This window comes from Electrona antarctica, assembly GCF_951216825.1.
Source record: "Electrona antarctica genome assembly, chromosome: 6".
In the NCBI taxonomy this organism is placed as follows: domain Eukaryota; kingdom Metazoa; phylum Chordata; class Actinopteri; order Myctophiformes; family Myctophidae; genus Electrona; species Electrona antarctica.
In genome coordinates, this window is record NC_136811.1 from 17241382 (window position 1) to 17376602 (window position 135221).

The 135221-nt window shown below is 44.0% G+C and overlaps 5 protein-coding genes across 5 annotated transcripts; 2 read left to right on the forward strand and 3 right to left on the reverse strand.

Moving 5' to 3' along the window:
* Positions 1–9808: 9808 nt before the first annotated feature.
* LOC306924723 (delta-type opioid receptor-like) lies at positions 9809–22901 on the forward strand. The gene is made up of 5 exons (XM_079503351.1): positions 9809–9840; positions 17909–18145; positions 19851–19969; positions 21623–21781; positions 22409–22901. The coding sequence occupies exons 1-5, from the start codon at positions 9824–9826 to the stop codon at positions 22891–22893; spliced, it is 1017 nt and encodes a 338-aa protein (XP_079359477.1). The 5' UTR covers positions 9809–9823; the 3' UTR covers positions 22894–22901.
* An 11219-nt stretch (positions 22902–34120) lies between these two features.
* On the forward strand, positions 34121–36337 carry LOC306924343 (NADH-ubiquinone oxidoreductase 75 kDa subunit, mitochondrial-like; the record flags this gene model as incomplete). Its single annotated transcript, XM_079502835.1, has 1 exon — positions 34121–36337. One exon carries the CDS (start codon positions 34121–34123, stop codon positions 36335–36337), a length of 2217 nt encoding a protein of 738 aa, XP_079358961.1.
* Positions 36338–47971: 11634 nt separating this feature from the next.
* LOC306924344 (stress-induced-phosphoprotein 1-like) lies at positions 47972–49603 on the reverse strand (the record flags this gene model as incomplete). The annotated part of the gene is made up of 1 exon (XM_079502836.1): positions 47972–49603. The coding sequence occupies exon 1, from the start codon at positions 49586–49588 to the stop codon at positions 47972–47974; it is 1617 nt and encodes a 538-aa protein (XP_079358962.1). The 5' UTR covers positions 49589–49603.
* A 3338-nt stretch (positions 49604–52941) lies between these two features.
* Positions 52942–65272, reverse strand: rcc1 (regulator of chromosome condensation 1). The gene is made up of 10 exons (XM_079503081.1): positions 65189–65272; positions 62789–62887; positions 61697–61884; positions 61306–61485; positions 60439–60535; positions 58796–58918; positions 58135–58275; positions 57104–57223; positions 55936–56088; positions 52942–54538 (listed from the first exon to the last, which is right to left on the reverse strand). The coding sequence occupies exons 2-10, from the start codon at positions 62871–62873 to the stop codon at positions 54363–54365; spliced, it is 1263 nt and encodes a 420-aa protein (XP_079359207.1). The 5' UTR covers positions 62874–62887; positions 65189–65272; the 3' UTR covers positions 52942–54362.
* Positions 65273–69081: 3809 nt separating this feature from the next.
* On the reverse strand, positions 69082–108168 carry phactr4b (phosphatase and actin regulator 4b). The gene is made up of 16 exons (XM_079503659.1): positions 108085–108168; positions 99322–99498; positions 98713–98793; positions 98034–98296; positions 97513–97858; positions 91749–92120; positions 86486–86617; positions 84595–85162; positions 82668–82902; positions 81652–81727; positions 80740–80935; positions 78991–79046; positions 72182–72237; positions 70949–71086; positions 70468–70544; positions 69082–70370 (listed from the first exon to the last, which is right to left on the reverse strand). Exons 1-16 carry the CDS (start codon positions 108155–108157, stop codon positions 70355–70357), a joined length of 2862 nt encoding a protein of 953 aa, XP_079359785.1. The 5' UTR covers positions 108158–108168; the 3' UTR covers positions 69082–70354.
* Between the last annotated feature and the right edge of the window lie 27053 nt (positions 108169–135221).

Below are 135221 nucleotides of genomic sequence, written 5' to 3' on the forward strand. Positions count from 1 at the left end.
AAACAGTCACCTACTGACTACAAAGGTAGAATTTTCAATACAAGAAATACAGATCGTTTTAAAGCACTGATTGGTGATGTTTCGTGGGAAAACGCATGGAGTCTGATGTTGAAATGGCTACAATGTCTTCATGGAGAGTATCAAAACAGCTTTCTATGAAAGCTTTCTATGAAAGAATCCCTTTGGGAGGCTTTCTATGAAAGCTTTCTATGAAAGCTTCCCTTTGGTCAAACGCAAAAAAAGATTGATAAAGATCATAGTAAACCCTGGTTTACCAGTGGTCTAAAGAAATCCTTGATTAAAAAAAATAAGCTATATAAAAATATCTATCTAATCCATCCTTGTCTAATTCTATAAAATATAATCTTTATAGCATTTATTTCACACAAATTTCAAGAGTCAGCTAGTAACATCCGTTCAACCAGCTGGAACATCATCAACCAACTTCTCATTAGAAAGAAGACAACCTCTGTACTCCCTTCACATTTTGTGAATGACAGCAAAGTGCTGAATGATCCATACGAAATCTCTTGTGGTTTTAATGATTTTTTTTGCCAATGTGGGAGACTCACTGTCTAGTCAAATCAAGGAGACTGAGAAAAGTCCACTTGATTATCTGTCTGGTTGTTTTCCTGCTGTTATGCAGTTTACTCCACCCAGTGATTCTGAGGTAGGCTACTAGAAATCATATCTGACCTCAGAATTTCTGCTGCAGGTCAGGATGAAATCGGTGCGGCTTTAATCAAAGAGATTAGCTCTTTCATTGTAACACCACTAACATATATCTGCACTAAATCTATGAAATATGGTATAGTTCCCTCTGGTATGAAAGTTGCTAAAAGTATTCCTCTTTTCAAATCTGGGGATCCTGGTTGTTTTACAAACTATAGACAAATGTAAATTTTACCCTGTTTCTCAAAGGTCTTGGAGAAGATAGTAGTATATAAACGTATTTCTTCACATCTAGAAAGTGAGAAAATCCTTTATAAACACCAGTATACGATACGGATTCAGGAAAAAATATTCCTCCTACATGGCTCTACTACAACTTGTTGATCATATATATACAGCCAGAGATAAAAATGAGTTTGCCTTGGGCATATTTCTGGACTTATCCAAGGCCTTTGACACAGTCAATTTTGATATACTTTTAAAGAAGTTGAAACACTATGGGTTTCAAGGACACATTCTAAAATGGCTGCAGAGTTATGTATTTGATCGCGAACAATATGTATCAGTAAATGTTATAGTATCAGGCAGGACAACTGTATTGTTAGGAGTCCCTCAGGCAGGGCTGGACTGGGACAAAAATTCGGCCCGGGCATTTTCGCGTGAATTTGGCCCAGACCGGCCCACCACAACCAGCGCGCAGATAGGCAACATAATATTATGTGGCCCCCCCCCTGCACTGCACCGCCGGGGGGGGTCAGGGGGGGCGCTACCCCAGAATGGCAGCACGCCCGGACCTTTTCTGGTGGCCTGCCGCCTATTGGCCTGCCTGCCTGTCAAAAAAAAAAAAACATTTTTTTTTTTTTTTTTTTTTTTTTTTATCATGGCGGCCCCCTACGGTCGCGGCCCACCGGGCAAATGCCCGGTATGCCCGGTGGCCAGTCCAGCCCTGCCCTCAGGGGTCCTTTATTATTTCTTATATATATTAATGATTTACCTTCTGTTTGCTCCAGGCTGTTTCCCATACTTTTTGCTGATGACACCAGCTTAGTTATAAACACACATACACTGACTTTCATTCCCTCATAGCGGAAGCCAATGACGGTTTGGAACTAATATCCACATGGTTCCAAGCAAATAAGTTATCCTTAAAGTAGCTATAAGCAATAATATGTCAAACTTTTAATGACCTTTTTATTTCTTTATTTTTTGGTATTCAGACAGCCAGCAATGGGTGAAACGCTCCCAAAAAAATGTAGTCTCTGTGAGACATCTAGGGGCCACAATCTGCATTCAAAGATGTTCCTAGAAGCTTTGTCATTGGTCGAAAAAAACCTGGTCGCAATAGAGACACACAGGGACTACATATTTCACGCCCCCAAATGAGACAGCGGTCCCACTTCTGGTCCGTTTCAACTGTCAATGCAATCCCTATGAGAAGCATGTTAAAATACCCTAATTTCACTGGTTCATTAATGAGTCTGTAGCGATTTTTTTTGTGTTCCAAATAAAGTGTCCCATATATTTGATTTGTCCTTTTCAATGTCACATACCTGCCATCTCAATATACAACCCACATAATATACTCCATCAGTTTGTGAAAGGTGCTAGCATTGTACATCTCAAGTCAAAGTGGTCGCACGGTATATACGTCACGGTCGCATCCCATGAGGTTTTCAATGCTGTATTTGTGGAAAATTATCCAAACAGGCTTGCAAGACTAATTATTATTAATATACATCTGGGGAATTCACTAGGTAGTTGAAAATGTCAGGATATGTCACTCCTTAGCTGGGTTATTTTCCCAACTATTCAGCCAAGTTAATTTTATACAACGGTAAAACACACCGTCGGAGCTCCAAGGTAGATAGAACATATTAGTAAGCCCGTGACATGTTCAAAATATAGATATAGAATCGGGATCGGGATGTATTATTGAGAATTCCACTCTTCAAAGTCGGCGCTCGTTGCCTCGTAAAGGCAGTGACGTCCTTAAAAGCGACAGGTTCTCTGTCTGCCGTCTCCCCTCTGCTCCGTTAACATTATGGGTAACTCATTCAAGTGGTAAATTAAATGTGAAATAGATCCTCTATTGAGAAAACAACAATATGTTGACAAATACACTTCATACATTTGGAAACATTTTTATTCAAATCAATATAGTCTTCAGTTCATTTGGTATTATTTTAAAAGTAGGCTAACTACAGTTGAATTTCAATGGACTTCTATGGGCTGGCCTGCAGTACACCGTTCTAACGGACCAGAAGTGGGGCCGCTGTCTCATTTGGGGGCGTGAAATTTGTAGTCCCCGTGTGTCTCTATGACTAACCAATCAGGAAGTAGACATGCAAATCGACCAATGACAAAGCTTCTAGGAAATTCTTTGAATGCAGATTGCGGCCCCTATGTGTCACAGAGACAAACATTTTTTGGGAGCGTTTTACCCATTGCTGGCTGTCTGAATACCAAAAGATTAAAAAATGTAAAGGTCATTACAATTTTTACATATTATTGCTTATAGCAGCTTTAATGTATCAGAATCTAATTTTATTGCATTTAGTGGAAAAACAAAAAATAGACATTCTTAGGAGTCTTAGTAGATGAGAAACTTAGCTGGAAAGAACACATCAATCTCATTTCCAAAAAGGCTTCTAGGTCACTCGGTGTCATCAGGAAAATTAGCAGTCTGGTAAACCAGAACTGTCTGCTTACATTATAATATAGCTTAATTTATCCACATAACATACTCTAATATTGTCTGCGCCAGTACACATGCTACATACCTCCACAGTATCCAGCTGCTACAGAAGAGATTTGTAAGAACTGCTACCTTTTCAGAACGTCTTGATCATTCCGCCCCACTCTTCAAAAGGTTAAAGTTACTTACTGTCTTCCAGATCAACAGTTACCAAATATGCACTTTTACTTATAAACTCAAACATACCCCAGACTGTATTCCCAAACCTTTTAACAATTACTTTCAAACAAATTCTCAAAATACACAAACACAACACTAGACAGGCTACTCATCTCCATCCTCCCCTTTATCGTACCAGTCATAGTCAGTTTTCCATCAAATACAGAGGTACCACACTATTCTCTACTGGTCCGCAACTGTCTTCACTCAACTTATTTAAGAACAAATTGAAGTATCTTCTGATTAATTATTATTATAGAAACATATCAACAAACAATCAATTTCCATCATGATGTAATTAACTAAGAACTGTTTTGTTTTAGACTTCTTCTGTATGTAATCATGTTTTCTGTTAATAACATGTATATCTAATTGCACTCAAATCATGTTAGATTTGAGTGAGACACAGGGGAGGCCTCGTATAAGCCCTTTGGGCTTCTTGCCTCCTCCTAGCACTTTTTCTATGTATTTCCTATTTCTTTGTATTGTTTTATACTGTGCCAAATCAAATCAAATCAAATCAAATCAAATCAAATCAAATCAAATCAAATCAAATCAAATCAAATCAAATCAAATCAAATCAATTACTGTGTGTGCGTGCGTGCGTGCGTGCGTGCGTGCGTGCGTGCGTGCGTGCGTGCGTGCGTGTGCAAGAGAGTAACAGGAAGCGTTAACAGGAAGCGTTAACAGGAAAGCGTGACTGCTTCCTGTTAACAGGAAGTGCGTGACAGCAGGAAGTGTGTGACAGCAGGAAGTGCATGACAGCAGGAAGTGCGTGACAGCTTCCTGCTGGTTTTCATAGTAACTGTGACCTGAATAAAGTGGTTAAAATGATAGTGATAATGATTATGATTGTGATACTGTAACTACTTTTGCTGGGGATCCCCTGGTAGATTTGTCATGACACTTGACACAAGCAGCCCATAATAATACCTTTTGTATTCAATTTTGGTCACGGTTGTTAACTTTAGAATATTGTGGTATAGGCTACTCTGTACTGTACAGTAGCTATATATTATAAACCCAACTTTCTGTAGTATAAAATATGAAGTTCTCCAGTAAAAGTAAAAGTTTGATCGAGATAAGAGGTTTTTGATTATGTCAACTGTGAAAATAAAACAAATGCTGCTCTTAGGTGGGTGGATCATTTTCAGGATCCAGACGAGTCTTTTCTTCAAAAGGTATATTTCTGTCAATGGGGGATTAAATTATGTTCAATGCAAGTTTAGGAGTACACACCACTGCTGATCACGGCCACTCCCTGTTGCTTTCCTAGTAGATGCAGTTCATTGGAGCAACCTATATCGTGGCCATATTTGGGAAGGCACGCTGCCACTCAATGTGACTACTGGCCAATCACAGCGCGTCTTTTCCGGGACTTGTCAGAATCTGTAGGGTGCTTTCGAATAACCGAACAACCAGAGAGCACACCAGTGCGTGCAGTGCCTATATCCGCATGCAACCGGGGTTTACTTATTGTGCTTTAAAGAACCACTTGTAGTTTAAGTTCGAACAACCAGTTTATTAACAACCACTGTAGCTTACGGCACGGGGTACATCTGAGTGTGGACCACAGTCAGCTAAGCACATACACCAAACTGAACTCTCGTCTCGACTACCACAGCTACGGCAACACTGACTGACCAAAACAGTTTAGGAACACAACTGTCTACACTGGGTTACGAAAAGACGCCCCAGAGCCGGATGAGGCGTCTACCTTTCCATGTCTATGGTATCTACCACACCTGCCTTAGTAATTACTAATTAGCAGAGGCACGCATGCACTTTTGCAAGTGTGTGTGCACAAATGTGCCCTTTTCTTGGGTTTGGGCCCATGCCTCTTCAGTGCTCTCTGCACGGCCCTGCTGCTGCCCATTCACGATCACCCGTATCCACAACACCTGCCTCCACTCACCACAGCCAATCCTTGTTGGAATCCCCCCAGTAGGCCTACCTGCGATCACTCGACCGACTTGTTTGCTTCACATCCTTCTCCACTTAACCTCCTCCTTCCTCCTATAGATTCTCACTCTTCTTCCTTCCGTCTCCATCTATCTGCAACACCTGTGGACGAGTGGAAGAGACCATTGAAGTTCTCACAGCGTGAAAAAGCATTTATAAACAGATGGGTCTTAATGAAAGAAAAATGTACTCTCACGACGACTCCCAAAAGCAGCATGATTTTAATTACTGCCTCTTCCTCTCAGGGAGACAAGCGTGCGCAGTAATAATGAACATGCAGGAAGGATTCTGTGGTGCTTTCGGTTCAGCCTGCAGCTGGATTGTTCTTTTAGGGTTTTCTTTCCCCCTGGCTGGTGGTGGTGACAGAGACCCCTGGAGATGTTGTTAATCACCGTGAATTCACACAAACATGAAAGAACTGCTCAAAAGGCTTCAAACACACACACGCACACGCACACACACACACACACACACACGACTTTTACTTTATATTTTAAGTATATTTTGATGCCAATACTTTTTAAATTTTACTAAATTTAAGTTGAATTACAAACTTGTAAAAGACAATATTCCCATATAATAATTATTAGTGAATAATGCATAATTATTATAATATTCAGATTTTCAAAGAAATCAGATGTCCCTTCCTTTGCCATGCTAATGTATTTTTCACCAAAGTAATTATAAATAATTCTCTTCTAAAGCTCATATTATTTGTATCAAGGCATAATGCAATGGTGGAGAGCCCTGGAGATGTGGTTAATCAATGTCAATTCACACTGACATTCTATGAAAGTACTGCTCAGTGCTCAGTGCTCAAGGACACACACACACACACACACACACACACACGTGCAGTGCATTTGTGTGAGTACTTGTCCATTTGTATTAGTACGCGCAGTTGTTTTTATCCTAGTCCTGTTTGTCTGTGCATGTGTGACGTGTGTGCGTGTGAGTGCACTCACTTCAATACAACCTGCATCTTGGGCACTGGAATGGAAAATGACTCACGTAATTCACTGTCAGTTTTGCTCTGAAAAGTGTACAAATGTTACCAAATGGATTCCTCTAAGTGTATTCAACTATAAAGCACTTGTTTTCAGACCATTATTGTAAGTATCTCTGGATAAAGACCAGATGGTAAATGTGAATGTGATTTTATGACTTTCTATTCACTGTAATGGAATTTAGAAGAACTCAGTGAAAGTCTGAAAGATTGCCTTTCAAATAACAAAGCACTTAGGAATAAAGGCAGAAGGAAGTCAGAATAAACAATTAAACATGGACACAACAAACAATGCATCGCCACCGATAGCAGCAAACAAACAATTAGCACCATAGCAGGAAACAAATACTTCAGGAATCAGGGCCATGGATAGCAGCAAAGCAAACACTTCAGCACCGTGGATAGCAGCAAACAAACACTTCAGCACCATGGATAGCAGCAAACAAACAGAGCCTGCTCCCAAAACAGAAGCTTTTCAGCACCTCACCCTTCTACCCTTCAGTCGTTTGTGATGCGCACAAAGATTAAGCGTGTCCATTGCGTGCGTCCCGCGCATGGACAACAACTGATGCCAGTCCGCCTGTTCAAATCTGCTGCATGTTGCAGCTATAGGCTACGAGAGAGCGTCTTAAATATTTAACGACAGCTGCTGCATGGCTGGCAGGCTGACGGTAATTGCATCACCTCTGTGGAGCAGTCAGGTAATTTGGTTGAGGTGGTGGCCTGCTGTGAGAGCAGCGGTCCACTAATGGAGAGAGAGAGTCCCAGCCACAGGCAACACATGCGAGAACATTAACTGCCACCCTGTTAAAGGTGGTTCAAGTCAGGTGGTGGTCTGGTGGAACAGTTCTATATATCAGAAGTCCTGCATGAATGATAAGTATGTAGATTGGAGAGGATTGTTGTCTGTATAAGAGTCTATCACTGCTACAGTGTGCTAGATCGGGGAGCCACCATACCAGTATACTTACAGCACAACTTGCAGAGATATTCATATGCCGACTTGCCGGTGACCGAGATCGAATCCATGTGACCTTGTGCGGTCAATTGACAAGATCTCTACTGACTGAGCTATACCCGGACATGCGGATCTGGTGCTTCAAGAAACTATGTCAGACATATTCTCATGTCTTAAGACAGATCTTTCGATACGTGTAAAACAGTTACACCCAGGCTGAAATAAGCATTGCCTTAATTTCGTTGAGCTAAACTAGAGGAATATTAAATCCCACCCTGTCCATCCATTTCAATATGCTGCTCACCAAGTGTAATGCTTAATTGGGTCGTCCACTCGTTAACAGCCTTTGTATTGAGTTTGTGCTTGAAATGTACTGTAATTCTGCAAACTGTTAATATTTTTTTCAATCAATCAAAACATACGCACGCGTTCGGGGAGAAAAAGGCATACAGTTTGCTTACGGTGTTTCTCATTCACTGTTACACAGAAGAAGAAAATTCACTCTGCAAATGATCATCACAATCAGAAATAAAACGCTCATTTAAAAGTTTCCAAATCCCTACAATATTTGTTTACAAATTGGTGTCTTTGCCAACTCCACTACGATTTCCAGCTATTAAAGACCTTGGATCTGCATTGTTCAATGCCTCAATGTAAGCTGCCGTTATTTTCTACTTTCTAATTCTTTGTTCCTAATTCTTTGTCATGATTTGTCACGACAAGAGTTGGCTTTGTCCGCGCCGTAACCGTCTTTAAATAAATACTTTCTGAAAAGTCTATGAGGAAAATGAACGGACAATCATTTCCTGCAGGGCCCTGGTAGGGGGCAAAGCAAAGTCTTTGTTTACCCATGGTGAATGGACTAAGCTCGAGATGCTTGTTTACAGCCAGACCCTGCTCATAGAACATTTCATGGTAGGGGTTCAATGCCTTGCTCAAGGGCACTTCGACGCGGGACTGCGACGCTCTATAGGCCTATGTGCAAATCGATTCTTCACCTCTTCATGATCAATTTTGTTCATTCAACTGAATGTGTGAATGTGTCACATTAGCCAGTCAGCGCAACATTGTCATCATCAAAAGTCTATGAGGAAAATGAACGGACAATAATTTCCTGCAGGGCCCTGGTAGTGGGCAAAGCAAAGTTCTTTGTTTACCCATGGTGAATGGACTAAGCTCGAGATGCTTGTTTACAGCCAGACCCTGCTCATAGAACATATCATGGTAGGGGTTCAATGCCTTGCTCAAGGGCACTTCGACGCGGGACTGCGACGCTCTATAGGCCTATGTGCAAATCGATTCTTCACCTCTTCATGATCAAGTCCACACTATTTATCCATAATGTATAAATGATGGATAAGGGGTCAGGACAACGAGGCCTTTTCGTGGAGGGGTCAGAATGAAATTGTCTGTGGTACTCTCTTAAAAAAAATAGTTGAATAGCCCTGACAGGGCTAGTGTGTGCTATATTGAACTATACTCTAGCCTGCGTTTTTAAAGACTATTCAGACATGTCAACAGGTATAGCCTATATAATTTGCTCCGGGCAGCATTTTGTGGACATTTTAGAGTGTCCATCACAGCGTCTCTCTCTCTCTCTCTCTCTCTCTCTCTCATATCTCTGTGGGAGATAATCAACCACTAAAGAGAGAGAGAGAGAGAGAGAGATGTATGTACTGTATGAGAGAGAGAGAGAGAGAGAGAGAGAGAGAGAGAGAGAGAGAGAGAGAGAGAGAGAGAGAGAGAGAGAGAGACTGGAGTGAGAGAGAGAGAGAGAGAGAGAGAGAGAGAGAGAGAGAGAGAGAAAAAGAAAGAGAGAGAGCTGGAGTGAGAGAGAGAGAGAGAGACACACAGACACACAGACAGACAGACAGACAGACAGACAGACAGACAGACAGACAGACAGACAGACAGACAGACAGACAGAGAGAGAGAGAGAGAGAGAGAGAGAGATGCTCCAATCTGTCTGTGTGGAACTTCAATAATTTGCCATCCAGTTTCCGTGCGCGGCGCAGTGTCCAGTACGTGCGTCAGGGTGGTTTGAGGCTCGCCTTCAGTGATATCACATCTGGACGCAGACATGGAGTTCCCCACTCTTTCTGTTGCGGATTTTTCCGACAAGTACTCAGATTCAGATTCAGTTCTCATTCCTTTCAATATCACGCTCTCCGACGATTTCCTCATGCTTCCAAACAACAACAACAGAACAGTTTCTGGAAGCAGGGACGCGACCAGTATAGTCATCGCTGTGTGTATAACGGCGCTGTACTCCCTCATCTGCGTGGTCGGACTGCTGGGCAACGTGCTCGTCATGTATGGAGTAGTCAGGTAAGAAAGTATCCGACTATTAATGCACTTATTCACCTGCTGGCATTTTAATTATCCTAATAAGCTTATTATACCAGAATAAATGTAAGACAATTTGTTTTTTAATGAGCCACGTCAGGACAGGTGGGTTATTATGGCCTCCTGGTGGCGCTGTAATTAATAGGCCAATCAATGTGAATTCAGGATTTGAGGCATTTTGTTCCAAAAATGTGTTCCACCTGCTGGTGGCGCTAGAACAGCTGTGAAAAGGGTGCAGGGATGTATTCCTCCGCATATAGGACTGTGCATGCGCACATTCTGTAAAATGTCACGTATATTGCACTGCCTTCATGATTTGGGGCATTTTGTTCAAAACGGGCCAATCCTGCAAACTTTGGGTTTGGAAGCCAATGTTAGCCTATACTGTCATGTGCAATCATATATAGGCTATACTTGCAGGATCTTTGGACAGAATCTGAATCTGAGTAATAACAAAAATGTGTTATAAAAGTCGGCCTCCTGGTGGCCTATAAAAGGTACGGTCGGACACGTTTTTTATTGCCTCCACCAGGCCGAAGGCTTGGGGAGAGAGTATAGAGACGTAGGCTATGTTTTGCACTCCGTCCGTCCGTATATATGTCCCCGTCCGTATGTCCCCATTCGTGTGCGTGCGTGCGTGCGTGCGTGCGTGTGTCCGTTACCACTAACTTGCCAGCTAATCTCCGGCGTTGGCCATCCATGCCAAACTTTGCAGACACACTCCCTAGATGCCAACGATGAACCTCTGCCCCAAAGTTTCCAGAACGGCCTGTTATAGCGCCACCAGGAGGCCGACTTTTGTAAAACACATTTTTTGCTATTATTCCTCCAGATTCTGTCCAAAAATCCCGCAAATTGTTACACAGTATCTCTATAGTCATGTGTTCAAGACGGATCTGTCCGATATTTCATATTCCATCCAAATTGGCTAACATTGGCTTTCAAAGTTTGCAGGACTGGCCCGTTTTGAACAAAAAGCCTCAAATCATGAACTCAGCGTGCAATTAAAGTGAGATCTTTCACGCAGTTTCCTACTAGGCTGAGGAATATATCCCACCCTCACATTGGACTGTTATAGCGCCACCAACAGGTGGATTTTTGCAAAACACATTTTTGGAACAAAATGCCTGGAGAAGGAGGAGAGACCCGCACACCGCCACTTGCTGGTTCAAGAGTTTTATTTTAAATAAGAGTCATAGCAACGTTTCGGCCTTTCGGCCTTCTACAGGCATAGTTTGAGAATAGGCTGACATTCATTACAACAGTAGGTTTAGTCACAACCAATCAAATTGCATATATAGTAATCATTCATCAGATAGCAGCTGTGAAAAACCCAGTCATGTGACTTAAGGTGCAGTACTTCTGTAGAACATTCCTAGTATATTATTGAAAGTCACCAATTGCAACAATACAGGGAATAATATTAAAGTCATGCCATAAAACACAAGGAACACATGGAACAAAATGCCTCAAATCATCCATTTACCTTCAAAGGCATAAGAACAAATGGCACCCTTTTCACATTGGCCTATTATAGCGCCACCAGGAGGCCACAACCTGACCTGCCCTGGTTAACGAGGGCAGGTCAGGTCCTTACATTATTATCCATACATCACGCAATTCTCCATAGTCATGTGATCAACACGGATCTGCACCATTTCCCATATTCCATCCTGATTGGGTAAGATTGGTTTCCAAAGCTGGCATGATTGGTCCGTTTCGAACAAAATGCCACAAATCACAAACAGTGTGCAATTTCCGTTAAATTATACACACATTTCCAGTAGGCCGAGGATGACATGCCACTAAATCTTTTCCAAATCAGCCTCGATCACGGTGGAGCTAACAGGCCAATTCCTGTTTTTACCTATAACTGCATCGACCTGTGTACAACTTTGTATGTGTACTCCCTAGAGGCCATGGCAAAACAAATTCCCTGTATTTTCCACATCTCCGAGTTATAGCGCCACCATGAGGCCGATTTCTGCAAAACACATTTGTTTATATTAGTTGCAAAGATTTCATCCAAATCTCACGCAAATCGGTACACATGATCTCTGTAGTCATGATCAAGACGAGTCTGTTGGATTTCTCAGATTCTACACTGATTGAATAAGATTTTAAGAGTTTTTTTTTAAGTTTTAAGTTTTCAGGAATGGCCAGTTTTGTACAAAATGCTACAAATCATGAACGCAGGGCCCGAGTGCAGTTACACTGTGCACGCATATTCCCACTAGGCTGGCTGAGGAAGCAATGCCACTTGACATTTTTAAATCAGCCTCATGGTGGCGAGTCACGTCTTTACATGCACCGATCTGCATAAACTTTGTATGCACAAAACGTGTGCACACTCTCTACAGCCCAAGGAAAAACATTTGGCCTGCCTTTTTCAATTCTGCCTTTCCGAGCGCCACCAGGAGGCCCATTTATGTGCGACACTTTTTTTATATTAGTCCTTCAGATTTTATCCAAATGTCAATCCTGGTGGAGACCTGTGTCCTGGGCACTTCTTCTAGTTTATTATTATTTCAAAACATTTTCAAAAAACTTTCCCAAAATCATTATAATTTTAACAAAACAAATTCAAATAGCTGGGGTCGCACTTGTAAAGATTTGGCTTTTGGTGACAATTTTTTGAATTTTGGCATTGTGTTAGGTATGGGTATAATGATTTCAAAAAGCTGTGCAAACGCATTGAGCTGACCTCCAGGAAAGACTGGCAGGGCAACAGGGGTTAGCAACCTCTGCTGCAGCACTCACAAGAGGGCACCACGCAAGCTACAGACCGTACAAATGAGCAATACCCCAGAGTCTCCCGAGAGGAGGGGAGGAAGAGAGACTCGATAGGACAGATTCAACGACAACAACTACGACAGTGACACAGACGCAGAGAAGGCTCCCTTGACTCAAATACACCAGAGTAAGGCCAAGTGTGGACAAGGACGGACACATGCACACCGCACAGACGAACAGTCTGGTGAGACGTAGGAGGACACTAGGAAGGAGGCAAACCATAGTCCTAGAGACCTCTCAGTGCCTGCTATCCCCCAAGAACGCACAAGGCAGAGAGAGCTTCCTGTTCGTTCTGGCAGGAGAGAAAGGACAGTGGGCGGGTCCGCGGGGGGTGCCCTGGGCGCGGCGGTCACTGGGGTGTGGTCAGCACTGGTTTGCTGCACCTGGCCGGCAGGTTGCTCACTTTCGGGTGTGGCCCTCTCTCCTGGTGCTGGTTTCGCCTCGGTGGTAGCTGCGCCCGGGGTGCCCCTCCGTGGACTTGTCTATAGCTGGAAGCCTGGTGGAGAGGGGCAGTGACTTGGCCAATCACTGCTGACCCGCCAACTGGAGAGTGTAGTGGTTGAGGGTTGAAACACTCTAAGAAGGTTGGAGACCACCTGATGACCTCTCTTCCAGGCCAAGGCTTCATCCATTGGGAATGGATTACATTCGCATCTTCGATGTATTTACAAACTAAACATAGATGCCATTTCAGCTTGCTAACTTTCAGAGAAAAGCTGCATTCCATATTCTGGTAGGCAGGTTTCTGTGACATATAGTCGGATAGTCCACCAACAAGATGCAGAGCGAGTGGATTTAAATTGTGCCTTTTATAATGTATATAAGGAAAGACCAACTACTATATGAACATAGTTATGGCTGAACATGGGTGACATGCTCCTTTAGGGTTAATGTTCCTGAAAACTAGACATAGTTTTGATCCCTCTCCCCCAGATCAATAATGATGACTGTCGTGACTTTTTCAGTGGTGGAAAGAAACTAAATACATTTACTTAAGTACTGTACTTAAATACAATTTTAAGTTACTTTTTCTTCACCGTTTCTTTAGCGTTTCCTATTCGTGAACTATCCCATTAATGGGTTAACTAATCACACAAATACAGAGCAAATCACATAATGTAACTACACAGCGATTAAAGTTTTTAAGCTGTCATCTGGTGTCTTCCGAAGCTAAAGCACAAACCGTCAAGCAAAACTGCTAGTCGGTTTCAGCTGTATAATCGTTTAAGCGAGTGCCACTGCTGTCACATTAGCAGATGGCGTGGCTCTTTCAGACAGCTTGCCAATTCTCTGCTGATTTTTTTAACACAGTTCTATTCTAGGGGTCCCTGGCACAAACCATTTTTAGATGGGGGTGTGCACAGCCAAATACATATCATTTTGAAGGGTCCTTGACTTGAAAATGTTTCAGAAACACTGGTCTATTATGCGAGTGCGCTTTAGAGCCTCTTGCAGTTTTGTTATAATCCTTAATTGGAGGTGCAAATGAACCCATTAAGAACTGAGACAGTTCAAATCACTTAAGTAGAGTAGCCGTAAGGCGGTAGGTATAAACCGCAAGTTTTCTTTTTAAAGCTTTGGCAGATACAGGCTATGAGAAAAACATATTCAAAGAGCCTATCAGTGATCTGCAGCTACTCAGTCAGGGGTAGGCCTATGTGTAAACTGAATGTGTGTAGAGAACAGTTTTTTTGGATGTTGTCCAACTCCCTGAGAGTGGTCTGAGAGGCGTTCATCCAGGCTAGGCAGAAGTAATCCATAATGCTCCTGACCTGCATGAGTTTTGCTGATGTTGGCCCTGCCTTGACATCAAGCTTGTTAGCCAGGTGGTGTCCAGTTCGATCCCGGGCTCCCCCAGAGTTAGTGTCGAAGTTTTCTTTCTTCCAGGAAATAAAACGTCTGGGTTTCCGAGGCTAGTGTCGAAGTGTCCTTGAGCAAGACCCTGAACCCCTAATGCGCCTGAAGTGCAGGTTGGTGCCTTGCATGGTTTCCTCTGCCATCGGCGTGTGAATGTGTGTTTGAATGAGTGATTGTAATGCACAATCTATGTAAAGCGCTTTGGATAAAAAGTGCTATATAAATGCATGCTCCACCGGCTGCGGCGTAGAGTAGGCGGGAGGAATAGAACGAAGGCTCTACGTTCTCCTGGTGGGGGCTCCTCACTGGCAGGTCAGCCAGGACAGTATAGTGACAGCTTAACAGAAATGTGTGTGGGAAGGAACCAATTAGCATAACGACTAAATTGGGGAGAAAAGGGGGAAAAACAATTGGCTAGTCTAAGGTTTTTAAATAGCATTTGTACAAGCTTGCAGTGCGGCACAAAGTGACGCGCTGTGAGCTTGTAGATCTGCTATTTTTGAGAACCACTATTCTAAACCAATGTTCTAAATCATCTTTTCTGAAAAAAGGGTTAAAGGGGCCTCAAAGGGGCCTTGGCGGCCTTCACGGCCTCCCATGCCGAACAAACGGGCGCCTCCCCCCACCACGCCACCCCTCCCCACCCCGTTCCGTCTTTCTCACTTTTACTGGTCTCTCGCTTTTACTGTAACATATAGCTATACCATCTAAAATGAGAGAGAAGAGAGAAGGTAGGAGCTCAGCTCCAGAGCCTGTGGGTGTTTGTGTGATTGTTGCTGTGTATCATGATCAGGTCTAATTAACTGGTGCTTCAGGGAGGAACCCAGGCAATAGGCCAACGAACCAACGCAACTCAGGCCACCGAAGGCTTGTTGCTAATGCACTGAATTCCCTCAGACCATTATGCATCCAATTGTTGCTGTTGGGGAAGCAACCTCGTATCTCCGTATTCTAGCATGTTGTGTGCGTTTTCCCCCCGTAAAATAACGCCCTACTTGGATCATCCTACTTGGAGCATCACACAAAAGCATCAACAGCAGCAGGTCTGGAAGCATGATGGCACGATCTGGTAGATCAGCTACTCTGATCTGATAGATCAGCTACTCTGATCTGGTAGATCAGCTACTCTGATCTGGTAGATCAGCTACTCTTGATGCTATTGAATTTGAATCCTGAAAACAGTGTTGATTTCGTCGACTAAAACTAAGACGAAAAATGTTCGTCGACTACCTTTTTTCACTGACGAAAACTAAATGGAAACTAAATGACAACTAAGCTATGATGACTAAAACTATAAGACTAAATATACTGACAAGTATACTGGGCATCAAGGCCCGCCAAAACCCATTTTATTCGACTAAATCAACTGTAGATTTTGTCGACTAAAATCCTATGATATTTAGTCGAATAAAACTAGACTAACACTAAGACATTCCAGGTGACTAAAATGTGACTGAAACTAAACTATTGAAGAGACTATGACTAAAACTAAAATCAAAATTTGCTGCCAAAAACAACATTGCCTGAAAAGTAAGATTTTGGTCATATGAGGTTTCCACGCGACAGAGACGCAATCATCTCTTTTAACCAATTCACTGTATCATTATTTCTAGAGCAAAGAACAGGTCGATGGCTATAGGAAACTTAAGGAATAGAGGAAATGGACAGTGGTCGACAGTAACAAAGTACATTTGAGTACAGTAAAATACATTGTTTGAGTATCTGTACTTTACTTGAGTATTTTTTTTATTGTTGAACACTTGATTCTCGACTTGATTGACTCGCATTACATTTCTAGGGAGGGAAACGCCTTGTGAGCCTGTAGATCTGCCATTTTCATTGTTATTGATATAACTTTGATTTAAAAATATTTAAAAAGACAATATGCTTTGTAGCCTATTTATTGCAAGTATTTTTTTTAAAAGAACATCCTTTTGAAGCAAGCACTTCAGTAGCCTACTACTAGTATAGGACATTTCACAGGGCACTTGATAATTGAGTAATATTTGACCAGGAGTATCCATTTACTTTGACCCGAGTACTGGGGTTGAGTACTTTGCCCGCCACTGACCATTATGCATCCAATGATCTCTTTTGCCAATTCACTGTACCATTATTTCTAGTCTAGAGAGTAAAGAGCAGATCGATGTCTAGGAAAAGGACAGAGAAAATTGACATGGGTTCGGTGATGAATGCCTGATTGTATTTCAATGAACCACGTGATGCTTTGTCATGGAGAGACCTCAGCGGACACTGCACATCAATAAGTTAACAAACAATAATTCAGGATACATAATGCATATTGCTGTCAGAGATCCCATTGTGGCGTGAGCGCAACATCCCTTTCTCTTTTATCTTTCCTTGGTTACAGTGTAAATTAATATTACCCAGGTTCAATGGCATTGTCTTCATTTCTTTTTCCTTTTTTATTTTATTTGTATTATTGTATGGTACTGTATTGTATTGTATTGTATTGTATTGTATTGTATTATCTTTTCTGTAAAGGTTTCGTAGTGTAATGTATTTATTATTTTCTTGTCTAGTTTTGTTTCATTTGTTGTCTTAATTGTTTGTATGATTATTTTATGTACATTCTCAGTTATTCCCTTGTGACTAAACTGAAAAAGCAATACAAATTTTGAATCATAAAAAACAAAAACAATAATTCATCATTAATAATAATATTATAATAATCACATTTTGTACTTCAGTAAAAGTAGCAATGCCACAATGTACTGAATGTAGCAATACTCTGTTACAATGTACTGAATGTAGCAATACTCTGTTACAATGTACTGAATGTAGCAATACTCTGTTACAAATAAAAGTGAGCTTGACCGCCGGCATCGTTCGTGGACCGGCATGGTTCTTGGGGAGGGTTGCAAAGACGCAATGATGCACAGCTGCTCCAAATTATACTCCCATTCGTCTTTGCACGTACCCTCTATAGAGGGTCTAAAACGGTTAAACTGAAGTGACGTTGCTTAATTCTAAATATTAGTGACAGGTGGGGAGTTTGCCTGGGGCGGTACACCTGTTAAACGGTAACGCAGGTGTCCTAAGGCGGGCTCAGGGAGGACAGAAACCTCCCGTGGGGCAGAAGGGCAAAAGCCTTGATGCCTCGATGTCGGCTCTTCCTATCATTGTGAAGCAGAACGTTGGATTGTTCACCCACTAATAGGGAACGTGAGCTGGGTTCAGACCGTCGTGAGACAGGTTAGTTTTACCCTACTAATCAAAGCGTTCTGAGGCACCCCCTGGACTTGCGTCATCAAGGTACCCACTTTGAGACACCCTGTTCCAAGTACACCAAAGATGAACCCTGCTAAGCCTTAGAGAAACCCTGTTCCAGGTACACCAAAGATGAACCCTGCTAACCCTTAGAGAAACCCTGTTCCAGGTACACCAAGATGAAGACGGCCACCAACATCTACATCTTCAACCTGGCGCTGGCCGACGCCCTGGCCACCAGCACGCTGCCCTTCCAGAGCGCCAAGTACCTGATGGCCAGCTGGCCGTTCGGGGAGCTGCTGTGCAAGGTGGTGATCGCCATCGACTACTACAACATGTTCACCAGCATCTTCACGCTCACCATGATGAGCGTGGACCGCTACGTGGCTGTCTGTCACCCCGTCAGGTAAGCGCCGCGCGCCACACACTTTACTATTAGGACTACATCGGTCGGTTTACAACCCTTTTCATATCAAGTTCCATTATTCATTTTGGCATTTGACGCAGGGAGCATTTTATGAGATGTACCGACCGTCTCAGAGCGAAAACGTAGAACTGTACCGATACGACCGATATGTCGGAGTCATAGTTTCGGGGGGCTTTGCCTAAGTACCCATTGTACCCGTCCCTTTATGCCCATATATGGATGCGTGAACGGGGCCCTCAGGGCATCTTACTGGTATAATATAGCCATATCATATAGGGGAGGTATAGTTAATATGTCGATCACGAGCGGATGAAAAATCACAAATCACATCCGATCAGATGTTTGTTCAAAACCGCGGACAGCACTCGTAGTTTCAGAGATAACAGCCAAAGAAGATCCCACTTTGAATGGGATCCTATGGTGTGCGCGCACACGTGTCCTGGTGCTGGGGGTGACGAAGGCGTTGCCTAGCAACCGGGACAGGACTAAAAGATGGTTTTCAGTGTAGCTGTTTCATATTGATATAAAGTGATCAAATATGTGATATCACGTAGAAATACGTGATATCACATATTCGGCAGTGAAAGAATTAACTAGAAATGCACTCTGTCGAGCTGCCAACTTGCACACACCTACTTGTGCACGAGCAGATCGTGCAACCTACTGCTGACTCGGTGGAGAACATCAACGAATACATATCTCAATCGGCCACATATGTTGGTGTTGTCCCTCGGCCACCTTATGCATACATGCAGAGGTGCATACCCAGCTGATCACCCAGCCAATTACCAAACGTACCATAGTTACATCATCAGCCAATCCCTGATTGGCCGAGTGACGCCACCAAAAATACACAATCCCTGATTGGCCGAGCGACGCCACCAAAAATACACAATCCCTGATTGGTCGAGCGACGCCACCAAAAATACACAATCCCTGATTGGCCGAGAGGACCACCAAAAATACACAATCCCTGATTGGCCGAGAGGACCACCAAAAATACACAATCCCTGATTGGCCGAGAGGACCACCAAAAATACACAATCCCTGATTGGCCGAGGGGACCACCAAAAATACACAATCCCTGATTGGCCGAGGGAGTCACCAACATCCATCCATCCATCTTCAACCGCTTATCCGTAGTCGGGTCGCGGGGGCAACAGCTCCACCAGAGTGCTCCAGACTTCCCTCTCCAGAGCAACATTAGTGACTTCCTCCTGGGGGATCCCGAGACGTTCCAAGGCCAGTGAGTCGATGTGTTTCCTCTTACTGCGCCTTGGTCTGGCCCGGGGTCTCCTCACAGTGGGACGTGATTCTGTTTATGTCGCACGTGTGCGAAATGACAGAGATTGAGAGAAGACGGAGAGTTTATCCTTTATTAAGGCTGTGGAAGTATTCACACTATTTTTGAATTTATTGGTGAAAGGAAATTAACATCAATGCAAATTAGTCATGGTGAAGCAAGCACAGCACAGCTCCACAACACTCTGTAGGCTGTAGCCTACTCTCGATTGTAACTAGTAATTTAATCTAACTAGGTAATCTAACATTCTCAGAAGGTAATCTTGTAAGTAACGTAACGCAATACGGTACTTTTTAATTGCGGTAATCCTGTAACAAAACGGGAACGCTTTTAAAAGTAACGTTCTCCAACAATGATTGTTACAACTCTACCACCATGCAGGGCTCTGGACTTCCGCACGCCTGCCAAAGCCAAGCTCATCAACGTCTGTATCTGGATCCTCTCCTCTGCCATCGGAGTTCCCATAATGGTTTTGGCGGTTACCAAGGTGACGCCCAAAGGTGGGGTGCTTTTCTTTTGATCTCTCTGCGCGGCTGGGTGGGATTATGAGAGAAATTACCCGTAATTGTGTAAAACCATACAGTAAGTACTCCACTTAGGCTGTCATTGGTTCGGCATCCTTTTGCATGCCAAGTGCTTCCGTTAATCTGGAGTAATTAGGCCCCCAGGGAGCGAGAGGCTATTTGATGTGGTTTAGCTTGGTTTAGCTCCTCCTACACATGGTCCCTCCAACTAAAACCGAATGATTTGGCCTCCCCGGGCACAGTGGTGGCTCCATTTCTTTACTTATGCAGATAGAAACACTATTACAAGTAAAAGTCTGGTAATCAAATTTACTTGAGTTAATGTATTGGCATCAAAATATACTACCAACAGTACTCATTATGCACAATGTCCCGATTCACAAGGTATCGTAGGCCTGTATTACAATCTTTTGAAAATAGCAGATCTACAAGCTCACAAACTGTAGACTGACTATTTTCAGGGTTGCTGTCAGGAGGAAACCACCTAACTCCATTTTTTAGCTATACAGTAACTCCACCACCTCTCCCCCTGTCATGCAATTATTGACAATATATATATAAAGTTACACCACCTTCTTCCTGAAAATGTTATATTTTACATTTTCAGAAAAATGAACATTTTGGAGTTAGGTGGACAGCAGAGATATGTTGAGTTGTAACAAGTTTAAAGTTTAAATAGGGCTGAAGTGGCAAATATACGTGTTAATAATATAGCCTACTATAAATAGTATAATAAAATAATAATCCAAAAATACAAAGTAACTAGCAGTACCACCGGCAGTCATAGTCTGTGCGTAGGACAACATGCCAAGGGGGACAACAAAATGTGCCAAGCCAATTCTCATAATAAGTTTCTCGTGGCTCCGCCACTTAACCCATTCAGGCCTGACGTCGAAATTTAAAAAAAAAAGTTTTCTAAATCATGACAATTTTCGGAAAGATTTGAGGCACATTTTAACGATTTTTCAAAAATAGCAGATCTACAAGTTCATAGCGCGCCACTCGGTGGCGCGCTATGAGCTTGTAGATCTGCTATTTTTCAATAGCTAAATTATAACAATGTTTAAAACACCAAAAGGGGTTCCCGCCCCAAAATGGGTTAATGGTTAATGTGGTTAAACGCTAACGTGACATGGATGCGTTCCAGGTCTCAATGGATTAATAACGAGCACCCGACGCCCGTGCGTGTGTCCTCCAGTTGCACACGTATCCATGTGGATCTGCAGTGCTCAGAAGCAGCACTCCCCCACCCTGTCCAGCACGGAGCATATAGTTATTTAAATTAGCAACAACATTAGGACAAATCAAAGTCAAATGGTGAAAGTAGCCTCTGCATGAGGAAACGCGGCACTCTCGTCGGTGAGGGGTGGCAGCACAAACATATCATGCTTGGGGCAACGAAATGGTCAACGGCGCCCCTGGTAACTAGTAACAAAAGTTTTCAAATAACTGTAGTGGTGTAAAAATGTACAATATTTGCCTCTGAGACGTAGTACTAGTGTATAGAAGTATAAAGTATTGGAAATTGGAAATGCTCGAGTCAAATTACCTCAACTTGAGTATACGGTCGGTGTACTTGGGTTATACTTTCCATCAGTGATTGTTTGATTTTGACCCCCTCTCACTCAGGCACCATCTGCACGCTGAGCTTCCCCAGGCCCCAGTGGTACTGGGACACGGTGACCAAGATCTGCGTGTTTGTCTTGGCCTTCCTATTGCCCGTCCTTGTCATCAGCGTCTGCTACGGCCTGATGATCCTACGGCTGAAGAGTGTCCGCCTGCTCTCAGGTGTATATATATTTCGTCGACTAAATGACGAAAAAATGGTCCGTCGACGATACCTTTTTTCGCTGACGAAAACGAAATAAAAACTAAACTATGCTGACTAAAACTAACCAGTAGAACTAAAAGGCATGCAAGTTATTTGTCAACATGTTAAGCTGTGCCGCATTGTGAGCTTGTACAGTAGATCCGCTAGTTTATATATCAAGAAATCGACGGCAAATGTTTAAATAATCGACTAAACCATCTAGTCTGATTAACCACATATACGGTCGAGGCAGATGGCTGACCACCCTAGAGTCGGGTTCTGCTTGACGTTTCTTCCTACTTCCTAAGGGGGAGTTTTTAGTTACCACTGTCGCAATATTGCTTGCTCTGGGTAGGATCTCTGTCGGTTTTCTGCTCTACATGTAAAGTGTCTTGAGACAACTTTACTTTACAATTTGACAATTTAATAAAATTGAATTTATTAACACACACACAACAAAAATGTTTTTATTATAATTATATAATGAAATACTTGTAGTAGAGTAAAAGTATAATATTTGTAGTGGTCGAGTAGAAACATATCTCAAAATTGTACATTAATTGAGTAAATGACTTGGTTGCTTTCCACCCCTGCTCTGCTCTCAGGCTCCAAGGAGAAGGATAGGAACATGCGGCGCATCACCCGCATGGTGCTGGTGGTGGTGGCGGCCTTCATCGTGTGTTGGACGCCTATCCACATCTTCATCATCGCCAAGACCATGGTGGACATCGACCAGAAGAACCCGCTGGTGATCGCCAGCTGGCACCTGTGCATCGCCCTGGGCTACACCAACAGCAGCCTCAACCCCGTGCTCTACGCCTTCCTGGACGAGAACTTCAAACGCTGCTTCCGGGACTTCTGCCTGCCATACCGCTCACGCCTGGAGCAGAGCAGCTTCACCAGGGCGCGCGGAAACACGATGCGGGAGCCCGTCACGGTCTGCGGCTGCGTGCCCTCCGCCGTGTCTGAGGTGAGGAAGCCTGTATGCCTGGACGCGGACCGGCAGCGGGCGGCTTTAGTAGACCCTAACACCACACTCCAGGATGACCTCCACACGGAGATCACACAGATCTCCACCACGGAGTTCTGAACAGTGGAACGGTGAAGCTGCCCACGCCTGCCGGTACAAGATGGAATTGCAAGATTTCCGCATTTAAAACGCCTCGGAGGCTTTTATTTTCGTTTGCATTCGGCTCAAAAAGAAAAGCCCGGGCAAAGCCATTGAAAAGTCCTCACTAATAATCATGATAAAATGGCACGATGTATTTCCTACTCAGTCTGTGTCTCATTAATGGGAAGGCTGTGGGCAGTTTAGAAACCGTCCTCCAGTGACATCATCATTAGGCAGATTTCTTTTAAACAAGATCTTTTTACAAAAATGTTTAGATTCAATTTCATTCAATTTTCGCATTGCAACTTTTCAGGACTAGAAAGCCTGCAGTTTTTATTAGCTTGTATTCCCTATCGATGATGTCACTGGAGGACGGTTTCTGAACTGCCCACAGCCCTCCTATGAGACACAGACTGAGTAGAAAAAAAGTGCGCCATTTTTTCATGATTATTAGTGAGGACCTATTATATGAAGATAGGTAGAAAAGTGGTGAAGTGGTCCTTTAAGAGTCATTCAATTATCACTTTAGAAATGTGCGGATACCCTGTATACTGTACAGTTATTACTTGTATGTTGGTTTGTTTACTGTTGAGTGAGAAAACAATGTTGCACCTTAATTCCACCAAAATAATTTGGGGATACCCCTGGGGTTTGGAAACTGTTCAAACACACAGTTCTGAGAGGGTGATGATTGCTTTTTATTAAATGTATTTAAGAAACACCGCTCATCCAACAGTAGACTTGGGTGAGGTGCTTGTGGCCAAAAGGAAACCAAATGAACAATTGAGCGCAGCCTCCGCACACTCAAATCTGTAGAAAATATAACAAGCTTGTGGTCATAGACACATGTACTGTATTAAGGTCTATGACCAAAAGATTGCTATATAAAAAATAAAAACAAATGTGATTTTACACAGTTGTGCAAATTGAGGCTGCCTTAAATTGTTCATTAAGACACCATTCTTGAAAAATACTCGATTGAATTAAATGATTATATCGCTGTCACAATATGTTACAGTATGAGCGAACCACTACAGTTTATGCATTAAGTCAGTGTTCAGTTATCAACATTTTTTCAGCATGTGTGCGTGTGCGTCATACAGTAGGCTACATATACCCATAATGTATACATTGTACAATGTATATTGTATCACGGTTACATGCATGGGCAACTTGATTATTAGACTACTGTATGTGCTTGGCTACAGGCCACATGCATCCACATGACGCACGCGCGTCCACACACACACACACACACACACACACACACACACACACACACACACACACACACACACACACACACACACACACACACACACACACACACACACACACACACACACACACACACACACACACACACAATACATTTTATTTTTCAATGATATAATGTGAATGTTCAGCCGACAGCCTCTGTGCACTAGTCAGCCATTCAGAACTTCTGAAAGAATTGAAAAAGGTCCTGATGAACATTTACATTTACAAACTTTCACTGAGTCACAAGGCCTCCTAACCTCATTGTTATACTACAGTTTCTAAAGACACGAGACCAAGGAATTCTTTAGACAGAAAACAGGTTACAGGTGAATTAACAGACAGTGACGGCTGATGATGATGTGAATTCACCGATTCACAAACATCAGTGGATGTTGAACTGACTCAGTGTGTCTCCAGGCTTAGCGCTGTACGTGTTCAACGTCAGGAGTGAGGCGCAGCGTGCCAAAGAGAATTTAGCTCACCTCTGAATGGCATCGGTGAGCACGGAGACATGCAGGCCTGTGGATACATCGGTGAGCACGGGGACATGCAGGCCTGTGGATACATCGGTGAGCACGGGGACATGCAGGCCTGTGGATACATCGGTGAGCACGGGGACATGCAGGCCTGTGGACACATCGGTGAGCACGGGGACATGCAGGCCTGTGGATACATCGGTGAGCACGGGGACATGCAGGCCGGTGGATACATCGGTGAGCACGGGGACATGCAGGCCTGTGGATACATCGGTGAGCACGGGGACATGCAGGCCTGTGGACACATCGGTGAGCACGGGGACATGCAGGCCTGTGGATACATCGGTGAGCACGGGGACATGCAGGCCGGTGGATACATCGGTGAGCACGGGGACATGCAGGCCTGTGGATACATCGGTGAGCACGGGGACATGCAGGCCGGTGGATACATCGGTGAGCACGGGGACATGCAGGCCTGTGGATACATCGGTGAGCACGGGGACATGCAGGCCTGTGGATACATCGGTGAGCACGGGGACATGCAGGCCTGTGGATACATCGGCACAAAGAAACGTTATCCGTGCGTGACATGAAGAATTCACAGACTGTGCTAAACCTTTCCGCGCGTGAAACGCGGTGTGAGAGATTTGGACGACGAAGAACAGAAAACCTTGTTTTGCACATTATTAAGATTCCCTTTGTCTTGCAGCAGATTGTCTATTATTGCCCACTTTTTAAATAAGGATTTCTGTTTTAACTGTGTTGCTTTTGTTTATTGTTGTATAAAACAATGGAACCTTGCTCAATATAGCATAGCAGTGGTGGCCATGTTGTGGTTCCACAGATCAATTATTATATAAATTATTTTAAGACTGGAGCCAAGAAGGTCCTGGCCAATCAAGACCATAAAACATTGTATTCTCTGTTGAAAACAAAAGCACAAAAAGGTGAATTGAATTTTGTTTGTTTGTTTTGGCCCTACAACGTCCCTCACTACCTAAACAAACCACGAACAGCAGGAGGCAGTGGTTATGCAGGTAAACACCACCACACTACTACTCCAGTGTCTGATGACTGCTGGTATAGAGGGAAATGATGGGTGAAACATGTATTTATTGTTTTTTTATGTAAACAGAGGGCAACACTACATACTATATGCCTTTAAAAGCCAATCCTTGGAGATACAGGCCACTGAAAGCAGCACGAGTGGATGCGCGTGCATTTTAGAATGGCCGCGTCCACTGTCACACTTTACACTGGGATGCTAACGGGAGACAGCTATCGATGCGATCCGATCAAATCATGGATTAAAGAATATAAAGCCTAGAAAACGTAGGCTACGGTTCTGGCGGGCTGCTAGACTAAAGCTTATTTACAGTTACTACGTTTCTGGCGGTCTTTGTGTTAATTGCGACCACATTTCCCGTCAGTCAGTCCGTCTGTCTGTCACCCCACGCCTCCATATATGGTCATGCCTCGTGACATAACGTGACATCATCAGGGATGGAGATGTCATCAAAATTAAGCCCATATATGAGAAAGCCCATATATGGAGATCCCTGATATCAATATTGGCCAGCAACTCTACATCTGACCTCAAACCTCAAACCCTTACATCTCCATACATGGCAAGCCGCTGACCTGTTCTGACATTCCATATGTTGATCCTCCCTCATCCGTCCTTCCTCTTCGATGTCTCTTTTTTGTGTTCTCAACAGGCCCGAAAAGTAAAGGCCGGCCCTACCTGGGCTCTCATCAAACCCTGTACACTCAAGACACGCTCCATATATGGCCAGTGCAGAATTCATTCCATATGTTGATCTGACCCCCCATGCCAAAGCGCCAGCCCTCGCCCAGCAGTCTGCCGTCACCCAGGTGGATGCGTGCACACGAGTTCGCTTCTCGCCTTCAGGGCGTCTTACTGGTAAAAATATCTATCTATTGTCCTCTGCTTTATTTGAACGTCTGCTCTACCAACGCACCTGTCCCTGAGCCCACAACAAGGTGTGCAAAAGACCGATTTAAAAGAAAGGAATTGTTGGGTGATGTGTGAAGTGATATTGTTCTGTGACGGTAGCTGTCAAAGTATTATATGCCATATAAAGGATTCACTTGTGTACAGTTATGACATTTACAGTACATGCTATATAATGACATGCTTATCACAAAGTGCTGCTGTTGTGGAATTATGAATTTTTAAAAACATTATTCCTTCCTTTACTACTCCTATATTTTAACTGTTAAAAAGGGTGTGTTTGTACATGTATTCTTTGCATTTCTAAGTCCACACATTGACATTATGTACCATAAAGCCTTATACAGCGTAATGTGCATTTCAGTCAACTTGATTGTTTAGTAGAATTATGCGCAATACAGTATGTCATATTGTTCCACATTTATCGTCATGGGGATCTGTATTTATTTAGCTGTACAGATATTTACAGTAATGGGACTGTGGTAATAAATATCATAAATGTTGTACATTACAAGTGCTTTTAGTTTAAACCTGAGCTTTCCCTCACACTTTGTTCAGTTCAGTTTAAATGCTCTTATTTCTTATAGATATGGTTGTATCAGTCTCATGGAAAACGTGGTTGATACTTTTACAGGTGCATTTTCACGTAACTGAATGAACATTAAAGCAGCATTCATAGATCATGCCATCCTAAATCTGCATTATTTTTTTATTTGGTATCATGGTATCATGAGGGGAAAATAAACCCGTACAGTAACCTAATATATTTACACACACGCCACACCACACGCGCACATACGTAGTCCCAGATATCTGACGGTGCCTTTTATGACTAGATTGATTTGGAATGTTGGTTGGATGATGAGAGATTGATTAATTGATTGATTGAGACAAAACATTTTGGGGACGGGGGTTAAAGAACACAGTACTGTTTGCTAATTGATCATTGATAGGCATAATCTGTCACCTACTACTATATACATTTTACTATTTCTATTTGTGTCACGGTATGAGACAGGTGTTGGACTGAAGTGCAGAACCACACAGGAAGGCAGGCAGATAAAGTTAAATGAAGATTTATTTACCAACACAGGACATACATGGGCTGGACACACCATAACATAAACTATACACTAGCAAGGAAACACTGAACACAGGGAGACTTAAATAGACACAGACTAACTACTCACAGGTGAAACATAACTACAAACACCACATGGCTGAGAACTTAACATGACACAGGTGGACTCAAGTTAGCAATCAGGGTAGAGACAAGACAGGTAGTAACAAATAGAGTAGACAGGAAACACTAGGAACATAACTACACAATAAAAGTACACAGTTCATGACAATTTGATAATAAATTCCAATAAAAAAGTCTGAGGGCTAGAGCAGTAAGTAGCAGGTATAAACAAGAATGTTTAAATAGATAAGTGTAATTAATTGATGCTGCTTTGAGTTGTGTGCCTGAACTGTGTGCCAATGGATCTTTCAATATGGATTATGTTGACATCATGGACAAACAATACCAATTTACTTCATATGAGAACTGGAGAGGTGGACAAAGGAGGAAGGGGAGATCAGCCTCTGCTGTGGAATTCAATGACCAGCAATGGCTAGCATTAGCAAACCAGTGGTGCACACTCACAGCCTTTTCTGGATCGGGGCTGCACTTTAAAATCTCGAGGACGTTCGCGGTCCACCCATCTGACCACTTAGTGTTAAGTGATCAGATGGGTGGACCACCACGTGCATTTTCAGAGCATGCCAAGTTGCCAACCACACGTTGAGAATCCCTGCTCACCACTTTGAGAGGTGGCCTAGCTGGGACAGTCACACAGATGGTGAGCCTCCCAGCCATGTGCGAGCGACTCACACATCATCCACTGAATGATTCAGGGATCAGAGCTGCACAGAGGCCCTGACACACGTTACATGTAGCAGGCTAAAATATTCATACTCATGGCTGGGTGAAGGCATATTGTGGCCTTTACCCTTGAAAAGTAAAGTTGTATAGACTCTATCTCTAGATTCTCTAACCACATTTCCACATTTAACACTATTTTGGATTTTCTTCAAAACACACGTTTTGCGACTCCTCCTCAGTGTTGGGCATTATTACTTATATAAGTAATATGTTACATATTACTCCTTTAAAAAAGTAATATATTACTTACGACTTTGTATCAAGACTCAGAGTAATATATTATATTACGATAATACTATAATATATTATATTACTTTCATTAAATGTGTTATTGTTCTATATTGGAACAATACATCAAGATTAAAGAGATTTATTGTCACGTATGCCAGCACTATTTGACCCCACTGATTCTGAAAACAGAGGCTGTTTGAACGTCTGTATTCAGCAATACAGATTTGCTTGCCATGCAGGAAGTGTCCAGACTGTCCACCTGCCTTTTCTCAGACCAGATGAGTGGTAAATTAGTGAAAATGGCTATGCCAACTCCAAACAGGTCCAAAGACACAATGCCAGCAATTTGAACCCACTGATTTGAATTTGAACCCACTGATTTCGAAAATGTAAATGAAGGTGTGGACGGTTTTCTGCAATACAGATTCACTTGCCAGAAACTGTCCATCCCCTTTTCTCAGACCATGTGAGTGATATATTTATAAAAATGACTATGATATGCCAAATCCAAAGACACAATGCCAGCACTATTTGACCCGACTGATTCCGAAAAAAATAATTAAAATAGTGAAGAAGATTTCTTATAACATTTTGTTAGAGGAAAAGATTAACATCAAGGTAGACTCCAACTCGTCTCAAACTCTCTGAGCATTTTTAGCGGGTGTGCGGTCGGGTAAGTAACTTTACAGACAAATCTCTAAAAGAGAAAACCAACACTCACAGAACTCTCGTTTTAAGGCACTTTTAATTAATGTAATAGTTGGCATGGTACGGTGCAGAGCAGCACGATGTACACACTTCAGCTCTCAAGCCTTCATCAGCGGTGCATGCTACAGACACCGGACGTGTCACATTTGTAGTCTCCCTACTAGGGGAGATGACTTCCTCTGTCCCGTGTAGACATACATGACTTCACAGCCACTGTACCAAAAGTGCAAACATAAACCCATTCAGACACAAAATTAATAATAGACATCAGAGTCCTTGAATAAATATACATTTATCACACATCTGACTGAGGCCCAATCCCAATCCACTCCGTTGCTGACTCAATGAGCCCTCACTGACTTAGCTGCGCGTCCATGTGAAGTCTGCGAGGGCTTGAGGGCTGTCCCATTTGAAATCGGTAAGTCAGTGAGGGCTCAGCCCCGCCCCTTTATGTGCCCTTTGCCAAAGTCAGCATCGATTCCGACTTTGGCTGACTTTGGCAAAGAAATTACCCACAGTTCATAGCATTACCAGGGGAATGAGGGGGATCCTCCGAACGTCAATCATTTAAGTATGCAAATTAGTTATGTATCGCGGTTAGAATGTCAACAAACACAATAGTGCTTTCTCACTGTTCTCAAAGGGAGACAGAATGGAAGGACAGGCTATATATTTAATAACAATAATAAGGGAAACATGATGAGAAATGACTAATGAGCAAAGTAAAAGAATATGGAAATGCAATTTATAATGAATATTATATATGAATATTACAACCCAGGAAAGTGTATTTATGAAACTAATAATAGGGGGCACGGTGGCACAGTTGGTAGTGCTGTCGCCTCACAGCTAGAAGGTCCTGGGTTCGATTCCCGCTCGGGACGCTGTGGGCGCTGGCGGCGTGTTTCCTCCTCCGTGTCATCAGTGCCCATACCCGAGGCGGGGTTGGCGAAAGGGCCCTTCTGTGTGGAGTTTGCATGTTCTCCCCGTGTACCCTCACAAAAAACATGCAGTAATCCTGGTCTCTAAACTGCCTCCCCAAAGGAACTGGTTGGAATAACGTGTTCCTTCCACGCGCTACGTCCAACCAGGGAAACTCCCCCCTGTCAGGTGTAAAGGAGCAACTTGGACACTCAGGCATGAAGGAAGCATGAGTTCAAGTCTGTTGCTCTCCCCATGTCCCCCATATATGGGGACTAGGTTGGCGGAGGGTGTGTAGAGCCCAGGATCACATTAGATAATTGACACAGGGGTGAAAAATGGGTTACAAAATTGTGGGATAAAAAAATATTTAAAAAAAGAAACTAATAATAAAACGATCAGCTTACTAAAATAGACATGTATAAATAGGCCAAGCATAGGCACTGGCTGTGAATAAGGACAGTTTGTATAAAGTGATGCAAAGTGTCATGAATGGCGGACTCATCTTCAAAGTGCTGTCCCATTCCTTTCACAACAATTTGGAGCCCTTGCAGCCTCTCACCCTCAAGCACTTACAGCTGACGTCACTAAAGTCAATGAGGGTTCAGGGCTTAAGGGAGGCAATTGGGATTGGGCCTGAGTCCTTGAAGAGCAGGGGGATTTAGGGGACTCAGTAAGAGAAAGATGAATGAAAATACAAATCACATTAAGGCAAATTAGGTGGTGCTGCATGTGTCTTATCCCATATCTATTCATTCTGCTCAAGGTAAAATAATTATACACTCACTGGTATTAGAATGACAAAACATGTTTAAGTAATGAAGCAAGTTGAAATGAACACTAATGTGCCAAAATCGCTACAAACAGGCTTGTTATTAATTTGATGGGACAAGTAGAGCTAGATACCAGTTCTAGGAAACACAATGTAAAAAAAAAACCTCTTAAGTTGACTGATAAAGGGTATGTCATAAGATCTCTCTTCACAAAAAATGCTCAATTTTAGTCCACCCCTCTATTCAAAGGTTGTCATTAAAGGTGGCCTTACACTAGCCGATAACGCTCGGGGGGTGCCCGACCGCTCAAAGAGCGATCAGGATCGGCCCGATCAACATCAAGAATGTTTGATATTTGCTCTGCCCCGCTCCGATTATCCTGTAGTGTGTGGTGCTATCAGATTTCAGATTGAAAAGAATCGGCTAGTGTAAGGCCACCTTTAGTCTACACGATAAAGAAAAAGGAACACAAACAGCGTACCAAGTTTTGTTAGTGAGGGGCCTCATCACGATAATTATATGTTAAGAGCAACTCAATGTTTTAAATTACATTATGCACAAATTTGAAAAACACACACATGTCACAACAATCAATTACATCCAAAGGAATTGCATTTAATAGTGTCATTCAGTCCCAGGAGCTTCACCAGTCCTTTCTTTTAATTAATAATTAGGCAAATTGCCTGGAAGTTCAGTTCATGACTTCATGTATTCATGTAGCCTGATAACAAATAAATTCGTCACCAGACGGAACCAATCACGTTTCATGACCTTCAAACGGTCACAAAAGGTCCCCTAAATCCCCCTCCTCTTCAAGGACTCAGTCAGATGTGCCTCAGTGAAGTAGGTTTAATGTTTGCCAAACTTGGGTACTTGTACATTGGACAAAGGACTCTGACATTCTTTGTTTTATTCAAGGACTGATTATTGTCTGAATGGGTTTATGTTTTCACTTTTGGTATATTGGCTGTGAAGTCATGTATGTCTACACGGGACAGAGGAAGTTGTCTCACTTAAAAAGTGCTCGTTTTCTGATTTTAAAGATTTTTCTCACATACAGTGGTGAGCACTCCAAAGTGTGGTGTCTCCCTGCTCGCATATTGATTCAGATGGTGTTTGGAAATGTCTAATGTCCTGTGTCCACAACGTAATTTCATTAACTCTGTTGCAAGCTGGAATCTTTTTTTTTTTCTTTCTTTCTATTTTTTGTAATTCAAATGTTTATTTATTTTTCAAACTGGTACAAAATACAACTCCAGCCGACAGATTCTTGAGATTGGCTATAATTCAAACGTGGTGAGGCCCACTGCAAGTGTTCCTATCTCTGCATTGAATTTGCTGCGAGCCGGTTTTGGAGAACTGCTGATCGGACCAACCTTACCCTCGTCACTGGACTCCCATGGGTCACCAATACAGCAGGTATGAGGGCCATTGGTTGAGCGGTTCTTGAGATGCAGAGACACACAGAAATGCAGGCGAGCTGTCAGGCAAGTGTTGCTGCAAGCATGACTGATCAGGGCAGAGGAGAGCCCTGATCAGTGACGGAACAGATGGGCAGTTTCACAAGCTGCAAGTTGCAACATCGTTCATGGACCCTAGGTTCAACTCAGTCATGATAGTACCAACACCATATATTGTCGTGTTTAGAGCTTGCAGATGATGTTGATTACTGTGATTAGTATGATAAAGTAGGGTGTTAATATTTAAACAAAAAGTTTAAATATGGAGATAAGCGGTTTCTGCCCAGCAACAATAAATGTTTAGTGTCATAGACTGAGTGTGAGTGAGTGAGTGAGTGAGTGAGTGAGTGAGTGAGTGAGTGAGTGATGGTTTCCAGGCAATCATGCTCCTCACTATATTCACCATCAAATCATGTTTAGGTATTTATAAAGCACATTTAAAAACAATTTTCATTGTACCAAAGTGCTGTACAGAACATTTCATCAGTGCAAGTAAGAGTAAGAGCAAAAATCATGCATGCTGACCATGAACAAATAACTGAAACCATGTCGCAAATCTTAAATGGTTGCAATATACTGTATACAGGGGCTTCTACATGACAGAATAGTGGATTTGATATAAAAATATATTTCCAGGTCCTCCATAATGCTGTATATAAAGCATTACTTCTACTGTGAAGCTAAGCAGGTTTATTCTCTGTGTTCTCTAACATTTCAACTAACACCCCTATTTGTTGTAAATGAAAACCATAGAGGTCGGCTGTACTTTTGACTACAGCTTGGAGGAAACCTTTCTAACCAAAGTGCTGAAATGCTCAGTATCAGCGATTATAGGAAGCCGCTCAATTTGGAGGAGGCGTAGTTTCCATTCTCCATAATTTCTGTTTACTGTGTCTGACAAGTATGTCAACTATACATTATGTAACACTGTTCTGCCGTCTATGAACTTTGTAACTGGCTGTTCACCTATTGTCTGACTGCACTGGCAGTGTTTATGTCCTTTGTACAAGGCATACTGTACTTGTACTCCTGTTTATGTGGATATAAGTGTGTGTGTGCGTCCAGATGATTTCCATAAATGGAGATCCCAGAGGTCAGTGCAAATTGCCGTTGTTAGGCAACGGATTCTGTTGTATGTGACGAGACCAGAGCTCAATCAGAGAGACAGAGAGAGAAACATACAGAGAGACATGAGTGACACAGACAGGTAGTCGTAAAAAGACAAACCGAAAGACGGGAGAGGGACAGACGGGCAGACAAAGATGAGAGACGGATAGAAAGATGAGACAAAGACGAGAGACAGAGACAATATAGAGACAGACGGACAGACAGGCAGAAAGTCAAAAAGAGTGGAGAGAGACAGACAATAAAAAGAGACAGAGAGACACAGAGAGAGAGAGAGAGAGAGAGAGAGAGAGGACAAAGTCAACACCACACACGTTCCACCAGAGAAAAATTACCCAACATTAGCAGCTATGCTGCGATTGGCTGCAGTGCGTTGTCCCCTCTCTACAGGGTTAGCATTAGCTCTGACCAATGGAAGCACCAATGCTGTTCGCACCGCAGCCACCGCCACAGCAGCAGCCTGCAGCAGTAACCTGCTGGAGGTGTCAGTGGACGGCCGGCCGCTCATGGTGGAGCCAGGAACCACTGTGCTGCAGGCCTGCGAGAGGATGGGGATCCAGATTCCGCGCTTCTGCTACCACGAGCGCCTCTCTGTCGCCGGGAACTGCCGGATGTGCCTGGTGGAGATTGAGAAAGTCCCCAAGCCGGTTGCGGCCTGTGCCATGCCCGTCATGAAGGGTTGGAACATCCTAACCGACTCCCATGTGACGAGAAGGGCCAGAGAGGGCATGATGGAGTTCCTGCTGGCCAACCACCCACTAGATTGTCCAATTTGCGACCAGGGCGGAGAATGTGATCTACAGGACCAGTCCATGCAGTTTGGCAGCGACAGGAGCCGCTTTGCAGAGGGCAAAAGAGCTGTGGAAGATAAGAACATCGGGCCCCTCATTAAAACCATTATGACTCGCTGTATCCAATGCACTCGCTGTGTGCGCTTTGCCAGTGAGATCGCAGGTGTGGAGGATCTTGGTACTACTGGTAGGGGTAATGGCCTGCAGATTGGCACCTACGTAGAGAAGATGTTCATGTCGGAGTTGTCTGGGAATGTGATCGATATATGCCCAGTCGGGGCTTTGACCTCCAAACCGTATGCCTTCACTTCCCGTCCTTGGGAGACCAGGAAGACGGAATCTATCGACGTCCTGGACGCCGTGGGCAGTAACATCGTGGTGAGCACCCGTGGTGGCGAAGTGATGAGAGTTCTACCTCGCCTGAACGAGGATATCAACGAGGAGTGGATATCGGACAAAACCAGGTTCGCTTATGACGGCCTGAAGCGGCAGAGGCTTATTCAGCCGATGGTGAAAAACGAATCCGGACAGTTGGTCACCACCTCTTGGGAAGACGTGCTGACCCGCGTTGCCGGAGCATTGCAAGGCTCTCGGGGAAGCGTAGCCGCTATTGCAGGAGGCTTGGTGGACGCAGAGGCTCTCATCGCCCTGAAAGACTTGTTAAACCGCTTCAACAGTGATACCCTCTGCACCGAGGAAATGTTCCCCATGGAAGGGGCTGGATCAGACCTGCGTTCAAACTACCTGCTAAACACCGGGATTGCTGCCATCGAAGAGGCCGACCTACTACTCCTGGTCGGCACCAATCCGCGCTACGAGGCTTCTTTGGTTAACGCACGGATCAGAAAGAGCTGGCTTCACAACGAGCTGCAAGTGGCTCTAGTGGGACAGCAGGTGGACCTGACTTACTCTTATGAGCATCTAGGCGAGTCTGCAGCGGTTCTTCAGGAAATTGCAGCAGGAATTCACCCTTTTGCCCAGCTCCTGGCTAAAGCAAAGCGTCCTATTGTTGTGGTTGGCAGTGGTTCCCTACAGAGAGAGGACGGGGCTGCTATAATGGCCGCTGTGTCCACCATCGCTCAAAACGCTCGTGTCAGCAGCGGAGTAGAGGAAGGTTGGAAGGTCTTCAATGTGCTTCACAGGGTTGCTAGTCAAGTAGCTGCGCTTGATCTTGGCTACCAGCCGGGGACGGAGGCTATCAGGAAGAACCCACCTAAAGTTCTGTTCCTGTTGGGGGCCGATGCTGGACGCATCACTCGCCAGGACCTCCCTGTGGACAACTTGATCATTTATCAGGGTCACCATGGGGATGTTGGCGCAACAATGGCCGACATCATACTTCCTGGAGCAGCGTACACAGAGAAATGCAGCACCTACGTGAACACAGAGGGCCGTGCCCAGCAGACCAGGCTGGCCGTGACTCCTCCGGGCATGGCCAGGGAGGACTGGAAGATCATCCGAGCCGTAGCTGAGCTTGCGGGAGTCGCTCTGCCCTATGACACCGTTGATGAAGTGCGTGCTAGACTGGTGCAAGTTTCTCCAAACCTGGTGCGATATGACGACATTGAGGCGGCCAGCTACTTTAAGCAGGCTAACGAGCTGGCTAAAGCAGTGAACCAATCTATCCTCTCTGAAGCCTTAGTTCCTCCACAGCTCAGTGTGAAGGATTTCTATATGACAGATCCTATAAGCAGAGCCTCCCAGACCATGGCAAAGTGTGTGAAAGCAGTCACAGAGGGAGCACACGCTGTGGATGAGCCGCCCTCCATATGCTGATGCATATTGTCGCCGTCGGGCAGAAACCTTCATATTTTAACTTGTTTTTTTGTAAAATAAAACTTGATCATACAGACATACAGTGCCACACAATAGCATCAAATGTAGCTCGAAATGTGGCACGTTAGTGAAGCCTTTTGAGCTTGTCGAACTTCTACTTTAGCCTTTTTTAAATTTGAATCCTATGAGGTTTCCTCTCGACAGAGACGATATCCATCGAGTTATTACACAGAAATTGATACACACAACTCTGATATTTGGACCAATTTATATGCACAACTCTATTTACACAAATTGAAATGCACGACTCATATTTTCACATTCAACACATCCATATACTTGCCGTTCAGCTGTACTATATCAGATATATGGCCAAAAATGTATATTTTAGAACCAACATACAAGCCTGTGGACTTTTGTATGTAGGAAATGCTTAAATCCTTTTCATTTTCAAATTAATTTTAAAAGAATCACACTCATGTGAAGTGAGGGACACCAGGCGTTGGAGGAGCTATAGCGCCCCTCAAAAACCATTTGTTGCAATCATCTACTTGGGCATGAAGCAAGTTGGGAATGCATGTCCCATGCACATGAGTCTGTCTGTGCCCATTTTATGCCCATATATGAACATTTCTGTATCTGTCTACCTGTGTCCATTATGCCCATATATAGATATCTCTGTATATGTAGGTCATTGTCCCTTGTATGACCATATATGGAGTTCCCTGATCACATTGGTTCCGCTGGACACCATGGATTTCCATATACTGTATATGGATGGGCTTATCAATCAGAAGACGGTTCTGGACAACCACTCACTGATTAGACTGACTTATCACGCCGAGCAGTGAATACTGCATAAGGTCCTCTGCGATATGCACGGCAAGTTTAACCCATTTTGGGCGGGAACCCCTTTTGGTGTTAGCATTATGTTATGCTTTAGCTATTGAAAAATAGCAGATCTACGAGCTTGTAGGTCTGCTATTTTTGAAAAATCGAAGAACGACATTTTTAGAATCAGGTCAAAATGGGTTAAAGTTGGTTCAGAGATGCTACTGAAGGACAGACATGAAGGGGGCGACTGTGGCTCAGGAGGTAGAGCAGGTCGTCCAATGATCCATGGGTCAGCGGTTCGAATCCCGGCTCCTCCGGTCTACATGTCGAAGTGTCCTTGGGCAAGACACTGAACCCCAAATTGTTCCCGATGTGCTGGTTGGTACCTTGCATGGCTTCCGCCGCCATCGGTGTGTGAATGTGTGTGTGAATGGGTGAATGTAATGCACAATCTATGTAAAGCGCCTTGGATAAAGGTGCTATATAAATCAAAATCAAATCAAACTTTATTTATAGAGCACATTCACAAAGACCAGAACCAAAGTGCTGTACATGAACATACAAACAATATAGTAAAACAACATTGAAGCAACACAAGTACTTAGACAGGGTAACTAGGTCAAACAACATTGAATGCCAGGGAGAAAAGATGTGTTTTAAGCAAAGATTTAAAAGCCTCTAAGGAGCGGGCAGACTTAATGTGTAATATAAATGCACCATTTACCATTTACACACATGCACGCAGACATATACCTGTAGGCAATGGTGGAAAAAGTAGTCAAATGTTTTAAAGCATCAATATTAACACTGTTACAGGCAATCAAAATGTTCTTGAATAAAAGTACAAAATGATTGCCATCGAAATATACTGAACTCACTGCCATTGCCAAATATATTGGTCATTTCAATCCAAGGCGGTACTGACGGTATCATTCGTCATGGTGTTTGACACAGGGGTCCTTGACGCTGTTGAAATAGTATCCAAATCAGTTTAACGGTTAACCCCTGAAGCCACATAGGATATAGTTGATCTACAAGCACACCTTTAACCACATACAGTAGGATATAGTTGATCTACAAGCACACCTTTAACCAAATACAGTAGGATATAGTTGATCTACAAGCACACCTTTAACCAAATACAGTAGGATATAGTTGATCTACAAGCACACCTTTAACCACATACAGTAGGATATAGTTGATCTACAAGCACACCTTTAACCAAATACAGTAGGATATAGTTGATCTACAAGCACACCTTTAACCAAATACAGTAGGATATAGTTGATCTACAAGCACACCTTTAACCAAATACAGTAGGATATAGTTGATCTACAAGCACACCTTTAACCAAATACAGTAGGATATAGTTGATCTACAAGCACACCTTTAACCAAATACAGTAGGATATAGTTGATCTACAAGCACACAAGGCGTTGTCATTCAACGTGTTGTGAGCTTGATCCACTATTTTCAAAAACATCTCTTAACAGTTTTTGAAACATTTCTAACAACACACATCTTGTTTGGGGTTCCCTGACTCCCTGGTACAACATATTTTCAGATGGGGATCCCGCACCCAAATGCATAATAATAATTTGGGGGACATGAAAAGGTCTGAGAAGCACTGGTTTAAAATGTGAAACGACACAAAGCCTCAGCGCTCTATGTCCTCAGTAAGGAGGTTGATAGTGCAGTAGAATAGTGCAGTAGACGCAGGTTATCTACGTAAATAATTTTTTGAGTTGTGCAACCACTCCTATAGACAGCTATGCGTGTCCCTGGGTCTGTCAGGTCAGATTTTTTTCCTATACACAGGTTTAATGTTTGTCTTTAGTTCAATGTTTGTTTTGTAAACGCCATTGACAATGAAGGGAAAATGTACGTCATAATGTGCCATTTACGTCATATTGTCTCTTTATTGTTAATGGCGTTTAATGTTTGTGTTTGTACCATTTGTTTTACATCACCTAATCAACATGAGTTAGACTTTAATATATTAGCTCCCCCTCACCTCACACAGGGGTGATTATTTTATTTTAGCACTGGCTATTAAAAAACTGGAGATTTACAAGCTCACACTTCATGCCGCACTGTGAGCTTTAATCTGATATTTTTGAGCATTTTTGGAAAATCCAAGGAGGCTGCGCAGTCTGGAAAATAGTTGACTGCTGCTATTTGATGTGATCATTGTCTATTTGTATAGGCCTACTCATGCTGCGTCCTCTGCTTTGTGTTAGAAAATACACCTATTACTATGTTGTCATGATCAGCTTCCTTTCCTCTGTGGTTTCACATTCTCTAAAAAGATTTGCGTTGTGAATTATAGTCCATTTATGTGATTTAATTTTATGCTGAATTCAGCGGTGTGACCAATCAATCCGCTCTACAACAAACCGCTGTCTAATCAAAGACTCGGAGCACCTGGCTGTGCTGCTTCAATTTATGCTGTATCCAACATGACAGTAATGTAAACAAACACACAATGTCATTTACAACTAAATGTTGCTCTCAATTGTTTTTGAAAACATTTGATCAACACTCACTTCCTTGTTTTCCGAGGCGCCTGTGTTGCCGTCAGGATGATTATGCCACCGACGTGGAGCGTCTGTGATTTATTTATCAGCCATTCATTATCCCTTGTTTAAACTGTTTGAGTGAAGCAGACAAGATTTAGCTCTTTTGTAAGAAAAGTGGTAGCTGTGTAGAAGTGAGTAAATAGGTGAGTAACTTTCAATAACCTGATGTAACCTTTCAGACCCGCTGGGGTTGAAATGTCGTCAAGCAGAATTAAACCGTTCTACTGGCCTGGGCTGGCCTAGCGGTCCAGGCCCCTAGGCTGGTAATCCTGCCTGGCAGTGTGGGTTCGAGTACATGAGGGACTGAGCTACAGAAACTATCCATCCATCTATCTATGTTATCTGTCCTTTTTTGTCTCCACCAGGCCGAAGGCATGGGGAGAGAGTATGTTTTGCACTCCGTCCGTGTGTGTGTGTGTGTGTCCTTCCGTCCGTCCGTTACCAGCTAATCACCGGCACCGTTAACCCGGTCGATGCCAAACTTTGCACACACACTCCCTGGATGCCACCACATTTTCCAGGACGGCCTGTTATAGCGCCACCATGAGGCAGCTTTTCACATATTTTACCTAAAACTGCACGATCTGCATGAAACGTTGCATGCACACTCCCTAGAGGCCAAGGACAAACCTTTGACCTGCATTTTCCGCATCTGCCTTTTATAGCGCCACCAGGAGGCCGACTTTTGTAAAACACATTTTTTGATATTACTCCTCCAGATTCTGTCCAAAAATCTCACAAATCGTTACACAGTATCTCTATGGTCATGTGCTCAAGTCGGATCCGTCTGATATTTCATATTCCATCCTAATTGGCTATAATTGGCTTTCACAGTTTGCAAGATTGCCCCGTTTTGAACAAAAGCCTCAAATCATGAACGCAGCATGCAATTTACGTGAAATCTTTCACACATTTTCTTACTAGGCTGAGGAATATATCCCACCCTTTTCACATTGGCCTGTTATAGCGCCACCAACAGGTTTATTTTTTGCAAAACATATTTTTGGAACAAAATGCCTCAAATCATCCAATTGCCATCAAAGGCGTATGAAGAAATGGCACCCTTTTCACATTGGCCTATTATAGCGCAACCAGGAGGCCACAACCTGACCTGGCTTGGTGGAGACCTGTGCCCTGAGGGGCACTTTTTCTAGTTTTCAACTTTTTTCAAGAGAAAAGAAAAATAAATTAGTGAAAAATAAATAAAAAGGAAAGGAAACGAGAAGGAAGCTTCTCGATTATTTGATTAATCAACATGATAGAATACAACACAAGGACAACTCAAGCCAAATAAATGACCTGCTGACAGCAGCCCTATAGCACCATCACACTGGACAAATACAGATGGAGACAATTTAACAAGTCCAAGAATGTATACAAAATGTAAGCGATGAAAACCCTTATTTTCTTTTCTGGAAAGATTCACATCATCATACTTGACTCGACCCCTTTCAGGTCGCGTGTGTGTATGTTCCCACAAAGACCTGCATGCATCAAAGAAATCAGAGAAAATTGTGAAACGCTTGGTATGGTATTCATTATGGTATTACTGTAAATAACCGGAATGCACCCAAAATGTATTGTTTTTTACGCACACACACACGCACACACACACACACAGACACACAGACACACACACACACACACACACCCACACCCCGAGAGAGAGGGGGGGGTGGTTGACAGAGAGAATCTCGCTGAAGCATTCATAACAGCACTGAATATTACATTGCTAGTATTCCCCGATGACACACAATGGCCCCGAGCATATGGTATTTTAGGAGACGAGGTTTATTCTTTAGTTCTTTTTCCTTCTTTTTTGCCCTCCCCCTCTTCGTGTCATCTGGACGGAGCGTTTGATCTTCGAGGAAGGGTTTGTGAAGTGAAGTGCGAAGGGGATGGCCGTGGTACGTCTTCAGTTCACTGGAGAGTGACATTTGTTGCTTGGGTTGAACGATAATCTAGCTCGGCAGCTAAACAAACAAAACAAATAAGCCTGTGCTGTGCTATGTTTTATACGACAATGTCAAAAGTATGCAAAGGTTATACAGTAGCAAAATATTAACTTGTATTTATTTAGGGGGGGTGGATACGAGTCCACCCTTACAGTGACCTTACAGTGGCAACAACGACAGATTTATTTATATTAATTATAAGAGTGATAAAAGCACCGGAGCAGCATGAGCTGTTAAATGACTTATTAGTTTACGCTGAGGTCACTGCATCTTCATCAGAGTCATAACTTCATAACTGCTGAAGATGCAGTGACATACAAATGTCAGCCTCCTTGTACTCCGCACTCAGAGAGGCAAAGTCCTTATTATAAGTGACTTTGGGCTTGTTCTTCCTGGGCTTGTTTCTAAAGTGTAGTTGCTTACAGTATTTGGGCTTGTTTCTAAAGTGTAGTTGCTTACAGTATTTGGGCTCGTTTCTAAAGGGTAGTTGCTTACAGTATTTGGGCTTGTTTCTAAAGTGTAGTTGCTTACAGTATTTATTTGGGCATCATACTGACCATGACACTGACCATGAATGACACTGACCACGATAATGACCAGATACCGACCATTACATGATGTAATCAGAAATACATGCAGATTAAACTCTGTGACTATACCTCCACTGCTGGCTTTACAGTGAACAGCTGTAAAATAATCCTTTCTGGGGAAGACCCCCGCTCTAATTGTCCATACTGTACCTTCTATAGATTCTATACTGAACAACGAGGCAGAGTAATGGATGGCACAACCTTCTAGCCGTGGACAGACGGTGAAAACGAGGCCAGTATCTGGCCTTGAGGTACAGTATATACAACATGAAGAAGCCCTGAAGCTGCTTGTGGAAATTGTTTTCACAATTGAAAAGTGATGGCTTATTATGCATCGTCGCGCAGCAACGCTGCTCGTCGAGGGCTGGCCTTTGTTCTCCAATTCATGAATTAGGCTCAAGAGTTTGTTATCTCAACTGCTCCACAAGAGATGCCCAAAACGGACAGCCTTTTCATCTTAGCACACACACACGAACATTGGCTGACAGAGGTGACGCTGGCAGGGGTGATTCAAAACGCATATCGTTGCAGAAACCTCTTGGGCAGTATTATGCGTGTCTTAAGTACCAGGTCTTATGACTTAACTTAAGACCTGGAGGCGTGGTCAATGCTGTTTGGCCACTCAGAATAGCCAAATGGCATCACGCCTCCAGGTCTTAAGTTAAGTAATAAGACCTGGTACTTAAGACACGCATAATACTGCCCCTTATCTCATATTCCATATCTTCAAAACACGTGTTTTTTTTTAAACGTCCTACTTGATCATACTATAGCATCCCACAAAAGCATCGAAAGTAGCAGATCTACACGCTTGAAACGTGGCGCTAAGCGATGCGGCTTGAGCTCGTCGATGTGCTACTTTTGTTATTTTCTAATTTGAATGCTGAAAAGTAACAGTATTGGAGGTTTCCACCCGACAGAGACAATTGTTCGTTCGTGTAGGGCTACACAGGCAACTTGGATATCAGCCAAGAAGTTGTATCGTCATCCAGTTCAATTAGGCCACTGACTTCGTGTAGTGACTTAAGGTTGAGCATTCATCGATGATTTGTTCACAGTGGCGTGCAGACATTTTGAGGGGCAGGTGCTCAAGTGAAAAAAGGGCACCTTGTGCGGCGCGTGGAACCACCGGCTGCCTTAATACTTAATTAATAGTATGTGAGATTTATAGATTTTGGGCCACAAGTAATATATTAGACTGTTTTAATCGATGTCACCATGGGCCACATACTGTACAAAACAAAATTAAAATGAACAAACTGTACAAAAAGCTTTAAAAAGGGCACTTTGCTGTCCAGAGAGCAAAAAAGGTGCTTTAGCACTGCTTGGTGTCTATATGTCCCTGTTTGTTCAACAAACTGTCTGTGGTTTTCTGCATTCACAGAGATCAGTGGCAGACACTCCAATCATATGCATATAGAGTTCGGTCTTAGCTACTACAGGGACGATATACAGAGCGAATAATGATGTGGAGGACTAAAAAAAGATGTGGAGGACTGGAGGTGGAAAAGAAAGTCCAGATGGGGTCACTTACTGTGAGATGGATTCACTGCATGTGGAGAGTCTGGAAGTGCACTTCAGTTGTCAGCTCTCAGTGATGGAATCCTGCCATAACAGAGCTTCTCATCAGGCCTCACACTTGACTAAGATGTTTATTTATCCACAAGCACCCTAGCATCCGATTCAATCTAAATGTAATGCCTATAATTCCAGGTGCTTGTCAGGGTGTTTGGGGGAGTCATCACTTCCAATATGATTATTTTGGGGGGATCACGGCCTGAAAAGTTGACAGCTGAAAGTTTTCCACCATTGCTACCCAGGAGAGACTAAGCTCCTTCCAGCTGCCTCCACAGGTGTTGGCCCTTAACTGCAGGCCTCACAGCTGCAGAAGGAGCCTTCAGACCAGCCGGATGAAGGAGTCCATCTATCAATGCACTCTGCTGTAATTACAGGCACAGCGACGGCCATAGGGGATCTGGGGGGAATGAGCATTAAAAAAACCAGCATGTAATATATTTCTCAATGCCCCTGCACGCTGGGCAAGACCTACAGTACATTGTAGACGGTATCTTTTTTTGGGGGGCGGATGTTGCGGGATTTGGGCGGAAATATACCGCGCAAGGAAATGACGTTACTGTACATGTCCGTGAATGAAAGAAGTGTACTTGTGATTGGTCGAAAAAATATCTTATCCGGGGGAAATATACATCTGACGGAAACTTCCGCCGATACCGTCTCTGCCTTAGGTTGTGACCAGGTCTCTTCGCAGATGAGTAAGCCTGGGACCGAGGCTAATGCCCCTGTATGGTTTTCCATGCACACAAACGTGTGTTAATTCAGTGTAAACGCCTCTCTTGATTAGCATTACAGGGCTTTCCAAAACCGTGGGCAAATGCACCATGTTACCATGATACTACCATGATACCTGTTGTGGGGGGCAAACACACACACACACACACACACACACACACACACACACACACACACACACACACACACACACACACACACACACACACACACACACACACACACACACACACACACACACACACACACACACACACACACACACTCCAGCAGATCCACACTGTATAAATAATTCACAAAGCAGTCGAGGGATATACGAGGACCTGTCACACGGCTGGCCTACCTGCCACACTTGTAATGCTTTCCTTTGACAGACTGTCTTTCCTTTAGGTTGGAATACCCTCCTTCATGTGGAGATGCGTTCCCTATGAGGACTAGGCTACTCTCCTATTCTCCTATCACACACACACTCTCTCTCCTATTCACCTATCACCTATCACACACACACACACACACACACACACACACACACACACACACACACACACACACACACACACACACACACACACACACACACACACACACACACACACACACACACACACACACACACACACACACACACACACACACACACACACACCCACACAACCTGTAAACCTTGTGACGTGACAATAACGTGATTCCGAATTTCGTTCCAGATTCAAGGGCCGTCAATGGTCTAATTCAATATTTGTCATTCCGACAACAACACAATATGCTATACTATGGTAGGCCTAGGACTATGTAGGCCTACTAGGGCAGTATTCCGTGACCTCCTTACAAGAAGAAAAGCAAGCACGGATTAATGGATGCATGCTGTGAAAGATTTATGCAAGGCTCAGACTAAGTGGGGCCAATTTGCTGTGATTAATTCCGTTCTCTCCTTTATTAGAGTGAGTGTGTCGGAGGCAGCGCGCGCCGTGTGTCGTCCCAGGTGAGGTGCGTGACAGACAGACCCCACTCTACTCTCTGCTTCCTCTGTGATGAGTTTGGGGGGTGGGGGATTAATTGATTAAACGAACACCGCAGGTGTAATGAAAAACCGGCTTGTACTTTCTGAACTCGAAAGGAAGGAATTAATCACCTTGTGTGTGTGTGTGTGTGTGTGTGTGTGTGACACATTGTGAGCTTGTAGATCTGTTATTTTTAAATGGCAGAAATGTACAGTATATAGCGCTGAAGTGGTTAATATAATGTAGGTTGTGTAATAATCAGAATAGACAAAGTAACTATATGTTTTAAAATATAAATGGAGTAAAAGTACATTTGTCTCTGAGATGTAGGCTATAGTGGAGTAGAAGTAGAAGTGGGGAAAGTGTTAAATAAATAATCGAACCAGTCCAATTCTCCACCCCGACCGGGTTGGAACCGTGGTGGGGTGGTTTGCGCGTCTCCATGACCCCTAGAGCTATGTCGGCAGGCAGGGTCACCCATGCCGAACAGGCCGAAGGATAGAGACCAGACAAAGAGTGATTCCACTGGCCCTCCGGTTGGGGGTTGGACTGAGGGCTGATAACCCACTCCCGGAAAAAAAAGACTATTACAGAAACCAGAAGCAGAGCAAATTCACCAAATCTGGGGAACGCTGTAGCCAGTCCTCACAACAGGAGAGACACAATGACGCGCAGGGGCCAAAGCCAACAGGACGCCCTTGGGCTGAATACGCCATTGCTGAACCCCAAAAACACCATGAAGATCGGAAACTGGAATGTACGAACACCTTACACAAGCGGAAACATTACAATAGCAGCAAGAGAAATGACTAACAGAGGAACCGACATCATGGGCATCAGCGAAACACACTGGACAGGACAAGGAAAAGTGGAACTGGCAGAAGGAGAAACCATGCATCATCTACTCAGGAAGACACGACGACACCCACAGAAAAGGTGTGGGCATACGGATGTCAAAGACAGCAGCAAGAGCCCTAATTGATTGGACTCCAGTCAATGAAAGAATCATTCAAGCCGGTACCACTCCCAACACATAAAGTTGACGATTATACACATCTATGCACCCACAGAAGATGCAGAAGTAAAGGACGAATTCTATGTGAGACTTAGGCCTATATCACGTATACACACACACACGTACACTATAACAATACCAACCTCATATATATATTATATAATATTAACCAACAGTGGAAAGAAACCTCTTCTCTCCATATTCTCTCCAACACGTTGTGTTATTTAGTAACGCAACGTTTTGTGTTACTAAATAATGTATAGGGGCCATGCTGTTATTAGAGCCCGCCATCTTTGTTTTTGAGCGGCGCTAGCCCCTCTGATGAACAGGTCTTATGTTTGTCTTAGTTCAAAGTTTGTTTAGTAAAGGTATTGACAATTAAGGGAAAATTTACGTCATAATGTGTCGTTTACATCATATCGTCTCTTTATTGTTAATGGCGTTTAATGTTTGTGTTGGCACCGTTTGTTTTACAAATATTAGACTTTAATATATTAGCGCCCCTCACTTCACACGGGTGTGGTTTTTAAAACACGTAATGATTTTATTTGTGAGAGAGAAAAAAGAAACCCCCAAAAAAACGCAACAAAACAACTAATTAAATTTGATGCTTGGGTTACGCAATACCCATTGGAGCCTGTTCTACCCATAACTTTTCTGTGTAAATGTTTTGCCCATATATGGATCACTCTGTAGTCTGGATCTCTTCGTATTTGTCCCTTTTATGCCCATATATAGATTGCCGATGTAATCAGTATATATCCATATATGGGCAAGGCATATCAGGGTTTGTGATGCCCACCTCTCCATATGTTTCACACGTGTCATTGACAACCCATTTTCAGGCCACTTCGCAACCTGACAATCTCCATTTATGGGCACATTTGTGACATCCATCAACATCGCGAAAAGCCCTCTTCAGCAAACCTTTTTCTAAAAAAAAAAAAAAAACTTTACATGTGTACTGTATTTACTGTACGGTATATGCTGTAATAAATAGGCTACATTAGTCATACAGAAGGCACATTCCTTATTTTTGTTTCATGTGCACGTTCAACGGCCTCAAAGAGAACTATTGGAATCATAAGAACAATGAACACCTTTTTTATTTTTAAACAATGATTTTTTTCCTTTGACATTGTGGTTGATTGTACACCTTAGATGTGAAGAGGACATGGAGGTTGAGGATCTATCAATATTTTTTCTTTTTGTTTTGTTTTTTTTCCTTCAAAAGACGAGCATCAGTCATAATGTAAAAGGTTAAAGTCCGAAGCGACAGTATATCAGAAGGGGGTGCTTTAAGTGAATGGCATTTTGTTCAACTCTTTATTTTTCCTTCAGTCTTCTTCCCCCTCATCTCCGCATGGATATTATTCCCACATCCATTAGCTTTTTAATCTTCTGAGCGATATCTGGATTATTTAAGTGATCTCTGATGGCCTTAGGGTCCTTCTGCATCTGGTCCAGGATCATACGCATGGCCGGGTCACTCATGATCTGCTGCACCTCCGGGTTGGACTCGGCCCTGCGCTGCACCTCCTCGGGGGTGTCGTTCCTCGCCGCCTGGCTCATGGCACACCGATCGATGCCCTCCTTGGCTTCCTTTGAGGACGAGTCCAGCTCCAGGGTCTTGTGGTAGGCTTCCATGGCTTTGGAATACTCTTTCATGGCTTCCAAGACGCCAGCCTTGCGCATGTAGCCTTTGATGAAGGCGGGGTCGAGTGTGATGCAGTCTTCGCAGTCCTTCAAGGCAAGCGGGAACTCGCACAGTTTTGTGTAGCAGGCGGCTCTGTTGCTAAACAGCTTGGCATCGCTTGGGTTTCTCTTGATAGCCTCGGAGTAATGTTTCAGGGCCAGAGGATAATTTCCTTTTAGGAAGACTTCGTTTCCCTTGTTCTTCTCTTCCAGAGCCAGGTCAGGGTTGATGTAGGCCTGTTTCTCCTGTTCCTTCACAATCTTCTCCGCCTGCTGACACTTCTTCAGAACGGCTGGGGTGCGATGCTCTGTTAGACTCTTGTTATAATACTGAGTCGCCTCTGCGTATCTCTCCTGCTTGAAGTAAGAGTTGCCGATTCTAGCCAGGGCTTTGGCAATCTCCCGGAAGTCCTCTCGGTTTTCTCTGCCCACGTCAATGGCCTTCTCACACAGCTCTCTGCACTTCTCCATATCGCCCTTCTCAAAGTGCACCGCCGCCTGATTTGAAATGTACTTCATGTCGGTCGGGTCATGATTTATCGCCACTTCATAGTGTTGCAGTGCTGTATCGAAGTCCTTCTTCTTGTACGCGGCGTTCCCAAGCTCTTTTTCCATCAGCGCCTTTCTCTTGTTCTCGGGCAGATCCTCCTTGGGAGGGGGGGGCGGTGGCTGACTGTCTTTGTGTTTGGGGGGCGGCGGGGAGGGCTTGTCCTCTGCTTTGATCCCCAGCAGCACCATCAGCGTGGTCTTCACTCGGGGGTCTTGCAACCTGGTGCCGAAGTCGGCCAGCTTCATCTTCCTGAGCTGCTCCAGTAGATCCCTGTAGTTTGGATCTGACAACAGCTCCCGTGTTCGAGGGTCAGCCTCCAGCTTCACATAGAGGTCCGGTGTATCGAAGGGGTTTGAGCCCTTTCTCGTCTCAGCTAGCCGAGTCTCAACATTCTTCAGTCCCTCCTTCAGCTGCTGATTGTTTGGTTCTTGTCCGAGTCCATCTCGGTATGCCACTCTGGCGTCCTCCAGCCTCCCCATGAACTCCAGGGCCACTGCTTTCCGGGAGTAACCTTTCCACCAGTCAGGTTTGATCTTGATGATCTGACAGGCATCCTTGAGAGCGTTCTTGTAGTCTTTTTTATTGGCATACGCGGCTGAGCGGTTACTGAAGAGGATGTGGCTGGATGGGTCGAGGGCCACGGCTTGAGTGTAGCAGCTTATTGCCTGGTCAAAGTTCCCTGCATTCAGGGCCTTGTTGCCCTGCTCCTTCAACTCTGAAGCCATAACGTGCTTACCTCAAACTAAACATAACGCCAAGCATTTCTATCCTTAAATAGGAGTTGGTGATGTCATGGCTGACGCCATGGCTGACACCATGGCTGACGTCATTGGGCCAAACCAAAATGGAGGGGTTTCTTTCCTCTATAGGGATGTGTATTTTCTTAGCTTGATGCATTCTTGATGATTCATAATGTTTGAGGATTTAGACAATGATCTCCTTGCATCAGATTGAAATTAACTGAATATTTTCAGTTCAAAAGGTTTGAATCTCAGTCCCAGAATACTTTGGCGAAGCATTCCCACAAAGTGAAATTGTTTATTTCTGACATATTTTCTCCTTTTATTTTGATGATGGAAAACCAATTATAAAGTTGTCTAATAATTGTAGTGGAGTAAAAGTACAATATTTTACTCTGAAAATGAATCCAACATATAATGTAAAATATTGTGTAATCTGACACAAAATATGAATTTACAGAACACTGATGATAGCGCTGTAATAATCAGAACCATTAGCATATTATTGAGTCATTATCTGAGTTCATTAAACAAATAAGGCCTCTACCTGAATCAGTAATTATTTCTACTAGTCTGTAGACTAATTAAACACTTATCAATGCAGACCACAAGGAAAACAAAAAACTGTTGCTTTTTAAATTAAAGTGCAATATTTTGTCCCCAAATTAATTAAATTTGACAATTCAGTTCAACTAAGCAATCAGTGCCTTGAAGTTCAAAATACTAATGAATAAATACCTCTCTTCTTCAGTTCATGAAAGACAATCCAGTAATATCCAAAAATCTGGTAATCCTCAAGGTGCATTGCATAAATAGAAATAGAACTGTCAGGTGGTCCTAGTAGCCCCTTTCGGAACCCTGTAGGCCCAGGAGATTTCTTTGTTCATTTGTTTCAGTTCATAATATCCACCATCAGAATATCTTCTTAACTTCGACCAAGCTTTGCTTATTTAGGTATTAAACAAGTTTAATGACTACTATTCAATGGTTCAAAGTTCTGATTTAGATTACAATGTAGGCTTAAAGAGTCTCTTTGTCAAACCACAACAAACACTCTTTCATGGTTAAAATGGAACCCCTGGCCGGCTGGCCCGGTTCACTTCCTGGAACTTTTATAGCCGTTCCTGGTACCTCACTTCCTGGAACTTTTTAACTTTTTAACAAATCACATCCTGGAACGTTTTTTGTGCACTGCTTTTCCCCCACAGCTCCCCTAGAAATGAACTACACTAACAAACTAATGTTTTTCCCCCTGTACGCTACATTTAGGTGTTAAATATATTCAACCATCTTTTTAACCAATATTTAGTGTGGTTGCCCAACCAGACTATTGTTATTGTAAATTTGGATACTTTGCCGCACTACTCCTCCCACAGTTTTTGCCGCACACACTCGAGCCATATGTCAAATCGACCGGCTTCATCGGGAATCGTGTGCTTGCTCATTGCTAAGAGATCCGTTGTATAGTTTAATTGATGATTCATTAATTAGTTCTCCATAGACTTATAATGGGGAAGCCCACTTTATGTTTTGGCTTATACCTCTTGAACCGTAGGTCGTAAAATCTAAATAACTTTTCCCTGGATTCATTGGGTCATGACGCATCTCCCCATATAGGCCACGCCCATTTGCGTCAGGATAGATTTTCCGCCATTTTTAATTTTCTTCAAAACACACTTCTTTCCCTTTTTTTTTTACCATTTTGAAAAACATTTTGAAATAGTTCAAATAGCCAATCAACAAGCTCCCAATGTGTCAATGTAGATTGGCTATTTGAAGAATTTTAAAATATTTTTCAAAATAGTAATAAATATAATAATAAGTTTAGGGATAAGGAGTAAAGCACCGGCGAAAATAAGGCCCAAAGGGCAGTGCCAGTTTCATCCCCTAGGCTCCTTAAACCCCCAAATATCTGATTCACCTCACCTGGTCCAACTGGACCTTTCTTTCTCACCTTTATTTATACTCGGAATACAGTTGAGGGCAAGCCCTCATTTTCAGTAGCCGAGGTTACAATACATAAAATACAGTCACAAGATAATACATCAAACATTATAAATCAGGGTGCTAATGCACAGTTGCACACACATGCAGGCACCTGGATGAGCTGGATTCAGTGGGCAAATAGCTTATATGGACACACACAAAATCATATACAAACATGTGCATTCCACAAGTGTGGAGGACATTGCTTTCTATTAAAATCTAGAATTAGCTTACCCAGTACTTTGGTGGGTGTTTTAATTGTGTATATTTTTAGCAAAACGATTTAAACCCATGAAGGCGTCTATACCTGTCACCACCACTAACAAGCACCTATAATTGCCATCTGCTTTCCACCAAATAAAAGCAAAAGCAGAGCTGAAAATAGGCCTTTATTTTTATGACTAGCAAATACAGAATCATGAAATGAAGTTTTTCGAGTGCTCCTCCAACAGCTGTGTGCTAGACACAACATGGTGGGTGTACAAAGAACACGTGAACAAAGGTGAATAAAGAAAGTGTGTCCCTCATTTCAACCAATCTGCATACAAATACATCTTTGTATGGAAACCTGTCCAAAATGGACACTTTCCAGGATTCAAAAGGAAAACGTTAAAAAAAGATTTCACAAGCTGACAACTCAGCTTGTGACTATTTTTGTGTGACACTTGTATGACAAAGTGGGGCATTATTTATGGTGGAAATAAAACCCCAAACATGAAAAGTTGAAATAAGGAGACAGAGGTTTCTGCACAACAGTAACAACATACTGCTCTCCAGGTTTCACAGGTGACCTATGAACCTTTGCTTTAGCTCAGTGGTTCTCAAAACATTTGTGTCAAGGACCCCCCATATCTAGATCATTCAAAATGTTATTAAAAATCACACCCGTGTGAACTGAGTGGTGCAACTACATTTATTGTGCTAACCATAGCAACCATGCTCGTTTTTTGGTACAAACACACGGGTACACGGGTACAAAGCCAGTTGTTGGAGTGGTTTGCACCACACACACACACACACACACAAAAAAAAAAAAAAAAAAGTAGCTGGATTTGGGTTTAGCACTCCACTGAAAACCATTGATGAGCAAACCTCTTTTTCTCATTTAGTTATTCAAAACGCTGTTTAAAAAACAAAATATATATTAAAAATAGTGTATGTACAAGCGCACAGAGCACCACTGTGCCGTGCTGCGAGCTTGTATTGCTATTTTTTTAATATCCAATGTATGAAATGATGGATAAAGTGGTTAACACATTTTGCTGTGGACCGCTGTGAGAACCACTGACTTAGCTTGTATCCAACACCTGGAATAAAAAACATCACATTCTAAAACACATTCTGACACCAACAGATTTTAAAAACTTTTATTTGACTGTAAAATGTTAGACCAATCATCTTTTTTTTAACTGCATCCTCTTCATAGCTCGGGACCTGTGTAAATGTTAAAGAGTCGATCAACCTGAGCTAGCGAGAATACGTTTCAAAAGATACAAAATACAGGCATGCCTCCTCCTGTCCCAATTAAGCGCTTATTGCAAACAATTATTACAAGGAAAAGAAAAGCAAATGTCCAAAAACCTAAGATTTAGAAAAAATAGATCTCTCATTTTGTCACCATGTACAGAAAACATAAAAGTGGGTGGGACCCGACAACCCACCCCGTTCCAAAGCCCAACCATACATCCTCACTTGGCTCAGCACAGGACGTCCCGCCCCCTCGCACCGAGGCGGCGCTTGCAGTGGAGGGGAAGATGGGCGTGTCATCGTAACGGAACATCCTCAGAAGAACATTTATCGTTTTGTCATCTCGTCTGTCGGGTGGAAACCTCATGTGTCCAGAACTGTTTTCAGGATTCAAATACAAAAGCATCAACTTTAGATGCTTTTGTGTGATGCCGAAGTACAATCAAGTAGTACAGGCATTAATTTGTTAAAAAAACACTAAAAGTTAAAATATGGAGATAGGTTTCTGCCCCGACAGCAATGACCAATGGTCATCTTCTCACAAATACCAATCTTTTTTTTTTTATATAAAAGAAATGTCCAACCTGTTGTTCCAGTGATCTGTTCCTGCAGAGGTATTCCACAGGTTGTGTGGCCTCGCTTACACATTCGAAACAGAGACAGAATGCGTGTTCTGTCTCTGTTTTGGGGAGAGGGGGTTGAACAGCTTGCAATTCATTTTCAATGGGAGTCACGTGGCTTTGACGAACAGCCTTGCTTGATGGCTCTGTTCTGCCCGCCCCATCGAGCAGAGCTGTTCTGTCAAAAACATCAAGCAAGGCTGTTCGTCAAAACCACGTGACTCCCATTGAAAATGAATTGTGAGCTGCTCTGTCCCCCTCTCCCCCCAGAACACGCATTTTGACTCCGTTTCGAATGTGTGAGCGAGGCCTAAGGCTTCGTACACACATAAAGAACAACTGTGCTGTGCTGTGCCCTGTCTGTGTTTCATGGCCGCCCCAATGCTTTTCCAATGGAAGTCATGTGGTTTGACCAAACACTTGTTTGATTGCCCCCCCCCCTCCCCCCATCACACACAACTGTTTGGTCAAACCACGTGACTTCCATTGGAAAAGCATTGAGGCGGCCATGAAACACAGACAGCACAGAGCATGTTTGTCTGATATGTGTGTACGAAGCCTAACACATTTCAGAAGCAGTGGTGGGATTCAAACCTCACGGTATTATGGCCAAATTAGACCTGTGTTCAGCCGTTCCCCCCCCCACACTCCCCGGTTACAGTAGGTCAAAGTCCTTGTCTTCGTCATCAGCTCTCCTGTTTGCTTTTGGCCAGAAGAACGGTGTGCTGCCCGCCGCTGGACGCTGCCAGTACCATGCGGCTCTCAAGCTGTTTGCCAGTCATCTTCACGGGGGCCCATTCGTCTTCTTCCTCACCTGTGCCCAGCTGGAGGTTGGTGCCCATGCCCCAGGCGTACACAGCCCCTGGGAGAGAACACACAGCCACCACGTCAGTGGACATGTACGTACACACAGCAGGGATGCAACCATTCACTCAACTCAAGATTCAATACAGAATTCTGGGTTAACGGTATGATTTTATCCCCTTTTTTTAAGCTGGAAGTGCTATTTTTGTTAAAGGTAGTATTTAGTGCTATAGAAATAGCAGGAGTCTACTCCATTTATCAGCTTCAAATTTAGTGTTAAAAAGCAAGTCTTTCGCACACCTACAGGCGACAGGTGTGTAGGCGGGTTAAGTGCCCGACGTAATGAAAAAGTGTGTGTGTGTGTGTGTGTGTGTCTCCAGTTAAGAAATTGCAGATTGATGTTAAAGTCAGCCATACCAGCACTGACAAGAGGATAGTAATTTTGTATTTTAAAACCAAATGCCAAATGCCAGAGGGTTAACCTTTGCATTTATGAAACATCTGAGATCATTGGGATTTCTTGGACAACTGAACATGCATTCTGTTGCTAGTTTGACCACTTTGAATACTATTAATATTAAAATAACGAGTAACCGAAAATCTACAAGCTTACAGGTGGTAGATTGCCTATTTTTGGTGCATGGCATGCTTCCATTGAAGCATTGACTGAAATCAGTTATGGTGACTTTAGAGGGGGGTTCCAAGTGGACCCTTAACTTCTTTACTGCCATCTAGTGTTCAAAAACTTTGACTGCTTCTCTGCCGCTGGTTCACTCCAATGCTACGGAGATTGATTTGTTTCCGGGTTAAACAGGAAGGTGGGGGCTTCCGGAAGTGGAACGACACAACACAGCCCACAGCCTTTAGCTAGCAGTACAACCAGCTACATTTTCTCAGCGATGAGATACAAAAATCACAAATGATTTGTGATCGTCGGGTGCGCGCCGGCTCACCATGGACAGCTCTCTAACCTTTGGATACACGGCGCTTTGAAAATCGGGTTATAACAGAGGCTCAACAGAGCTTAAAAAAAAAAAAAAAACATTGCTGCTGGTGAAGGAGGAGGGCTATACTACCCGGAGCAATGCTAAAAGGTAAACAGACGGACGGCACGTTCATACAGTATACGTTTGTCTACGCTTATAAACGTAGCTGGCAAGAACAGATCCCAGGGGGGGGGGGGGGGGGGGGGGGTACATTTATAAACGTATTTGAGATAAGGGTCGGCCCATTTGCACACTCAAGAGTTATGGTGGTCCTTGAAATGCAAACATTAGAGAACCACTTATTGTAATTGCATAGCAGACGTGAAGTCCACATACCAGTTCTGACAGTACAATTAGAAACTGTTAAAAATGTGATGGAACCGATTCTGGTTCCTCAATGTTGGATCAGGTTCCCCCAGTTCCGGATGCCAACCCTACTGAGAGGCTGAATCTATGTGTAACTGCTCACCTTCTCTGGTGACAGCGAAGCTGACGGAGGCTCCACAACACACTCCGCTGGCCAGCTCCATGCCAGTCAGGGCTGTGGGCACATCCGTCTCCTCAGCTCCTTGGCCCAGCCCTAGACGACCGTACTCCGACCTGCCCAGGCTGTACACCTGCCCTGGAAACAACACAGCAGCATGGATTAAAGCAGTTGTTCCACTCTCGACCACTGGTCTGGGGACCACCAGTGGTCCTCGAGGGGGTTCCAAGTGGTCCCAAGCTAAATTTGCAAGTTGGCAACTAAATGGACCCTTATAGATCTTTAGCTCTTGGGAGTGTAAAGAGTTGTATTGTTAAACACATGCATTACTTAATTTACATTAAGTCAGAATTAGAGAATGTGTTATTTTGATCAATATTTGCCTGTTATCCGTCCTATGGTACCACATCAATACAGCATGGAATTGTGGACAAAATCTTACCCAACGACAACAAAATATTCTACGTTTTGGGTCTGAGAGGCTATATGGTCCATTGCTCAAATGCCAAATAAATAATTGACCTAGATATAAAAGGGTTGAAAACCACTGGATTTAAGAAGAAAAAAAATATCTCACGAATGAAAGATTTTGTTTGGAGTGAAAAGGAGGAGCCATTGTTGAGGGGCACTAGCCCCTCCTATATCTAGCTTTGAGGGTGCGTGTAAACACAAACATTACATAAACATTGAAGACAAAAGTGAGGACGCAAATTGTGATTGGCCGGAATGAGATGATGTATGAGGATAAGAGCACCCCTCACTTCATACGGGTGTGATTGTTTCATAAACAATTAGGCACAATGAGCAGAATTATGATGTTCAGGTGTTATAGTTCTAAACCTACAGTATACGTTCCTGCTGTTCTACATACAGCCAACAGAGGCTTTAATGCAGACTTTCAAGTACAAAAATAGCAAATGTAAGATAACTAAAATGAAATAAATATGAAATGAAAAGTGGCAGAAAAGTAGCTCAAAACGCAGCACGAACTTTGGATGCTTTTGTGCAACACTGTAATAGGATTTTGTGTGACGCCAAGTAATATCATCTAGTAGCATCAATTCACGAAGAAGAGCTTGTAGACCGTAAACGCCATCATGCACTGGCGTATACATATGACGTTAGTCATGGTTGGTTGTGGTGAGATGCCAACCTTCAGCATTGAGGCAGAGTGTGTGGTGCTGTCCCCCAGAGAAGTCCACCCAGGCCGTTGTAGAGTTCTTGAAGCAGGTCAGCTTCACGGGGAAGTAGCACGTCTTGATGCTCTGTGTGCCTGACACGATTAAAAACACATTCAATCAAATTGTGGACATCTCCATTTACTCCTTTTATTTTTTACTTAAGTAAAAGTATCAATACAGTATATACTGCAATATATACTACTGCAATATAATACTGCAATGGAGAAATACTCGGTAAAAGTCTTGGTATTCAAGATGAAACTAAATGGACCCTTATAGATCTTTAGCTCTTGGGAGTGTAGAGTTTTATTGTTAAACACATGCATTACTTAATTTACAATAAGTCAGAATTAGATAATGTGTTATTTTGATCAATATTTGCCTGTTATCCGTCCTATGGTACCACATCAATACAGCATGGAAAAGAATTATTTGAGTAGAGTATAAAAGTCATTATGCAGAATGTCCCGTTTCACAAGTTATGTCTAAAATGTATTTAAAAAAAAACAATCTTTTAAAAATAGCTGATCTACAAGCTGCAAGCTCACAACACAAGCTTTAGATCTGCCATTTTTGGAAAATGTTCCCTGCAGAATGTGGCTCAAGGGTTATAAAAGTAAATGTCACAAATAAACTGGATAGAATGCAAGGAGGTCAATGGTAACATCTACATGTAAATTGAATGAGAACCTTTATATCCATATTCTTGAAATGGACACATATTCCAATTATGAACATCCTTTTATCCACAGTAATGTTGAAATTCAGGAACCTAGCGCCAATCTCTCCAGAGTGTAATACCGTCCTCTCACAACCAGACCATCTTGCTTTGATCACATACTTCATCCATATTTATCTATCTACACGATGTAAACAAACTCAATGGAGGTCAAGTGAATTGAAAAAAAAGGGGCCATCGATATTTTCCTGTAGCGACCATTTCCCCAACATACACTAATCAAATCAAACGACCCCCGAAACATTTTGTGGCAGACTCACTCACCAAGCTGGTGGTAATTTGCTAATCCAAAACCGTACACGTGGCCTTCTTTTGAAACGGCAAAGGTGAAGTAGGCTCCACAGAAGGCATCCACCAGCTGCACCTTGCCTTTGAACTTCACAACCTGAGGGGTCAGCAGCCGGCCTGAAATCAAACAAAACACACAGACAGTATATTACACAAAACATGGATTTTTGATGTACATGGCTGTTGGTATTATGATGTCACAAAACACTGAATGTATATGTCATGATTAAAAGGACGCCAGCATCCTACTCCCCTTAAGGCTGTGGTTCTCAAACGAAGCTGGCTAAATGACCGATAGTTTGAAACTAAATGAAACCTTCAGAATCGGGAGGTCAATTGGGGGTCCTCGACATTAAAATAAAACAGTTCCTGTGCACTCACTTGTGACTTAAAAGGACACATTATAAATCTTTTGACTATGAAAGGGTAACATTATAGCAAAAAGTGATTTGTGCAAGTTGTGAGCTTGTAGATCGGTCATGTCAGGGTGGGGGTCCTGGGTCCCCAGTTCAAATATGATAATGTTGGGGTGTTGCGGCCTGAAATGGGTTGAGAACCACTGTTGTAGAGAGCCTCATCTGAAACAGCCTAGAAGGCATGAAATTAGTTATTGTATTGGATAAGAGCCATAACTTACTCAGGCCCATTCTGCCTCCTCTCTCGGTAAACATCTCCGGCACCCTTCCCAGCTGGCCCTGCTCTCCACAGCCTAGTGTGTAGAGGTTCCCATTCACAGTCATCATTACCAGATGGTCATTACCTGGGGGGGGGGGGGGGGGGGGTCAGAGAGAGAGGAATGAGGCTGGAAGGCCACTGCGTCAGGCACCCGGAGTGGCAAGCAAACAGACACTATGGCAGCCAAGAGCCAACCCAAAGGCAAGAAGCGCACCACCTACGTATATGCATGGCAGCGTGACAGCTTAGCTAATAACATTGTAAAATTCAAGACCCTGATGTTAGATAGGGGAGTGTGGAGGGCAGCGATTCAGGAGTTGGTGCATTGCATCGCATGAGTCTTCAAGACAAACGGTTGTTCATGGATGAAAGCAAAATAATATGTAATGCAAGTCCTAATATGCGATTTGAGAGTGCAAAAGGAACACCCTCACTAGCGTCCTTTCCAAAACAATAATGTAAAATTCCGATGTTTGAGTCATTGTTCCTGCCGTTCTACACACTGCCAACCAGGTGAAGAAATAAGATACTGTAAGTCTTTAACCTTTGCTGTCATGGAATATCCCAGACCATTACCCCCTTTCTGAAACCAGCTCCTCGCCACTCGCTCTACACACTTGCCCTCGATATGCGCGTTCACGCGAGGCTGCGCCATATTAAGTGTCGTCCGAAACCAAGCAGCCTCGAGTGGAAGTGGCTTATAAAGCCCTCAAGAGCGAGTCTGTGCTGATCTAGACTCGATTGCCTTGTGCAGCCCTGCTCTCTGTCCGCATGGAAACCGCGACCTACAAATGTAAGTAGGCCTACCACCACAAATAAATGATAAATAAACTCCTCCTAAACAATCTTCATCTGATGCAGAATAGACAACGCTCCAACTGATGTTCACAAGGGCTCTTTATTTACCCCACCATGAAAAAACTATAAATGAAACCACACAAACAAAACAACTTTTAACACAATGATTTATAAACACCAGCGTGACTGTCATTTTTGACAGTCACGCTGTATTTCCTTTTTCCATATTAATGAAATCCACATGTCACACAAACATACACGATGCAATGCAATATAACTGTACAAACAAAATAACAGGTAGCACAATTGCATGATGGTAACCATGGCAACGAATGGTGTCTGTTTCCTGTTTCTGCACAAGGAGGGCGAGTGTATTTCCAAACAGTTTTTTATACCCAGCACCCTAATCAAAGGAACTTGATTCAGCTGGAGGGGCACTTCCTGACGAGGGAACCTCCCGAGAGCACTTCAAGTCAAGGGACTGGTTTCAGAAAGGGCCTTAGGGTGTTATGGAAGATCACTTCTGAACACAAGTGACTCAGCAACTCAACAGCAACTTCATTTGCTAGTCACTTTAAATAAAATGGTCCTCAAAAATAGCAGATCTACATCTACAAGCTCACGACTTACTGCGAAGCGTCGTGAGCTTGTAGATCTTCTATTTTCGTACAGCACTGTAGTAGTAGTTCATCAGACTTAATTAAAAAAAAATATATATATATATATATGCGCTTTCCCCATGTTGCTTCGTTGACATACAAAAATGACACTTTAGGTTAATTGCCCAGTGGAGCATGAGACACATACCTGATGCAATCTTCACAACAGGCTCTTGGATGCGAACATGAACAGGAAGGCTACATTTCTCCATTGGCTCCAAAAGACCAATAACGCCGTTGTTATCCTGAAACAAGCACAGCATTGCTATGTTTAATTAAGCACAAGGGGATAAACTTGACATTTCATGGCAAGTTGAATTTGAACAAGCAGAGCCCAAAGTTAAGACCAAAGTTGCGATAAACAGGTTGTGTAACGAAGGCTTTCGCTCACCTTCACGTAATTATTGCTAGTTTCCCCACTGAATATTCACACTCCATATATGGACTAACGAGGTATCTAACTAACCTATTGAAGTGTGACAAATTTAAGTTGACGATTAATTGCGATTAACGGTTGATTTTTTTTTTTGCATTGAACATTACAATTTGTATTTCTGTTTGCCTTTTAGGCTTCGTAAACACAACTTGGACAGGGCAGATCATATGAAAAATAACTTTAAAAAAAAAAAAAACGCTGACACAATTTTGTTTTCCTTTCCAAACATTTTTCAAAAATAGCAGAAATAGTTGATCTACAAGCTTACAACACGCTTCGTGACATATTGAAAGCTTGTAGATAAACTATTTCTGCTATTTGTGAAAAATGTATTGACATTTTTCAACATTTGTCAACACGATTGACAATTACTCAAAAAGAATTGTGAATCTCAAATAACTGCAATTAGGCAATTATGTAATAATTTTGACAGGCCTATTTGGGTGTGGTTAATCTAGAGCTCCAAATATGGAACCGGCAGACAGACAAAATTCAATATATAATTTCAAAATAAAAAACCCCACTGCATACGACTAAATCAATATTGGCAGTCAAAGAGCCAAAAGGCTAAGTCCTTACTCTAAATGAGCCCCAGATGTAGACTGCTCCGTCCTCTGTGAGAGCAGCTGTGTGGCTGTCGCCAGCAGAAACCTGCACCACTTTGTGCTCAAGGACGACCTTCCCCGGGACCGATTCAGAGCCTTCCTCCGACGTCTCCCGACCGAGGGCACCCTCGTCGTTGCAGCCGAACGTGAACACCTACAAAGAGTACGCACAATGTCATACTGGAAGTCTAACCTAATGTACAGTACATACGTGCTGCTTTTTTAAGGTTTGTTCCTGACAGCAACAACAATATGATCAAGTATAGGGAGTTCATTTACCAAAGAAATAAAACACAAACAAGTTTGAATATGGAGATAGGTGGTTTCTGCCGGACAGTAACAACAATATATGACTCATTGCTTACACTTCCGGTTTCACTGAGGCACACAGTGTGCATGCCCCCGGCTGCCACTTGAACCACGCCTTCCGGCAGGGTGACCAGGGCCGGCTTCTTCCGCTCCATGGTGTTCTCTCCTAAGCCCAGCTGTCCAACGTCGCCCTGGCCCAGCACCAGAACCTCTCCTGGTTCCTTCCCGTGACTCCTGTGATGAACTGGTTGGTACACAGGAAGCATGTTTAATTATACAAAAAACATTCAAAGAAATTGCAGATGTAGCCAGCCAGAGAGCAGATAACTGGATGAAGTGGTTTAGATGATTGTGATGCTATGTTAACTAATTTGCTGGAGACCCCCTAGAACCCTAGCTGCTCTTCATTGGCTCCCTGGTAAGTTTAGAATGCATTTTAAGGTGCTCCCTGTCAAGTTTAGAATGCATTTTGTTTATAAATCTCTACACAGACTGACCCCCTCATATCTATCTGAACTTTTGCACGAATATTCTCCAGCCAGAGCATTGAGGTCTGCCGACAAGCTGCTCTAGATTGTTCCGATAACCAGGCTAAAATGCCTTTGTTGCCACAGCCCCTAGGCTCTGGAATAGCCTGCCCTTGAGGCTTTTACATCTCTTTAATGGCCTTGCAAACAGGGAGCGAGGAACGCAGGCGTTGTTGCCTGGATCAACACAGGTCTCCTCCAGGTCTGTTGGAGAGTAGCGCAAGAACGCAAGCGTAAAAAAAAAATCTAAACAGAATCCAGGTCTGGTCAGTCGCAGGCATGTGCACGTAACAAGCACGTGGGCAACAAATTTACGGGACCGGGCTCACGTAAATACACTTGCGTAAGTCTCATCGAAAATGAACTATAGGCGCGTTTTATCGCTCCCCGTTTGCAAGGCCCTTAAGACTAATTTCTTTTCAATGGCCTTTGATCACACCTGACTGAGGTTATTGTACTCCATTCATTTTGGGGTGCACATACATAATATTTTTGTTCACACATGTGACAAGTTTGTTAGTTAAAACACAGACGCACACAAACTTTTGAATTGATACATTATAAATACAGGTATAAATGCACATCCCAGAGCAGGTCTGAAGCACAAATAAATAACATTACCCTTCACTCTCTTCTGACCCCCTTCATCATCTGACGGAGCCGCTCTCTTTCTGGGAGTCTTGCTTAACGACCTTTTAGGCGGCATTGTTGGCAAGAAACCTTGAGCAAAAAAACAAAAAACAATCAATCACAAATGTATGCATTTTTCCAGGCGCTTTTATCCTGAACAACCTACAATAAACAATCCCATAAAACACAATCTAATCACTAGTCAGTGCCTCTGTCTAAAGCAGTGGTTCCAAAACTTTTCAGTAACCCAAGAGATTAAACGTTTGCCCGGGACCCAAACAAGTGAAAATAGCAGATCTACAAGCACACAACACATTGCTTCTCGTCGTGTTGCAATCTTGTAGATCAGTCATTTTCACTACTTCTTATTTATGTGGAATTTCTTCGATTTGTTTGTTTGTTTTAAACCACTGCAAGACATGGTGGGGGAAATGTCATGCAAGGTACAGAGGCTTAAACATTTTGATGCGTGTAGTCAGGCATCATTAATAGACTGAACCTGTTTATATAACACGTGTCCACAAATATAATGGTGACCCAGAGGCAGCGTGAGTGACCGACCAGATGACGTAAACATCTGAAACAGCTGCCAGTCAGAGAGACACTTCCTTCCATGGTGTCTTGGACCATGTAGGCAGCCGTTTAGTAAGGAACTGCACTGCAGAAAGAAACACCCAGTGTTCTGTTAAAGGGGCATTCCACTCATTTTCAACATTTTACTATGTCATTAATATACCTTAGAGCTGTTGTGTGGAAATAATAAAAAAGTCCCCCCATTCTGTGTTTCCTAGAACTGGAGGTCTGAAAAAAAATCATTAACATGGTGAATCACATCTTGATGATGTCATTGTGATTTAATGAATGTTAATGATTCTTTTGTTAATGATTTTTCTGGGAAACACAGAATAGGGGGACTTTTTTATTATTTCCACACAACACCTCTAAGGTATATTAATGACATAGTAAAATGAGTGGTATTCCCCTTTAATGGAACCAAATGGACCCCCGCCAGACGGGCCCCTTGTAACACTAGAGCAGGGGTTCTCTAGACTAGTGGATGACTTTTTTCAGGATTCCCGTGGGATGGGATTCATTTTTGTATTAATCCCAGGATTGGGACAGGGAAAAGTCAACGGGAGCGGGCAGTTATGTCTGTCCCTGTGACTCTGTATGTATGTCCGAGCACGAAAAGCTGCAACGGTAACTGTAATTTCTCGACCGATTCGGACGTCGGATGGCTCGCCGGAATTGGGCCGCTCCCCCTGGGTGCATTCCTGGGGGTCTGGATGTTGCGGGGACCGCCCCGGGACCCCCACACGGTACAGTTGCACCGATCACTTCACAGGTGTGATTTCTTTTTTTTTTTACTCTGGTCCATGATTGGGACGGGATGGGATTTTTTCTGTGTGAGTGGCATGGGACCGGACGGAAAATCCACTCCTGTGTCAGTCTCTATTCTCAACATGTGGGTCGGGACACCCAGGGTGGTCTCCAGATGACAGTGAAGTGACAATTTTAACAGGTTTAATATTTCAAAAAAGAGAAAAGACCACAACTGCATCAAAAGTAACCAACAACAAACTGTACTATAAACCAGCGATGGGCAATTAGTCGATCATCATATCGATATCGGCCAGAAATGTCATATTGCGTATGAAACTGACAACGTATATTAGCAGCGACATTGCAGTACAGTTCTTATATGAAACTACCTAAAATCCCCCTATGGGGATTTCAATGCAAATACAAAAAATACATTAACCTGTGCACTGGCGCCGTCTACTGAAATTGACGTCAGACTTCGGTGCTCTATAGCTAACTCTAGTCCAAAGTGTACACAACACATGTCCATTTGTAACTGACATTTGACAGGTGTGGGGAAAATTTGCACTTGTGCTGGAGCCCTCTATGGCCAGGACACTGACTGGATTCAAAGCAACGCATCTGGTCTGTCCAATGTGACTGTGCTTGTCATGTCAAATGGACTCTCCATTTGTACACTCTCAGAGTTAAATTAACACTAAGGATTTCACAGTGTAGAAGGACTCCTGTTCAATGGCTAGTGAAAGTTTAACAGCTACAGTTAAAGATACGTTGTGGTCGGTCCATTCCGAACATAAACATAGTGTCAAGTGTCCCCACATTATTGACCAGAGTTGTCACTTGTCATTAGAACAACCGTTATTCAGGCTAACGAGGTAACATGAGCTAACGTCATGTGTTCAGTGGTTACACGCGATGCTAACGGCTAAGTTAGCTTGCTAGCTTGATGAGACCGGAATGAATGAATGAATACATTAATGAATGAAACGGCAAATCGAAACATAGCATTTGGATGAAGCGGGTTGAATAGTTGTGGTGGTGTGTAGTAGTTTGTGTGTTTGTTCTTACCTGGGACAGTTGTGTTTGTTATGTGTCAGTGCAGTCTGTACTCTGTACGTGCTGAGGCTTCCCTTCCCGGCATGCACTGCTGCTGACCACGCGCGTTTTTATGAGAACCTCCCCTATGGAACCTCCCCCTTCTTGCGCGCGTGCGTGTGTACCCCCGTACGTGTGTGCGTGCGTGACTGTGTGTGAAAATAAAAATATATTCACGTAAACCAAATACTTCAGAATAGATCAAATGTAAATTAATTAAATCAAGCAATATTATAAATACGACATATCAGGCCATACACAACGTAAACGTATATGCATGTTATGGTTATGGTTAACATACAAAATATAATTCAAAACATCACCTCCTTGGTCCTTATTGCACGTGCACCTCGACAGACAGCAGCACCAGAAAGCAGCAGATGAATTGGCACAGCCGCACAACTACTGTAGACCTACCCCAGCAAGCCAAATTACGTCATGATAACGTAATGATGACGTCCTCCAGTGACTCCGGTGACGCACCTATAGCTCCAACCCTAATACAGTCTAGATATTCCCACCAGACCAAGTTAGTTGATCTACAACTACATGATCTACACCTACAGTAATATGTCACAATCACTGCCCCATCAATGTGTCCTGTCCTCCCATTAACAAGCTGTCTGTACTCTGTAGCCTGTACCGGGTGGTGGTCAAGCGTCACAAGCCATGCCACTTGGCCCAGGTGACGTGAGAGAGAGGTAGGGGGGTCAGAAGAAGTGGATTGGAATATGTATTCCTTATGTGAATTATGTGTGCATTATAGTGTATTACGTATGTGTACACCTTAATATATATCTCAGCAGGTAGCCTACTATGTGTACATTTATTTTGTGGAAAAAGAGAAGAGACCCCTTGTTTGTACGGCTGTACGAACAAGGGGTCAAATAAGGGGTCAGCCATAGTTAAAACACGTTTTTGATTTAACTGCCAGGTTGCTGGCATAGCTGTCTGGGCATCTTGGCTGGTAATGACAAAAATATGAATTGTTGAATGTTTTTATATTAAATGTAATATATCATTCATATACTGCAGGAAGGATTCATTTCTCGATCATCATGGTTAGGCAACAGATGGTGTAAACATTATTTTTCAAACTGGAGAAAATATTAAAATAGACAGTCTTTATTATTGTTTTTTTGAAATGGTAAAAGACCTGACTTTTACAAATCTTATACAAGTTCATGTTCTCTGCTTTTACAGCCCAGTTCTGGAATCTATATTGATGCATGTCATGTATTGAATGGTTGTTGAGTTTTTGTGATCAAGTTTGTTGTACTGAATGTCTCTTATTCTTGAAGTCTCCAAGTAAAGATACCAATATCATGTACCTCCATGTTATGGCATGACCTTGTCAGCAGGTGTCGCCGAAACCTCACATTTTCATGTTGTATACATCCCTCCCATATTTCTCAGAGATATAGCTCAGGGGTGATTTCCTGGCAATAGCATTTTGCTTTTTGTTTTTGTCCCTTGCATTTGTGATAGCGTTTCCTTTTATTTGTGGTCTAGGAAAATAGGCTTTGGTTGATTTACTTTCATTTTAACACTCTGTGACTCCTGTGAGAGGAAGCTAAGCCTGTTCAATTGTGTGGTTCATTCATCCGTCTCTGACATGTTCCTATCCCCTCTGCTTCTGGCTGGACTAGGATGACCAGAATTTTTCAAAACCCCAAACCAGGACCGTTAATCACTTAAATCAGATTAAAAACAACAACAAAACAGCAAAAATCTACTAGCTCACAACATGCCGCATTGCAGCACATTATTAGTTTGTATATCTGCTATTTTTGCTACGTTTTACAATTGCTTTTTTAATGTTTCTTTTTCACCTGGTGGATGGGGGGAGGGGGTTCTAGCACGTGGCACACCTAGAAGTGACTGCACCTTCACCAGAACAAGACAAAATCTCTGTAAGCACTCAAAGAGTTATTTTAACCTTTGAAAAGCAGAACAATTTGGTAGTGAATGTTGAAAAATTGGGTTAGGGTTATTATTTATAACACTCAAATGTCCCAGTGCTGCCATTTTTTACAGCATGACTTTGGCGGACAACTGAACAATAATACATATTCTTATTAGGAAGAAATTAGTGTACACCCACTGTGTGAAAAGTGTATAGACTGAATAGGACAGGCTAGGTTGACCCTCTACGTACTGTATTTAAAATCATAAGTGGAAACAATGTTTTAGAGATATTAGTCAGACTCAGGACTTTTCGGGACACCCAGTTTGAACAATCCCGGGTCAAACCCGATTGTCTGGTCACAGAGGAAGGCTCTAGATCAGGGGTCTTCAACAGCCCAAGGTCCCTTTAGCTGAGACCTGAGAGAGAGATGAAGCATGAGACGAAGTGTCAGTATTGTATGGTTTGTTTGTCTCCAACATGTCTTTGTCTTGTCTCGGCTGGATCCCATTCACTCTCCGACTGGACCAGAACATGGCCAAAAGTGCCTGACCAAAAGCCATGCGACCACAACTGGTACAACACAAGACTTCAGGAATTTTGAGATTTTTAATTAGATCCAGATGTGACTATTTACAACTAAAAAGAAAATAACTCGGGTTACTAAAATTCCACATTCAATTTAAAAAAGAACTCCTTAGTTGTTGTTTGTTTGTTTTTACAGAAAAGGTACTTTCATATTCCCATTCTTGTAGCATTTAAACCATACACTAATATTTCTGTGCTTAAAAAAATAGCAACCTATAATACTTTCTCATTATATTTAAAATTTTCTTTTCCAAATAATAGGAAGACAAGATATACACAAGCGTCAGTTAAACCACATCATCCTGTACACAGCAAAGAGAACCCTGTAATCTAACTGGCATTCTGGCATTACCTCTGCAGTTTCACAAACCTGCTAAAATGGCTCCATGTTGGCCTTTGATTCATAACTAGATGTTATTTTGTATAATCCCTGATCTCCACTCACTGCACCGAGAACATTCTGCTTACTTCCAGAACATTTAAAACTCCTAGTATAGATACAACTAGCACGACCCCATCATTGACGACAACTACAATTTTGCATTGCATGTTTTTGACGTTTCCTTTTTTTTTAAAAGGGAAGTACAAAAAAAGAAACTCATAGAAAAGTATAAATGAAGAATGATTCTCCTGGGATTGTGTGTTGGCTCATGCAGGGGATTTTGCAGAATTCAGTAATATGAGAACAAGCGTTCCACACAGTCCTTTAGGCAATAGAGGTTATCCTGGCAGCGTGCTCTGACCTCTCCTATCACTAGACAGTTCACACCAAACACCACAACTGTAACTATAATGATAACCAGTGGTGGAAAAAGACCTTGCAATTTTGACTAAAGTAAAAGTATCAATTCTGCAATGTAGAAATACTCTGTTACAAGTAATGTACTTGAGTAAAACTACAAAAGTATTGGCATCAAAATGTACTTAAAGGGATAGAATTTTTTATCTTAAGCTGTATGAAATACTTGCCATTAATATAGTGGTTACAACTGTATTCATTGTAGTTCCGGTCATCTTGTGGGGGGTACTGGGGGCCACGCATTAATAGTAAATTAATTCACAAAACTAGCGTATTTCATTTGTATTTTTTAACTATTTCTACCATATAGTGCAACTTTCGTTCATTTTTGACCCCTCTATCACACAGAACTGTTTTTTGTGTCCATATCACTACACCCAAAAAATAGTTCCATGTGATGTGGGGTCAAAGTTGAACGAAAGTTGCGCTAATATTTTCGCTAGTTTTGTGGATTCATTTACTTTTAATGCGTGGCCACTGGCCCCAGTGCCCCCCACAAAATGACCGGAACTACTTAATATTCACCAAAACCAGAGCAGAACTCCCACCACGGGACTCGGGCAATCAATTAATACAGTTGCAACCACTGTTTATATGACTATCGTCGTCGTTATATGGTAGTTGTGATGTGGACCGTGCCACTCACTTCAGTTAGAACGATTTTTAACGTCATTTAAAGTTATCGTTATATTGCGCTTGGTGTGAACGTTGCTTCAGCTTGAAGTCTCCAAATGGCCACCTCACATTACAACCATAAATACAGGCAAGCCAAACAATAAAAAACAAAACAAAAGAAGGCTCAAATAAAAGCTGTCACTAGTCATGTGATCAGAATTACGATATAAAATATCTTCTGTGCATTAAAGATTGTTTTTTTCTTTTGTTTGTGTTTTTGTTATATAGGATCTCTCAAGAGTTTGTCAAAAGGGATCACAGCAAATCTATACACAATTGTACACAGAATACGCACAATAATCCCAGAGCTTGTCCACATGTCCAGTCATCATTAATAGCACGTCCCAGTCAGTCTTCATTCTCCTGTCCTATAACTCTATAACCTAATTATGACTGTGTGTATTATTGTCACCGTCATTATTATTATCATCATTATTATTATTATTATTATTATTACTATTATTACCGTATGTTATTATGTCAACAACATGAGTTAGCTGTGCCATACAGAGTAAAAGCAGGAACAAGGCAACATAGAATGAGGCGGCGTTAAGCCCGATTTATACTTCCGTTGTGCGGCGACATTGTGCGTCGAAAATACCCAGACGCTACAAGCTCACAGCGCGTCGCATGTGAGCTTGTATAGGTCGGGTGCTTTCGGGCACACGCCGCCGCCGTGCAACGGCGAATAAACTGGGCTTTAACGGTTTGTGATTCGAAACACGGTCCCTGAGGGATACCACATATCAGCAGAGCGCGGACAGAAGGTCCTCTCCAGATCAAGGGGATTGGATCCAAGTCCCCCCCCCCCCCCCCCTCTCAGGTTGGTTGTTGGCACGTGGTCCCCCCTTCCTCCCACACTCCTGTCCCAATCCATCCGTCCGGGGAGAAATACTGCATCTGTTCTACTCCCCTCCACCTCCCGTTGGAGAGAAAGCAACGTTAAGCGTCAGGGGTTGATGGATGGAGGAAAGGGAGGAGCGTTCCTGTTTGTTTGTTTTTCTCAGTCAGTTCCAGGTCGTCCCTGATGTTTCTGTTACTGTACATTCACAAATGTAATAAAAAAAAACGGCGGGCGGGCGGTCCGTTTTCTTTCTTTAGCAGAGAGACTCCTCGGCGAACACTCAGCTGGTCCGGCATGTAAGTGCTTCGTTGTCCAGGAGGAGGGAGACTAAGGTCGATGGAACCTAGAGAGAGAGGGGCATTTAATGAACCGTTACCAGACATGCACAGCAGGTTGTAACAAGAGAGCCGACTGATGATAAATGCTAGGACATGGCATACCGTGTATAGATTCTGCTCTCCTCGTGGACCTCCATTTCAGTGCTCTTATAGTCATTGAGCTCTTTCCGGATGGCAGCCTAAAATAACGAGCAGAAATGCAAATGGCACGTTACGAAAAATCAATTTGCACCTTGGTAAACAGAACGTCCCAGGATTGAAACTACCTTAGCAGTTGGGTGGAGCTTAAACTCAATTTCCCTTGTGGGATTAATATGGTATACAACGTTATTTATTATCATTACGAACGTAATTAAGATACATAATCTGAAACTGTGAAAATGACATTCTTGTCCGCCAAAATCATGTTATCGTGGAATGCATTTGACTTCTTAGCAGTGACATGATCATCATCCAGAAAAGCAGATTAAGGAAAGGTTTATCACCTTTTAATTAAAAAAAATATAGATCAGCATGGGAAATGAGAGTATTCAATATTTGAATGACTGACATTTTGAAACGACATAACAAAATGACTGATCACCTTGTCTGCAGGGGTCAGCTTGGTCCACGGCTTCTCTGCCCTGCGGTCGTAGTCGTGTGCGTTCGTCACTTCGACGTACTCGTGGAATGTCAGGATCTTCCGCGCCTGGAGTTCTGCAACGGTGGGTCTTTGACTCAACTATAGACAGACAGGGACAGGACCACATCATGGGATCATCATCACACATTCACACTTAATAATAGCACAGGTCACTTTACAGCTTTTAATTATTATTATTATATATTTATACATCGTCTCTGTCGGGTGGAAACCTCATGTCAATAACTTTCAGGATTCAAATGAAAAAATAGCAAAAGTATCAAAAGTAGCAGATCCACAAGCTCGCGCCCAGCTTCGAGCTTGTGGATCTGGTACTTTTGTTTCTTTTGTGTGGCGCACTGCAGTATGATAAAGTAGTAGGGCGTTACATTACGAAAAACACAAGACGTTAAAATATGGAGAAGATAAGAGGTTTCTGCCTGACAACAACGACATATTTTTTTGAGTAACCAATTATGTTTTATCCATTTCTTTCTCCAAATGTAATCGTTATGCCTCCCATTGCTTGCCACTTCTGTTGTACCCTACTGGCTTACCTGCCGGTAAGGAGGACCCCATCCTACTTCTTTCCATTCAACATCTCCCCGACAGGCGAAGCCCCAGCCCGTAGAAGTACGTACAGCGACAAAACCCGTTAGGGGGTACACTCTCTGAGCTATAAGGGTCCATTTGGTTCCTAACAATCATTTAGCTGGGGACCCCCTGGAACTCCCTCAAGGACCCCTAGGGGACCCCACTTTGGGAACAACTGCACGACACGCGACAAGCCGGATATAGTGGACACGACTTTACCCCTGTGCCACCCCTGAGCGCCCGACTTTACAGCTTTTATTACACACATTGCTTTTCTGGGCTCAGACGTGTGTTGAACAATGCCAAGGACAATGGCACACAGGTCACTTTACAGCTTTTAACATGCACACAGATGTTTAAAATAGATGATTAGAACCAAGGAGATTAAGAACCTGTATACACTTGTGGGTTTGTTTACTGTGGAGGGAGAAAACAATGTTTTACATTAAGCTAATCATCTGGGGACCCCCAAAAAACTATTTGAGGACTCCCCTGGGGGTCCCGGGCCCCAGTTTGACAACCACTGCCCACTTGGATTTGGGCTGCCAGTCTGAACAGGGCCTAAAGATCATTGTAAAGCCTTGTGTGTTGTGCCCGTACCTTCCTAGTCAGCCTCCGTTTGATCTCTCTGACCTCGGCTTGTCTGTCAGTCTTGGCTGTGAAGAGGAAAAAAAAGAAAAGAAAAACAACAGGTCTTAATTTAGACCCAACATAGAAGCGATACAAACATTTGCAATTGTCTAAAATTAGCTATCAAAGCCCATTTTATATAGTCTTCAAAAGCAGAACTCTATCTTATATCAATGGGAGGTGATTATTATTATTTTTTTTAACAATCACCACCAGGAGGGATTGAGCAAAGAGACAACTTTTCCAAATACATTTTGGTACACTGTACAATCCTGTTAATTCACCCATTTTGTAACTACAGAGGATACAAATGAAACCAAACGGTTAGACACTCTCAGTTAAACTAACAGTCAGGACTTTCCGGTGTAGGTCGTGGTTGAGCCCGCCTCCGCCATCCCTGCTCCCCTCCTCCCCTCCCCAGTAGAACACAGCGGAGATCACTGACATCACCAAATGTGGAGCGACGCGGTGTCCCTGTGACATGCTAGCGTAATGTCCAGGGGGTGTACTTGTACATCAAGCTGCCTCACGCTACAGAAACAGGAGATACTGTAGGCTCCTGCCCTATGGGCCTCATGGCTCGGCAAGGCTTATGCTGCTTCACTTGAATAATGTTAATAAAACCGCATCGGAATCAACAGTGCAGAGCAATTTGAGCAAACTTTTCGTGCGCTGTGTGTGTGTGTGTGTGTGTGTGTGTGTGTGTGTGTGTGTGTGTCTCGACAGAGTTATTTAATGAAACTCAAGATTATAACGTCCTGTCTCGCTATAGCGCTGCTATCACAAACATGTCGCCCTGTGTAGCCTGGCTAGGCTATTCCTGTGTGTGTGGCGTGCACGAGAGAGAGAGAGAGAGAGAGAGAGAGAGAGAGAGATGCGCCCTGTGTGGGTCTCGCGCTTGTAGCCTATCACGGCATCCTGCACGTGCATGTCAAAATTAATTGGAATAAAAAACAAATGATCTGATCATGTAGAGTAGACTATATGTATCGGGTCTGGATCGCATCTTGGTGAACTCTTGCAGTGTGTGATCCCTGGTCGGCGATCAATCGTTTAGTGTGAAAGCCACAAAATATAATGACAGCCGATTTAAAAAAAAAAGACTCCTGCAGTGTGAAATGCACAACGATCTGATGACTCGCCGACAACTTTAAAACTCCTACAGTGTGTAGGGGCCATTAGTAGGATCATTACAATCTGAAGTGTTTTGCCAATTATTTGGGGGCCCACTGGTTCTCAACCTGTGGGCCGCGAGGGTATTGCAAGTGGCACTGAGATGTTTGAGGAGCAATGGGAGCACAGACGTGCAGAGAATGTTAGAGAGGCAGGGGCTGAAATACGCTAAAAAGGGCACCTTTAGCAAAAAAAAAAGCTGATCAACGTGTTGTGACGCATTGAGTGTTATGGGCTGGCTGTTTTCCTGTTTTTTTCCCTTTTTCCCTATATGGTCTGGCATGGGCGTGTGACTGACTTCCTGGGCTGTGACGTGCTGTATCTGCCTCCTGTGGAACTGCACACCTTGGGGTCATCACCTCATCAAGCCCAGCTGATAAAAGACCTGGCTCGTCACTCCAGCCCTTGCCAGTTTGTCAGTTGCCGATCGGTAAAGTTACTGTGCCTCTGAGCTCTACGTGTTTTGCGTGCAAATCAACTTTATTCTAACTCCTCGTCTCCTTGTGCCCCCAGTGTTCTACGCCGCCTGCCTGCCTGCCTGCCGACCAGCTCAACATAGCCCAACACAGCCCCCAGCTTATTTTTGTTTTTTCACCTGTTTTGTGAATAAATACCTGAGCTTGTATTCATCTGGTTCTGAGTTCTGCTTTTGGGTCCTATCATACTAAACCCTAACAGAACAAACTGGCCACTATGGATTCAGCTGACTCAGAACCAGAGTTACGAAAAATTCTTGAGAACCAAGGAAGACTATTGGGACAACACCAACAAGCTTTGCAAGAACTTTCTCATGATTAATCAGATTGGCCAATTATCCGCTGGCATGAACCTGTTAACCTCTCAACTCACTCCTGCAGAACCTCCTCCAGCTCCGCCCAACCCACAGCAACCTGCTGTCAGAGATTCATATGCTCCGGACCCAGAGCCCTTCTCCGGGGATGTGGATAAGTGTCGTGGTTTTTTTCTTCAATGCTCCATGGTGTTTAAGCAAAGACCACTTACCTTTCCTACGGATCAATCTAAGGTACATTATGTAATGGGGCTATTGAGAGGAAGGGCGTTGGCTTGGGCAGAGGCAGCTAATTCTAGTCAACCTTTGACTATGCTCATGTTCAATGATTTTGTGTCAAAAATGAAGGGAGTTTTTGATCATCCGGATCACAGTGGTGATGCTGCTAAACGTCTGCTATATATTCATCAAGGTTCCAAGAGTGTGGCAGACTTCTCTGTGGATTTCCGAATCCTAGCTGCTGATGCGGGGTGGTGTGACCAGTCTCTTCGTGGGGTTTTTATTAATGCTCTCAGTGAACAGATGAAGGATGAGCTTGCTTCTCGTGATGATTCCACTGACTTTGAATCCCTTGTTTCTCTTGCCATTAAGCTGGATAACAGGCTGCGTGAGCGACGCAGAGAGAGAGGGAACCGTCCTCGTCCTCCGTCTTCCTCTCTCCCTTCACCACCGGTTGTGAAATCTTATCCCTCACGGCAATCAGATGTCACTGAAGATGAGCCCATGGAGATGGGTCGAGCCCACTTATCCCCTGACGAGCGCTCTCGTCGGTTCCGGGCGGGTGAGTGCCTGTACTGTGGTCAATTAGGTCACCTGCGCGCTGCCTGTCCCACCCGACCAAAAGACCTGGCTCGTCAGTAGAGGTGGGGGTACTGGTGAGCCATACTGATTGTTCAACCCTATCCAAAACCAGGATGCAGATTCAAGCTACTTTATGTGTTAATCAGGTCCCTTTGCCGCTTTTTGCTCTTGTAGACTCGGGTGCAGATGACAGTTTTTTGGATAGCCATTTTGCCGACCAGGCTAAGATCCCTCTTATTCAGTTGGAAAAGCCCCTTACTGCTAATGCTTTGGATGGGAGATTGTTGGCCCGTGTAACCCATCAAACTGTACCTGTGTCTTTGGTCCTATCTGGCAATCACAGGGAGTTAATTCAGTTCAAGATAATTATCTCTCCTCAAACACCCCTGGTGCTGGGTTCTCCTTGGCTAAAACTACATAACCCTCACATTGACTGGTCTGCTGGAAAGATTATTAGCTGGAGTCAATTTTGTCACTCGTCCTGCCTGCAATCCGCTCTGCCCCCTGCTGAGGTCACTGTTGCCTCTCGTCCTGAACCTGTTGATTTGTCCTCCATTCCTGCTAATTATCATGACCTGGGACAGGTTTTTAGCAAGGATCTGGCCCTCTCTCTACCGCCTCATCGTCCTTATGATTGTGAAATTAATCTGCTCTCTGGTGCCCCTTTGCCGTCTAGTAGACTTTACAATCTGTCACGTCCTGAGCGGGAGGCCATGGAAAGATACATTAAAGACTCTTTAGCTGCAGGAATTATGCGCCCATCTTCCTCTCCTGTGGGTGCAGGGTTTTTTTTTGTGGCCAAAAAGGAAGGTACTTTGCGCCCTTGTATTGACTATAGAGGGCTTAATAACATCACAGTGAAAAACAAGTATCCTCTGCCTTTAATGAACTCTGCCTTTGATTTTCTCCATGGAGCAACTGTGTTCACTAAATTGGATCTCAGGAACGCCTATCATCTGGTCAGAATTAAAGAAGGAGATGAGTGGAAGACGGCCTTTAACACTGCATTAGGACATTTCGAATACCTGGTAATGCCTTTTGGACTCACCAATGCTCCTGGGGTTTTTCAAGCCTTGGCAAACGATGTGTTAAGGGACTTCCTGAATCGCTTTGTGTTTGTGTTTCTTGATGATATTCTTATTTTTTCCAAGAACATGTCTGACCACGTTTCCCATGTCCGCCAGGTTCTCCAAAGGCTGTTGGAGAATAAACTCTATGTGAAAGCAGAGAAGTGCGAGTTCCACGTCGATACGGTCAGTTTTTTGGGCTTCATCGTGGAGAAAGGACAGATGAGAGCAGATCCAGGAAAGGTCAGAGCAGTTGCAGAGTGGCCTACACCCACTACCCGTAAGCTACTTCAACGATTTTTGGGGTTTGCTAATTTTTATCGCCGCTTTGTGAAGAACTATAGCAAAGTGGTGGCGCCTCTTAATAAGCTCACCTCCACTCTTGTCCCATTTCGTTGGACCCCAGAAGCAGAGCAGGCTTTCTATAAGCTCAAACATCTGTTCACCACTGCTCCTATTCTAGTTCATCCTGATCCCTCCCTGCAGTTTATTGTGGAGGTCGATGCATCTGATATAGGGGTTGGGGCAGTACTCTCTCAGCGGTCCAGCCAGGATCAGAAGGTGCACCCTTGTGCTTTTTTTCCTCATACCCTTGACTCCTCCGAGCGTAACTATGATGTTGGTAACAAGGAGCTGCTAGCAGTAAAATTGGCATTGGAGGAGTGGAGGCATTGGTTAGAAGGAGCTGAGCACCCATTTATTGTGTGGACTGACCATAAGAACTTGGCCTATATTCAATCAGCCAAACGTCTAAATTCTCGCCAGGCTCGTTGGGCCTTGTTTTTTGGGAGGTTTGACTTTACTATTACCTATCGCCCTGGGTCTAAGAATGTCAAGCCTGATGCTCTGTCCCGCCAGCACACTCCTGAGGAGCAGCCTCCCAGTCCAGACACCATCGTCTCCCCTTCCTCAGTGGTGGCAGCTGTTTCCTGGGAGATTGAATCGGCAGTAAGGGAGGCTCAGCGAGCACAGCCGGATCCGGGTAATGGCCCACCTAACCGCCTGTTTGTTCCCGATTCAGCTCGTTCTCAGGTCCTTCAATGGACACACAACTCCAAACTTGCGTGTCATCCGGGAAGGAACCGCACTGTGTCACTCCTCAGGCGTCACTTTTGGTGGCCTTCCATGGAGGCAGATACCCGGGCATTCGTCTCCGCCTGCTCCGTTTGTGCCAGGGGGAAGTCTTCTCATCGTCCACCTGCTGGTCTGTTGCATCCATTACCTGTTCCCAGTCGTCCCTGGTCCCATATAGCAGTGGACTTCGTCACTGGGTTGCCCACCTCCCAAGGTAACACTGTCATTCTCACCATTGTTGACCGTTTTTCTAAGGCAGTTCATTTTGTGGCCCTTCCGAATCTCCCTACTGCCTATGAAACTGCTGATCTGTTGGTGAACAACGTTTTCCGCCTTCATGGTATTCCATTGGACATTGTTTCAGACAGGGGCCCTCAATTTGTATCTCATGTTTGGAAATCATTCTGTAAAGCATTGGGTGCAACTGTGAGTTTATCGTCTGGTTTCCATCCCCAGTCCAACGGCCAAACGGAGAGGGCTAACCAGGATCTGGAGGCTGCCCTACGGTGTGTTGCGGCTACCAACCCTGCTTCGTGGAGTACACATCTGGCTTGGGTTGAGTATTCGCATAATTCTCTAACCAGTGCTGCCACAGGACTGTCTCCTTTTGAGGCCTCTTTAGGCTATCAGCCACCGTTGTTTCCCTCCCAGGAAGAGGAATTGGCTGTTCCCTCCGTCCAATTGAACCTTCGCAGATGTCGTAGGGTTTGGAAAGATGCACGTGCTGCTCTACTACGCTCTGCTGAGAACAACCGTCGGGTCGCTGACCGCCATCGGGTAGAGGCTCCCAAATACAAACAAGGTCAGAGTGTTTGGCTTTCTTCCAAGGATATCCCACTCAGAGTTGAATCTAAGAAATTGGCCCCACGCTATATTGGGCCTTTTGTGGTGGAACGTATCATCAATCCCTCTGCTGTCAGATTAAAGCTGCCCAGCTCTATGAGGGTTCATCCTACATTTCATGTGTCTCAACTTAAACCAGTATCCTCCAGTCCTCTCTGCCCTCCTTCCAAGCCCCCTCCGCCCGCCCGAATCATAGATGACCACCCTGCATATACTGTCCAGCGGCTGTTGGATGTCCGTCGCCGTGGCCGGGGTTATCAATATCTGGTAGACTGGGAAGGATACGGTCCGGAGGAGAGGTCCTGGGTTCCTCGGTCCTTCATCCTGGACCCTCAGCTGGTCAGAGACTTCCACCTAGCCCATCCTGATAAGCCTGGTGGGTCGCCAAGAGGCTCCCGTTGAGGGGGGGTGCTGTTATGGGCTGGCTGTTTTCCTGTTTTTTTCCCTTTTTCCCTATATGGTCTGGCATGGGCGTGTGACTGACTTCCTGGGCTGTGACGTGCTGTATCTGCCTCCTGTGGAACTGCACACCTTGGGGTCATCACCTCATCAAGCCCAGCTGATAAAAGACCTGGCTCGTCACTCCAGCCCTTGCCAGTTTGTCAGTTGCCGATCGGTAAAGTTACTGTGCCTCTGAGCTCTACGTGTTTTGCGTGCAAATCAACTTTATTCTAACTCCTCGTCTCCTTGTGCCCCCAGTGTTCTACGCCGCCTGCCTGCCTGCCTGCCGACCAGCTCAACATAGCCCAACACAGCCCCCAGCTTATTTTTGTTTTTTCACCTGTTTTGTGAATAAATACCTGAGCTTGTATTCATCTGGTTCTGAGTTCTGCTTTTGGGTCCTATCATACTAAACCCTAACATTGAGAGCTTGTAGATCAGCTATTTTCGAGCCGCAACCCTGCACTCATTTGCGTAAATGCAGCATTCATGGTCTGGAGAGGGCAGTTTTTTACAGACGGGTAAAAGGGCAGGGGCTCAAGCCCCCTTTAATGTCTATGTGTGCATGTGCCTGAACAGGAGGAACTTACGTGGAAGGATGTTCCTCTGCTCCAGCTCCTCGGCGGTGGGCCTCTGGCTAAGTCGCCTGCACATAAAAAACAGGAGCGCTATTTTTAAAACGCCTTCATCACTTTGTCATACAGGCAAAAAAAAAAAGTAGGCCAAATACAATGTATGAAACGAATCCCTTGACGTCGCTCTTAACGTTTAGGTACGTTAAGAGCTGGGCGATAGGACTTCAAATCAATATCACCATTATTTCACACCTTTGCCTCGATTATGATGAATGAACGATTATGAAAGAAATGTAAAAAATATTCATATACAGTATAGGGCATTCACTAAAAAAATCGATTTATCGATTTATCGATTTCATTAACACAAGTCGATTCAGATTAGGAGAAGTCGAAAGTTGAAAAAAAAAAAGTTTTCCCCATATCATATTTTTTGCTCTATGTGTGCGTGTGTACAGAATTCAAACTGTAGCATTGATTATTGTCACGGACAGAAGTCATTATTTCCCTTTGCATATGCACCGGAGCGCACTCGCCTATTAGTTTGCATTGCATTCAGAACGCGTCCTTAATTAAAAACCAACTGCAGCTGTGGCTCTCAGCGCGCGGTGTCCCACTATTGACTGGCTGAATTTGAAGTTTGAACTGCGCTGTGTCAGAGAAATAACAGAGACTTTATCCCCAAACGATATCCCCCTCACCTCCGTGCTGGAAATAAAACGTCTGGCTTTCCGAGGCTACATCCGTGCTGACGCAATGACTGTCCTGTTTCTGGTTTAACTTTACGCGTGGGGCACATCATATGAACCTCTCCGTCTCCGGTCAGTGCGGGTTGTTGTTTATTTGCATGGCTCAGAAAATAAGTAACAAACTAACATGAGCACGTTATCGCGTTGTTGGAGGAGGAGGAGGAGGAGAAGGTTCACGTGGAAGGTAATGCAGATTGTATTCCGATGTGCCAAACTGCTGCTGGCTGCTGTGATGATAATATATAGACCTACTGTATGTCTTCTATATTGTGTTCTGAAGGTCGGGCTGACTGCCACTAGTGTTAATGTTATATTTTGTATTGTGTTCTCGGGCCGCTGTGTTGCGCTGTGCTGTGCTGCTGCTGCTGGCGCTGTGTGCCAATGATGCCCCCTCTCCTGTTGTGTTCTCTTTTCTGGTCTGTGTACCAGTGTGCGACGCACACACTGTTTAGTATTTACTATTATAGTTTTATGTTTTGATAATCAGCGCTTTGCCATATAGATGATACATACACTGTGCCATATTGGAGAGGCCACTGTGTGTGTGCGCAGTGCTTTGTTTGACATGCTCCGTATTTTAGCGCGCGCACCCTCCACCCGCCCCTGTTAAGCCCCTGTCATACAAAACGATAAATCGACTCAACTTCGACTTTACTGTCTGACAAGTCGACTTGGAAAAATCTCAAGTCGTTAATGCCCTAATACAGTAGCAACTAGCAAGTAACAAGTAAGATTGGAGATTGGCTATTTTCGCTATTTTTGTATGCCACCATCGTACAACGAAGTGATAAATCAGAATAATCAATCAGATTAATAAGCAGAATAATAATCAATTTAGTCTTTAACTTTTTAACTTCTCAATTATTATCGAGCAAGATTAAAGCTGCACTATGTAACTTCTACCCCGGCTTTAAACGCAGTTTCCTGTGCCAGATTGGACAACATTACATTTTATTAATTAAAAGAGATCGGTTCTGATATAGTAGCAGTGGGATGAGCATGCGTTTGTGTTTACCTGGTGAGCGCGGTACCGATCTGTGTGCGGATGGCCTCCCACTGCTCTCGGCTCTGCCAGGTGAGGCTCTGTCCTGGAGGCTGCTCTCCCCGGGCGCTCCTGTCCTGGGCTAACCGGTCCCTCTCCGGGGCGCAGGGCCGCGCGGCCAGCTTCAGAGCCAGGGTGTCCTTCCTCTTCACCCTGTTGGCGAGCGCACCTGGTGGGGACACGCCAAGCACAGAGGGTCGGGTGAGGCAGGCAGGCACACAAACATACTGTACAAAAGGCAGTGTCCACCAAACAGACTACTACAGATTCCTACAGACTGGCAGGGGCAGTCGAATGAAGTCAGGAGATCAGTCGTTTGGAAGGTGTGGAAAAGAAGTTGCTGAATGCACCTGAGAGCAGACACCGACAGACAGCTACTATGGTGCTAAAAATAGCATATATGCATTGGCGTGAAGTCTTTTTCAACAACAAGCCCGCTGCTAATCCGACGCTATCGAAAAGTTTCCCTACACCTTGCGACGCGACAGTGTACCCACCGCCCATTCAACAGCAGGTTTTCGGCAACATACGCTTTCTAACACTTGACCCCCGCCGACGGCGGTGCGGTGGAGAGCTACGGTACCTTAAGTGAACTATGCCATAGCTATGCCATCAAATGTATTTCCCAGGGAGTGCATGTGTTTCCATACGCTAATAGGATTCTCAGAAGATACTCTGGTATCTAGAAGCTTGTAGATGAGCTTGTTTACGGGGTTTTTTCTCCCTGGTTCTGGTTGTTAACAAACAAAAACTTCACGAGTTCTGGAAGGTTATGGAAAGGTCTGGGTTATATTACCGTTGGACGGTCCGGACCCCATGTTGATGAATAGTGGTCTTCTACATAAAACCTTCAAAGCGTGAAAAAAACAAAAAAACAATGCTTACTAGGTGGAGGCTCGTCTTCCTCATCCTCGTCGGAGTCTTCGTCCTTGTAAAGCACGGGGCCGTCCGAGTCGCTGTCCTCTCTTTGCATGGCTGTGCCCCGCTCCCCTTCCTCCTCCTCTTCCTCCTATAGGGATGATGGCACCATACCATTAGTAGTAATAATAATAATTTAGAAAGCGCTGACAGTCGCTTTTACAGAAACTAAATAAAAACGAATGTATTGGGCAAAACAAGTTTAACCACATTAAGAACTGAGGCCGATTCTACAAATGTCTTCTAAATCCTAACAGTTTTGAGAAAAACATATGTCGCTGTATCAGTGGTTCTCCAGCATTGTCATGTCAAGGACGCCCAAAATTATATGAATTTGGCCTCAGACCCAAATCTCAAAATATTTTGTTTCAGGCAATCCCAGAAGCAAATATTTAAGTAAAAAATGAAAAAGAAAATCGCTTTAAAAATATATTCAAAGATTTGCACAACTGTTCACGATTTTTCAAAAGCTCTGCTATTTTTGAAGAATCATGACACACTCATATATAGCTACAATCTAAAATAACACAGATGCTTCCTCGTTTTTAAATGGGTTAAAATGTTACAAACTAAGAAGATAAAGAAAAGAAAGATAGAAATACAAGGTGTGAGTGCGAGTCTGAAAAGGTGGGTTTTGAGTGTGGTTTTGAGTGTGGTTTTAAACGTGGCGAGGGTGGGGGAGCTTTGATGTGAGCTAGGTGTTTCCCTTTGATGTGAGGGAAATAATCACGATAATTCCACAACACTATGGCATTTTTGGAATTATTGATCGTAGATCATAGAGGATAAAATTATCGTAATATGATAATTATCGTACATCTGGCAACACTGTACCTACAAGATAGTATTTTCAGCTCTACATCCCCCTTGGATCTGAGTGGAGTGATATTTTAGGGGCTGTGTGTGTCCACAGACAGCAATAAATGGAAGAGTTCCATTAAACCGTGGTTATTAGTAAAAGCGATTAATAGTCCCATCCCTACCTCATCCTCCTCCTCTTCCTCCAGCTCCTCCTCCTCTTCCTCCTCCTCTTCCTCCTCGCTGCTGTTGCTGCCCTCCGGTAGGATGATGGTCACTCCTCCGGCATCGCCCACTAGGCACCGGCGGCTCCGAGGCTCCAGCTCGGGCTGCGGGATCTCCCCGTCGTACGGCACCTCCTCTTCATCGTCTTCCTCCTCTTCCTCCTCTTCCTCCTCCTCAGAGTAGTCATCCTCATCTCTAGTCGGGAGGGGGGGGGGGGGGGGGCATTTCAGTTTAACCCATGGGTGCCAATTTTAGTATGACGCGCGTTCAGTTTGTCGCCATCTTGGATGCTCAGATGCTCAGCACCTCGTCTAAAGCATCGAATGTGTTAAGACATGAGGCCGATTCTACAAATGGCTTCTAAACCAGTACCTCACACTTTCTTCTTTTTGATTAGCCAACGCGAAAATCTAAAATTACACAGATGCTTTGCGAGATTTAATGGGTTAACACTGAATAGTCCCTGGGTTTCCAGAAGCTGGCATGTACACGTTTCCTGTTTCCGGTCTGGTTTCCCATAGCTTTGTCTGATTGGCTCCGCAGCCGTCAGGAACAGGAAACATGTGGTTTAAATATGCTGCCAAGTCAAGCAAACAAAGCTATGGGAAACTGAAGCCACCTTCTGGAAACCCAGGATAACGGTTACAGTATGTACAGAGCCTGTTCACACCAGCAGTGTATTTTGCTGCAGCGAGGGGAAAAAGTAATAATCTTCAATTAAATGGAAATAATAATAATAGCTGAGAATTATATAGACCCAACTGTGTAGGGTCTCAGCAGAGGTAGATTCCGTCCAAATGCTGTGACGATCACCTTTGCAACAGCGTATCCGAAAAGTAAAGCTAGTCCAAGACACTTACAGATTTCATGTACAGGATTACAAAAATAAAGAAAATAACTTTAAATCGCTTATTAAGTCACACATGTGCCATGTTTTCCTATTGTAGCCGAATTGGGAGCAGTACTGAGACCTGCCATCGGGGGGTTCTTCCGGGTTGAATGGGGAAACATGGCAGAGGCTGACTAAAAAAATCTTCTAAATCCTCCAGTTTTCTGAAATAAATATTTTCACGATTAAAAAAAAATAGCAGACCTACAAGCTCGTAGCGCGCCACTCGGTGGCGCTCTATGAGCTTGTAGATCTGCTATTTTTCAATAGCTAAATTATAACATAATGTTTAAAACACCAAAAGGGGTTCCCGCCCAAAATGGGTTCATGTTTTTTTTTGTAAACATCTGTAGGTGTCTCAGACTACCTTAACTTTTTGGATACGATGTCGCGAAAAGGTGACCATCACTGCATTTGGACAGACGTTTACCTCTGCCAGGACCTACACAGCGGGACCTCATCTTGGAGCTATCGTGGAGAGTGAAGTTCCAAAACAAAGTCGCTTTACATAAAGCAAAGGAAGGAACAAACATTGGATTATTTTATTAATATTATTAATAATAACATTAAGACTGAAGTAATTGTTTTTGGAGGCAAGGGAGAGGTAAATGTAAAAAAAAACATAAACTAAGCTAAAAACCTTGGTGTAGTCATGGACTCATGGATTTCTCTACATTACAGTGACTCTACATTACAGTGACCATACAGTAGTCACAGAGGGTCTCCCTAAAAGGTTTTAGATCAGACGATGTTCGAGGCCCCCAGTAGGACATGGAAGTTACAGAGTAAAGCTTTAACAGTAAGCTTTAACACATTGTCATTATAAAATAAGTTACCGGACTGTAGCTCTAAGTAATGAGATAAGTAATGAGATAAGTAATTAAATAAGCCCCAGCTAGTTCAGACACAACACTAAGCAGTGAGTGGCGTCTAGCACAGTGGTTCCCAAACGTTTGCATAAAAACGGGGTCCTCCCGACCTGTTCCGAGTGAACTCACAGTTTGAGCGGCTGGATGCTGACGGGAAGAGGACCCTGGAAGTCCTGGGGGTTCTCGAAGAGCAGCGAGTGGGCCGTGCGCTGCAGCGAGCCGTCCGGGTGCTGGCCGGGGGCCGGCCCGGGGCTGGACAGCGCCCGCTGGATCATGATGTGCAGGGGGATGGGGGCCGGCCGCTGGTGCGGGGGGTCGCTGGGCGGGCTGGGCGGGTCAAACAGCATGGGGATGATGGGCTGCGGCAGGGGGTGGGGGTAGGAGTGCTGGTGGTGCAGGTGGTGGTGGTGGTGGTGGACGTGTGGCTGCTGTCGGGGTGGAGACGGCGGTATGTGGGTGGGCAGCGGCGGGGACGGCGGAGGGGGAGGCAGCTGGAAACCCACCGACAGGCCGCCGTGGTCGTCGGGGGAGGGCAGGGCGGGCAGGGAGGACGGGGCAGCGTGGCACTGCGGGGACGTGGCGCTGGAGGCGTCGTCCGGGCTGCGTTTGGTCACCGGGGTGGTCCTCTTCGGTGGCATCGGCGGAGAGGGCTTGGCCGGCACCAGGCTGGCACCTCCGGTGGCTTGGGCCAGGTCTGCTGTTGGTCGGCAGGGGAAGAGTTAAAACAGACTTCCATAACACAACAATATGAAGCCGTTATCTTTTAGGCTTATGACAATGTATTCATTATAGCGAGTCATAGTTTTTGCAGAGTACGAGGAGTTATTTTCCCCAGGCTGCCGCTGTAAGCGCATGACATGTGCAACAATATTGTGCAAGCACTGTGAGCAAATGCACTGAACATGTTCTACATGAATGCATTCAAGTAGTGACTCGGCTCACACATGACTGCATACATTAAGCCTACACATGGCTGCAGCGCTGGCCAAGCCTACAGGCTGTACGCCAGGGATTCCCAAACCTTCTCAGCTCGGAACCCCTGCACTACACAATGCCAATTATTAGACAAATTGATGTGATTGAGAACATCAAATGTGTGTTCTTCTCCGTCTTCTCCGTCCCAAAGGTGACTGTGACACTTGAACTCACACACAAATGAGCGCTAAATGGCAAACCGTGCGGTTAAACGCATGCACATTTGTATATGTATCAATGAGTCTTTTTTACATGTACATGGAACAGCCATAGCCGATAGCCGTGCTACAGAGCAACAACAGAGACAAAGACATTCAGAGCTGCCAGACATGAAGCATGCGAGAAGCTGGAGTGAATTAGATCACCACTTCCTCTGTAAACACAATCAAGCCAGTATCTTATAACCCTTCCCCCTGCTCCATCCATCCATTCATACAGCCACCCATCCCCCAGTGCCTGTCACCATAGGCTGGCCTGCCACTGGAGCACTTTCCTTTGATGGACTGTTTGTTTTTCCTTTTGCTGGATTGCTTTCGTTGTGGAACTATAGCACGTGGTTTTGACCCAAAGAGGAGGTTGTTGTTGTTGTTGTTGTTTTGCCTTAGGTTCATTCACCTGATGCAGAGCAGTCCACAGCGCAATGTTTCAGAACAAACGCTCCTCATTGTACATGCCCGAGGTACAAGCACTTACACCAACACTCACTTACGCTCTCTCCCCCTTTATTAACACACACACACACACACACATGTACACACGCCACACACACACACACACACATGTACACACGCACGCACGCACGCACGCACGCTTGTTACGCTCATGCAGTCAAATCAAAGTGCCATGTACATTCCAGGCCATAGGCAAGTTCATTAACGCCAGCATCCGACGGCCATTAAAAAGGGACAACAATATCGGACAGCTATAGAAACGGAGCCGACATGATGGAGGAGGAGCAGCCTCAGGCTCCGCCCCCCTGGCCGTGCGGGGGCGGGGCGGCGGGATACCACCAGAGAGGAGGAGGGGGGGCGTGGCTTTGCTTTACCTGAGCGCAGGCCTCCCGCCCGCCGGCACAGGTAGACGGGCAGGGACAGGTAGACATCATAGTCGCACTCCCGCTTCCAGCAGGACCAGTAGAGGGGAAGCTGGGCATGGTCTGCCCCCTGCAGGGCGGAGGCTGACGGGGGAGGGGAGGAGACCATGGAATGACTGGCAAGCATATGGATGGACACAGTGTACGCAGCAGGGGCCGCTGATGGGGCTCTTTTCTTTTTCTCCTCGACCTCATGTCTGCCCCCGCTCCCAATAACCTTCCATCGTGTCAGTGTTCACCTTTTAAATACTTTGCTCCCATTGATAATTATATTCACGGCTCCGGATGTACACGATTAATCGGCTGTCATATCGGTATCGGTGGTGATATCACCCTTAGAATGCAATATCAGTTTTGATTTGAGCCGATATCAAAATAATCGGTCTGAATCAGTTTGAATTTAAAGATGAAAAAGCCTTTTGTGATGATGTAGGCCACAGCTTCGATCAGTGTTTACTGGGGATGCTTTCAAAAGGCTCAACATAAATTGGGAACATGACAAATATAACTGCATCAGTAGGCCTACTAAATCAGGTCTTAGGGCATAGCAGTGAACGCTTTCAAAACATTTATATATAAATTATTTTAAGCATAGAATCAAGCCATCCAGGATCCTGGTGAATCATGACTATAAAACATTTGATTCTGTGGAGAAAATATATATATAATAAAAAAGATTATAATCAACAGGCGGTGAAAACGTATTAATTTATCCAAAGAGTAACACGGAATCGCCTGGCTGATTTGTTTATTTTTGGAACACTCCGATACAGATAATAACTCCATGACAGAGGGTATAGTGTAAGTGACGTCAGGACGCTACTCTACATTCTATAGCAGTGACTTAGGTCACCCCTGTAAATAACGTTTTCATCCACGGCACACCTTAATTACATTGTTACTTTATAGCACCTTGCCACCTTTTGCCATATTAACAGTACGTAAATATGTAAATCTTCCCCCCTAAGAGTATGTTACGAGGAAAACTGGAGTGAATATTATTTGTTTCCATTAGGACAGACTGAAAATAACTTTTATACTTGGCGTTTACTACCAGCATTCCTATTCTGGGGGGAACATTCACTAAAAATAGCCGATCTTGTTATTAAGTATAGAGAGTCCAAGTGGTAAAACTGAAGTGATATTGATGAATTCCAAATATTATCAAACTATTCTGCGGCATCCCTGGACTCGCGTCAAGGCACCCTAGGGTGCCACGGCACGCACTTTGAGAAGCCCTGCTCTATAGAGGGTCGCTGTAATCCATCGGAACCACTGATAATAATATATTTCTTGCTCTAAAATAGAGACAGGAGGGTCAGTGGGACCAGTCTGGTCATTGGCCTGGTGCTCTGGCTTTGTGAAGCAGAAAATGCTGGCGCCCACTGCTAATTTCCACACAGCGTGGTGCAACTCGCTCCATCTGCTAGACGTTGGCGATAAACTACAAAACAAAGTGAGGTGTCTGACTATTTTTTTGCCCGATTTGAGGAGTTATCCTCGCGCAGTAAACAAGCACAGGTCTAACAGCTAGGTGAGTCAGATGAGAATCTGGGTAAGTTTATCCATGTGTAACTCTTAGATTGTACAATTGGGACCCTAGTTAGGTCCATTTGGTTTCATTTGTACACCCTCAGTTAAATTAAATGAGCAGTAAGTGAATTTATTTTGTTAAAAGAAGTGTTAAAATAGCTCTATATTGGGTAATCATTGCTGTGGTGTGGTTGTTCAGTAACAGAGGTCTCTATGCTCTCCGGCTCTATGGTAAACATAAAACACATTTTCAGGTCAGAGGATACCAACTCATTTAACCGTGACGTGATGAAAATGAGCAGACAAAATGGGAACTGGAACGCAAGCTATTAAATGATCTGTCTCCCGACTGGGTGACATTTGTAACCCACCTGGAAGTGTATTTTATGTTTATTAAAGAGCTGGGGAGACTGAGAGACACCTTTTACCGCAGTGATTTCTATAGAGCTTTCACTTTTTAACAATACACATTTGGTTGTAAAAAAAACTAAAAAAACACTTGGAGCACTTTTAGCATTGCACATTGTACCATTTATAATTGGCTCATTGTTACATTGCTGGCTCATTGCTACATTAAGTTACATTACCGGCAACCGGGACACATTTCAGCCACCCTATCAAGGCCGATATAATTGCATTAAGCGATATCAAAACAAGATAGAGGCACCAGTTCTATCACCATCCCCGCAGATAAGAAAGAGACAGCCATGCGCTAAAGGGAATAAAGTCCAGAACCCCCAAGGAGAGAAGCCCATGGTAAACAACTATAACAATGAGACATGAAGCCAGCTGCAACAGCTCCCATCATCAGCCACCAGAGTCCCTGCTTATCTCCTTCACTGCATACAGTACAGTGAAATAGTCCACAGGCTTATTAAGCAGTCAGCTGGGGAACAGCTGCTCAAGCTGTTTCACCTAGCATCATTACCAGGTACAGTACGTCTCGCTCCGTGTGCGTGTGTGTACTTGTGTTGCTATACTTGTGAGGACAAAATGGCTGATAATAGCAGAATTATCAGCCATAAATAGACGATTTTCCAGGTCCTCACAGGAGAAACTGTTTAATGATAAAAAAGAAAAAAAGAAAGAAAAAAGATGGTTGTGATTAGGGTTAGAATTAGACATCTAGGGCCTGGGCCGTGGCTCAGCGGTCCAGGCACCTTTGCTGGTAACCCAGTCTGGCAGTGTGCCGCGGGTTCGACTCCCGATCCCGACGGCCTTTACTGCATGTCTTCCCCTCATCTCTCTCCCCATTTCCTGTCAGCCTACTGTCTGTCCCTCCATAAAAAATATAAAATAATGGCGAAAGCCACAAAAAATAACATTAGACATCGAGGTTAGGTTTAGGGGTTGGGGTTATGATGATGATATAATTAGAGTTATGATTTATACTTAGTTACTTGCGTGTTTGCATGTTGACTCTCTGAGGAGAGCCTGTCCATGTTGTTTGTCATACGAGCACAGAAGAGTTCTTTGTGCTGTCACTTGTGCACTTGTGCAATGCGTGAGTGCGCACGTGTTGTGTGCACTACAGTATGCAGAGAACTACTCCTGTGTGTGAACGCCTGTGGGTAAATGTGACTACGCGTTCCAACGAGCGAGCGCCTGACTGCGCATAACGCATGGCTTAACAAGTGGATATGTTAGCTCTATAATTATACCAATTATGATGCAGTTTAATATGCATTAACCCATTTTGGGCGGGAACCCCTTTTAGTGTTAGCATTATGTTATGCTTTAGCTATTGAAAAATAGCAGATCTACAAGCTCATAGCGGCGCTACGAGCTTGTAGGTCTGCTATTTTTGAAAAATCGAAGAACGACTGACATAGAAACATAGCTTTTTCAGAAAACTGTCAAGATGTAGAAGACATTTTTAGAATCTGATATCAGGTCAAAATGGGTTAAGCCACGGACCCAATATTTTATGCAAATTGCATATATGGGACCCCAATGTATAGACTGTACAATCTTTAGTCATGTATCTCTGAGAGTGTACATGCAAGCGGGAAGGAATGGACCCTTAGGGGCTGTGTCCACAGCACGCATTTGCAGTAGTGCTTTGGATATCACGTCCAGAACGCTCACAAAGGTTGAATCAGGCGGCAAGGGACAGTTCTTGAGGCTCACACGGAAGAACACAATTCCCTGCAAGAACACAATTCCCTGCAGTTCCCATTAATGGCCCAGCAGGTGTTGCTATTTCCCCTTCTGCTGGCTGCAGAAGCACTCCATTCAAATGAACAAGGTTTTGGCCGGACTTTACACTTGATTTTATTATCTTAGGAAACAGTTTCATGAATACTTTAAATGTTTTCAATAGCTAGTTTAAAGTCTTTTTTTTTTTTACAATTATCATGATATGCGTTTTTGTGGTCCCATTAATTTTAAAATGTATGATAAAATATGGTATGTTTCTAGTGCTTCTACTGGTTCTACCGAGTGAAGACCGCCCTTGCTGGTTGCAGCCTAGCAGTCGTTTTAGGAACCGGATGTTTCCAAGATTGATTTGATTTGATTTGATTTAGCCGAAAAAGAAGCTTCAAAACGGGTCAGTAGAAACCCATGGGTTATGTGACCTTTGTCCATATTCTTTAGAGTCTATGGTTCGAATATATCAACCCCTTTTCTGCTTAATCATCCTGTCGTCTGCGTTATTAGCACAAATAGCCTCGCTGAAACAACGGTAAACATGTCATGAATGACCGGGCTGTCGAACACAGCCAGGTGGATCAAACGTGACATTGATCAGCAGCACTCATCCTAAACGTTGAACTATTTTCTTGAGGTGCTTGCCCGTCCAAAAATACAGGACAGACGGATGAGAGAGCTTGAAGCGTGATGCTTAGCTGCTGGGAACCAGCGCATCTTTACCATATAAATGCATGGAAAACAGGAGCCGCCAGCTACACACTTTCTGGTCAACACGGCGCCCTTATTCGGGTCCATTCGTTTCCGTTTTGTATACTCCTTGACTTCCAGACCGCAAGGGTCCATTTGGTCTATCATTTCATTCATAAGGTGTGGTCCGATTATGTTGCAGATATTAATGATTTTGATCATATAAATAAACTATGTGTAATTTAAGCTGGTAAACACTGTATTAACTAATATGCCCATGCATGTCCCTTAATACTTTACCTTTATGAGTTCTGGTATATAAATGTTTTGAATTTAGTTTTTGTATTATTTTATCTTTTGGTACTATAATGTATGTTTACGTCCTCCCGGTGGGGGCTCCTCACTTTATTTAAAGGGGATTAATATACCTTAGAGCTGTTGTGTGGAAATAATAAAAAAAACGTCCCCCCATCCAGTTCTAGGAATCTTTTTTATTATTTCCACACAACAGCTCTAAGGTACAGATCACAACAGATCTAAGTAAAATGTTGAAAATGAGTGGAATGCCCCTTTTAAGTGTCACACAACTGTGGACTACTTGCGAGTCGTCCACAACTCTTGTATTCTGATATGTATTTCAATGTGTGTTGCGAACTGACACTTAAATAAAGATCTATCTATCCATCCATCCATCCATCCATCATTAATTCTGCTAGAATTAATGATGGATGGAACCCTCCTCAAGGACCACTAGCGGTACCCCAGAGAACGAGCATGTCCGTGGATCCATTCCGGTGCAGATCACATGGTGACATCGCAGGGCGGTACGGGTACTACTCACCCATCAAGGCAGCGTTGGTCCTGTTCACCGGTTTGGGCGGGGGCACGGGCGGCTGCTTGGCGGTGGAGGTGGGCGTGAGGCTCAGCGCGGCCGGAGGCTGGGGGCCGCCGGCACCCGCAGAGACGGAGCGGGCGGGCTTGGGCCCCGCCGAGGGGGAGGAGTACGGGATGGTGTTGTTGTTGTGGTGGTGGTGGTGATGGTGGTGGTGGTGGTTGGGCGGGGTCCGCAGCGAGCCCGTCTCGCCGGCACCAGGTTCCGGGGACGCGGGGCTCACCAACCACTTGGGCGGCATGACGGACTGCTTGGGGGGCAGCGGCTCTCGGAGGGTGTCCCGCAGCGCGTCCATGTCAGGGACATAATGGCTGTCTGAATCTAGGAAGACGGAACACAAAGTGACAGTCGGCTTCATTGTCACATCACAGGTTCACAGGTGTACAGAAGTTGGTGAAATTCATTTTCCATGTGCGCTCCATCATTTTGTAGGTTTTTTGGTGAGAAAGACAGCATAGAAACGGGTCAAAAAAAATCAAAATGATATACGTGTACAACTGTACTAAATATATTTGCTGTCGGGCAGAAACGTATTTTTTCCACGTTTTAACTTTTAATTCCTACTTGGTCATACTAGTGTCAAACAAAAGTAGCAAAAATAGCAGATCTACAAGGTCAAAATGCTACACACCATGATATGTTTTAAGCTTGAAGATGGAATAGCAGTCTAGGCTCAAAACCACTCTTGGCCTGGTTGGGTGTGAGGATCAGCATGGCCTTAAGGGGGCGCTAGCGGTGTATTCAGAGCCTTTGACCAGTCGTTCTCAAACCTTTTCATGTCAAGGACCCTCAAATTCATGTTTTTGGCCGCAGAACCCCATCTGAAAACAACTTGTGCCGCCCATACAAGATATATGTTGTTAAAATGTTTCAAAATGTTTTTTTTCTTTATTTTTAATATAGTCTATATGTATATGTGGTTAAACTGATTCTTATTATATTAACTCATTTGGCTGGGGACCCCGTGGAACCTACTAAAGGACAGCAGGGGGTTCCTGGTCCCAGCTTTGAGCATCACTGTCTTTGACGACCATCGTATGTTCATGTTGTTTCTATAGGTTTGCATGTGTCCCAGTGCTGCTTCAAAAGCACCCTGACCTACATTCTATACCTACGGAAAGGTGTAAATAGCTAGGATGGAATTAGAGCTCATCCCACCTGACTGCGTCCGATAAATGGGCTTGTCATCACAGGGCTGTATCCTACAGGGCTTCTACTCAGCAGAGATTGAGGCCAATATGTCTGGATCAATGGAAGGACACCAGACAGAAAGCTTCTATCGCACAATGTCCTTCCTTGAGATCGGTGGTACGCAAACATTTTCTCTTTTTCTTTTTACCCATTTTTTGAGCGGTGCTAGCCACTCCTATGCACAGCTTTGTGTGTCTGTATGAGCACGGAATGTGCTCAGCTGATTGGCTGAGCACGGAATGTGATGTGTGATGATACGAGCGCCGCTCACTTCACACAAGTGTGAATGTAGTTGTTATGCCAATTAATTCCACCCCACAAACTATTTTTTGTTGTTGTAGGTAAAGTGAAGTAGGTAAAGTCCAGCGCACTTCAGCCAGTAGAAGGTAGAAGGGACAACTTGCATCAGAGAAAATAATAATAGCTGGGCCCTGGGGGGAAAGTACGAATATTCACATAGATGGCAAAAGTTAATGTTGAATCAAACCAGTGTTCCAGCTCGTATCAATGGAACTAACATGGTAAACGTTAACCCATTAAAAACAAGAAATAATCTATGTCAGTTTAGAACAGTGGTTCTCAGAAATGGCAGATATACTGCATACAAGCTTGTACATCTGCTATTTGTGAAATATCTTGAAAACATTTTGAGTGATTATTATTATTATTATTATTTTTAACACAAATCTTCCCTTCTGGGGGGTCCCTTCTGGGGGGTCCCTTCTGGGGGTCCCTTCCCTTCTGGGGGGTCCCTGACACAAACTCTTTTCGACCTTGGCATGAAAAGGTTTGAGCACTACTGGTTTATAAGGTATTTGTAGAATGGGCCTCATCGAGTCTTAATGGGTTAAGTTCCTATCTGTAGCACAATAAAAACACTTTTCACATACATTCATTATGTTTAAATTAATGTTATATGATCAATTGTTTTCAAGTATTTTGCCCACTTGCAAAACACTTGCAATATCAGGTTGGGAATTGCATATTTAAATGTTTGAGTGAGCGAGGGGAACTGAGCAAACAAGGCCGCTTTCTGCCGCTTTACCACTCCAGGCTCGCTTTCTCTCTTTCTCTGTGTGTGTGTGACTGTGTGTGTGTGTGTGTGTGTGTGTGTGTGTGTGTGTGTGTGTGTGTGTGTGTGTGTGTGTGTGTGTGTGTGTGTGTGTGTGTGTGTGTGTCTGTGTGCGTGACTGTGTGTGTGACTGTGTGTGTGTGTGTGTGTGTGCGCGCGCAATAGCGCGCGATAGCGCTGCCTTGAGAATTACGTTATCTGGGGATCAGCTGCCAAGATAAACAGTGGAGGCGGCTGTAATTACCACCCGAAGGCCCCCCCCCCACCACCACCACCCTCCATGCTCCCACGCTCCTGCAACCACACGCGCACACACACTTTTTTGGGGCCGTTTACCATAAGCCGGAAAATTGCAGATCTACAGGTTCACAATGTGTCGCACTGCTATACATTGTGAACTAACGGTAAGCCCCTCAAAATCATTTTGAACCCATGAAACAATTCTCTTGTGAGGACCAGGAAAATTGTCCTCATTTCTCAAATTCTACAAATTGTGGTTCGCGCAAGTACAGTAGGCTAATGCACACACACACACACACACACACACACACACACACACACACACACACACACACACACACACACACACACACACACACACACACACACACACACACACACACACACACACACACACACACACACACACACACACACACACACACACACACACACACACACACACACACACATCATGACGATGATGTCACACAGCCAAAGGAGGAAGTAGGCCACGGGAAAGGGATGAAGCAATACCATGAGGAAGGGAGGGAAAGAGAACGAGTGAAAGAGGGAGTGAGTGAGTAAGCTCGGGGGGGAGAGAGAGAGAGAGAGAGAGAGAGAGAGAGAGAGGAGGGAGACAGAGGGAGAGAAGAGAGAGGGAGACAGAGAGAGAGGGAGTGAGAGTAACAGAGAGAGAGAGAGAGATTGAGAGAGAAAGAGAGAGAGCGTAGAATAACTACTAAAGGAACTCAACTTGTGGAGGCAAAGTGAGTCGTGTGTGTGTGTGTGTGTGTGTGTGTGTGTGTGTGTGTGTGTGTGTGTGTGTGTGTGTGCGCTGTGTGGCACGATGGAAGCCATTCGACAGGATAACTGACATCTAACAGGCGTGTAGTATAGGAGCAATATCATCCCCTCAAAGCGTAATGGTTTAAAGCTAAAGCAATAAACGTCAGCTCCTCAGCACCCATTAGCACCGAGCCCTACAGCACTAACAGGGCAGCAGTAATGGGCCTACTGATGTGGTGTCGCATTAACCCCTTTAGGCCTGACATCGACATTTAAAAAAAGGTCCTCTAAATCATGACAGTTTTCAGTGGTGCTCAATATTTCATGTCAAGAACCCCAAAAACTTTCTGTATTTGGCCGCCGACCCCCATCTGAAAATATGTTGCTCCAGGGACCTCCCCAGTAGCAAGGATATGAGTTAAAAACGTTCGCTCTGAAAGAATATATATTCAAAGATTTGCACCACATTTTCACGATTTTTCAAAAATAGCAGACCTACAAGCTCCTATGAGCTTGTAGATCTGCTATTTTTTAATAGCTAAAGTATAATACTTAAAACACCAAAAGGGGTTCCCGCCCAAAATGGGTTAATTAGGAGGAGCTAGCTAGGACCGCTTTCCTCTCCCTATAGCTCTGGAAGAGGAAAGCGGTAGCTGGAGCAGGGCCCCTGGGAACATGGCCCCTGGGAGCCCAAAGACGGGTGGCCCGTCTATATCTGGGGAGGACAGGACACGAGGACAGACAGACAGACAGACAGACAGACAGACAGACAGACAGACAGACAGACATTTACAACCTATAAAGTGACGATTAATTGTCATACATATAACTGCAAATGACGATTTAATCCTTAGCCCCCTTCAAAACCGTTCTAAAAGAGCACCTACAGGTGACTTCAAGTTGTAACTGGCCCCTGTAAAAAGCAAAAAGTCTAAACTTATCATCTGAAATCCCCCCCCCCCCATCATTATATACTTATATGATGTTTTTGAATACCGGTATTACTATATTATATATGTCCATCAGCCCCGCCACTCAACAGCGTCAGACAACAAACATGGCTGCCCCCACTGCGGTAACTTAGGATCGTATCAATCTGGCTATTACATCGATATGATTTAATATCGATATATCGATATATCGTATGATAAATAGTTTCTTTACAGACACGAGAGGTTTTATAAACATCATCATCCGACATATTTTACCGCTTTTGTTTACATACTAGTAGCGCTCGTGCGCTCATGTGGCTATGGCTAACGGGTTAGCCATAGCCACATGATTGACAACAACGTCATCTGCTTTCCTACTATTCTGATTGGTTGGTATGAACCAATCACTGAAGACTGTCGCTTTGACGACACCCATCCCATAAACTGCTGCCGTGGGGAGGGCTTTCAGTCTGAATAATGAAGTGAAACGAAATGAAAATTCAGACTGAGTGTCAGGCTAGGAAACAAGACCTTTAACTATCTAGAAATTGTTGTTTTTATTAGAATTGTTATTACTGTTGCCATTATTAGCATATTGTTATGCCCTTTTTTCATAGAAGACATGCTGCCTTGTAATTGAATCAGACGTAGTGACTGATAACTTTAATCCATGCGTTATACGTTCAGTCAGTCTGCACATAACATTGGGGCCACATGATGGATCTCATGATGGCAGGAGGATCAGAATCATGGAGTATAGCCTCTTGTCTCCTCCAGGCTTTCCACAAGGCAGAGGAATGTCTGGTTTTCATTCTGAACTGACCAGTGCGATCTAGTCTAGGCCACGTGCGTGTGCGTGCCTGTCTGTGCGGGGCGGGGTTTTTTTTTTAGGGATTCACTTTCTGAGCATTCACTGATTTTCACAGCCAGTCTGGGATGGAGAGAGAGGGTAACCGGAACACTCACCCCCAAAACACGCTGGCCCCCAGCCGTTCTTGCATGCAGTTAATACGGTTAGGAATATAAGTTTAGGTTTAGGCATAGTTTTCCTGAGGTTACGTTTAGGAACAGGGTAAAGTTTAGGTATAGTTTTACTGAGGAATAGAGCACCGAAGTCCTGACGTCACTCGCTCATCCCCTGGTTCACGGAAGTACTTTCTCTATGGAGAATAACATGGGGTCCTGAACCCATGGACTTAGCGCCCTCTACCGATATTGACGTCAGACTTTGGTGCTCTATAGGGTGAGGTATAGGCATAGTTTTACTGAGCTTAAGTTTAAGAATAGGGATAGGTTTAGGCATAGTTTTACTGAGCTTAAGTTTAAGAATAGGGTTAGGTTTAGGCATAGTTTTGCTGAAGTTAAGTTGAGGAATAAGGATCGGTTTAGGCATAGTTTTGCTGAGGTTAGGAGTTCGCCGGATTAGACGAGCGTTCTTGAGCGTTCTATTGAGAGAGGAGAGGGAGGGGGGGGGGGGGCAGGAGGGATGGGGCGGGGCGGCTCGGCTCACCTCTGCCGGTCCTTCCCTCCTCGGCGGACGTGTGTCGGGTGAGGGTGGGCCTCCACTCCGCCTCGGGGGGGCGGGACCTCCTGCCGTCCTCCGACGGGGCCTTCTGCAGGTGGGGCCGTGACCTCTGGCCGTCCTCCGGGTGGAGCCTGCCTCCGCCTCCTCCGCGCCGCCCAGTGTGGTGACCAGTGTCCATCATGTCCCCCGGCCCCGGGCCCTGCTGTCCCTGCCACGCCATGTTGGACCTCCACTCGCCCTCAGCGTGAAGTGGTGGCACCGCCCGCGGCCCCCCTCCCCCTCCTCCTCGCCGCAGGTCCTCCTGCTGCAGCCCACCACCTCCTCTGTGACCCTGGGGGGGGTCAATACATAATAATCAACCTGGTTGCAATTATTTGATATATCTGTTTTTTTCTTCCGTATATTAACGCCATATTTGATCACACTACAGCGTCACACAAAGTCACATCACACAGCATCTGCCCGACAGCGAGGAAAATAATCCACAGTTCCTCGGCAGATCTTACCTGGGGATGTCCACCCCGTCGGTCTGCTCCTGCGTCGGGATGATAGCGCCCCCTACGGTCCTCCTGTTGCTGTTGCTGCTGCTGCTGCTGCTGTGCTATCCAGGCCTGGTTCATCCTGAAGTCAGGCTCTGAGGGCAGCTTGCCCTGGTTGCACGGGCTCCGCCCAACGCCGTGCCCGCCCCCAACCCCACCCCCGCCGCCCCCCACGGGCAGGGTGTGGCCGTTCTTCACGTAGGGCTGCTTGACGCTCTGCGCGTCATCTGCTTCTGCTGCAGACAGAGAGACGTGAGTTAGAGAGTGAGAGATGCCCGAGTTAAAGCAGGGCTTTTCAGCCCTTTTTCATACTCCTCTATCTATTCGCCATTTGTGCCACCGTTCGCCATTAGACCACCATCTGATGAGACGTAGCCTCTCAGACCCAAGACAGAATATTTTGTTGTCGACGGATAGGACTTTGTCCACAATTCCATGTTGTATTGAATGATGTGGTATCATAGGAGAGACAACAGGCGTTGATCAAAATATGCATTCTTCTACATTCTCTAATTTTTTAAAGACTTCAAAAAGGAATCCAAATGACTGAAATCAGGCTGAGATCTTTAATCCATGAGTGTGTGTGGCGGTGATGGACATGGAGAGAGAGAGAGAGAGAGAGAGAGAGAGAGAGAGAGAGACTCACCATTGTCTGGGAGCTCCTTCAGCACTCCCTGTTCTATAAGCTCCTGTCGCGTTCGTCTCATCGACATTTGCCTCTCCAGAACTGCACCCACACGCACACGCACACACACAGATCTTCGGTCAGGCAGGGTCGCTGTGTGTTTCTGATCAGAAGCCTATTACCATTACTATTAACGCTGCCCCAAAATAACTGGCTTTTCCATGGAATTGTCTCTCGTCTCAATTAGGTTCAAGTGAACGCACTGAGTGAACACACTGCGACAGCTGGGGGACAGCAAAACGGACTCACTAAGAAACTGTGATAAAAGGTAACACAGTGCTGGACGAAACAAACACAATGACATTATCTGAGGGGTGACAGGAAGAATGGGCACCTCAATATATAATTATTTGGTTGAACATTCGACAATAAAGGCCTACAATTGCTGCAAATTGATACAAAACCTGTACATCCAATCATTTTGGGCATAAACAAGAAGTTGAACGGTAACTGTAAGTCTGATAATGATCCTACCATGCATGTTCAAATCATGTATGCTTTACATTAAAATAGTTCATATTTTTTTACATTTTGGGCAATAAAGCAATTGATATATTGAGGATGACCGACCTTCTGACGTCTCCTGGAACTTGTCGCTGCTCTTCTTCTTCCTCCACTTCCAGGGCTTGAAGATCTTGCCCAGGGTGGAGAACTTCCCCTTGCGTTTGGGGGGAGGGGTCCCGTCGCCCGTGCTGCCCCCCTCCCCTCCCTCCGGTGTGCCGTGCTGCTGCTGCTCAACTTCATCATCTGCAAGGGGGAGAGAGACAGAGAGAGAGAGAGAGAGAGAGAGAGAGAGAGATGTAGGTTTTTAAAACCACTTGTAGTCCTAGTAAAAGGGACTTGAGCTGTAACTGTGCTGGCGTGACAGTGACTCAGGAGGTAGAGCGGCCGCTTGGGAACTAGAAGGTTCCCAGTTTGATCCCGGGCTCCCCCAGGGTTGGTGTCAAAGTGTCCCTGAGCAAGACTCTGAACCCCTAATTGCTCCCTGTGAGCAGGTTGGTGCCTTGCATGGCCGTCTATGTGTGAATGGGTTAATGTAATGGACTTGCACACTGTAAAGCGCATTGGATAGAGGCGCTATATAAATGCGTTTTGAGCTTGTAGATTTGACATTTTTGCAGAGTGTTCCCCCAGAAAAGGCACGCTGCACTCAAAGTGGTTCAAGATTACGATGAATACAGGGTTAAGTGGTTAATCAATTTAGTGTTTAGATGTATTCATTGATATATTTTTTTAATAAATACTATACGATTATTTGTTTAACCATGTATACACCAAGCAAGCCGGTTATTGGTCCCAAATGTATTTGGTATATATTTCCGGTTAATTGCCTAGCCCCAGCTTGTACAGTAGATTAGCTATTTTCTGCGACGACATCTAGAGTCCTTGGAAACCCGGTCAACTCAGTATGGGTATAACTTAAGTGGTTAAAAAAACACTATTCCACAGCCTGGGAAGGGTCAGACTTCTTTGCACAATGTTGAAATGAATTTGGAATGTTCCTGATTTCCACGGAAATGCTCAAATTAGTAACAAATGAATAGACAAGACAAGACGATAACGATCGAACTCAACTCTGTCTGCTGCCGTTGAACTCAAAACAGTCTTATATTGCTCTCAAATGTGTGTTTAATTTCTCAAAGAATCTAAATCACATTCAAGCTGCAATATGTAACTATCTAGAACCTGGTCTCCTGCACAAGTGCTGAAATGTTTTGAGCCAATAAAAATCTTGACCTTCAGGTCAAAATTCATGTCAGAACCGGTGTCTAGGTGAGACATGACCTTTGACACGGTATAAGTATAAGTTATATTGCATTAACATACTCTACCATACAGATTGGACAACATTACATTGTATTCATTCAAATAAAGTTACATAGTGCTGCTTTAAGTATTTATTTTAAAATATAGAAGGATACTTTTTTTCTATTACTAGGCTAGCTTATATATATATATATATATATATATATATATATATATATATATATATATTCTTAACCCATTAAAACCAGGGAAGCATCTGTGTCATTTTAGATGTTACATAATAGCAACGTACCTTTTTCAGACAACTCGTAGGATTTTGAACAATGGTTTAGAACAGTAGTTCTCAAAATAGCAGATATACAAGCTCACTCCATACCGCGCTGCGACCTTGTATCTGATATTTCTGAACATTATTTGGAAAATCTTGTGTTCAAGTCAAGTGTTTGAATAATTTTCTTAACACACAAATCTTCTCTTCTAGCGGTCCCTGGCACACAGCATTTTCAGATGGAGGGTCCAAGCATAATATATAATTTTGGGGGTCCTTGACATGAAAATAAATGATTTAGAAGGCATGTGTAGAATCTGCCTCAGGTCTTAATGGGTTTGATTTGTGCATTTTTCTAACTTGGCTCTTGGAGACAAGAAACAAATTGCGGTTTGGGGTTCGAGGCCACATGGCCGCGGCTTTGGCACGTCGTCATGACTACAGCACACGCACAGCATTTCCAGAACAGAGCTGTAGTTTTCTTGCCGATACGTGAACTAACCCCTTCCCTGCCCTCTCGCTAAAGAGAGGGCAGGTTACATAGCAATCCCAAATCTTTAGGAAGCTTTTTTTATTTTTCCAACCCTCTTCAACCCTAGCATCGGTATATGTTCTCTGCTGATGCCGGCGACAATAAGCCTCACCGACCTACATACTGATCGTGACAGCCCTAAAGGAGAAGGACAGCATGTTCATTAAGGCCGTTATTTATGGGGGAGGCGGGGTGGCTGAGAATCATGAACTCCTCCACACCGGTCAACAGGGGGGGGAGGGGGGGTGGAGGAGGAGGTGAGACCCCACGTCCGTTGGCTCCCTGCCAGAGCTTCCCACACTCCAGTGTTCACATTCCACAGTCGGGGGGGTGGGGGGGGGGTCGCTTATCAGCTATGGTACGCACATGGACGCGACCACGCAGTCAGTAGTGCACACATCTGTACCATGTCTCCGTGCCTACAGGGCTGTGATGATCATTACATTTAAGGTGAACTGACCATTGATTGAGATTGACGATTTAATTGTGCTTTTGACATTGAACACCGTCTGGAACATATGTAAATCATATCTGTCGGGCAGGAACCTCTTATCTCCATATTTTAACTCTTTGCGACTTTTCCGTAAATGAATGCCCTACTACTTAATCATCATAATACTACTACTACAGCGCAGCGCCACACGAAAGCATCAAAAGTAGCAGATCTACACGCTTGACAAGCGTCTGCTATTTTTGCTACTTTTGAATTTGAATCCTGAAAAACAGTTTTGGAACATATGAGGTTCCCACCCGACAGCGACAACATAAATGCTGTTACAGTTTTCCTTTTAGGTTTTTGAAAACAAACATTGCACCGAGCAGATATAACAAATGCCATAAATATGCAAAGAAATGAATGACAATGACCGGTACCAATGATAAATAATGTACTAGCCAAAATAGTTGCGATGTGACGCATACTGTCTGAACGTCTATTTACGGTATTTTTCAACCGGTGAACTTACACATACACATTTATCAATTCGGACGATCCGCAAGTGAGAATAATTGCAATTGTCTCAAAGAATTGCCATCAGGACATTAGGTGACTGATTATGTAATAATTTTGACAGGCGTATCCACACACACACATTCCAATGGACACCGACACAGCCAAAAGCTTTTCACAGAGAACCTGCTGCTAAGGCCTGACCCCTGCTCTAAAGGGCCAGTGTGCCAGGCAGACTGACAGCTAACTGACATGCTGCTGAGCTGTGAGGGAGCCAGCTCTCCCAGGGCTGCAAGGGACCGCTGAACTCAGCAACAGTGCAGGCAGGGGGGAAGCAACCTAGTACATTTTGTTACTGTCGGGCAGAAACCTCTTATATTATTGTTATATTTAGAATATATTATTATTATTACAATTAGTATATACCGGTATTCTTATTTTATTCTTATAAATGAATGCCCTATCATACTACAGTGTCACTGTAGTATGTGTTTTTAGCTTGTGGATCTGCTATACTTTTGCTATTTTTTAATTTGAAAAAAAATAATATATATATATATATTGGATATAGGTTTCCACCCAACAGAGACCAATTACTCAAGAACTATTACTTGAATGTTCACATAATATTTACCACGCAGCACACCAGTGTTGATGTCATCAATCTATGACTTGTCAACTACCTTTTCACTGACGAAAACTAAATAAAAACTAAACTATGATGACTATGATGAATTTTATTCAAAAGACTATGAACTATAAACTAAATGCAGCACAGAGAGAGAGAGCGAGAGAGAGAGAGAGAGAGAGAGAGAGAGAGAGAGAGAGAGAGAGAGAGAGAGAATGGGCCTGAGGTATACGGAGCGCCCGGCCCTGTGCCTCACACAGGATGTCCTGGCGACAAGCAGGTTCCCACAACACAATTCTGGTCAAAACACACACAATGCCTGCTAAACCGACCCGACAGACAGACAGACAGGCCTTCTGGACAAAATGCACTTATGTTTTTCATTGTAAATTGTGTTGCTAAGAAATCTCTCATCTCCATATTCAGATTTCTTTCATAAATGAACATCCTACTTGATCATACTACGGCATCACACAAAAGCATCAAAAATAGCAGATCCACAAGCTCAGTTTTGATCTTAATGTAGATCTGCTACTTTTGAATTTGAATCCTGAAAAAGTAACAGTTTTGGACATCGTGAGGTTTCTACCCGACAGCGACGATTTACTGTTATTACAGTATAGCTAAAATCTAAAAAGGACAAAAATGCTTTCCCGGACAGAATGGGTTAATAACGGCTGGCTTTCCTGTGCAAATATTTGGTGGACATGCACACACACACGCACGCACACACACACACGCACGCACGCACGCACACACGCACGCACGCACACACGTTCCAAACAGCTGACCAATTTGCTGCTGTGCCAGAAGAAAATAATAGTTGAACTTGAGGTGCTCTTTTCTCACTTGGACACACAATGCTTCACAGAGACCTCTCTACCTGGAAGAGGGCTGCTGCTCAGTGTCCAGCTTCGACGGCGGCGGGACTTGAGGCAGCATGCCATGGAGGAAGCCCCTCAAACCTCCTGAACTCCTGAACGGATAGATCCCCCAGAGGCACACCATTCACAGGGACGGTTAAAACCACTTATATCCAAAAGAAAAAAGCCAGGAGCTTTTAGAAGCACAGCTCAAACTACAGCAGACAGACACCCATGCAGCTCGGGGGATGCTGACTGAGCTCGGGAGGCAGCAGTGTGTGTGTGTCTACTCCGAAACCATGGAAATCCAAGCCCCTAATGGCACGGTAGAAACTTGAGAATCCAGCCCAGCTGACAAAACATCCACATTATGCATCTCTTAAAAAGGCAGGCAGCTCCTTCGTCTCTGATCCAGCACGGAGCCCAGAGTTCTCCTACAGGAGCAGCAGCAGCCTCTGGACGGAGTGAGAGTGCCGATTCAGCTCCAGCTGAAAAGCACTGGTCAAGGGCAGGGCTAAGGTCCTGGCAGGGATAGGGTCCTGGTCCAGGGCAGGGATAAGGTCCTGGCAGTGCCAGCCAGGCTATAGCACGCTGCCACCGGTGATCGCTCCTGGCCCGGTTGGCGATCGCAGAGAGAGAGAGAGAGCTCGATCCAAGCGAATGGAGGCTCGCTCCGCATGGGGAAAGACAAATAAGTTGACCTTATCTCGAGAAGGCTCGTTACGTATACAGTACGGCGGCTAATTGACTGTATATATTCGACCAGCGCCTCTGGCTCAGGAAAAAGGAATCTTGAGGGAGGCCCCCCTGGCTCGATAAAGCTGGCCTGGTATGCTGCTGACTGAGGTGGGCTCCTATACAGGGCTTCTTCTTCACAGATAGCGGCGAGGGAGGCAGTTCTGTCATGTCATTGTCTCACAGAGTGGAGGTCCAGTGTGGGTAGCAGGCTCTGGCTGCAGCTGTGTGACTCTGGAACAGGGGGTGGGTGGAGGTGGGGGGGGGGGGGGGGGGGGGGTCAGCCTGGAAACACAGAGAGGAAACGGTACTCCACCCAGAGAACAAAGACAACCTCTTCCCCTCGCGCTAACACAACACAGTCTCACACACACACACACACACACACACACAGTCACACACACACACACACACACACACACACACACACACACACACACACTGTGTACAGCAGCACCGCAGGGCACTGGATACGTCATGTACTGTATATACGGATAAAAGAGTTGCCGCGAGCTTGTATCTTGTACTGTTCGACTAGCCAAAGTATAGGGGGTTAAAAGTTAAAAGAGTTTGCCAGGGACCCCTGGAACCCCCTCAAGAATCCCCTGCCTGGGCGTCTCCGGAGTGAGCACACTTTTGAATACTAGCTGGTGTCATATAGTGGCAGCTAGTTATTGAGGCCGACAACATTCAGACTCAGAGGCGGTTTGGATTGTCGCGACTCAAGAGGTTCCGTCATCAGTATTCAGTTCACACGCTCCTATCAGTGTCTTTTGGACTTAGATAAGGCTTTCCTCCAATCAGGAAACCGGGGCCAGACATGACAGACAGGGAGGGGGAGGGGGGTGCTGCTGCAGTGAGGACCTCCCCTTCGGAGCCACGCCTACTACACCCTTCTGTCAGTCATCTCCCACACCCCTCCACTAAGTGCCCTTTCAGGACGGAATCCATGATTCAGTGAGTGACACACTTAAGATCTGAAATTGGTAGTTCTCAAACTTTTTTTTTCCAGACATCGCAGTAGTACATGCTCGCATGGTGCTGTGCTGCTATTTTCCAAAACAAAACCCGAAAATGACACAGATGCATGCCTAGTTTTAATGGGTTAAACCCCGGCATTTTGTATTCTATCTGGGGGAAAACGTATTGTAGAAAGTAGTCGAATCTCACAGCGCAGCAAGCTTGTCGATCGGCTATTTTCCTGCCAAGATATTTAGTGTGGACTAAATAATAACAGAAAAGTCAGTAGAGAGAGCCCTGAGGGACTCCGGCCAACCCAATTGAATTGGTTTAATTGGTTAATAGACGTTGTTAAGGGCCCCATTCATCCTGCCAGTCAGTCAGTCAGTCATTCTGCCACCCATCCTGTCAGTCAGTCAGTCAGTCAGTCAGTCAGTATCCCTTACATAAGAGTCAGCTTCAGCAGGGTGCAACAGTTGGGAAATACCTCCATCCACGTACATGTAGCCTGTACCTCACTGCACTGCACTGCACAGGCGCCAGCTGGCATTATGACATGTAATCTGCTTGATTGGAGGCACACAGAGGTTACACTACAGTGGTGGCTTCTCATGGGATCTTGCATACTTAAAGGAATAGGGTAAAGTAAGTGATATTTGGTTAAGACAAAAAGTTAGCTTTTGTTAAAAAATGTAAAAGCGTTTGTTAAAAAAATTAAAAGCTCTACATTCTGATAGTAATATCAGTAATAGAGTGGTTGTTCAGTAACAGGTGTCTGCCCGTCTCACAAACTCTTTAATAAACAGGAAAAAAAATTCAGGTGGGTTACAAATGTCTGTTATTCATAATTTATCATCTTAAATGATATAGTCTTTCAGTTCCAATTTTGTCCATTTTGCTAATTTCTTTGTGTCATCACTACACTTCCTTTATCGTGTATGTATATGAGTTCTCTGAACTTCTCTCACCTGATTGGAGCAAATCTGTGTGTTGTAAAGAGCTAAAGAGACAGGGAAGACAACTGTTACTGAACAAACACTCGACAGCCATGATTACTATTGGAATATAGAGCTATTTAAGTATTTAACACTGGTTTTAACAAGAACCATGATGCACCATTGAACTTAATGCACCATTGAAATAAAGAAAAGAAAACTCATAACCATGTCACAATAGTAATAGTTGCTTTAGAATTTTAAAAAATCACACCCGTGTGAAGTGAGGGGCGCCAATATATTAAAGTCTAACTCATGTTGATATGGTGATGTAATGGTGATGTAAAACAAATGGTACAAACACAAACATTAAACGCCATTAACAATAAAGAGACAATAAGACGTAATGAGGCACATTATGACGTACATTTTCCCTTCATTGTCAATGGCGTTTACAAAACAAACACACACAAACATTACATTACAGACCAACTTGGTGAGTGTGTTCATTGTTCAGGGAATAAATTTGTTGTATATGGATTTGGTTGATGGGTTCTTTTGTATGCCATATACTGTACATGTAATTTTCTCAACGTCTACAGATTTATTTGCCACAGCAGATTCTTAATTGATACAGGCTTTGTCCTCGTATGAGATAAAGATCTCACTCCATTAAAAAATAATGCAGAAGATTAGCTGAAACCAACGCAGACAGACACAAGCCTACTTTCCTGCTAATCTCTTCAGTGAAATATATTTGTTGATGTCTCGCGCCACGGTGAGTTGCACGTGTGCGTCTAATCTCGCACCGCAACAACACACATGACATTATGGTGTCACATGTGTGGGTGAAAACCAACTCAGCAGCATGTCATCCATCTGATCTTGATGATTTAACACAGAGAGAGAGAGAGAGAGAGAGAGAGAGAGAGAGAGAGAGAGAGAGATACAGACAGACAGACAGACAGACAGACAGACAGACAGACAGACAGACAGACAGACAGACAGACAGACAGACAGACAGACAGACAGACAGACAGACAGACAGACAGACAGACAGAGTGTTGTACAACATGGGACCAAATGCACCCTTATACTCTTTAAAGAAACAATCGTATCAAATACTGTAACAGATCTGATACTTTTGATACTTTTGTGTGATCAAGTGGAGCGTTAAATTTACGAAAAAACACAAAATGTTGTTATATGGAGATAGGTTTCTGCTCGACAGCAACGATATCAAACTGGTGGTCCTTCAAAAGAAAAACACTTGAATGAGAATCACTGATTTAACATTCCCTGGACAGAGAGAGAGAGAGAGACTGAGAGTAAGAGCAGCACAGAGCACATCACTGATGATTACGCAACCTCCACCCCCTCCTCTCCTCTCCTCTCCTCTCCTCTCCTCTCCTCTCCTCTCCTCTCCTCTCCTCTCCTCTCCTCTCCTCTCCTCTCCTCTCCCCTCCCCTCCTCTCCTCGTTGACCTCACTGAAGTAGCTGTGGTTCAGAAACGTAATAACATAACCAAATGAACCACTTGACGGCGGCTGGGCACGGGAAGCACTTACTGGCGCGGAGTCGAGGGCATATTAACGAGCATGTGAGAGAGAGAGAGACAAGACAAGAGTCTGTCCAAAAAGCCTGCGTTAAAACATACGCACAAAGTGCGAGAGAGGAGAGGAGAGGAGACACTCACCACCATTGTTGTTGTGCTGCTGTTGCGGTGGTGGGTCCTGAGCCGGGGTCTCCAGACGAAGGCTCTGTCCCATGATCCAGCCCCACGGAGGGGCCTCTCTCTCTCTCTCTCCTACCCAGGAATGTGCTCTCTACACTGGGGTCGGGTAGAGGGCCACACCTGCCCCCTGCTCCTCCTTGGGCTCCGATGACGTCCTGCTGTAGCCTCCGTCCTCCCGATGACTTCCCCTCTCTGCTGCCTTTGCACTAATGTTTTCCTTCTTCTTCTTCTTCTTCTCCCGTTTCTCTCTCTCTACCTCTTCACCGTGTACTCCTCCCCCCTCTCTCTCTCTCCCTCTCCCTCCCACTTCCAATCTCCTAAAGATATGCCCCCCCCCTCCCTCCCCCCGAAGTGGTGGAAAGTAACTAAGTACATTTACTCAAGTGTTGTACTCAAGTACAATTATGTCCGTTTTTAGATACAGTACTATACTTCTACTCCACTACATCCGAGAGGCAGATAGTGTACTTTTTAGTTCACTAGTTATTTGAAAATGTTTAGATACTTTGCACGTTTACATTTTTATTTAGGAAAACCATGCACTCAAGCCCTAGTTCATATACGTTGTTCTATTGTAAAATACAGATCTACAAGCTGATAGCACATCATGTGTGTGAGCTTGTAGAAGAAAAAGCACGGCAAAATTGGGAAAGCTTTTAATAACATTTTACTTTTATGGCTATAACTTTGTAATACTACTCAAGTAAGAAGTATTTTTTAACTTGTATATTGTAAGAATATATGGTCAGGTAGAAACCTAATGTCCAAAACCGTTACTTTTCAGGATTCAAATTCAAAAGCATCAAAAGTAGCTTTTAAAGTAAAACCTCAGAGTAATTATCCCTCCCTCCCTCCCTCCCTTCCTCCCTCCCCCCTCCAGGAGCACGACTCCCTTCTCCGCTCCGTTCCAAAATCGTACTTAAGTGCAGTCCTTGAGTAAATGTACTTATATTAGTTACTTTACACCACTGCTCAGCGACCCTCCCTCCCACTTTGGCTCCAGGAGCAGGTCAGCACTCACAGAGAGAATGCCTACCATTCCTGGGCAAAAGACTGCTTATGTTTTCAATTTGTTGTGAGCGTGCGTGTGTGTGTGTGTGTGTGTGTGTGTGTGTGTGTGTGTGTGTGTGTGTGTGTGTGTGCGTGTGTGTGTGTGTGTGTGTGTCTGTGCGTGTGCGCGTGTCTGTGTGTGTGTGTGTCTGTGCGTGTGTGCGTGTCTGTGTCTGTGTGTCTGTGTGTCTGTGTGTGTCTGTGTCTGTGCGTGTGTGTCTGTGCGTGTGTGCGTGTCTGTGTGTCTGTGTGTCTGTGCGTGTGTGCGTGCGTGTGTGCGTGTGTGCGTGTGTGTGTGTGTATGTGTAGTCATGTAAGCATGAAGAGGGAATGAAGAACGGCCCCGGCAACGGCTGAGTGAGTCATGTGACGGTCGAGGTCACCGCAGGTTAAATGAGGATGTTTAAAAGCGGTGCCAGTGATTTAACAAAGACTCTACGGGTTTTTACATTTCAATTACACTGGACTGAGGACTGAGCAGACATTCCATACGGTGACTGTATGTGATTATTCATACCTAGAAGTACATATTGGCACACAATACGGATTCATACCGCCAACTAAGCTAGACGGAGATTAGCAATGGAGTTCAATAGATTGATAAAACATTTGAAAGGGCAACTTTAAGGGATAAAGTTGTCTGCCCACCCCCTATAGAGACTGGTGTTCCACACCACGGTGTATCGCCGTAGTGGCGCTACACCAGCCCGCTTCAGGTTTTGGCCTATAACTCTTGAACCATTAGGTCGTACAATAAAGCAAATAATAATAAACTCATCTCTTTTGGTATTGTCCACTAAACGGAAACCAGACAATCAGTAATGTGATTGAGATGTATCCGTCAGATTTTCCATATTCCATTCCATTGGCTATGACCTGAATTTCTAAAGTTTGCAGGTCCTAGGTAAGGTAGGCAACCCTGGTGGAAAACTGCGCTCTCTGAGAAGCGTTGCTTGTTTTGTCGTTTTCATCAGCCTCTGGCCTCTGCCAGCGGACACACAGTCGCCGACAGAGTGACATAGTAAAGACAGCCTCGTAGCCTGTGGCTCAGGAGCCAGTTGCACCACCTCACACTACGGCCTCTTTTAGACGGCGACCCTCTCCAGATAAAACAGCAAAGTCCTGTTGCGTTCTAATTTTGTATTGACCCTTTACACGAGAACGCACACTTTATGAAAACGCTATAATGTCGCTAGGTGGCGGTAACAGGCTGCCAAATAGACCAGTCACCCACATACAAGAAGAAGAACCAGGTAGCTCCCCCTTCACGCAACCCTATCAGGGTTTTGAATGACGCTTCCAGAACACAACGTGGTTGTGGACGTCGCTCGCTGCCTGCTTTCTACTAACGCATCGAGGTGACACACAGGCTGACAGGCAGCACAGAGCATGCAGGCAGAGCGTGTCACGGGATGGTTATAGCCATGAGCAGCGCTTTGTAGGCGAGGAGGGAGGCTTGTTCAGGAACTCCATTATATCATATATGGCTCTGCATCAATGTAATAAACATATGCGCTGTGAGCCAACGTGAGCCATGATGTCATAAGTTTTGCAGATTCACTGTTTTGCCTGTTTACATGGAGAAGGGAGAAAACGGCGTTCTCAAAGATTTCCACTCTGGAAGGTGTTTTCACTTTATTGTGTTTTCACCTCGTTAAATGGCTTGACTTAAAAGCCATTTAAGCTAGGCTTGGTTTGAACTTAGTGTGAAGTGGTGCAACACCACGGCTCCAGTTCAGTACAAGTGGCTGTAAGTGGGCAGAGTGGGCGGGAGTCGCGGGACAATGCGATATAAAAGGTAGCGAGAGGGTACGGACCTCCTGAGTCCACATCCATCCTCGTCGCCTAACGAGGTAACACTTAGCGAGGTAAAGGTCAGGTGGATCTTGGGAGGAGGCGTGCCACCGCTTGCCTCTCTCAGCCCACGACAAGTGAATTATGGCGAGAGCGAACACATGCATTCTAGCAGAAGAATTACAGCCGCCATTACCAGAGTGAGAGAGAGGTCAATGAACTCGTTAATAAAAGGAGGAATGGAGGAGCTCTCTATTAGAGCACAGCGCCTCCTCTCCTACCCTCGCCTCGTCTAGTCGGAGGAGTGCTAATGGCCGACCACGCCACCGGCTCATGGCGCGCCGTGCATTTGTCACGCCGCACCAATTTTCTCTAAGAGCATCTCCAAGTCTCCAAGTCTGCACTGGTTCTCAAACTTTCCATGTCAAGGACCCCCAAAATGTATTTGGCTGCAGAACCCCCATCTCCAAAATAATATATATATTTTTTTAGTTTATAAAAAATACCTCCATTAAAAAAAGAATTAGTTAAAAGGATCGTGACGGTATATTAACAAATTTAGCTAGATGTCATTATAGGTGAAAAGGGAAAAAAAGAGGGGGGTAAAGGAACATAGACAATCTACAAGCTTACAACGCGTTGTGATGTGACACATTGTGAGCTTGTAGATCTTATTTATACATTACAAATAATCAATATGTGCAGCCCTACCAGCTCAGTGGCCTTGTGGTTAGAGCGTCCGCCCTGAAACTGGGAGGTCGGGGTTCGATCCCCGGCCGGGTCATACCAAAGACTGTAAAAATGGGACCCAATGCCTCCCTGCTTGACACTCAGCATCAATGGGTTGGATTGGGGGGTCAAATCTACTAATCAAATGATTCCCGAGCGCGGCACGGCTGCAGCTCACCGCTCCTTGGGTGCGGCTCACCGCTCCAAGAGATGGGTCAAATGCGGAGAACAAATTTCACTGCGGTAACGTGTGTGACAAATCGTATGACTTTGACTTGACTTTGACTACTTTTGCCAAGGAGCTTTTTGGGCCCCGCCCGAACACACTATTAATAAAGTATTCAATCAATCAAACTAAACTCTTAGAGTATTGAGGTTCAAGGTGTCTTCAGACAAATACCTCCTGTATATCTCCGTCTTCAGAGGAATCCGGAGAGTGAATGGCTGTGATTATGATGTGTCTTTTAGATGACACTGAGTGTGAGGGGAAAAAGTACTCAAATGTTTTACTAACGTATAAGTTGCTAAAGTAAAAGTATCAATAGGCCTACTGCAATGTAGATATACTACATACAGTACATACAATACAAGTAAAAGTCCAGAATTCTAAATGTACTACGTACAAAAGAATTGGCATCAAACAAGTAAAAGTACTCATTGTGCAGAATGCAGCATTTCAAGTTTTCAAATGTATAAAGAAATATTTTGAAAATAGCAGATCTACAAGCTCATAATGTGTCGCCAAAATGTAGGGCTGAAGTGGTTCATACAATGTAACTGGTAACAAAAAATTTCAAATGAATATAGTGGAGTTAAAGTAAACAAAGACAATTGGATCCAAGATAGATAGTAGTGGAGTAGAAGTAAAAAGTATTGAAAATTGTAAATACTCAAGTAAAGTAAGCTACAAATACCTTAACATTTTACTTAAGTACAGCACTACAGTAAATGTAGTTAGTTACTTTCCACCACGTATAAGCATTCACCGCTGTTTCTAAACATGGAGGGCTGGAGGAGTGTGAGACAAGCAAGCGTTCCGTTTCTCTTCCCTGTTGCCCCACATACAGGCTCCACAACCGGGCCGGCTTCCAAACAGAGAGCTGGGCCAATCCGCATGAGCCCAGAACCTTACCGGCCTGACCTGGATAACAGACTGGGCCAGGGCAGCTTCAGCAAGGCAGGATGAGAGAGACACACACACACACACACACACACCCACACCCACACACCCACACACACACACACACACACACACACACACACACACACACACACACACACACACGGTCCTATTCTAGGAATGAGAACCCTATGGAGGTACTACAAAGAGAAACGTCACTACTGAGAGTGTGCATGAGAGCATCAGGGCGTGTCGTTTCCAAATTAATTAACCACTCAACCCCTACGCACATCGTTGACAGGCGTCCCCCAGGGGCCTATACTCGGTCCCCTCCATTTTGTCCTTCTACACCAGTGGTCCCCTCCACGTTTCTGGATCAGGAACCCATTGAGAAACCAGAAAGCATTTGTGGCCTACGCGTCATTCAAAACCCTGATAGGGTTGCGTATGAACAAAGACCCGCGCCCCCTGCCTGTCTGTACTGTGTGCACACGCTGTCCAGGGCGCTGCTGCCGTGTCAAAACTCTGGGACTGTAAAAGGTTGGAGCACCCCGAGTTGCAGATATTTCTCTGCCTCAGTATGGCCCACAGGTCGCAAATGGCTGGTCCAGAAGACCTAATGCTGTGTAGACCTAAGTGGCAAATAAAACTCGGCGGAGAGTCGAGACAGTCCCATAAACACCTACTGGGCCATTTCACTTAACAAACCACAACCACCATCACCATGCAAGGACTCACCACGATTTTCCATTACAGAGTCTGACACACAACGACCAACGGTTCCTGAAAAAGAAGGAGAAGAACAAACAACATGATTAGCCATAAAGGTTTGATGTGAGACACATGCTAACCCCAGCGAGGCAAACCAACGTGTCGACACACCATCGCTTCACGCTCAATTCACCAGTAATATACGACGTTGGTCTCGTCTTTGGTGACGTTTTCACATCATTCAGCTCTACAGATACAGCATGTGGCTTGCATTCCGAATTGAAATCTTAGGGGCAGTGTCCACCAAATACCAATATGTTTTCCTTTTTTCCTGGGTGCAGTGTAGGTTTTTACAATGACACGTTTTTTGGAAACCCATGGATTAAAGCAAAATAAAATCTCACGACTGAGAATGTTTGTATAGCCAAGTCCTAATGTGCAATTTGTATGAAACAACAGTATGAAAAGGAGCGCCCCACACCAGCGCTGCTCCCTGAACAATTAGCAATATGTAAAATTATTAGGTTTTAGTAATATTGTTCCTGCTGTTCTACATACTGTCAACCAGGTGAAGAAATCACAGATTGAGGCTTTGAACCTTTGCTTCTATATGGAATATCTGAGACTATTAAGATTTCACGGAAGATGTTTCTGAACATGTTTGACCACTTCGAATTCTCTAATCTTAACAGAAAATAGCAGATCTATAAGCTCTCAATGCTTCGCTTGTGGATCTGCTATTGTCATTGTGGAACACGCTTCCTAGAAGACATGGAATCAAAATGACTGGAATCCGTCATGGCAACTGAGTACTTTAATCCATGGAAACCCCAGCAGCGTGCCATGGTGCCGAGCGTTTCTTTTTGCGCTAGCGCGTATAATATACAGTACGTGTGGCGTTTATATCTGATTGAAGCTGCTTGAAGCTTGAGCTGAAATATTTTCAACTCGGGCGGTTTGCTTTTTAGGTGAGCGCTTTTGCGTTTTCAGCTAGGAAAATATGCCTCAGTGAACACGGTCCCTTAAAGCTGCAATCCGAGTATAATAGAATAGAACTAGAAAAAGTGCCCTTCTGGGCACAGGTCTCCACCAGGAGGATAGGACCGTGTGAGATGTTTGGCAAAATGTTTAGGAGTAATATAAACATGTTTTTTTGTTTGTTAGTTTTTTGCAACATTTTTCTTCATTTTGTTGAGGAAATGCAGAGTGCCTGGTGGCACTATAATAGGCCAATGTGAAAAGGGTGCCATTTCTTCATACGCCTTTAATGGCAATTGGATGATTTGAGGCATTTTGTTCCAAAAATGTGTTTTGCAAAAATCAACCTGTTGGTGGCGCTATAACAGGCCAATGTGAAAAGGGTTCCTCAGCCTAGTAAGAAAATGTGTGAAAGATTTCACGTAAATTGCATGCTGCGTTCATGATTTGAGGCTTTTGTTCAAAACGGGGCAATCTTGCAAACTGTGAAAGCCAATTATAACCAATTAGGATGGAATATGAAATATCGGACAGATCCGACTTGAGCACATGACCATAGAGATACTGTGTAACGATTTGTGAGAATTTTGGACAGAATCTGGAGGAGTAATATCAAAAAATGTGGCGCTATAAAAGGCAGATGCGGAAAATGCAGGTCAAAGATTTGTCCTTGGCCTCTAGGGAGTGTGCATGCAACGTTTCACGCAGATCGGTGCAGTTTTAGGTAAAACATGTGAAAAGCTGCCTCATGGTGGCGCTATAACAGGCCGTTCTGGAAAATGTGGGGCAGAGGTTCATCGTTGGCATCCAGGGAGTGTGTGTGCAAAGTTTGGCATCGACCGGGTTAACGGTGCCGGAGATTAGCTGGTAACAGACGGACGGAAGGACGGACGGACGGACGGACACACACACGGACGGACACACACACGGACGGAGTGCAAAACATACTCTCTCCCCATGCCTTCGGCCTGGTGGAGACAATAATCTGTAGTAGGTGGAGCTGGTGTCTCTACTCTTGCAATTGAGAGTGTAAACAATTCCCTTACAGACGTCTAACTTTGAGTTGTGTGTAGAAATGGAACCTTATGTCTAATACTGAGAGTGGTATTTCGGAGCTCAGGTGGCGCAGTGGTAAAGTGCCTGCTCACCACCATGGAGGGTGTGGGTTCGAATCCACCGTGGTGCAGCCGGACGGCTTTGTCGAGTGTCTACTATTCGCCTTTCTCGGCCCCACCTCTCTCCCTGTGTTTTAGGATCCAAGATGGCCGCAGCACCAGGAGGGGGTGGCCTTACTGGGCTGCGTTCACAAATTCAAGACACCTGTCTTGCGGTTGTCTTGTGTCTGTGTTTAATGGCCACTCCAATGCATTTCCAATGGAACCCCATATGGTTTGACCAAACATTTTGTTTGATGGGGGGGAGGGAGGCAGAACACATCCATCAAAGCTGTGTTAAGATACAAGTCAGGTGTCAGACACAAGGCAAGTGTCTTGAATGCAGCCCCGTGAGGTCATATGTCGACCCCGCCCGCTCACCTCTGCCCCACCCCCTCCTGGTGCTGCGGCCATCTTGGATCCTAAAACACAGGGAGAGAGGTGGGGCCGAGAAAGGCCCTTTATTTGTCACTGTACGTACTCCTACGGGCTGGGGGCGGCACCTGTCCGCAGGGAGTGTTGGGCGGGAGGAGTCGGACGAGGACTCTATGCCCGTTGAGTCAGTAGGATACGACAGCAGTAACAACACAGAAGTGTGTGGGGAGAAACGAATTGGGAGAAAAGCTGGGTAAAATACGTACGCTGCAGAAAGTCATCGGGCTCAGATGGCCGTGGTCCTCAGCAGCAGTAGGACTGGTGGTTCTTCAGGTCTGCAACAGTCTGCTCCCATCTCTAACCCCTCTGACAAAAACAAACAAACAAGCAAAAACAAAGCAGAATGAGACAACAGTTATTAATACCCATTCTATTTTTCAGAGCCGATATGGATCACCGATTCTATTCGTCAGGATCAGCCGGTTAACGACAAATCTAAAGAAAATGAGATGATTACTCTGACCTACTATTGCATCTGTACAGGCTGTGTACAGATACAATAGTGACACTGGGGTTTGATTGTTTGCCCATTATTATTACACACTTATTAGTACATCACATATTATTCAGCACATATATCAGCTATACAGTATGTTTCACTATATAGTATATCAGGCACATTCTAAGCGACAGACTTTGAATTTGGTAAGCTCTATTTTAATCAAAACAATAAATAATGAAAAGGTCCGATTTAGTTTCTAAATTTGTCCGATCACGCCGGGACCATTTGTATCGGTGGCTAGGCCTGTCACAATTATTACATAATCGCCTAAACGCAATTATTTGAGATAATTGCAATTATTTTTGCATAATCGTCATACTCGTTTACAAATTTTTCATACATTGTGAAACATATACATTTGCTATTTCTGAATTTATTTATTTTTGTATAACATTCTTTGTATATTAAGTTGTTTGTCTGCTCTGTGGAATTTTAAAAGGCAAACAGAATTAAAATTGTTTATTCATTATATATCAGCCCTATTAGATATATAGCCCTATATCGGTGGCCGACAAATCAGAGGCAGGGAACAGTAATCAAATATAAATGTGGGAGCCACGGACTGTAGGCTCTGTAGCGCTATCCACTATAAACAACCTTATCAAACATTTAGAACAAGTGTGTGGGAACGGTAGGAGTCAAGCACCGCGGCCTCAGGGGCCCTCCGTCTTGCTCCATTTAGGCGTGAGGAGGTCTTTCAAAGTGAAGGTGTTTCTCAGGTTTTGGGTCATGGCCCAAAACGTAGGATATATTTGCGAGACGGGGTCATTCACCGGAGAGAACATTGTGTTATGTTGTATAATTTGATCCCATACTTACTGGATGCTACAGGGAGGAATACGTTCTTATATTTGTCAGCAAATGATTGGCTTAGGAACGTGACAAAATCAAAAAATCTCTGTGAATTCAAGGCTTCATGTGTAATTGATAGAAAGAATGTTGTCCTTTAACTGGCATTTCCATAGGGATTGACTTGAGTGATTGAACCGTTGTTGTGCGCAAACAATCGTGTCATGTGCGTTAGTGCCACAAATAGCCTAGCTGAAGAAATAACATGGACTCATTCTCATGAGTATTGTTGTGCTAATGATTCAAATTCAAGTCGTAAATAACCAGGTTGTCAGACACAGCCAGGAGGAGACAAATCATGACACTGATGAGCGATGCTCCTCTCCAAAAGTTCAACTAGTATTTTCTGCTAAGAATTACTGGGCTGGCAGCTTTAAAAAACAAAAAAACTTTTCTGTGGACACGGCCCCTTACAGTGTACTCCACAATATGGTTTGCCTTTACACATAATAGACCTACAAGGCTCTCAACAACAAAGCTGCCCCCCACCTCTCTGACCTCCTCGAACGGAACGCCACGCCACGCCCCCTCCTGCTGCCTCAGCTCTAGTGATGCCAACCTCCTGGACATCCCCAATAATAATAATAATAATAATAATAATAATAATAATAATATAATAATAAGACAAAGAAAGTGACGAGGCTTGCTCAGTTGTAGCCCCCTCCCTTTGGAACTCACTCCCGCCTCACATCAAAGCCGCCCCCACCTTTTCAGACTCGCATTCCCAACCTATTCCAATCGTCCTCTTTGGCTTTAAATTTGTAATGTTTTCTTTGCTTAATTTTTAACCTTTCAATCTAGTATTCTCTCAAAGTATTATCATAATTGTTTTGTTAGTTCGTGTAAAGCGACCAAGAAACCAAGAAAATCGCAATATAAATGTGATGTATTATTATAATTCCCCAGCATGCCGGGAGGAAGGGATTAATTTTGTGTCACATGATAAAACGATTCCGTCCACCACGGCTCGTCGCCACGAGCAGCCGATGAACATTTGTCTGCAACTCACTCGAGCCACAGTTCATGGGCCTGAAGGCCGCGCTGTACGCCGGCCTTGTTATCAAGTGATTTAAGGACATTGCGGTAACAAAAACAAGCACTCCTCTTCCCCAACGCTCCTGGGGAAAATAACGTAGCTAGCAGTGCAGAGTCATGTAGAGGGGTCATCATCATAGACAGAAGGACAAATATTAAACCTCAAGAACACGTTTAAAATGTATTTATAGTGTTGCCAAGTCAACAGATTTTCTGTGACTGAGGGCTTTTTGCCTTTTTCCCCCCACAGGGCTCAAGGAAGGACAGGCGGTAAAGGTGTATTCCAACTCTGCCAAGAGAGAGAGAGAGAGAGAGAGAGAGAGAGAGACAGAGACACTATAGCCAAATTCCAATACCGCAACTTTCACACTCGCTCACTCCCCTCGCGTCCTCCACTCGCTCCTCGGCTCCGCCCCCAGCGAGGAGGAGTGGAGGAGGAGAGGATTCGATGCGAGGACAGAGTGGTGGAGACGGTGGAGTGGATTTGCCTCTAGAATCGGAATGTACTCCGCTGTCATTTCAAAGCGACGGCACATTCCGCGATCACTTATGACGTGAATCAATTCAATTCAATTCAAAGGGCTTTATTGGCATGGGAAAACATACGTTTACATTGCCAAAGCAAAAGTGGTGGAACAATACAGTGTCACACAGCTGGATCACTGGAACTCTGAACCCAGAGCCGTACAGTCTACAGAATAGACAATTCATTTTTGTGCATGTATTAAACCGAGGCCAATGTCACTGTGTATGTATTGGTAACATGTGCAACAAGGCTATTTATTCCTGAAATAGTGAATAAGCGCCAGGATGCGCACACTTTTATATTATATGATTGTGAATGTGAAGGGAATTCCTGACCTGCCCGCAGCCCGCGTTCCTTTTTGCTCGTATAAATACCCCCCCCCCCCCCCCCCCCCCTCCTCGGACAGTCCCTCCTCCGACGGTCTTTGCAAATAACGGACACTATAACAGGAATTATAGGTAGTCTCTCTGATTTACATATTCAGTTCAGTCCACATATAAATAAATACATTTTTGTCACCGTCATTCATAGCAGTCTGTGCATTCAGGCATGCACAGAGAGAAATTAACTATAGCTTTTGAGGTGCGCACAATATAGCCTACTTTTATTATGCTTATATCACACAACGCAATAAAGCCAGTGGCTTGTTGTGGTCCTTTCACTTTCACATAGGCTATAGGCTACTGTATCATTCTGAAGCTCTATTAATTCAGCGAAAATGTGTCTCTTCAACAAACGGCAAAGCTTTTTAGTTTAATGTGTGTGCGTGTGTGCGTGCATTTGTGTGTTGGGTCAGCGACAGCGTCTCATCAGCCGCAGCGGCCGGCAGCTAGTGGATGGGGGGTGGGGGGGTGCATAGTATCGGGTTTCAAGCAGTGTTTTCTGTGCCACATGTGGAGGAGGCGGACTTATGTCACTGGAGAAGGAAAAAAACATGTACACGTGATGCGGAAATCCGCAGCGAGGAGACAACATACCCCACCGAGCCTGCACCTGATGTACACTCGCTCTATGCGGTCTCGGAGAGCCCACTCGGCTCCTCCACTCGACTCCACTCTCCTCCTCGATGGAGCACTTTAACAATCGGAACGTTAACCATTTCCGGGTCAAGCTGGAATGACCCCGAGTGATCGAGTGGGAGTGAGCGAGTGGCCGAGATTTTGGGTATTGGAATTTGGCTATGGGCAGTATTATGCGTGTCTTAAGTACCAGACTTAACTTAAGACCTGGAGGCGTGGTCAATGCTGTTTGGCCACGCAGAATAGCCAAATGGCATTGATCACGCCTCCAGGTCTTAAGTTAAGTAATAAGACCTGGTACTTAAGACACGCATAATACTGCCCTATATGTCTGAAAGTGAGAGTTCAATGTTTTTGTAACTTTCAGTAGTTTGCTGCAGCATAGTAAAAACCGATGCCAAACTTTTGTTTTGTTGTCTTGACATGTGTGCAGTAAGGGTGGGAGGTGAATGCACTGAGGTTGGAGGAAGTGGAAACATTGAGGGAGGTGTTACAATGAGACCCCCAGAGGACACAGGAAGATAATGAAAAACGTGAAAGATTAAACAGATCAGATCTAAATATGAATCAGTCTATCTGCATTAAGTAGGTCTCCAGAGTCCAATGGCTGTCAGGATGGGAAAATTAATTTATAAGAGAGAGAGAGAGAGAGAGAGAGAGAGAGAGAGAGAGAGAGAGAGAGAGAGAGAGAAGAGAAAGAGAGAGAGAAAGAGAGAATGACCAATTAGCCAGAATATTACTATTACTTGGTCAGCCTCTGCCAGGCTAATTATATTCCAGCAGCTAAAACCAACCCAGTAACCCACTACAACATTATTGTTTGTCAGTGAATTATTTAGTGTGTTATGGGACTGCAGATCTGCACTGTTCTTTTGCTTACCAAACTTTACTGTAGTGTTCCAGACAGGTGCATTCATACATGGATATGTACAACAGAATACCTGGGTCTAAACAGAAAGTAATCGTTATCAATAGGGCTACAACGATTAATCGATTAATCGTAATCGAATCGATTATTCAATTAGTTGTCAACTAATTTAGTAATCGATTAATCGAATCGGCAACTAATCACTGGAGTTTTTTGCAATTTATTTAATAGTGAGTATATCTATCTATCTAGTACAGTATATATTTCAGTTTCTCAATAAAACATACATTGAAAAACCAAACATAAATCATCAATTATAATCAACAAAATTGATTATTCAATTACAAGAATCCAATACATTTTCTGTCAACTGATGAACCGTTTTACCCCTACAGTCAATGCTATGTATCGCACTCTGGAATGATTTATGGGGAACGGAGGCCATCAATCCAGATAGCATGGTTGTTTATACAGCTACACACCTTGGCTGCATGCATCATCTATTTACAAGGCCATTAACGCATTTTGGACTGAGGTCGATAAAAAAAGGCTTCTAAATCCTATTTTTTTCTGAAAAACCCATGTTTCTATGTCAGTGGTGCTCAACCTTTTTCATGTCGAGGACCCCCAGAATTATGTCTATTGGGCCACGGACCCCCATCTCAAAATATGTAGTTCCAGGGACCCCCCAGAAGCCAATATTTTAGTTAAAAATGTTCGCTCTGAAATATATATTCAAAGATTTGTGCCACATTTTCATGACTTTTCAAAAATAGCAGACCTACAAGCTCGTAGATCTGCTATTTTTCAATAGCTAAATTATAACATAATGTTTAAAACAGCAAAAGGGGTTCCCGCCCAAAATGGGTTAAGTCTGATTTTATGCACTGTTGATAAGCTACTCGTGCTTCATCAATATAACATGACTGTATAGCAAGAATGTCAAAGCTAAGCTGAAGCCATCGAATGGAGTAGAATATAATATAGTGGAAACCTCATTATGTCCAAAGCCGTTACTTTTCAAGATACGATTCAAAATTCAAAAATAGCAAAAGTAGCAGATAGTCGAGATGGATAAGCTCAAAACGTGTCGCTTCGGGCCACATTCCGAGCTTGCAGATCTGCTACTTTTGATGCTTTTGCGTGACGCTGTACGGCTGTAGTATGATGATCAAGTTACAAGTATGGTGTCAATTTACGAAGAAACACAAAGAGTTAAAAAATGGCGATACAAGGTTTCTGCCCGGAAGCAGCGATCATACGTAACAAACTCCTGGGATCCTAGTGACATCTGTACGCACGCAACAACCAACAGACTATTCTAAAAGGTTCCAGGTAGGCTGAAACTTCCGGTTTCTGTGAATAACTTCTGGTTTTCAGAGAGATAAGACAATAGAGCTACATAGTACTGTACTGTATTTATGGTGTGTCACCAAAGGAATCAGCCATATGGAACAGTGTTTGTCTTCATGTCACCCATATGTATTTTAATATAGAAATTGATATTAACCCATAGAAGAGCAAAGACGCCAATTGGCGTCTTCATCAGAATTCCGTAAATGAGCAATGACGCCAATTGGCGTCTTTCTCTTTTTTGATTAATCTAAACATATTAATATGCTCCGAAGCGCTGTTTAAATTCCTGAGCTTATATTCCAACTACATTACCCAGAAAACCCGTGTCACGTGACACACGTGTACGTGTTGCCATTGGAAGCTGGTCCCACCCCCTGTAAACAGTGGGGGCAGAGGGAGTCTTCATAGTTTTCATTGTTTTGCCTGTTTTGCCGTCTCGCCCGAGCGATTTTCTAGCAGAAAAAGTTGAAAGCAGTTCTATTTATTTGAGCGAGTTTTGTGGTAGTAGTATTGATCCATACGCGTCCCAGTCGCCTTCTCCAGGCGGAGTAGCCCTGGTCCAGTGCTTACAGCGAGACTCGCTGCTCGCTCCCTCCTTTTTTCATTGTCTCCCCATCGTCGTCCGATGAGCTATACCGGGAAACCATTGAAGAAGACGATCAACCCGGAATGTTTTGAGGTAATCTTATTGTAGAAAATGCCCTTCTATAGTGATCAGAAATCATAAGATGATCGCTACAAATAGATGCTTGGATAATTACTACTACTAGTCAGATCATGACGCCAGAATGACTCACCACGATGGCCCCCAGCCATTAGCCAGCACCAAAGGTGCTGGCTAATGGGGGGGTTGGTGTCGGTCGGTGCATTGGTGCTGGCTAATGGCTGGAGGGTGGTGTCGATCGGTTGGTCGGTGCAGTACAAATGTATCGTAGCAGGCATGCACGCATGGCAGTACAAGTATTTTATATTGTAGCATGCCTTATAGGCGATCTGATCTTTAGAGTAATGTTCGCTCCTTTTATTTACTGTCTACAAAGACGGAGAACAAACATGCATCGTTTACTGAAGCAACGTGTGGTTATGATGACCTTGCTACAAGGATCGGAGGGGGGACGGGGAGTGAAGCTAACAGTAGCGTATTATATAAGATCTGTATGACGTTTCATTGACGTCTGAGCTTGCATGATAATCGCATTCATTGTATATTGTATACAATCATGATTGTACATTGTTTAGTGTGTCTCCGTGTGATGATGATGATGACGATGATGTCAGATAGCCTACGTCCCCCCCCCCCCCCCCCAACTGGCTATTGGCCGGGCTGACTACAGCTAAATGTTTATTTTTATATATTTAGAACTGGCATCAGATGAGGAGGAGGAGGATGATGATGATGATGATGATGATGAAGACGAAGAGTCAAGACTGCGATGGAGTTCTCCGACACTGAACCGGATGCATTCATTCATTTCAGTTGTTTTTTTTTTTAAATTTAGCCTACACACACACACACCGTCAAGAACAACTGGAATGCAGTGGTTTGGGGACACTGGGGAGTTTGGGGACAACTGTTTTGTATGTAGGCCTATTTATTTTCTGTAATATTTATTATAATTGTATTATGTTAGTAGTCATAAAAAATAAAAGACGCTTTTACAATGAGTTAGACCTGTCATGGCTATTTTGTTCACTATTCTGAGGTTTATGGTTTGACTAAGCGAGTTTCAACTGTGATTTACTCTGTAACGGTAGATGGTAAGAACCCAATTTTTTGTTATAATACAGTATACATTCAAGTCTATATTTTGATACATATCATGGGCACAAAGTCATATCAAAACAATGTCCTTGGATGTGTTTTTTATCAAAACTGTTTCTTCACAACAGGTTTTTGAGATACATGCATGAATAGACAAGGTACTGGTAAGACTATGTAAACATGGTATATATCAAAATGTGCGTTAGAATGTCTAATTTTACCCCAAAAAAGAATTGAGTTTATATGATGTTCCATTTCAGAGCTAGGGGGACTTTTAGCTGGATAGGTCAGATTGATCATGACTGACCATGCTATTTATAGATGGCAAAATATCTACAGTGGTACATGTGAGAAACTTTTTATTTTATTTTAATTGAACTAGACAACTCACCCTTTAAAATGAGATATTGCATGGCTATGTACGCCCAGCAGAAAAAAAGTTATTTAGAAAATAAAACTTCAACCGGGCATAACTTTTTTTGTTGTCCTAGAAACACTACCCAGTGTAAATGCAGGCTCTTTTAAATGGCTTCCAACACAAAAACTAAACATTTTATCAACTCAGTTCATTTTTTTCCTGGAAGCAGACAAGCCAAGCTTTCTCTGAAGGTCTTTCGTTGTCACACATTCACAACAGAGAATTTTCAATAAATCATTCAAAAACGCCATTCTGCCATAGAGAAGTCCACAAACTATATAGAAATCCTTGAAACTCTCAAAGAGTTAAGAGGATAAGCTCCTATAGAGGTGCATCTCATTTTCGAGCGGGTCCTCGTTTGTATGAGGCGTTGTGAGCTTGTAGATCTGCTATTTTTGGCTAATGTTCCCCTCAGAATAGGGATTCTACTATTCTAGGGCTCATATAGTTAATGTAAAAAAATAACCAGGGGGTAAGAAAACCTGGGGTCCTGGAACCCCTTTTGAAGACCCATGCATTAAGGCAAACTTTGGAGCAGGCCTAATGTTTTATGAGCTTGAATATCATCTCGGCTTTCAGTTTTATTTGTGTGTGGTTGGTAGGTTGTAGGTCTAGCTAACGGCAGCATTAGCAACGGAAGCCTCTATATGTCAGTCCTGAGCTATTGAAAGGAGAGTCCTGCCAATGAGGGGGCAGAAAACAGCCTGGTCATGTGGGTTCATGTAACTCGTTTGTCACTCTAAAGCCCATAGAATCCAATGCATTCCGTAAACTTCCGGTTCAGGCCTTTGTCACACTTCGCCAATAGAAGTCTATGTAGAAGACTGGCCCCATCAAGTGAACGGACTGGAGTTGTCGTAACTCTCTCATCTATACATCTGTGTCAGTCAGGTGATGCTCTGCTCTGAGAGGGCCTATTGACAACAACTATTAATACACACACGCATCAGGATCAATTTCTTGCTCTGATGTTTAACGGTCGAGCCAGGACACCACCGCTACACATTTGTCAGTGTTGCCATGTCTGCTTATCATAAGCGACTTTGGGCTTGTTTTTCTGTAAAGTTGCTTGTAAATATTGGTCAGTTGCGGTTTTGTTGGGCTTGTTTCTAGAGTGTAGTTGCTTATTTGGGCTTGCTTCCTAATGTTGTTTAAACCAGTGGTCAAACATATTCATGTACTCCAAAATACCGGTAATATTTTGTCCCTCACTATCGCTAACCCCCATCTGAATAGGTTTTGTGCCAGGGAACCCCGTACCAGATTTGTGTTGTTAAAATGTTTCAAAAATCTTGCAAATATTTCACATTTTATTTCAAGATTATTTTGAAAATAGCCAATGTACAACTGCTGCTTGTCTATGATCATCTATTTTCCAATAATCAATTTTAAAGTGCTTGTGTCGCCTGTAGTCACTTCTTCTGGTCTTCTTTTCATAGACTTGATTGCTTATTTCTCTCACTAAATCTGGCAATACTGATGAATGGTGTATTCCCCACTTCCCCCTGCCTGCCTGTCTTGCATTACTCCATGCAGTCTATTAGGCGGTCCATTGACAATGACAGTGTAAAAGTGGATTCCTGCTGTGGTCAGGCATACAACAAGTTGTCTAATGCAGTGAGTCAATAGACAGAGAAAACATCACAAAAGAAGCACGGCGTCAACAATGGACGATAGTATACAGCAGTATACACCCTGCACTATGCAGACACTAAATACACAGGCAAGCCCCGGTGGCAACGGCAGAGAGGGGGACTTTGGCTAAGACAGTATTCGTACTGGATGATGCCTGCCACCCACTGCACACAGCACTTTACCCACAGAAGAGCACATTCAGTGATACAGTTGGGTGCCACCGATATTGTCCCTTATCATTTGACTCATTTAGGCCTGACCTTCTAAATCCTCCAGTTTTCTGAAATAAATATTTTCAAGGTTTTTCAAAAATAGCAGACCTACAAGCTCATAGCGCGCCACTCGGTGGCGCGCTATGAGCTTGTAGATCTGCTATTTTTCAATAGCTAAATTATAACAATGTTTAAAACACCAAAAGGGGTTCCCGCCCAAAATGGGTTAACTGTCCTTTTGCGCAGATCACGCAAACCTCAGCAAAAAGAAAAGGACAATATCGATGGCCTCCAACTGTAGGTTTCTAACACAGAAGTGTAGCACAGACGGACTAAGAACTCCAAAGGCCATTAGACTATACTGTACAATGAAGCACTGGGGAGAGGGTGGGAGGGGGTTTGTCAGCTAATATATTTAGATTGTAGTTATAGACATAGTTGGTTTTTTTAACTGTGTTGTTCTTGTTTTTTTGCTTAGGAGTTTTAACTTTAAGTTAGTAGTTTTTCAATGCATTCCATTGCTATTGACTGTAACGCATTGTAAATGTTACGCAATGTTTATTTAATTAACGGACAAATCTGTATGAATGTACAGTATGGCAACTGGGGCTGTTGAACAGAACACATTTCCTTCTGTATTAATAAAGTATATATCTATCTATCAATGCCGTATCCCGCACTGTGCAGCATAGCAAATACACACATCCCAGTGTCTATGCCTCATCATATCCTTTATTTAACCAGGTGAAATGACTCATTGAGAGATTAAAATATCATAAAATAAAATAAATATTCATTATTATTCAAATCTATATTCCAAGAGTCACCTGGCCAAGAAGAGGCAACATTAATACAACAATAAACAAACATCATATACATGCACTGTATATCTCACACACAAGACACAACTGAACACAATATCCAGTTTAAGTGCAAAACAACAAATTCAAGACAAAAATGTAGAAGCAAGCAACCATAACTGCCAATACAGTGATCAGCTCAGATAGGTTCAGAACATCAGATCCTTCTTCTGCAAATCATTCCAAGAAGAACAGGCAGCATATTTAGAAGCAGTGTTTGGAGAACGCAAGCCATACCGAACTCACAACAAACGCCTAGCTATGTATTGTATGCATGGCTATTACTGGCTAATACATAGACGCAATCATGAGTCATGGCTAATACACACAATCACAGTGTCATTACAACATCAGCAGGATACACTGATATCAAATAGAGATGTTACTGGCGATAACCAGTTTTTCCTTCCTGATACGATTAACTTGTGTATCAGTCAGTTAAAGTGCAGCTACTAGTTAGTAAAAATAATAATGTAATACAGTAAGAGTATGAAACAGTAGTTTGCAACATATACTGAAGCATTCAAAACATGGCTGTAAATGACATATTGTCACGTGAAAGATTACGTGGTATCGGATCGGCATAGACTTTGCATACTCTCCAATACGGCAGCTTTTCCGAAACTGGTATCGGTATGAGAACAACTCTACACTCGATCACAGTGAGGAGGAGTATCATTCCTCACATGCATATTGACCTGTCATGCTAGTGCCACCCTGCCTCGTTGTTCCTCTTTCTACACAGTCAGGCATTATAATTACTGCCAGGGTCAAGGGTCAACTTCCCAGTCAAAAGCAGAAGTTGGCCATAGATGACACATCATCATGGTCTCGACATACAGTAACATGTCCCTAAAAAAACGAAACTCTACTATTAAATGTCTCATTTTGCCTGAGACCAAGAACTCTCCCACGCAGTTAAAAATGCATCCCGAGTGTTACTGTGACTCTGAGCATGTCCAAATGCGACCAAATGGACCCTTGTGGGTCCCATTTGCTTGCATTTTGTACAACCTCAGAGTCTACAAATCATCATCACTGTAGGGTGGAAACCTTGTATGTCCAAAACGGTTACCTTCCAGGAAATGGAACAAAAGAACCTGTGATGATACTTTTCATTGTGTTCAACTTCAATAATTAGGAACCCCACGGACACACTTAACTACTTCCACTTGTAGATCGGCTATTTCTGCTACAGTACTGTACTTCTGTGTGACACTGCAGTATGATGAAGTAGGGTGTTCATTTATTAGAAAAACATCACACCCGTATGAACTGAGTGGTGCAGTGACGTCACACACTAACCATAGCAACCATGCTCACCTGTGCGTGGGGCCACGTACAGGTACCACGTACAGGTACACGGGTACATACACGGGTACAGACAAAGCTGGTTGTTGGAGTGGTTTGCACCACTCAAAAAGTTGAAATATGGAGATACAAGGTTTCTACCCGACAGCAAAGAAACACTGAGGATGTTACCGGGGAAAGTGGAAAACGGACCCGTGTTTTGCAGTGCAGTGCGTCCTTAAAGGACGCATTTGATTTCATAAAGCACATCACCCCAAGTATTTCTGTAGCACGCAGACCAGAGACGACAGAGTTTAGCATGGAAGCCAACGACCGCTGAGAGGTTGCAGATGTGTGTGTGGTTGGAGATGAAGTTTCTTACACTCCCGCCCAGTGCGGCCGCAGCCTTCTTGGCTGATGGACTCACTCCCTGCTCTACTAGTACACACTGCTTCAGTTCTCCATCTTAGGAAGAGGATGAAACATGGTTTGCACGGAATGTCTGAAGAGAAAGAACAGGGCACACCGACTGACTAGGGCTGTCACGATTATTACAAATGTAAGACTTAAAGTTGACTATTAATTGTCACAAATAACTGCGATGTAATAGCGGTTTAATTGTGTTTTTGGCATTCAACATTGGAATGTGAATACAATTTTAAATTCTGCTTGGCTTTTAGCCTTCATAATCATACATTGCACAGGGCAGATATGACATTAACTTTACAAAGAAATTACTGACACATTTAATAATTTAATACTTGATGTCATTTTTTTAAATAAATAGCATTAAATAGCATTACAAGCTTATACAACACGTGACATGCTGTAAGCTTGTAGATCTGCTATTTCGCTATTTTTAGAAATATTTTTAACATGGAAACAATTGACGATTATGCAAAATAATTGCGATTATCTGAAATAATTGCATTACACGATTATGTAATAATTGGTGTAGAATAATTGGCCTGTGACTGACACAGAGCTCCAAATGTTCAGGAGGCGGCCCGGTAACGGCGAGCCGCCCCGCATCCGAAACGGTAGAGAAATGACAGAGTTACCATGTGGGGGTCCCCGGAACATCCAGAGCCCCAGGAACACGCCGAGTGGGTCGGTTCCGGCGTGCCACCCCACGTCCGAAACGGTTGAGAAATGACAGAGTTGCCGTGTGTGGGTCCCTCTACTGTACCCTCTACTGTACTGTACTGTCACTGTACTGTACTGGCACACCCAGAATCATACAGTTAATATGTGCGTGTGTGTTTGAGTGTGTGTTAGGTTGCGCACAGGTGGTGAAAAACAACCATGCTGTTTTCGTGCTCAGACACAGCCAGCCAGCCACCCACCCAGCCAGTAGCCACCCACCCACCCACCCAGCCACCCGTCCTGCCACCCACAGCTCCGTAAGGGAGTGGTTGCGCCACTCAAATAAATCGGCAGACCAAGTACAGAGACCAAGGTAAGGGGTTTAATCCAACTTATCAATAGAATAGAACATTAATGAAAAGGTTTAATATAAAACACAATTTTATCAAATTCATCTTCAGCTTCATCTTTCTCTCACACACCAAAGGACTCCCTGGCCTGAAACGTTGAAGACGGTGTCTGATTTAAACCATCTGCAACCTACTGTATGTCCTAGCTGGGATTCCAACCTGTGGCCCCCCCGCATCAGAACACATTTCTATTATTTTTTTAATTCTGCGTTTACACAGAGACGCCAAAGTGATTGAAAACGCTTAGTGTGCATGCCAGGTGGCTAGGTGGCGGTGAGACACGCTGCCAGATAGACCAGTCACGTATGCGTAGAACCACTTCCATTCCACCTTCCGTTGTTTACGCACCCCTATTTTCTCCTACAGTTCCCGCTCTCGCAAGATTTTACTTTGCCGTTTTCTCTAGAGACCGTTGTCGTCTATACGGGGCCTAAGGGCTCCATTTTCGTCACCGCTAAACCCCTTATCCCTAAACTTCGTTGCCTTTTTTTGCTATTTTGCAAAACATTTTTGAATAGTTAAAATGGCCAGTCTACAAGCTCACAACATGTCAATGTAGATTGGCTAGTTGAAATATTCAAAAATGTTTTTCTCAATAGTAAAAAAAAGGCAAAGTAGTTTAAGGATAAGGGGTTTAGCGGTGACGAAAATGGATCCCTAAATGTCTCAAAAAGAGTAGAGACCACCTCCAACCACTGCACCACTATTAGTTATACTAGGCTATTGTATTAACATACTCTACCATTACCATCTATCAGGAACATACACAAGACTCCTCATGCGTGTCCAGAACCTCTCATGGAAGGACCATCCCACTAAAGACTCCGCTTTGCTGGACACTGCCACAGAGCAAAAGACCAGGTCATTTCTGATATTCTTCTGTGGAGACTACCCTGCCCATCAAGAGGAACAAGACCACTCACATTTCCAGATGTTCTGAGTAGGGACACAGGACTGTGAATGAACTTGGTGTGGCAATGAGCAACAGAGACCAGTGGAAGCAGCTTGTGTCGCAGATCTCGAGGGCACTCGAAGGATGATGACTCTACCATTGCAGATTGATTGAAATAATGTTTTAGTCAATAAAATAAGTTCCAGATTGCTGCTCAAACACTCAGAGTTGAATTGATTTAGCAGGGTGATGCAGTGAGAAAGCAGGAATGTGCATATACTAGCCCATATTGAGAATCTTAAGCCTGCACCCCCCCCCCCCCCCATCCCTCCTCCCCCCCAACAATGGCTTTGTACGAATGCATGACACTCGCATGCAGCAGTGCACCACGTGTCATCATAAACATATGATTCTATGTACTGTAAGGCAGTGGTTCTCAAAGTGGGGGCTGGGTCCCACCTCAACGACTTTAACCGAGCCCATAGATCGGCTAGTTTAATAATTCTCTTTTTTAAATAAAATAAAATCTCTTTTTTTTGAGTGGTGTAAACCACTCCTACAACTGGCTTTGTTAGTTTACGTGTCTGTTCGTACCAAAAAATGCGCATGGTTGCTATGGTCACCCAGTTCACACGGGTGTGATTTCATTACGTCAGACATTACGTCAGACCACAGTTGATCAGTCTATATAAGACCTTACACCACTCAGTTCACACGGGTGTGATTTTTCTTTTCTTTTTTCACAAACCTTCTATCGTCTCTGTCTATTGGAAAGCTCATATGTCCAAAACTCGTACTTTTCAGGATTCAAATTCAAAATCACACCTGTGTTAAGTGAGTGGAGGAATTATACTGTTCTTGTTATACTGTACTCAGTGTACTGAACTCCAAAAAATAGGATAAGTAGCTACAAGCTCAAAATGTGTCGCTTCAGGCTGCGTTTCGAGCTTACATATAGATCTCAAAATGTGGAGATATGAGGTTTCTGCCCTGAACAGCAACGATACAGGGGTCCACTCCCTGGCACAAGAGATTTTCAGAAGGGGGTCCTTGACATCAAAGAGTTTGAGAACCACTGTCTATGTATGAGGAACAGGCTTTGCACAGACACTGACTTGTGCCGCTTCCTCTGGTACCTGTCGTGGTCACAGCGCGCCCGTGCAATGCTGCCCATGGAAAAAAAAGAAATGAAAAAAGGATCTTAATGGCCTAGTTCCCGTTTCGATTGTTAACCCCTTCCCGGTACCCGAGCTCTGTCATGCAGATAGCTCGGCTGCATCCATCCATGTAAAGAATGATGATTCCGCCCATCAGCGCAGGTGGAGGACTGCTGTCACTCAAACTCGTCCCCAATAATGATATGAAGTGAAAAATATTATTTTTAGAGGCCTTTTGTAGCCAGTCGTCGTTTCTGCAACAGCAGATGAGCAATGTCACCTCAGACGTTGCCAAGCGGCCATTCAGGAGGAGACACGGCGAACACGGAACAACCACCGCGATTATGGATATCGTTCTCATCTCCATATTCTAACTTTTGTTAGAATTTTTTGTTGCATTTGTTGTTGTGCCCTACTTGCTTGTTTTTTTATTTGAATCCTGAAAGGTAACAGCTTTGGACGTATGAGGTTTCCACCCGACAGACGATACGATCGTACAAAAATCGAACCTCTGGTTCCTGATCAGAAACCAGCACCAGGGTCTCTTGAGATGTAACCGAGAGAAAAGAAGAGAATGTCTGCAACTGCAACACTTTGCAAATGCAATCAAAGACTCACAGTGAAAATTCAGACCTCAGGTATCAATGAGATTTCCTTTGCAAGTGTCATCAGATCAGCATAGGATCAGCTTCCATGTAATGCCATTTGTCGATTTGTGTCTTTCAAAAAGTAACCACTTCAACCCTGGTCTCAACAGCTGACCTACAAGCTCACAACACATCACGATTCGACATGTTGTGAGCTTGTAGATTGGCTGATTTCACTATTAGTATTGCCGACAAAGTATATAGGGCTGAATATGGGACTGAAGCGTCTCACAGATCTCAGCTTTAACATACATTACGTACAGTGGATACATACACCCCCCCCCCCCCACCACCACCACCCCCCAGCCAGCCCCGTGCCATGTTCCCACCACACAGTCCCAAACATCACCCACCACCAGGAATAGGAAGCCAGAGAGCAACAATCAAGGTATGCAAAAGTGGCCCTTTGCAGACCACTCTGGAGATGCGACTGTATAATCAAGTAGTGTGTGGAAGTGCAACACACACACACACACACACACACACACACACACACACACACACACACACACACACACACACACACACACACACACACACACACACAGACACACACACACACACACACACACACACACACACACACACACACACACACACACACACACACACACACACACACACACTCAACTAGCGATGATTCAATTACAACGGATAGCGGAAATGGGAGCAGCTTGGCTTGTTTTGTGCCATCTTTAAATAACAGCCCGCCTCTTCACTTGGAAGGTTTTTGGGGCACAAATGGATGCTAACTATATAGTGGAGGGAAGAAGTGCTATATCCACTCTTCTTCGTTTCAAGCTTATTTCATACTTTGTTGAAAATAAAACACCTCTGCGTCACTGAGCGTAAATTAGGCCAGTGGATCTCAAAGTGGGGTCCAGGCCCTTAAGGGGGGTTCCAAATGGACCCTTGAAGTCTGTACATTTTGTACACTCTCAAGAGTCCTTTTGAGAACGAACCACTGAATTAGGCGTTTAGCCTGCCAACCAACGCTTGAGCTGTTCCTAAAACAGAACATCCCAGCTAAAGTGTCACGCTTGCACCAAACACCAAAAAGGGCAAATAGCAACTTTCAACAACATGTTAACATTAAATATGAAAGATATGACACAGCAAAAATAGTCGAAATACAGATAACCTTGTGCCCATGGCCTAAGCACGCTGCAGTGCAGTAGTCTGTCGGTGTCGGCTCTCAGGTGCATTCAGCAACTTTTTTTTCACACCTTCCAACAGACTGATCTCCTGACTTCATTGGACTGCCAGTATGTAGTAATCTACAGTCTGTTTGGTGGAGAGAGCTACCTTAACACAACGCGACAATACTCTACCAAAGAGTCAGTCCGAGATGGGTGGGATGATGAACAGAGAGGTATAGATACTCACTACAGTAGGTCTAGCTCCAGAAGGGGCTGTCAGTGAAGGAGCCTCTACCCCACCGAAGGTGTCACGACGCCGGGGAATGCGGCGGCAGACCCGCAGCCTCTTTATGCGCGGCCGGTTCGGGTTTGAGCTTTTTTCCTTTTCTCCTGCGTTATCTGCGACCAATCCGGGCCAGCAGAGCGTCATCGCCACTGAGCCTGTCCCAGAAAAGCATCACTCACCCACCACAGGGACCTATGGCCCACTTTCTCACAAGGAGCCCAAAAAAAACTTTTTTTTCTTTTCATTTTTTTTTACTTCTTCCAACATCTCTCTCACTCTCCACCTGGGTATAAAAGAAAAAGACGCCCAGGTGTGGCGTAGGAGGAGAACGAACGGACCTTGGCACAACACTGTCCATCCGCCCTCGGACGTCATGCATCCTCCTCATCATCACACTACAACGCAGACATGAACAGACTTTACGGAGCACATGCAGAAATGTAATGCAAGGGTCTTCAACAGGGGGTCTGGGACGTGGGACCCCTTGGGGGTCCTCAGAGTTACTAGAGAGGGGGGGTCGCCAAATCGGATAGGATTTTTTTTTTTTACCACTTGAACTCTAGAAACCCTATTCTGAAGGGAACAAGCTCTGATCAAAATGACTCATGTACGGCCTGGGCCATGGCTCAGTGGTCCAGGCACCTTGGTTGGTAATCCAGTCTGGCAGTGTGCCGCGGGTTCGACTCCCGATCCCGACGGCCTTTACTGCATGTCATCCCCCCCATCTCTCTCCCCATTTCCTGTCAGCCTACTGTCTGTCCCTCCATAAAAAATATAAAATAAAGGCGAAAGCCACAAAAAAAATTAAAAAAATACTCATGTACAAGCACACAACGGCTTACTCTGCGAGGCGTTATGAGATTTGTAGATCGGCAATTTTTGCGGTAGACTATAGGGAAAAAAGAGCAGAACAAGTACAGAGCCAACGTTATTGAGGGTTTTGTTTTTTTAGGCGGTTAAAGATCTGAAAATATACATTAACTATACATTAACATGAATCCAACACTGATCATTGTGCTGTCAAACAAGTCTATGAAGCAACCTATTAACTCTATAAAAATAGTTGTATCTGCAACACAATTTTATACAATAATGTCGTTGGGGGCCCAGCTTCATCTCTCTCTTAGCTAAGGGGTCATTGACCTGAACAACTTTGGAGACCCCTGGTGTAATGGGTT

What these genes read in the sequence shown, in the direction of transcription:
- rcc1 (XM_079503081.1), bottom strand. Translation starts at nt 62,873, where the DNA reads ATGCCGCCTAAAAGGTCGTTAAGCAAGACTCCCAGAAAGAGAGCGGCT. An exon ending in GCCTCAGTGAAACCGGAAGT is followed by an intron (nt 61,486 to 61,696) that starts GTAAGCAATGAG and finishes TACTCTTTGTAG; the next exon opens with GTGTTCACGTTCGGCTGCAA. An exon ending in AGGAGGCAGAATGGGCCTGA is followed by an intron (nt 58,276 to 58,795) that starts GTAAGTTATGGC and finishes GTTTGATTTCAG; the next exon opens with GCCGGCTGCTGACCCCTCAG.
- phactr4b (XM_079503659.1), bottom strand. Translation starts at nt 108,157, where the DNA reads ATGGGACAGAGCCTTCGTCTGGAGACCCCGGCTCAGGACCCACCACCG. An exon ending in GGAGGGAAGGACCGGCAGAG is followed by an intron (nt 92,121 to 97,512) that starts GTGAGCCGAGCC and finishes CCGTCTTCCTAG; the next exon opens with ATTCAGACAGCCATTATGTC. An exon ending in ATCGGTACCGCGCTCACCAG is followed by an intron (nt 79,047 to 80,739) that starts GTAAACACAAAC and finishes TTTTATGTGCAG; the next exon opens with GCGACTTAGCCAGAGGCCCA.
- LOC306924723 (XM_079503351.1), top strand. An exon ending in TACCAAGGTGACGCCCAAAG is followed by an intron (nt 19,970 to 21,622) that starts GTGGGGTGCTTT and finishes CCTCTCACTCAG; the next exon opens with GCACCATCTGCACGCTGAGC. An exon ending in GAGTGTCCGCCTGCTCTCAG is followed by an intron (nt 21,782 to 22,408) that starts GTGTATATATAT and finishes CTCTGCTCTCAG; the next exon opens with GCTCCAAGGAGAAGGATAGG.